Source organism: Dromaius novaehollandiae, chromosome 4, assembly GCF_036370855.1.
Source record: "Dromaius novaehollandiae isolate bDroNov1 chromosome 4, bDroNov1.hap1, whole genome shotgun sequence".
NCBI lineage: Eukaryota > Metazoa > Chordata > Aves > Casuariiformes > Dromaiidae > Dromaius > Dromaius novaehollandiae.
Genome location: NC_088101.1, coordinates 60,266,703 through 60,396,594, shown reverse-complemented (window position 1 = coordinate 60,396,594; position 129,892 = coordinate 60,266,703). Strand labels below are relative to the sequence as shown.

General features: G+C 37.8%; 1 protein-coding gene across 2 annotated transcripts; it reads right to left on the bottom strand.

Moving 5' to 3' along the window:
* Positions 1–22,753: 22,753 nt before the first annotated feature.
* On the bottom strand, positions 22,754–91,151 carry GABRA2 (gamma-aminobutyric acid type A receptor subunit alpha2). 2 transcript variants are annotated; one of them, XM_064511202.1, is made up of 10 exons: positions 91,012–91,151; positions 90,292–90,380; positions 87,624–87,739; positions 64,841–64,908; positions 51,872–52,092; positions 49,444–49,526; positions 46,247–46,390; positions 45,233–45,385; positions 36,484–36,686; positions 22,754–30,108 (listed from the first exon to the last, which is right to left on the bottom strand). In XM_064511202.1, exons 2-10 carry the CDS (start codon positions 90,360–90,362, stop codon positions 29,800–29,802), a joined length of 1,368 nt encoding a protein of 455 aa, XP_064367272.1. In that variant the 5' UTR covers positions 90,363–90,380; positions 91,012–91,151; the 3' UTR covers positions 22,754–29,799. The 2 variants fall into 2 exon arrangements, with proteins under 2 accessions (XP_064367272.1, XP_025949558.1); XM_026093773.2 differs by lacking the exon at positions 91,012–91,151 and having other exon boundaries at positions 90,292–90,689.
* Positions 91,152–129,892: the final 38,741 nt, after the last annotated feature.

Sequence of the window (129,892 nt, the reverse complement as noted above, 5' to 3'; positions counted from 1 at the left end):
GACTCTTTTTCCATCTTCCCATTATTGTTGTCATATATTGTTAGGACATTTCTTTACACAATTTTAATTGTGTTTAATTTCCATTTTGAATACATCATGATCATCAATATCTCCTGTGCTTACCAGTGAAATAAGCAGAGATCTGACTGAACTTCCAATTATTTTAATTTTTATTAACTATTCACTATATAACCAAATAGATCTGTCCTACAATTTAGATTGCTGTAAACTCAATTTTCAGGTGGAGAGATTTATTTGTAATGGCAGGAATAGGTCAAAATCCATCACATAAAAACAACATTATTTCAGATCTTAATTACTGAAAGAAAAAATATACCTTCCAAAATAGTGTGTCATGGCAGATGCTCCACTGGATTGTATAATACTGTCAATTACCAGTAATCATTTGCTGATAATCTCAAACATGTCAATGTTAAGCAATGTTGCGAGAGTGAAGGTGAAGCTGAAAGAATAAAGACTATAAGTATGCACATTATGATCCTGCTATTTTAATCATTTCATGGTGGCAAAATGCAGAAGTCTGCTAATCTTTGAAAACATGTATCTCATGGTAAGTTTTCAAAACTACTTCTTTGTATCATTAGTACAAGAGTGCCTTGATTTTGCTACTAGACAAACTCTTGCTTGTGCAGTTCTCTTTAATCACTGACTTGCATATTTGAGCATCTGCATATGATGAAAATTCATGATTCTAGCATGACAAAAATTTCTTGCTGTGCAGAGATAATTCTAGTGAACGATGTAGAAATTAACTATTTTTAAATGTGGAAGAATTATCTTACAGTTTATCATATGCTCTCAGGCAGGTCATTATCAATTATGATTATCAATATGTATTCACTCTTTTCATTGGAGACTAACAGAACAGCTGTTTCAGTTTGTATCACTGATGACTCTATTATTCTTGAGGATGATCCTTCCCTGGGGTAATTCAACCACTCTCTTGAAAGTATCTCCTAAAATAATTCCATTGGCAAGATTGGTGATATTCGTATTATCTTCTACTTCAGCTGTGTTGCAAATGATACTCTGGATGTTACAGTGTTTGATTTCCCTAATAGCTGTTAAACGTGTTGTATGTTTTTGTGAAGCTTAACCTCAGTTGCCAAAGCTATATTAGCCATGTAAAACAGATTCTTTGCTTAGTCTGAAAATACCATCATCATTCCCTTTTAGTCACTCTCAGACTTTGTCAGCTCCACAGACTGGATCCCTAATAGACTGAGATCTGCCCCTTAGAGTAACAGTAACACCAGTGGAAAACACATGCTCATACTATCTCTTGTAATGCTGCTTCATTACACTGAGCAGTAGTCTCTGTATAAGCCCCAGATAAAGTGAGTCATAGCTGCATAAATTCCAGGGACTGCAGGAGTATACTGCAATTGCAAAATAACTTTTGAATAGCAGTGGTGTGGTTCCCTGCCAAATAAATATCACCAAATGTGTTTTTCATGGTGACTAAACACTATCTTTAAAATGTAAAGCCACTTGCTTTTTTGGGATGATAGAGAAAGTATCCTTGCTGAAGCCTTACGTGACTCTCCTGGCCAGTAGCACCTCTTTCTTGTTTGGGCTTGGATTAAGCTGCCTACCCACAATCATAACTTCTACAGGACTTGTAACAAATGGGGGACCCTACACATCACATCTGTTGAGGACACACGATTTGAGCCCTATTTGAGCCCTTGATGATTATGAATATGTTGAAAATAAGTCCATAAACTAAATTGCAACAAGGGGTTTTGATAATACAGAGAGAGCAGTGAGGCGTCTTCCTAGATGAACCCAATGTAATCTTACTTAATGTATGCTGCTGTGATTGCATTCTATTCTTGTTTAGAGGCATTTCAAGATAGCAGGATATGCTTTTATCCTTTAAGAACACTCCCTGAAATATGGTCAAATTTTCCTTGGAGAAGTAATCTAGATTGAAAAAAAAATTTCTCTATCCTGAAATAACTTACCTCTTTTATCTATCCACAGGAAAAAAAATGGAAAGTTTTTAATAGTCACCTCTATGTTTTGCTAGAATGTGTATCTGGAACATAAGGTGATGAAGTCGAAGTTATCACTTATCTTCAGGAAGGTACAACTTGACCTCATTAATACCAGTGTCTACAAGAGGAAAGCCACTACTGAGAATAGACGAAATTATGTCAGTAGCCAAGTGATAAGCTAAAGCTAAACTGATTTATTGGGCTAAATTATTTAAGCTACCACATTTCTATATTAACACATAGGCCTTAAGAGTACTGTATTGCAGTTGTCCTGTTCTCTCAACCATTACTATGGCATTATGACTGCAATTTTACAATGCCTCTGGGATGAACAGGTCAGAAAAAGAAAAGCAACTTTTATATACATAAGCACTTCTCCCACATTTTAAAATGTTATGGTGGATTTTAATAGTGATTTTCTCATCAGAGCAAAGGAAAAATCTTGCTGCTGAGCCTCATGCAATTTTCTAAAGATTAACCAGTTCTACTGCTAGAACTGCTTTTTTATTTACCTTTGCAGATGTTTTAATTAAGAAAGAAACTAGAAAAAAGAAAAGAGAGAAGAAACAATGAGTATGCACTAGACTTCTGCTGTAGACATAGCTACAATATCTTTGGTTTTGATGTGGACACAGAGATCATGGTAGACCCTGATTTAGCAGCCCTGTGGACTTAACTCTTGTATATATCTGCAAAATAGGAACAGCACACACAGTGCTATTACACAGTATCTTCCTACTGATAGGATGTGAGAGGGTGAAAGCCTAGCTCACTCTTCTGGCCCGGACATTTATGGTGTCTTTGATTCTGATGAATAAATCAGCTAGGATTAGCTATGAAAGTCATTCTTCATAAAGTCCCTGGACCATCTCACACCAGTGGGAATGACTTCTTGTTACTTTTACTCTGGCTGCAACTGAACAGGTGATCACAGCTAGAAAGCTCTATAGCATATACTGAACTCTCAAACATGCAGTTCTGCATTGATCCTCCAAATACAGAAGTACTTCAAAACTTTTTCTGTATTTGAGTCCATGAAAACAGAGATATGTAAAGTGTGATAGATATTGTAACAGTTAAAACTTGGGAAGTGAACAACTAGATGCCAATTTATCAAGTGACTAGATACATATGACATGCAATTAACTTCTTATGTTGCAGAGAATGTTAAGTGCTCAGGCTAAAAGATTTATTTTCAAGGCTCCCTATAGTCCACGGAGAGGTAGGTAATTATATTTTGGAGGATTCAGTTTCTCTTTCTCAGCCGCATAGCAAGCCTATAGTTTATCTGTGTGACTAATCCTTCCTTCCCATTCCTTCAGATGAAATGTATTTCACCGTAGATGGCACTACTGGTAATTACCATTTCTGACAAACTAGTAGAATGCATTTAATTTCTGCAAATGTAATGATCAGACTCTCCCTTCTGCCTCACGGCCCACCACACAGCCTCTTGCACTGCTCCCTGCACATTGCAGCTATTTGGAAGTTTGAGGTGGTAAAAGCAAGAAATACTGCTTGACGAGGTCTTGCAGATTTCATGGAGCAAATGCTACCTATATTAATCATTGAGAACTTTTCCAGTTAGTGGTGACCAAAAGAAAGCCCACATCTTTCTGATTCACTTCTCTTTGAAAATGTTGTAGCCACAGATGGAAGTGCCCAACTCTGCCTGTCACATCTCTGAAGGTGGGTAGGCTTTTCCCACTTTCATCATATCCATGCCTGTGGCTACTTTTTCTCCTTCTCCAGGAGCAATGTACAAAATCACCCACACAAGAATAACTATAATAACATAGACCATGTTACCTCTCCAAAATAAACCAAAATATTCAGCTAGGAAGCTTCCATTCTCCTGTTTGATATCCTTAGGTCTATGAGACTGGAAGGTGTTTCCAGACCAGGTTTGCAGATGGCTTTATCTCCCCATCATTAAGTGCCTAGATAGTTCTTTGCTTTCATTGGACTGCATATTTCATTACTCATTGCAAGATGCCCTTCTTCTTTCTTGTCAGAAACTGCCCTTCTAGTCTCTCTAGATGGACAGTGGATCACAACTTCTGTTTCCTACAGCAGAGATAGGTACGCACTAGCTAAGTACACAGTTTCCTCTTGCCTTTTACAGCTCTAGTCCTTTTGGCTACATATGCTTTTGCAGCCCCCATCTCTCCAAACAACAGTGACTTTCCAATACCTTTCAGTCTTATATATTTCAGATCTTATCCCTGCTTTTGTGACAGCTTACAGGATCCCAAAATATTACTCAGGCTTGCAGACCTGGAATCTTACGCTGCATGCAGGTTGTCCATCCTCACCTCCATATTGCTCCCAAGATACCAGAAATACATTTTATTGTGATGATTTCTCTCTTTACTTAGGGGAACAAAAGGTACTATAGTATATTAGACCAGCTGAAATAGTTCTAAAAAGCAGATAAGCTTTCAGACACACAGTCCTTCCTCCAAGTCTGATAAAGTTTGAAAAATTCCAACAAAGCAGAGCTTAAGTACAGTTGCTAATTATATTAGTCAAACAAACACACTGAAATCAAAGATCAGCTGGCACCTGTTGAACAGAGAAAGACCTACAGAAGGCAGAACATGAGGCAGATTGTGAATGGATCACTAATGTTCTAAGTCAGAATTTTAGGTTTAAGTAGCTGTCTGAATTTTTGGTTGCTGGACCAAGAGAATTGTTGTTTCATGGTGAAAGTCTAAAGAAGAGACAGCTTTTCTGAGCTGTATTCTCAAACACTAGCGGGATGTTCAGCCACTGGGTCTTCAGACAGTCATCCATCAGATGTTGTAAATTTTAATGTCTTTTAATGCCTTTAAGCCCTTCACTAGGCCCTCCTCAGTTCCTCACCTAACTTACTCAAAGATTCTTTTCTAAACTCAGTTCAAACTCTTGTCCTCTGAAGAGCTTCCACTAATAAAACTCTAAGGAGTTTACATCCCAGTTCTCCTACCTGCAACAAGTTTTAGTTCCTCCCAGAATTTTTCCTGATAACTGGAAAGTTTTATTTTATAACCCTGCTCTTTTTCCTAAAGAAGCCAGTCCAGTTTCCAGTAAGATATACCATATGGAACATGTAATTGTCAAAATGTTTGCCCTTAAATGGGAAAAGACATGGCAGTAGGCATATTGGGCTGCCCTTGCTCTGTATTGCAAACCTGCTTAAGGCGATATCATTATTTCTGCAAAATCAAAGTAGATTGTAAACAGAACTGTTAAGTTTGCAAACAGAATTAAATCTTGCTTGTAATAACAATGACTGGAATCAGTGATTTAGAAATTGCCTCCCAGTGCTTCCTACCAATGAATTTTGCATACGCTGCACACTTGCACAGAATTACTCCATCAATATTGCTACATAGCTTTTGACAAGGTGCAATGTACACAAAGGATTTAAGTTCAACTCTCTTCATATCTGTTCTGAGCTCTAGAAGCCACTAAATTGCTCCACTGAGCTATAAACATGCATTACGATGGTCTCCAAGAATAACATGCTACAAACTTTTTTAAATAGCAACTCCAGTTCTAGTAACTGAAATCTCTCCTGTTGTAAAGCAATTTTGATAATAGTGATATTACCATAACTAATAGATACCAATACCAAGGATTACCAAATCGTTATATCTATATGCATATACATATAGCTCTGGACCATTATTTTTGTAGAATACTCTTTAATAACCCTAGAACAAGGAGGTATGCTTGACTAGGTTTTCCTAATATAAATGTTAATTACATTACCAGGAAACCACAGCTTGAAGGCTCTTGGAGAAAAACAGTGGTGGCCAAAAGTTCAAGCACAAGGTGATAGCAGGGGCCTTGAACGTGTAAGCACAGGATGATACCAGAGGCCTCAGGGCTACAGACACAAACCACAAATGGTCATTTAGTAGTTACTAAAGGATTGCAACCTTGGGAACAAGGTAGTGCTGGGTTTAACAAAGACAGTGCTTGTCTTAACAAAGACAGCAAAGAACAAATATCCAACATATGTAAAACCAACCATGTATAGTAACACAGATATAGTATGAAATTTGTAGACCAATAAGAAAAGCAATTAAATTTGTTAGCAAACATATAAAAATAACCCCAAGCAAAACCAGGGATGAGGAGGAAGAAACTCCCACTATCAACCCCATGATGCTTGCAGTGAAGGACCTGAGATGCTGACAACTCAGTATAACTCTCCTCCCCTATCATATTCTCCTTAAGGAAGAAGTAGCACCATCAGCCTTATCACCCAGAGGAAAAGCAAAAGGGTAAGCATAATAGAGAAAAGGCTAGATGTGTTATACGCAATCTTCCTACTATCTGTATTATAAACGAGAATTAGCTGTAATTGGATAACTCAGACTGTAAGTATTAGTATCATTGTAACTGGATTACTAGCAAGTCTTTGATTTCTAATACTTTAATTAGACTAACAATAAATTCTTGACTCCACGTATGAGGTGTGTTTCTTTAACCCATGTAGATTGTCTAGACTGTTTATCCTGGTCACGCACTCTTGAGGTGTGACTGTAATCTGGATGCAATACCCCTTAAAGACACTCAGGCCTCCTTTGATTGTTGTATATAATGTAATCATAGACAGGCTAATAGGATAGATTTTCTTTTAATTAAGTACTGTGCATATATGAGGGCCCAGTGAGCAGTTGCATTTCCTCACCTGTTATGCTATGCCAGCTGAAATGGGTATAGTGGCAGTTTGGTGAAGAGGATGTGTCCTAGCTGCCATCTAGTCTCTGACACCGAAAACAGCCAGGGATTCCAAGAGCTAAAAGCATAAGCCTCCGCCGTACTAGCTAATTACAGTCCCTGAACTAAACCAGGCCAGTAAGGAGAGATGTCACACATATACAAGTTTAATTGTACCCTCGGTTCATCCATACACACACTCATGAGACCTCCTGGTCATCTCTGAAAAGTCTGTGTTCTTGTTGCTACAGTTGCTGTTGAGCAGGTAATCCCATCTGGGTTTGCCCTGGCTGGTGGACCTGTTTGTCTAACCTTTGTCCAGACAGTTCATCTTCCGAGGGTCCCGTAAAACCCCCAAGGAGGTCAAACGTCCCTTGGCACAGAAAAGCCTATTTCCTCCCAACTACAGAAAGTTTCTATCCAAAATTATACAGTCTATGAGACATGAGTAAGAAAATCTGATAGGAAGTTCCCTGTACTTAGGATATTTATTTTCTGATAATTACAGTTTTTCAGTCTGGGGAAATACAGGCTTATAAAACAGTAATAAGTACTCACAAAATGAGCTGTTGGAATCCTTGATAAAAAACACAGCCAGATCAAGAAACTTTTAATGAAAGAATAATGAATCACTTTCTTTGTATACCACAGCACATTTTTTATAGCATATCTTTAAATACAGCAGCCCCTAAATACGCAAACCCCAAGAAGTCCTTTCCAGGGAATCAATGTCTTTTTACCTCAATGTCTTTTTACCTCCCTGATGTGCCTGATTCCTCACAGTTCACAGAAGTTCTTAAATAATCTCACATCCTAACATAATTCAATAATCTTTGAGTGGAATGTCTTCAAGAAATTTTCTTTTAAGGGAGTAATAGTGTAGCTGGCAATTAAATATAGCAAATAATTAATGTGCTTGCTTGTTCCTTTCTCTATTCTGAATTGCCTAAGCATAATTAGTTTATTTTTTGTCCTTTATCTACTTTGTAGGCATTCTTTCCATTTCAAAATAGCTGTATTAGTCATAAAGCATAAAAGTGCTATATAAGCTGACTTTAAGTGGTGTCCTAAAATCCCTTAGGGACCATCCAGCATTCAGCAGATTAAAGTAGTAGTTCTCTGAGACTGAAATGACACGTAAGTATGGTTATGTAAACTCATTTTAGGAGAAAATAACTGTTGGATACTAAAGTAGACAAACAGGCATTTAAAAGACAGCTTTTACAGAATGCAGTAGCTACCTAGGTATTTACATATGTTTCACATCATTTTTCATACAAACTGAATAGAATGTCTGGCATAGAAAAGGCTGCAGGTATTCCCTCATCAGCTTGCACTACGCAATGTAGCAGCATGGCTACTGCTTTGTTATCTTCCTACTATACCTGTCACTGTCTAAATGCTGCTCTACTGGAAAACAAGCCATTCCCATTTAAAATTCTCTGCAAACTCATAAACCAAGCTTTAAACACAGCATCTTGAAGATGCGGTGGTAACTGGAAATAGCGTAGCAGCTCTAACATCCTGACAAAATTGTATCTGTTTACAAGCACCAGAATTACAAATGTTCTTTTGCCAATAAACATACAATGCTTGTGCCAAAGAAAACACAATTAAAATATAGACAAGTCACATAAATAAATTTACCAGGAACGGAGTTCAGTAATAGGACTGAAGACTGTCACTGCATGACATTTCGTGACACATTACTCCAAACAGCCACTTTTTCAGGGCTGAAATACAAGTGGAAGGGCACTGTCTGGGGTGGGTCAGACTTATTGGAGCTTTATGGCACTGGAGGGTAGAGTCTCATGGGTTAACTGAAGCCTCGTAAATCTCAGTCAGCCTTAAGAAGAGATATCTTAGAGGAAGAGATTTTGAAGGTAACCTTTCTTTACTATAATTTCTAGAAAAGGAAACAACAGGACCACTTCACCTTTTCCTAACCAGGCAAAGAGGACAGTATGGATGGGTGTTTTGTGCATGCAAAGCAAGTGAGAAGAATTCTTGTGAGACAAGTTAAAGGACAAGGAAAATAGAATTATTTTTCTTGCAACTCAGACTAACTGAATTGGGAATAGAAATGCTGAGCCAAAGCAGGGTAAAAGTCTGAGCTGTATTTTATCAAAAGCTACAATATGATCTTCTTTAAGAGAATTCACTGGAGACCGGTCCAAGGCATTACAGTGCAAGAATTAATATACTCACTCATTGTATATTTCAGAAGTAATCTGAGACACCAAGCAAGTTGGAGGAGGTAGAAAATACCTTAAATAAACTTAAGTTAAACATCCCTTATCAGAACATTGTGAGTTTTATGAGCCAAGAAGCACCTTTAGGGCTGTTTGATACTTGTTACAATTACTAATTGTCTCCCACATTATTCCAGTACTTAAACAATCCTAGTAGCTTCTAAATGGAAAAAATATAGCAAGCTAGTTTGCCAAAATACATCAAGTAAAATGATTGCCAGCATCTGATGTGCGCAGAGGGAATCTTATTCTCAAAGGCGCTTCTAAGGCACCTACTATCTTGCTATCAGAACAAATGTACTCAATCTTTTTTATTACAGAGTACTGATATGGGATTTGCTGGGAATTAATATTGGTTTGAACCATCTTTAGGCCCAGCTTTCCTTTCTGGGCAAATTTTTGATTCTGCAGAAAAAGAATCTAATGATGTGAATCCTCTATTTGACTTAAACATGTGTTCTCTTTTATTTCTTGGTAAGTTCTCATCCCCTCCAAGAGCCTCACTGTAATTATCCACAGCAGACTTTTAGAACAACTCTTTCATTATTGCTGTTTCATCTTCCTCAAGCCTTCTCTTCTGCTGCAAAAGAACAGGACACGCTAATCTGCATCCTGTTTTGCACAATCTGACGTCAGTCTGCCTGTCTGTGAGAGCACAGAGGAAAGAGGGAACAACAAATAGCCTGGGTGTTCACAGGAATAGCAAGCAGGCTGGGAAGGACAGTGAAAATAATGTTACCCCTTCCAGCTGTACGGAATTCACCTAGAAACAGCAGCACCTGTAGCCAAATGCTTGTAACCAATCTATCTCCGTATGCTCTCCCCCACCTCCCAAATCAGAGGCTTAACCATCATCAATGAACCAGAGAAAGTTTTCCAGCTGATACAGAAAGCCAAGGAAAGGATTACAGCTTTACATACATTACAAATCCTCATGCCTTCATACCTTCAAACTAACTGCAAAGGATGTTATGTAATTGAGGTTTGCCTATTATTGACTTCTCTCCAATGCATACAGAAGTTTCTGAAAATAAATGTTTCTTCCTGATAGTTCTGTATCTTACAAGTAAAAGGAACATTGAATCTAATCTTCCTTCGTTTTTTGTGGTGATAGAAGGTTCAGAAATGCTCTTGTAAGCTCTCACATTTTTATAGAAGAAAAAAATGAAGAAAAAATGATGTTAAGTATTGGAACTAAGGCAAAATTGCTTTACTTACTAAGCTTAGGAAGAATTTACTAGAACGAAGCATGTTCTAGGAAAGAAAAACCCAACCAATCAAAACTAACCCCAAACAAATAGAATTTAAACAAATAGATTTTTGAAAAGGTTCAAGCTAGAAAAGACTGGAAAAGATTTGGAAAAGATGGAAGCTAAGGAAGAATTCCTTTCACTAAGCTAACGAAGAGTTCACAAGAATGAAACGTGCTAGAAAAAAAAAAATGCCGCCACCACCGCCCCTCAGACAAATGGGACATAAACAAACTGATTTTGGAAAAACTATTCCTCCTCAATTGCTCAACAAGATTTTCTTTAAGATAGCGCAAATTCACTAGTTGTCTCTACATTCATCTGAATTTCTACTGTAAGAAAAAAAAACCAGGAAACTGAAACACTTCTCTTTTGACAAAACCCTTCTTGCCTTCTACATACATTACAAAGGAGAATTGAAACAGAGTAACAACTACCTTTTTCCTGTACCAGTCACCTTGAGAGGTACAATCTAACCCTGAATTTATTTATGGTGACTATCAAGTATTACTACAAAAGGGGTATACGGTACTGAAGAATGAATATGAAATACACTTTTGCTGAAGCAGTACATTATTCCAAAACCTCCCCTTTGTTATACAGCCGCCTGTAACCTGATGGTAGGTCACAAGAACAAAAAGGGAGGTGCTCCAGAAGAAAACTAAGGTTTTCTAAAAGTCAACTGCAACAGGAGCTCACTATTAAGCATAACATTCAATTTAGTCTATTCCCCTCTTCCAACACCTCAGCATTATTGCTTCTGAATAAAAAGCACATATGAGTATTAATTTTTTTTTAGAAGAGAGCATAGGAAAAAAGATCAACTCACAAAACAGAAATTGTTCACATATATGTTTCAGCATGAACTTTGAAGAGTCAGTGCTTCTCCTCCCTCACACATCCCAGTACCTGTAGGAAACATCCACTGGTGAGAGATACCCCTCCACAGGGCAGGCCGAGAGGCCACTGATCATATCAGCTGTGTCCATCCTGAGCTGCCATAGCTCTCCCACCTCCAAAAAGGCAGCACGAGATTTTCAGAAAGCACCCTTGGGCTTCAACACCCTGCCCTCACCCGTGGCTCCCCATGGCCTCCCTGCAGCCGCCATCTCGGGAGCGCATGAAACACGTTTTCATCCTCCACGACGGGACCAGCCTTCCTCCCTTCAACCACCAGCCCAGGGACACCACAAACACCTCACGCGCTTGCCTGAATCACTGCTACTCAGAGCCACCAAAATGGCCGCCAGCTGCTGTGGCGCCCGATCAGCATGTGAGGGCTACACTGGGCTGTTAGGCCAGGAGGAGGCAGCTGGATGCAGGTTCACCACTGACACTGTACATCTGAAAGCAGTTAGAAACTTAGACTTTAAAACAGCAGCATTCTTTTTTCTCTCTTTTTTCTTCATAGCAACCAAGGCACTCGCTCATGCGGCATTAGCCCAGGCCCAGCACACGAGGCACTCGCCAACAGCGAGGGCATTCATCTACCTTGGGAAGAAACAGAACCGAGGCCCCGCTATCCAGTGATTTCAACGTGAGGTAGGTTACCACAGCAGTTAACTCTATGTTCTTCCAGACACTCAAATACTTATTTTAAATTATTCACCAATAATACGGGTGCTGCATTGTGTGCGAGATATCTTTGAGTCACTCACTAATTTATCTACCTCATGACAATTCCCAGGACTGAGTTTCTGATTCAGAATGAGGGAAATATACCATGAAATGAAAATTCAATGCTCATCCCACATTAAATTTATTGAAATCCAGATGCCTGTTAAATATTTTTATGCTTTAAAGATTATGTATAATATACTTGTATAAGCTGGAAGGAGTGCGAGGAGGAAGGAAAAGTTGTATGTAATTTTTTAATTTTTCTAAATAACAAATATTTTAAAAATAAACCTTAAAACATCAGTGATCTCTCTCATAGAAGATGTTTCTCATTTATTTTAAGTATAGGTGCTTCCTCTGAATGACAAACTTTTATGGTTGAGTGCAGGCTTGTGTGAACCATTTGTGTCCATTTTTAACCCTAATTTAACACTTCACTGAAACTGTCATTTCTGGCTTAGCAAGAAAAAAGTCTGTTGAGCTCTTTACCGAGTTCCTTTTTAAAGGAACTTTAAAAACAAATATATCGATATATCGTCTTACTTTATCTAGTCAGATTTACTGAAGTGTAAAAGAATGTGAAAAGTATCAACTCTTTTTGTGTCAAGCAAATATGAAAGTTTCCTAAAATTTTCTTTAAAACCCATTCCAAATGCTTAATCACCCAAATAACATACCACATTTCTAAGCAATTTGTAACTTTCTATGAAAGTATGGGTCTTGTTCTGAAGTATTCTTCTTGGATAATTTCCCCCCCCCCCCCCCATTATTTCCCATTTGAAGTAATCTTTTCTTAGCTTCTTTACCCATTTTCCTGTGCTTTGATTCCCTATCATTTTGAACTGTACGACAGATGTGATTTTCGTAACTTTTCACTTAAAGCACTTTTTGTGGGGGGAGGGTGGTGGCAGAGGAAGTGGGACAGGAATGCACCAATACATTTTTTGATTGGGATGCTAAATAAACATCCAGGCCATTTTACAGCCTCAATGATGCATTATATCTTAAAATCTCTCAGGCAAGATGGCTAAACATGAACAATAAACATCCTTTGAAGACTAGACGAGGCCTTTGAGGCTTTTTGCTTGACTAGGTAGGTTGAGGACAACTCCTAGTACAATTCCTATGACACAAATATATTGCCTTTACTTTGACAAGACCACACTATGGACCACCGCAGTGGGAGAAGACAGACATAGCCTCAATCTCACTTTATGCTGTCCTGCTCCCTTTGGGACTCCAGATAAGCCAAGAAATAAGTAGGGCAGGTAGGAGAGAGGCTGCTGGGGTCCTTCGCCTCCTGCCATGTGCCTGCCCCATGACAGAATGATAAGGACACTTTTCTTCCTCAGCCAGGTTTGAGTACCCCACTTACTGTGTGCAAAGCACAATAAACCCTATTATAGATCACCAGGAACATGGCAGATCTAGGACAGGAAGCCATTAAGTTTTCCCCTCCCACAAAGCAGGTCCTGAGAGGTGCCCTGGCAGCATTGTAAGGAACCACAGAACATGGGGGAAAAACAAAAGTCCTGTAGCCCAGTTGTACCCTCATTACTTGCCCAGGCAGGAGATTGCCTTGTGAGGAGTTCCATTAGTTTAAATAGGATTGCTGGAGGAAAGGGATCACCATATGAGTAAGTGAGCAAATCAGACCCAAAATGAGCACAGAAAGTTTTTCCTTGAACAGAATTCTCAAGCTTGCCCTACTTTTGGGTCACTACAGGTCATCCCTATATTTGGGCTGTCTAGAGCCTTCCTGTGGAGACAATTCTTGTTACTCTTGTCAGAGAGGCTCAGATGGCTCCATAACTACAAGCCTTTGAAATTCAGCAAGGCAGAAAAGCAACCTACACCAGCATTCTTCAGCTGCTAGCTAATAGGGCTTGCTCTAATGCAAGCAGATATCTGAGCTGAGGAGGCAGAAGGTGAAAGATTGTTAAATAACAGTGTTTGGTTTAAATTTTATTTGAGGAAAAAGTCAAAGTGTAGACAGTTACTTATGAGATCATGTGGATCACAAAGTAAGATGTTCATCAGGTCAAAAAATGCCTATTTGTGTGTGAAACTGCAGCCTCCTTGGTTGTTTGTGGTATAATATTGTACTCAGTTCTATGATCATATACTGTGGTTTTCATCAGTGAGTAGATACAAGGCAGACTTCACTATCTGAATGGTATTTTCTTCTACAACAGGTAGATAATTTGATATGCAATGACATTATCCCACAGAAATCTTTACATTGACTGAGCCTTTTGTTTCAGGTTTTATCCCTGCATACATTTCAGAAATGCTAATCAATAAGCTAACTTGCAAATTAAGCTATTAATCAATGTGAATAACATATGGCTGATATCGTGAAGATTTAAAATTGATAGAATTCCATCAGCATTGGTCAGAATAAATTAGGATGATGGAGACTTAATGAGTGTTCTGAACAGGAAGATGCAATATATTATTATTGCATCATATACCAGAATGAGCAAAACATTTTAAAAGGTGAATTCTTACTGCAAAATGTAGTTGGGTGCAAAGATACAAGAAGCAATTGATGCTTGAGGAGGTATAAGGGATTCAAGTATAATTACTATCATGAGAAATCAAATGCCAAGAGCCATAAAAAAAAATGTCAGAAATAGTTCTTGTATGTGGAGAGGGGGGTCATTTCCCCCCCCCCCCCCCAAAAAAAAAAATCTAATTAATGAAAACAGTCAGGTAGAAGCTTTGAGCAAATACACTCAAGATCTGTCATGGGAGTAAGGAGCACAGTAATGGTTAAAACATACTTCTTGTCATAATCCAAATATACTGCTAAAATTAACACCACATCCCTCATAGCAAATTCTGATTTGATTATGATTTTCTCTCTTGCTTTGATGATCTCCATTTCATCAAAAGTGGAAAAAATTAAAACACTATAAGTGTGCATTTTACTCACTAGGATTGAAAGTTAGTATGTTGTTACCATTATTGTAACTTAGCAACAAAGCAACTATAGTTCAAGCATAAGTATTTAGGCCTTAGCAACAAGTACAATATAAGTAGTGAGAAAAGAAATAATCTCAAAGTTATTTATCACATTTTGATAATCTCAGAATAAATGGAAATTTTCAGATTGAGATTAATGCTCTGCAAGAGTGAACGGACAGTCTAGATATTTTCATCGTGAAAATGGAGAATGAATAGCAGGCAATAAGAGCACTGGTTCAGTTGCAGGATTATAATGTAAAAAGGACAAGTTCATGCAACTTCAGATAATAAACATAAGATACTGAAGTACAGTAAGAAATCTGGTCATGTTACAAAGAAGAAACTCCTGACAACATAAAACAACATAAAAAGCCTGCTCACACATTGGCTTTTACATGGTGGACAAAAGCATTCCTCCCACATACCAAAGTGATGCGTTTTTGGAATTCTAGTCTGCATCCTACCAAGTGAAACAATCCTTATTAGAGGGCAAGTGGTATCACCGTTAAGATACGTTACTTTTATAGTAACTTTTACGGTTACTTTTAATGGGCTTTTCCTTGTCTTATGACCTGTAATTTTTAGTTCTGTTTGATTCCTAGTAGTGTTGCACTGGACAAATGTTTGTTCTTTTTTGATTTCATCTTTTCTATCTCCTAAGCACTATAGACAGTTAAAAATAAGTATTTGTAGCCTAGCAAAGAGGAAAACAAAAACAAAAAAAGAAGCCCTCCTCTTTGCCCAGATTACCTCCGTTATCTTACTTGGAGTACCAATTAACTGATCAGTCTACAACACACTGAAATGATGCTTCTCAGAGATGATTTGTAGGGCCAGATTGTTTGCAGATTCAGAGAGCACTATAACATTTGATGCTGAGTTTACAACTCAGACTTCCTTTGACATTGTAACTAAATAGAAACTGTTGTTTCAAGGAAAAACAAAACATTGTTGAATGAGATAACATAAGAAACGCACACACAATAGGTTGCTTATTGTGTTGACTGTAGCGGGAACGCAAGAGATCCAAATAATTTTTCCTAAATTCCTTTAACATAGGGGAAAATATCTGCAGAATTAACAAAATCCTAGCTGCCCTAGTGGTAACTTCCTGCTACATGCAGCTCATGCTGGGAGAGATGCAGGCCTTGATACTGCGTTTAGATGAATAATGCTACACACACGAACTGTTCGAGTAGTTCAGTGGAGCTGCTAACATGAATGAAATTATTCATCTGTCTAGCAGGATACGGGCCATGGAGTTTTGAGAGCATAGTCTGCTTTTCTTGGCTGGCTAACCTCATAGGCTATGAGATTGTGCCACTGAATATAAAGAGAATGCAGCTGATAAAGCAGCTGCCGATAGACACAAAAGAAGCCTCCTATTAAAAATGTCACATGAGTTTGGCAAGTTTACTGAAAGGCTAAATTACATACAAAAGCCAGATCAGTTCCCAGCTCACCACAGAGATCCCCCAGGGCAAAACTTTTCATTTCCCTTTGTTGAGTTTCATGAAGTTCTTGTTTGCCCATTTCTCCAGCCTGTCAAGGTCCCTCTGAATGACAGCACAACCATTTGGTATATCAGCTACTACCCCCAAGTTTGTACTGCCTGCAAACTTGCTGAGGGCACATTCTGTCCTATTGTCCAGCTCATTATTGAAGATGTTAAGCAGTATTGACTCCTGGAGTAGACTTTAGTGACTGGCCTCCAGTTGGACTTAGTGCTGCTGGTCACAAGCCTTTGAGCCAGTTTTCAATCCGCCTTGCTGTCCTCTTATCTAGCCCATACTTCAGCAGTTTGTCTATGAGGATGTTATGGAAGATGGTGTCGAAAGCCTTGCCAAAGTTGAGATAAGCTGTCTACTGCTTTCCCCTCATCCACTGACCATTGTAGAAGGCTATAACCTGATGTTATGGTCAGGCATAACCCACAAAGGCAACTTCCCCTTTGTAAATCCATGCCAACTACTCCCAGTCACCTTCTTGTCCTTCATAAGTTTGGAAGTGGTTTCCAGGATTATTTGCTCTATCACTTTCCCAGGGTCGAGGTGAGGCCAACTAGCCTGTACATCTGTAGATCCCCAGATCCTCCTTTTTGCCCTTCTGGAAGATAAGAGAGACATTTGCTGTCTTCCAGTCCTCATGAACCTCTCTCAGTCACCATAACCTTTCAAAGATAATCAGTGGGGGCCTTGCAGTGACATCAGCCAGCTTCTGCAGCACTTGTGCACGCATCACATCAGGACTTGTGGATGTCCAGTTTAAGTGTTCCCTCACTTGATCCTCCTCCACCAAAGGTAAGTCTCTGTTGCTCCAGACTTTCCCCACAGGTCTCAGGGGCCTGGGATTCCTGAAGACCTGTCTTAACAATAAAGATTGAGGTATTCAATGCCTTCAAGTCCTTTGTCACCAAGTCCCCAGACCCATTCAGCAGAAGATTCACATTTTCCCTAGATTCACATTTTCCCTAGTCTTCCTTTTGCTGCTGATATACCTGTAGAAGCTTTTCTTGTTGTCCTTCACATCCCTTGCATCATCAACTCCAGATGGGCTTTGGCTTTGCTAACCCCATACACCTGCACATTCAGACAATGTCCCAGTATACTTCCTAGGCCCTGAGGGGGCAGCACTGCGGGGAGATCAGGGCCAGGGTCAGTCTACTCTACTGACAGCCAGAGCTGCAATCCTGCTTTTTGCTGTGTTCCCTCCTGTCAGGATCCTTAAGTCCACTGTCTCACAGGTGCTACAATCAAGGCTGCCCCCAACCTTCACATCCCCATGCTGTCATCAGCTCCTTGATCACCTCCTGTGTCAGGAAGTTATCATCAAAGCACTCCAGAAACCTCCTGGGTTGCTTTATGTCCTGCTTTTCTTCTCCACTTACTTTTTAAACAACAACAAGAAACAGCTCTCTCAATGTGAGAGTATTCTTAGCTTTAGTGCACGGTCTAGTCTTCAATACTCCCAGTACTACCCGGTCACTGGCATCTTGTCAGCCACTTGTTATAGGACATTAATTCTCTCAGAGTTCTATCTTTTAAAAAACAGAAAATACTGCTGTGCGGAGACCACAGTAGAAGTAGTTGGACTCTTCCAATAATGCAATGTGAGGCATGGTTTGACTCTAAACCACTGTCACTTCTGCAAATATTAACCTGTTTAGTGTGACATAGCTGCAATAGAAAGGAAGAGGAGAAAGGGTGTTTGAAGGAAAGTGTTCCATCAGAAAGATTTAACAGCAATATGCCAAGTCACAACTGGAGAGAATTTTCAGTGCCTATTCTGACCCTCTCAAAACATTGACAGTTGATTTGGAGAGAGCAAGAGAGAGAGCGAGAGGAGCAACACTTAAATAAGTTGCTCTGCACAAAACAACAGTCTTCATAAAACTCAGTCACATTCTTTGCACTTGCCACTCTTAAATAGTGTTAGCAAGAAATGATGCTAGCCTTTGGAAAGTGGAAGAGATATTGAATTCCTTCCTTTTCAATAATTTATATCAGGATCTCAAAAGATCTGCAAATAAATTGAAGGCAGAGTTGCTTTCAATATTTAAAGTGTTATGAATATTCATCTTCCACTCTTGCTGTGGTTCCTATCCACCATGAATGTGAAGGACAGCTGTTCAAGATGTTTTAAATGCTGTATCTAGTTAAGTATTTCTCTTCTGCTATCTGATTCACCAAGTCTGAAGATATTACTCAGGCCCCTTGTTTAATTTGTTCTGAGTGCTAAGCATACTGGGGAACAAAAAAGAAAAGAGCTTTTAGAATATGATTTTGGATTAAAAGCTTCCTGAAAAAAAAATGCACTGTGTTATAGATTGCTTCCTACCTTGCTATTAATCCCTCAGCTTTCTGAAAGAGCACAAAACTATTCTTTGATGCTGGTGAAGTGTTTGGGAGGGAGAAAAACCTAAATACTCTGATTAAAGAAAAGCCACTTTCCAATGGAACAATAGCTGTCTTCAGACAGTATGCTTGTAATGTGCACTTATCAGCAATTTTGCCCTCCAAGCATACTTTGTCCCATAGATTTTTGCATCCATGAAGTAGGAGATGTATAGAGAGACAAGCAGAACAGACTGCTTCTTCACCAATAACTTCATCCTTATTTTTATCTTGGCATTAGGATTTTGCCTTGCTTTACATTGCATTGTTGTCTCTGCAGGGGAAGAAATGCAAAGGAAATGTGCAGGGGAAGAAATGAAAAAGAGATCAAATTCATCCTGTGGCTCCAGGAGGTATTTTTCACAGTGTCCCAATAAATCAGTAAATCTCTTAATAAGCAAATACTGCAAATAGATGCATAAGAAATGCACTGGTCATACATCTGAGACTAGACAACAGTCACCGATTTACAGCTCTCTGGAAAAGCAAGCAGCAATGCACAGATGACAGAAGTGCACATCTACCAGAGTGTTTGGACAATGACATCCACTCTATTGCCAGCAGCATCCCAGTCTGAATCCCAGGTTTCATGGGGCCACCCAAACTCTCAGCACCAATCCAAGGGAGGACCATTTGCTTTTGAATAATGGGAGAAACTGCAAGCTCCAAGGAGACAATAAGAGTCAGGCACCCACAGCAGGCAACATACAGTGTATGTGTGCTGCTCACAGACCTTTCCCTGGAACACTACCTGTGACGGACTGGATTTTGCTGGAACTGTCAAAGAATTCCCAAGGAATTTAGGGAAACAAGGTGCCCAGATATCACTACACACAAATGGGGAGCAGCAAGGAAGCAGAATTACAAATGCTAAAGTAAGGATGATGAATTTAGTTCATCAGCAAAGTGAAGTCACTGTGAGAGCATCAGGAGCTGGCTCACAGTTTGAGTCACTATAACTCACCCACAGTAGGGAGATGGCTCCATTTCTGAAAACATTTGTTGTCAGGATTGTTTATAGCCCATGACTGACAGCCATTTCACACAGAGCGTTACACCCTGCAAATAGGTTCCTCATCTGGTGGCCGTTAGACTACTGAGAAAAACTAGAGTGTTACATGTTCTTCCTCCACAATATTGTATTTTAACTTCAGTCTCTAATATAGGCTCTTCAGGATTAAGACTGGAACAATTGTGTAAGGTGCGCTACAAAAATAAACAGCAAAAAAAGAAAAAACCCACACACTCCATACTCTTGAGCTACCACAAAGCAATCCAGAAAGAGCTAATAAATTAACAGAAAGCCAGTGCTCTCATTTAGCATGCACCAGTCTGCAGATGGAATATACATTCCAGTGCAGGATACTGGAAGAGGCATGCTGTAAATAGCATTTCGAGCTGAAGAACATAAATGAACCTTCATTGATATTTGTTTATTCTTCATATTTTGCTTTTCCTTTCAAATTCAGGCAACTAGATTGCTAGAGAAAAGTAGGCTGCGTTCTCCGACAGGCAAGTGTTCCAACACCAAGGCATATATTTGTTGGTACCTTTTAACACTTAAAGGCCAGAAATAGGGAACAAGATGAACTCTAATATAATCTGAACTACAAGTAACACTTCACCTGTAGAGTTTAAGCCATTATGTCACAGAGCTGATAGAGGCCTTTGCTACAGGCCTAAAGGAGCAAGAGGATTTACAGAAATGTTTCTGAACTGAAGGCTGTCATTGGTAAAGAGGCACAAGGAGCACCAGCTCAAGGCACAGAGAATGAAGCACTGATAACAACTGTGATATATTACCTTGCGACCATGACTGCAATTACCTAGTCCTGCCAGTTCCTGGCAGGAAAGTTACCAGTTGCCAGCTTCCCAAGGGAGGTTTTGGCCCCAAGGAACAGGGGCTCCCAGACCTGAAGGGGTGCATAAGCAATACCGGGCCCTTTCCCGCAGGGGAGGGTGCACTGTCTAAGTAGGCTTTCTGCAAACCTCACCTGCATTTTCATCACCAATCAAGGGAGGAAGACTGTCCTGTCAGTACTTCTCATGCAAGAGGCTCCAAGGCTGACAGGCAGCACTTGGCTACAAAGCACTATGTATTTGTTGAAGCACAGAGTTAGGTCATCATTTGAGGTGAAAGTTGCATCCACCTGATCCAAAAATCCACGATAGCTTGCCCTACCTCATGAGGTTCTCCACCTTGTAAGATCTCTACCTCCTGAACACCTCCCTTGTTCCTTATTTCACTTCATTCATGCCACAAACAAAGGAAGGTTACTAGTTATTAATAGTTTAGAATAGAATTAAAATAATCTCTTCTCCACACCATGGTGATTACTTTCCATCTTCCATAGTTTATATCAGAAACCCAGCACTCCACAGCCAAGTACCTACATACATTGCAAATTAAAAAAAGAAATAAATCCATCAGCCACTTCAGCTGGCATTGATCATGAGGCAAGTGTTACAGTGCAGAAAAGGGATTTTTTTCCTCACCTGATATCACACACTTTTCTTATCACCTCAGTACCTAAGCAGTTACTGTGGGAAAGCAAGTGCAAAAACCACCCAGCTTGATTATATAGGGATATGTGATAATAAGGCTCTTTACTGTGTCACTTTAAAGGACAAAAGTCTTCATGCAGATGAAAAGGATATGGTCCTGAATCACAGTGACAAGGAGAGTTGTCTCCAGCCCAAGTACCCCTTCGAGGTAGCAGCAAATAGGGTCTAAGAGAGGCAATCTTGCAAGGAAAACCCCACCCTGAGATGAAACCTCAGGGTGTATGTTGTTTTCAATTTAAAATATCACTAAAATTAAAACAGTTTGAGCCATAGCTTGGACTACATAGACCTCTGGGAAGAGTGGCTTTAAGTGATAGAATGAGTAGCAACAGGCAAGGACTATAGCATGGGAAATTTCAATCAGAAAAAAATACATATTTTTGCCATGAAGGTGGTCAGACAAGCAGAGGCACCCAAGGTAACTCCATCCTTGGAGATACTCAACACTTGACTGGACAAAGCCTTGAACAACTTGATCCAAGTTGATTGTATATTGAGCAGGGGATTTGACAAGTATGACCTCCAGAGCCCCCTTCAAACTGCAATTACTGCAACTCTACTGTACTTACATGTTTGAAACAGGGGTCTCACACACTGCCCTGCTGTTCCCACTATTCCAGGAAGGCATTACATAGCCCCAACCCAGACAGAAGGAGCCCCAATTCCTGCACATAGGCAAAGTCACTCCCAGCTTCCATGAAGAGCAGTTATGTGTTTGTCATGTGAGGCTGCTGCTAGGCAGGGCTATTCTTGAAACATTTATAACCCATTCCACTGTGAGACCTGGAACTCACAAGCTCCTTCACTCCCTGCCCCCATCTTTCCAACCTACTAACGTATATGCATTTGAGGTTGTGACACCAGAATATGCGATGTGCACTAACCCAGATAGCTGCAAGGAGCAGAGATTTTGGTATTTTTATTTTCTCCACCAGTTAAATACACGTTATACATCAACCAAAAGGAAAGAATGGATTATGACGGAAACATGCACAGTGATACAGGCAATACTACATTGGATCAGAACAACAGGCTACTACTACCAGTCCGTCATGACAGATTTAGTTGCTTCTGAGAAAAGTTTGTTACCCCATCTACTCCTATTGATGAACTAAGCTGTCTATTAGGAGGTGTCTTACGCTCTCCACCAACTGGTGGTTAGCATATACCCTGTAGCATCAGTGCTTTATATCCTTTTGAAAACATGAAACATCATTGCCATATCTAATATAATGAATGTCCTTATGTAACCATATAGATAAAGCAACCTGTTGAATTCTCAGCAGGCTAAGGAATATTTTCTTTCCAAAATATTTTTCCTTCCTTTGGAAAACTGTAGCCACAATAAAAAAAAAGCAAGAGGCCATAACAGTTGCTTACCAAAAAAAAAAAAAAAAATCTTGAAAGAAAAGCTGTAAGAAGAATCAAACACTTGTGCAGTCAAAGCATAAAAACAAAAATACAGAGTGCAATATATTTAAATTAACTTTAATAAGAAGTACAAAAAGATAATGTTAAGCAATATTTTGCATGTGGTTAATAAATATTCTTCAACAGCAAGCAAAGTGACACATTCAAACATAAGTCCAGTTATTTTTTACATTTTAGAAAAGTAACAACTTTTTTTCCCCAGTTAAAACAAGATCACAAATTACAGAATATTATCATCCCCTTTAATTGTTAATAGCTATGAAACCTACTAAATAAGTGAACTGTCACCCAGAAGATTTTATGACACTGATGTTCAAGGTTAAGTATACTTACATTTATCATGCAGTTTCTTACTGTGCATGTGCATATTTGATTGTGTTTAGTTTTCTTTAAATCTATTGATTCCACTCTTCTTACTCCCTTATTTCTTGTTAATACACTGTAAGCACCTATTTTCAAACTCCCGTACATCTTCACACCTGAGCAACACACTAAAGTAAAATGCTTTCTGACTCCAGTCCAGCTGAGAAATTGTTAGCAATCTGATTCAGACCCCATGTTATTTTTACTTAAAAAAATTAAATTTAAAAAAAAAAAAATCAAATGTTACAAAGCTTAATATTAAATGGAAGTGATTACACTAAAGTGCCTTCCAATGTTTCTTAACGAAGTGACTATTTTGGAGGGGAGAGGGTGAAGAGGGATGTTTAGGAACCGATTATTCAACAGTTCACAGATATGGTGCATATTGTACATATGTATTCTAATAAATAGATGCAGAGTACTACATTGCATTCTGTGCTAATGCTGAGGTATAGCAGCCTACAAACTGATAAATTCAGCCAAAATGAACATCTACAAGAATTATCAAAAGATGTTCATCAAAGCAATGCCCTGTTCCATTCTCTATTTCCATCTATCTGTGATGTTGGGGATGGATGCATCAAGCACTGGAAAACAAATACAACACTTCAACTTTTCAAAGCTCACCTCCTCAAATGTCAGCCAAATGAAACCATTCAGAGCAATCATTAACCACCTTGAATGCATAAACACACACTCCAGGCCACTTGATCAAGTGAAGAACTCACAATGTAAGAAGTTTTGAAAGCAAAGTTTAACTTATAAAATAAATCTTCCAGCAATAAAAATATGTGTGTGTGTTTATGTAGACACTAGAGGAAGAGTATACATCATCTTGCATATTTTAAAACATCCTCCAAATTCCTTTTTTCAAGTGTGACACCTACTCCTAACCCACAGCACTTTCACAATATTCCTACAAGACATCTCCATGAAATACCAGGAATAAGAGAGATAAAGTCCCATACTTCAGTATAACTGGTTCTTCCTTTAAAGGCTTATTTACGTGGGTTAAAGAAGTAGCATCTCTATCCAAAGCAGGACTCAGTTGCACTTTCCCTCTGAAAAAGCCTTATTGACTTCAGTGATGTAGAATATCGCTAGGATCTTCATCAGTTTTCCTTTAAATTCAGTGCAAGTTTTGCCCTGATCTCGGTGTAAGCTTAGCCTCTTCCAGTTAGCCCTAATCATAGGCTTCAAAACACAATACAAGGATTCACCCAGAGGGCTTTGCATTCAGCATCAAGGTCTAAACTTATATAAAAGGAGTGGTGGGGAGGAGGGGAATGTTAAATGAACGAAAGTAAAACAAGAACTCTTCATGTACTTCACATCTACCATTCATTAAAACAAACAAATTTCTGAGCCTTCTATTACTGCATGCTTAAAGTGATGAAGCCACTCACTGATCCTCACAAGGCTAGAATTCAGAATGGCAGAATTAAAAATTTCCAGCTATTAAGGAGTCTGGGTTATCTACAGAAATGAAGGGAATTCTCAGCCAGGGAAAAGAATTTAAGAAAATGATTACCTTTTCTTAAAAGCATGCTTAAAGTTTTACTGCAAAAAGAAGAAAAAGCGTCTTCAGGAAGGAGTAGAGGGAATCCCAAAACTCAGCTTTCCAAAGAATCACTCACTTCATTGGAAGATGAAGTGTGATATGACTTTCATCTAATTTCACATAGTTATTTTAACTTTACAAAGCCTTTAAGAGAAAAAACTTTTTATAGACATCAAATCATAGCACACTTAGATTCTATTTAGATTTGTTTAGACACTTACATGTTTATCTGACCCATTTTTTTAATGAATTTAACTTGCTTGGCTCTCTGGTAACACTCTTAGAAGCCTTTCACGTTCTGCTGTAAAGCTCATTCCATTGCTTATCTGAATTTTAGCATTATGTCTACACATAATGGGACATAGACCAATCATAGCTTCATAGCTGTATCAGACTTCTCTTTCACCCAAGTCTGTTAGGAACAGAAAGGTTAAACAGTATAGATTTATTTTGCAGAAGTCCAAAGCAAGACTTCTGTATCACTAAGCTTTCAGAACAGGTAGTGAGAGGTATGGAGCATGAATGCTGACTCTCTCTGCATAAGTGAAAGCACCATCTTAAAGAAGAGAAAAATTGGAATTAACTAAATCCTACTTTATTCCTGAAGCTCCCCCTCAGGAAGCACACAATATTGCATGGCTTTCATAAAGCAGTCACTACATCCCTCTTAGCTTCAAACTCACAAATCAGGTCCCTCAAGTTTGGCAGAATTATACAGGAGATGCTCCCAATTTCTCAGGCTCTAAAAGTGACTTTCCCACAACTCATATATGGCAACAAAGGCTCAGAAGTGAACCTCAAACAAAAACACACAATACCTCCTTCAAAGACTTCATCAATCATCTCACAACTCACCAAGCACAGTAGTGCAACCATTTCCTCCCTCTCTTCCCATTTTATCCTTCCCCAGCTACTTCTGGTTTACTTTTCACTTTAAGGTAACATCACCTTAAAAAAAAATCTCACCACTCCATATGTTACCTATAATCACTGGGGGAGAAGGTGATTCAGAACACCTGTGTGAGGCTCCTGCTTGAATTAGTTTCCACAGTAGCTCTTTCCTGCTCTCTCTCCAGTGACTAAACAGGCAGACTAGTTCCTAAACTTAGCATAACGTTTAGTGATATGAGTAGTCTCCCAAGCCAAACATCTATCTCACAACATCCACCTGTCCCCATGTTTTTACTGTCTCTCCTTAGTCTTCTACTCCACTCCTCTACTTCTATTCTCTCATAGGCTGCTGCTCTATTTTTTGTATAGCTTCCAATCTAATTCCTTAAACTGGATAGTTCTTGTCTGATCAGTATTACTCAGAGCCCAACCATTTCTAGGAGAGCAGAAATGACCATTTTGCATAAGCTTTGAAATCATTCTGAATGATCTACAAGATTGTAATTTCTTTAAGATGTTCAATAATGCAGCAGGTACCAGTTGATTTACCCAGATATGGAAGGCGAAGTTAGTTTCATTATATATGTCATCAAGAATTTTGGAAGTCACTGTTTTAAAACCAATCTGTTAAGAAGACTCCAACAATGAACAGTACCGTGGTTGATAAACCTAGCTGATCTCAATATTCTTTATGCTGGCTAAATTACTATTAAATTATTGACCACATGCATCGAGAATTACATGCTACCATACTAGTTTGGAAACCTATTTCAAAAGCCTTGTTTGGCATTACAATTCCAGTCCAAGTTTACCACAGTGTTATATCACAGTATTTATTGTATTTGTTTCCTAAGTCACATAAAATATGATATGATACCCTGACCCAGAATGAGAGAAATAAATTAGATTGGCATGTCAACCAAAATTTCACAGGTAGATTCCATGTGCAAGTCTTTGATACTGAAATGACTTGCACTTGCTCGCTCATGCTCTCCCTCTCCATGTTTTTAAGATCAAAAAGTCTTACTCAAGTTAAAAGAAACTTTTAGGTGTTCAACACATACATTTATGGGACCAGCTTTAAAATCCCAGCCACAGATACTGTATTGCTAAATAGAAAGAAGGCTTAACCTTGGCATTTCAGAATTCCTTGCATGATGCTTGTGTTCACTCTGAATGTTGATACACTCCAGTTTTGCTATCCCACTGTCTTAGAAATTTGCCAGATTTATGTGTAGTTATTTTCTTGTTATAAAAGTTTCAGTAGTGAAACAAAAAAGAAGATGCCTTACTACCACAGCAGTCTGCTTTAAATACAGACGAGCTGTACTAAATGTAAAGGTAAAACTCCTCTATAACATATGCACTCAAAAATCTTGCTGATGCCCACAAGAAATGCATGTGGCTATTGAAAATATATTAACTTATACTGAGTGAATTTATATGGTATGTCTATTTTTCTATATTATGTGTTAAATGCATCTTTAGCATGTACTAAACACCAGTTTATTTTGCCTGAATGACTCTAAGCATAACACAAGCCTTGAGAGCCTTGAGAAACTGGTCAGTGAATGAAAAAAATAATTGCACCCAATAGAAGTACTAGCAGCAAAGCTGACCAGTGTGAGACAGCACTAGGCTTCTTGTGCAAACTGAAGATGCACTATTTGCATGCAGCTGTAAATGACACAGACGTTATCTTTCAGACAAAAGATCAGGACTTGATGGAGAAGACAGACTTGTACTATTAGAAACCTTCTGAGGGGTCCCCATTTTTGCCTAAGGATGCAAAATCCTTCCCTGTTAGGTAATCCAACACTCTCCTAAGCACACTCATGTTTCTAGCGGGGAGAGTTCTGACTATACAGTGTCATGCATGGAGCAATACACAACATTGTTTAAACACTGTGAGGTGTTCAGAGTATCTGGGATGTAGCCAAGGGTGAAACGCAAACCTCTACCTTTCAAACCTCAGTCCAGTGAGGTTCGGAGAGTCCCTAAATCTTGCTGATGTGAACAGAAGGTAAGAACTCCCACTAGGTCACAGGAAGGAAACCTAAGCTACAGAAAACAGAATCAAGCTACTCAAGTCCAAGAACTGATAAGCATGGGCCACCACTAAGCTATACAGTCAGAGCCCTTTGCCAAAAACAGATTTAAAAGTGAAGGGATTTTTCTACAGTTCTAATATTTACAATTATTTGCACATATGTACATATTTATATATATTTAATCATACCTGGACTGTGTGACATTGAAGGGATCATTCATAATTTACAAATAAAACATTTTAAAAGTGTATAATTATACCATGAAAAACCTTTTTTTATTGCTTGCCTTCCAACCTTATGCAATTAATCACACTATTGCACACATCTCCATATAATATGGAAGATCTACATTTATATATAAATATATATGAAAATAACAATATTTTTATTTTAGTGTTCTGAGTAAAGTGCTCACTTTTTAACTCCTGTTGATGAGAAAGGTTTAATGTGATGGTTTAATCAGAGGAACTTCAAGGGATACACACCTTGCCAAGGTGTCTTTCATTTGTAAGTTATGTAATATCTTTATTTTACTGATGTCAAATCTGCCTTAACTATTAATTCTATTCATAAAATGCATTTGTGACCTTGGCATCTATACTGTCACACAAAGTACAAAACAGAATCACATTAAAAGCAAAGAAAATACAAGAAAACAAAACAGCAAATAAAAGCAATGTTTCTTTTTGTTTTTTACCACATTTCCATGTCTTAAGATACTCTTTTATTTGATTTTAGAAATATTTGTACAACTTTTTTAAACTCTGAACATATCTATTTTATGCACTATACTCAAGTACTGTACAAAACTGCAATAAATGACACTATACGACTACATATGTCTCTACTAGAAGACATCATCATAAAGGTGCATCTTTTTTTAAAGGTCAACTAATAACTGCTAATGTATAAGTGAATCAAAGTATTCTTGATTGGCCAAGTATACTAAAATCTAGATACAGTACACAATTATTATTTATGTCCTGATTTACCAGGCCTTCAGGGGCATAAAGAATATTTGCAAAGGCTCGGATGAAAAATAATTTTACTGATCAGTATTAAATATTCATATAAAATTGCAAATGGCAGTTCCAATTTTATTTTTGTGTATATGAAATACTTGATACCTACTGATGATGCATTAACTTTTGTTAAAAAAATAACATTCAAATCTTAGCAAAATCATTTCTAGTATACAAAGTTGTTGTAAAGTTATGTCTGCGAAATGTAAAGTTGCAATGTACAAAAGCAGCGATACATTTTATTCATATGGACAACTTCCTGAACTGAAATCATGAATTCTTGTTTCCTTTGAAAACAATGCTTTCCGGGACAAATATAGGTAAGCCTTTTAATGGCAGGTGGTAGGATAACATTAAGCAAGGAAAAAGAGTGTATTATATTACTGATATACTTAACCCTGAAAAATTTCTGAGTGTCTTTATGAACCTGACAATAATCTAATTAAGAAAAAATCAAAAAGCAGAAAATTCCAACTTTGCTGAACCAGACAACCTGGTTCAGCAACACTAAATAAAGCAAACAGTGAAAAGAATAAAAGAGTTTCACTACTGGAAGTTGACTGTTACTAGAAATTTGATTAACACTTGCTTTTCCCTAAAACCAATTGGAATAGTTTATTAACAACTTCAAACAGGACAGAAGTAAGAAACTAGTGGCTTTTGCCATACAGTAGCCTGTAATACTTCTTGAGCCTAACTAGTATCCAGAATGGTTGTGAACAATAGAACTGTACAACCTTCGTACTCTGTTATGTACATGGGTACTGCTATTGTATGAAATAATTACACCTTTTTTTAAAAAATCATTTTTTAAATGACAGTTTCTTTCATTAAAGTAGAATTAGTTACTTTATAGAAAAATATTTTAACTTTAAATTAAAAAAATATTGTTCCTAAATAATTGTGTAGGATCATATTTTCATCTCATTGTACGGAGAAGATATAATTCTGTATATCTGAATCCTAGTTTAACAGAACTCCCCTGGGTATAACTTTTAAAGAGGTGGCTATATTTGCCATGGGTGCTATCTGTTTACAGATCCCATTAATTAACACCATGTCCCTCCTTTGGAGATACACAGGTAAGACATCTATATACACACTGTACATAATGGTTCACAGATTAGCAGTTATTAGTCGTACTGTACACAGCAATTCTGATTAGAATGATGCTTTAAGTCCTCAGTGCAATTCAGATTTTAGGTTGATGGGGCAAAGCCAAGTAAGACAGGTTCCCTGTTTAAATATGTAGCCCAGTACACTAAGTTAAAAGTACCAAATAAGACTGGAAACACTATTCTAGACATTCTGTCAATTTTGCTAACACTGTTGAATGTCTTCTTTGCTTCTTGTGGCTTCGCTTCTGGTTTTGCCTTGTTGGGTTCTGCAGTCGTAGCACTCTTGGAGATGGTTGGTAGTACTGAGTCCTTGGTAATATTTGGAGCATAGTTGGCAACAGCAACTGCATAGGCATTGTTTTTCTTAATGACAGATGCTTTTTCTTTTTTCTATTGGAAGACAGCATGAAATCAAATATTTATTGCATAGAATATTTGCCAGATCAGACTTAATAACACATCATTTCAAATGTAGGAAAAAAATAGTTAGTATGTTAAAATAAATGCCAGGAACTGTATACTGATAAATTCAAATATAAAGACAGACACTTTCAGGCTATCCAAAATGAAGGTAGGGGTGACATAATAATGTGCTAAAAATGTGTACTCTTACACCATCAAACGTCCTACTGAAGTTAGGCGAGGAAGGGTCTGTTACTGTGATTGCAAAGATAACTGGAAAAGAGTAAGTCTTACTCTAACTGCTTTGTATCTCGTCTTCATAACAGAATTGCAAGATCTTTAAAATGTTCTCTGTTAAGAGGCTAGAAGTTGAGCATGGATGGATTGGAAAAAAAGACTGCCTGGCATTATAATAAAATGAAAATCAAGCCATCCTTCCCACATAAATCTAGCATTGCTATCATTTGAACATGCCATATGCAATATACCACTAATAAAGGAATCTCTGTAAGAGTCCAGATTTTTAAAGAGATTGTGGAGAACTCTGTGTGTGTGTGTCTATGTCTATAAACAAATAAATATAAAAAATACACACACATATATGCATGGATGTATGCATATATACACCTTGAAACTTACACATGAAGTAATTTATATGTGGTAGTAAGGCATAAGATCCCACAATATCAAAAAGTAGGGGAAAGCAGAAGACTAAGCTATTATTTTCCTGCCCTTTCTAACTACTGTCTCCATCATGCATCCACAAAGATACTAATCTGGAGTCAGAGAAGGTTGGCAGGCAGGTAGATTGGCTGGCTAGCTGCCGAAACGCAGCTATTTGTACAAGATGTGGACTAAAAGAACAGTATTGTTTAACCAGTGTGGACTGCTCTTTCTTACACTCCCTCTAGGATGAGCCAAAAAATATAGCTAAAAAGTTTAATTGCCCTTCCTACTTTGCTCCCTCCCATCCCGGCTTACTTCTTCACTTCCTGAAGTGGAGCACTTGATTTTGAAAACAGTAACATATTTTCCTTTTGACTTTTCTCATGCTTGTTAGCCTAGTGAGTCACTATTTAGTTTTCAAACAGTGAAGGGAAATGTTTAAATAACAACAAAAAGTTTTTTCTTTGTCATTTAAAAAATAATAATACAAAACAAGTAAATTTTGTAAAAACTCATACAATTTTTTGGTTTAATGTTCCTTTGACTAGACACTAAGTAAACAAAACCACTGATTCTGATAAACTTTTGTTTAAGCTGTCAATCTGAAATATGAGTATGAGGGCAAATGCACATAAATAGATAGATATGCAGACATGCATGTACATCTGGTCATTTTCCAGACATGGGTCTGGTAGTTTTAAACCCAACACTCTCAGAAGTATTGACAGAGATTCAGAAAGATCTGAAAAATACATGTAGTTGGTCTGAACAAGAACAACAAGTGTAAGACCCAAGATCTATGACTGCCTCAGCTTGACGGGGTTCAAACCAGATCTCTCAAGACTGCACTCTAACCTCAAAGGTAGAAACTGTTCTTGGATGGCACAAAAGGAGGTATTGGATGAGAAGGGGAAGGTGAATGACTCCTCATCCTCTTATTGAAATTGCTACACAACCCAAAAAACACAGGATTATATATTTCATATATAAAAATGTCTTTTTTCCATAAATTTTATATGTAAAAAAGCTATAGATTTTGTATATAAAATCTTACATATTTAATTTTAAGACATGTAAGACATTTCTAAGACATCTGATCTAAAAGATTTTATTTCTGTGGTTGGAAAGAGATCACAATCAAGAGAGAGGATGACTGCAGCCTGGTAGTTGCAGCAGTGACCTGGGAATTAGCCCCAGAATCACTGTTTATTTTTCCAGAATTTTTTTTTAATAAAAATGCATAACAGTGATGGAAATAGGGATTAGAACCTAAACATGGCAGGGCTGGGCTGGGCTGACAGGAATCACATGAAGTTCAACAAAGGGAAATGCAAAGTCCTGTATCTGGAGAAGAATAACTCCATGCATCAGTACATTCTGGGGGCTAACAGGCTGGAAAGCAGTTTTGCAGAGAAGGTCCAGGTGGCAGTAAAGAGGAGAGAACAAGACTCTCCTCACTGGTATCCACTGAAAGGACAAGAAGCAATGGGCACAAACTGAAATACAGAATATTCCGCTTAAACATAAGAAAAAACTTTTTTATTGTGAGGTTGGCCAGACATTGGAATAGGGTGCCCAGACAGGTTGTGGAGTCTCCATTCTCGGAAATATTCAAAACCTGACTGGACACAGCCCTGAGCAACCTGCTGTAGCTGACCTGGCTTGGAAGATGGGTGACTGGACTAGACAATCTCCAGAGGTCCCTTCCAGCCTCAGTGATTCTGTGATTCTATAGGATCCTGTATGCTTTCGAATGGCTAGAGGTTCAGCCATTTGCAGTCCAATGGAGGGCATATGTGTACAGAGAGATACAGGTATACGCATAGCTCTGTGCGTGTTTTTAGACAGATACATAGATACACAGACTAGCTCTGCAATGAGATGAATGTTATAAATTGATCAGTGTTCTGCAGCACTCCCAAACGAAGGAACTACTATTAACATGTGCGAAAGACTGGAAGGAGTTTCTCTGGAAGGAAGGCAGCCCATATATACTTTGGAAACAGGCAAGTAAATGTTCGATGCAATGCATCTCTTCCACAAGATACAAGATGAAACAGATGAAGAAAGGTTAACTTCTGGCTCACATAAGAAACCACCAACTGTCGTATTGTTTTGGTTTGGTTTTTAATCTAATAGAAGTGGCCCAAGTGAGGGAATTCTTGTGACACTTCTCATGCAGATGCATTACTATATTTTACTTCCACTGGGAGGCATCTATCCATTTTCCAACACTTGTTCTAACTAGTTGCAATATACTATTTATCAGGGCCATCTACAAATCTTGCTAAAAGCCTCGTGGTCAAGGGTCCTGCCTCAAATGGCTTCTTCAGGAGTGGTGTCACACAAAAAGAAAATCTGGGAGCAGAGAGGAAGGGGTAGATATTCAGCACTATTCTTTAATGACTGGAGTGTGAAAGAGGGCTGATCAGAAATGGACCTAATCCCTGCATTTGCTTTTCTGTGAGACAACTGCTGTGCTAACAGAACTTAAATGGAATTTCTGTATAACACAGACACTAACACTGCCACTGAGCAAACATATTTCACTTTATGTGGCAAAGAATAAACATGATATCAGATGCACAGATGCATTTGGCAAAAATAAGAAAAAATTATCAAATCAAATCTGGAGAGGAACATCCTAGTTAATTTGTAATTCCCTCCTTTCAGACATCTGAGTTTTAAAAAGGATCTATAATCTCATTAATGATACCTGTATAATAAAAATGAACTAAACATAGTAAGAGAAGCTATCAATATATGAAAAGTTTAGCTTTTAGTTATTAGCCAGTTTGAAGAAAACAGAGAAATAGACATTTCAATGGTATACAAATCCTAAAATGGAAAAACTAATTTTATTCCCAAAACAGTTTTTAATTTTTAAGTACTTGAATAATGTCTTATTTTAGTTAACCATGTGTATTTCATAGGCTTTCAGAAGATCTGCTAATATTTTCGATAGACATTAAGTAATCAGCATGGATGGTTTAAGAACAATAGAGAAGTACTAATACCAAAAGAAAAGGGCAATGTGATATCTCTCCAAGGACAGAACTAGATCACCTAACAAGATGCATTTGTTTCCAAATGCAGATTTCCAAGGAATAAAAAGCAGACTATATCATCTACTTCATTATCAAAAAAAAAAAAGGAATTTCAGAAGAAATACAACCCAAATCAGATATGTTTTTCATACTGGGACACTTGAATTTTGCTTGTATAGTCACTTCCCTAGGGAAGGAATACTATCTAGCTGTTAAATTGCTGCCACTTCTAAGATCATGCAACAACACTGTCATGTTAATTTAAAGGAACAGCCAAAGGATGATCAGAGAGCTCATAAGGCTTTCTACATTATTACAATGCAGTGGCAATGTGCCAGTCAGAAAAGCTTCCTGACATGCTGATAATGTTGTAGTAAGTGATTCAGGATCTATTTCTAGGATGACTGGATGGATTCTGAAGCTGTGGATAGTTTGTGCCCTTCTGGAAGCCACAGAGAATTATAAATAATGTACTCATTTTCTCTCATTTTCCTTTACCATTATCTGAACATTTTGCCTTTTTATATACTGTGCTTTATGCAGTCGAAGTGCTGAGAAACCACTGGTTAAATAAACTTTGCTTCACATCTACCATTATCATTCAGGAAGCGAATAATATTGCATCTTATTTTGGGGGCAAACACACAAACTGGAGTTTTCTTTGTCAGCAGAACTTCTTTTCCATTAGTAGAATGAGGGAACGGGATACGATAAAATTACATAATACAGTAAGTCAGTCAAGCCAGGAAGTTAGCTTTAGCGTTCCTCCTGTGTTATCAAATGATGAGTTATAAAGCTTGACACAAATCTAGGAGTATCACCAGTTCATTTTGTTCATCAAGAAAGTAAGAAATTCTGTCAGGAATTTCGAATCTTCTGGATGTCTTTATTAATAGTTTCTAAATGGAGTATGTGCATCCAGTTGTTTTTCTGATCCTTGGTTATCAGAAAAATTAATATATATTCTATCTTTCTGTACTCTCTTTCCTATTTCCAAATCAAGTGGACTAAACAACAACAAAGTGGTCAACCAATATGACCTAGATTGAATTTTCTGAATAACCAGATAAACAGAAGTGAATTTTATCTGCTGAGGTCAGGAAACAAGTCAGACAGTTCCCAATACAAAAAACAAGTACTTGACTAAACAAAAGTCTGGATTACTGAGACCAAATGAGATAAGCTATCATCAGGGAAGGTACATTTTTGCTCAAGACAGAAAATATACAGGCTAAATCTTGAAATTTTCAACAAGACAAAACTTCCTGTTGCCTTCAACAAGAATTTTGCCCACTAATACCTAAAGATTTTTCAGGTTTAATGCTGTATAAATTCAGAGTCCAAACAAACAAAAAACGGGCATACAGATACTCCTTAAATAAAACTATCTGTTATTGCAATTATTGCTGTAGGTTCAGGATCTTGCAGGAAAGTATTTTTATAGTATGACAATTCTGAGTTTTAACTTCATGTCCTTGATGTAGCCATTAACCTCTCATTTCACTTTTCACAGATATACTTTGTTGATAATAATAATAATAATAAAATGTTTGGTCAATTCAGCTTCTTTTTGAGGCACGACAACAAACTGCTTTTCTCAAAGTCAGCCCGAATCTCTCAGCTGACCTTAAACTGTTGAAGATTGAAGGATCAGCTAAAGGTACAGCTCAGTATGACAGAAGTATAAGGACATAAGACTACTTTTTCAATAGTGACTGCACAAAGCAGGCTGCTGTAAGAGCAACAGTATAATTTATTCTTGTTTAGTAGGTTACCAGTAGTGGGGTTATCCATAGTTTGATTTTGTGAATGCTCCTTCAATACCAGTTCTTTAAAGTTGTCCCAAACTACGAAAGGAAAATTTCAGACTCATCTTCAACCAATACAAAAAGATCACAATTAACCTTGCAGGTGAAATGTAGTTTGAGATCCCTGTCTTGCCACATACATTTCCTAGTATAACACTCTTCACTACTGTGTTTTACTATTATCTTGTTATCTATAAAATGAGAATACATTGCTGCTTAATAACACACTGATGCTTTATGGGAGTATACATGAACTTGAAGAACACCTAATTGCTTAGTTTTAAAGCATCTTTAAAAGCAGGGATATTAGTCACACTTAACATGGATTATAGTAACATCCTTGCTGTTTCTGGAAAATAAAGTTACACTGTCTTAACTCTTTTCCTGCCAAAATACAGGATTCAGAAAATGCTGCAACACAGAACCGAGCAGAAGTTCTTGGTATAATGCAGGCAAACTTGCCTCAGGCTCAACTGCACAAACCTTAACACAGAGGCTTACTGAAAAATGGTCGTATCTGAGGGAAAGGTGTGTAAAGCATATCATGGTCAGAGCTTACAATAAATATATGATTAAATCAAAAGATATAAATGATTTATGTTTCAATGTGGTTCAAGCTTCAAAGTAATACTAATAACAATCTGATGAAGAAAGAAATTTCCTTCCAAAATTTCTAAATGGTATTCTCAGTCCTCCTCTAATCACACTTTTTTCTCCTTACCAGCCAGTGTCTTTTCTTTTGATTTAATGCAACACATATTTTTCAGTAAAAGCCAACTTTATCAAAACAATCTAGTACAGCTGTTTTGTTATAATAAAGGAGCTATTTCCTTAGGACTTACCTTATCATTCACTACACTTTTTCCATCCCAGGCCCATCCTCGTTTTGTGAAGTAATTTACAGTTGCAAATTCAATTAATGCGGAGAATACAAATGCATAACAAACAGCAATAAACCAATCCATAGCTGTTGCATATGCTACTTTGGGGAGTGAATTTCGAGCACTGATGCTCAGTGTTGTCATTGTCAACACTGTTGTTACTCCTGTAAGGGGAAGAGGACAACAAAATATCAATAACTTTACTTGGATATTGAATGTTCACGAAATACAAAACGAAAATTATTCTGGTATGTTTATAAAACACAGTAGAAAAGGTTATCTCACTTGGTGACAAACTGCTAGCAGCATATTAAGGACTGCAGCTGGAGTTTCCTTTGGAGTATTTTAACTCTACCTTACTGTCTAAACCTCCCTTTTTTAACGAGCTGAAGATTTTATTTACAGGAGATAGATAAATATTCTTTTTCTGGCTATCAGAACAAGCAAGGGACAAAACTATTAACAATCCCGTACTGGAATCACAATACTTCGTAGCACTACAGTAATAATGAGTAATATGCTAATAGCTCTTACAATGTCTTTTTTCTTGCAGTATCTTGACCACATAGACATTTCATTTAAGAAAACTTGGATACAACTGCCTACCTACATCTTTTGCATACATCTTTTGTGGATCGGTTCATTGCAGTGGCTACAGGTCTGGCACCCATCTTCTGATGAGTATCACACAAGTCGTCTGTTTTTATTCGAATAATGATGTTTTTTGCCAGTAGCTTTTCCACTAACAACCCAGTGAAACAGTTAATGCTATAACCAGGTTAACTTTTCATTCTGGTAACATAGATTTTTTTTCTAGAACAGTGTATTGATTTGCAATGGTGAGATTATTATGACTATATATGATGTGCCAGAACGTAAGATTTGATGATCTAGGAAGACTGTTCTTGTACTGAGGTAGCTATTTAAAACACTTTATAATACTTTTGTACTTAATGAAGACTCAGTAGGAGGCCATACATCATTCTCCAAAAATAAAAAAAAAAGGATACATGGGAGGAAAGGAAGAGAGGAATATTTTTCTGCATCATTTTTAGAAAGCAGAACCCCACAGCCATAAACACTATCATCATATGTTAGGTAAATCAGTCTTTTCCACCTCAGGCTAAATCGCACTTAGACAAAATAAGCCATTTCCTTCGTGGCACTCTATTAAAAATCTCTCCAGAATGAAAAGCAATGCACAGATGTACAAACCCACACTCCATTATGACAGCAAAGGAGCTTTTACAGCAGAAATATTACTAACAGCATGTCCCAGCTTCAACAACTATAAATTCATAAAATTGTTTTAACAGTTCCTGAGTTCTCGAGAGGAAGTAGTCGCTACCTCTGAGCCAGATCGTCTACTGTTAGTAATCTGTGTCCTAACTTCTGCAGGATAGACCTAGCTCATTTTTTTTCTTTTTTTCTTCTACAAGAGAAGCATTTTTAACCAGTCTGAAAGGGAAGAAAAGTAGCAATTAGGTCTACTCAGTCCCTTCCTGGCTTTGCAGTTTCCATCCTTTCTTAGTCCGTAAAGAATCTCCTCCTCTGAGGGTGCTAGAAAGGATGACAGAGCAAAGCTAAGTAGACTCGGTCTCAGCACTACTCTCCCTTGAAATGCTTCTCGAGACCTGTGCAGCAGGGGAAACAAGGCACAGAAACATCCTGCTGATTGCATATAGTACCCACACACCTAAGTAAACATAATTTGCCCATTACTGTTTTTTTAGCCTCCATTTATCAATGGATCAGTTATGATCTATTAGCCCATACAATGAAAAGTAAGCAGCTATCATACTATATTGTATGAAAATGCACAGACCGTGTATTTTGTAAAAAACTTTTTCACTCCTGGCACACAACATATGGCTTACTTACTTTCAGCATCACCAGGAAAAAGGCACACCTATCTTAACATTTAAAATTATCCCACGCAAATTTTAACACAGGTCCTGAGCTGCAGATAAATCATTTTAATTATTCAAATGTATCAGTAAAGTGATTGTTTCTCAAAGATGAGGTGACCTTATTCCTATGCAAATATACACAGTTGCTAAGATACTGTTCTGTTTAAGTCCTACCTTTTAGAATAAACCAATCTTCTTGAAGCCCCAATGGCTTAGTCAGAAATCTAACTTAAGATTAACTGCTGACCTTTTCTAGTCTCTATTGAAACATCATGAGTTTATATCTTCTATCTTCGCACCAGTTGACACAATTGTCAATTTCTCTAAAAAGTTCAGCAAGCCACTTTGTGTCCCAAATGCTAATCAAACAGCAGATTGCCAGACAGTTGCCAATTTATTCCTTCATTCTATATATTCAGTGATGGTCAGCAATAGCATTCACTTAACCTGAACTGAGTGAAAGAAAACTGGACAGGAGATTCAGGCTATGCTACTTGTCAGTTTAGAAATCTTTAGTATTTTTATACTTGCTATTCTTAAATCAAAAAGACAGGTGATCTTGCATGTAATAGTTTTTTAAAAAATCAGTATGAGCAAATCTTCTGTGGTAAAAAGTACTGAATGGAAATAACCTGCCTCCTTATAACTGTTGAACCTGAGAAGACTGAAAAATTATTCATGTAGAGGAGTAAGTTCAACTTGTAAAAAAAGAAACATTATTTCACAAAGAATAACTTAAAACTCCACAAAACCTATAAATTGACCAGATCAAAAATCTGTTTAGGGCCTGATTCCCAATGGCATTATATCTCTTAACACTAGTCAACTTGAATTTCTATAAAAAACAGTGAATAGATTGTTGCCCTGCAAACTGAGGTAGTCAAAATATTACAAGAAAACAGTCTTCTGCCCTAGATCTTATATTAATCTGAATAGCCTAAATGATTTAACAGACTATGTAAAGACTGCATGATGTTTCCCTATCATTTCTTTAAGAAAGGCTACAGTTTATATACACGTGAAGAACTACTACAACTATAGCTCAACATCGAGCAAATGTGGCATTGTACAGATGCTAGAAGGACAAATATCATCTTGTAAGCGGCTACAAGCAGTCATCAGTTTAGCTTTAATTTGAACACAGTGAACCACTGCGTTTCGCATGGAGGAGGAAAAAAAGGATGTGAGGGAAGAGAAATGTGACCTTGCAGCCTATACTTGCTAGTGTATTACATACATTCCTCATGACAGCATGCAATTCAAGCCATACTGTTTCTCCCTGCTCTCCTATACTGATGGAGCTGGGCCTATCTCTGCTAAATATCTGAACTCCCTTTTCTTTTCTGCATACAAGATGGGGATTGGATGTGTTCCAGAAATCCCTTCCAATTTAATATTACAATGCTATACCCCCCATTTTGTTTGTTTGGGATTTGACAGAGGACTGTAACTGCTACCATAAATATTACCAATGAATTAAAAAAAAGTCACTTTCTTTTGACATTTCCCTTCTCTGAAAAAAAACAAACATTTTCTACTTGCCAGTAAATATGCCCCAATATTACTATAACTGCTGTTCTCAGCAATACATGCATCTAAAAGCTAAATATCTTCTACCACCAGAGGTTTATTCATTTCAGGCTACAACTGGAGTTATTTGATTGCCTAAGATTTATTTTTATGGTGCTGATTTTGAAACTGCATCTGTTCACTGGAAAGAAGATATTTCTCTCCAGGGCCATTAATTCAATGCTTTTTACTGGCATTAAACTTACAAATGTAAAAAATACAAGCTTTATCATATTCTGGATTCCAGAACAGATGGATGCCATTCAAGATGTGCTTAAAAAAGACAGCCATCTTTGGGCAAATAATGTCTGTTGCCTAACAGTACAGGGCACTCAAAAACTAAGGACTAAAAACTAAGAATATGTAGCTAAACATATACAATGGAAATTGGAAGAGCTAGCATATAAGTAAAGTTGAAATCTGTCATGGCAGCTAGGTTTATGCCCATATTTGTATACCAAAGTTGGGCTATTCCTTAATAGGGACAAGTTCTTCTGGATTCTAATTTTACCTCTCGTGTGTCAATTATTTTTTCTAATTTGAACAGATTTTGGTCAACTAAATCACATCCTAACCTTCTTGTCTTAGAATGTGGACCTCTCCTTTGAAAATGACAGCAATAGGCCCAAATACGAACTACTAAAGGTCAATTTTGTAACAAAAGATGTACTTCAGCTTTGCAAATAGTTTGTAAAAAGTCCTTAAAGTATGTTCCAATTCTTATAATGTTACTGTTTCTGTCATTTTACCCCTCCCACAATTTTATCTTTTTACCACAACACTTTGAAAAGATACACACAATGGCTGAAGAACATACCACTAAAGAATTGATAAATGACATTTTTTAAAAAAAGAAGACACTTCCATTGTTCTATTATTCCAATCTTCTTTTTTTTTCTTAAAAAGTAATTGCAAATGTTGGTAGGTGATTATATCACTCGACCCAGTTCAAAAACTAAATAGATTTATAAATGCAAATAACATAGCAGAAAGAAAAGACTGTTGTCTCTGTTACAGAAACACAGATTACTACTTAATCTTAGCATCCCAAGAGTAAATGGCTGGAGATCTAAACATAAACACAAACTTTGGGAGTAGTGTAATTTAAATATTATGCCATAACATTTGGCTATATGTCATACTGTTTTTTTTCTTCTTACCCAGTAAATATGTATTACTTCAGAATACAATAAAAAAGCAGCATATGTCGATTCTGCTTAGGCACAGACAGGTAAGTCTAAATGACATAGAAAGGATTTAGAAAATAGCTGAAGTTCTCTGTCTTCCCATCCCTCTAACGGGATGACACAAAAGGCCAGAAGCCTTTTGAAATACCATGGAAGGCCAGGGACCATAATACTATCTATTTCCAGAAAATTTGCACTCAGTCAGTCAGTCAAACCACGTATGTGTACGTTACATGTTAGTGAAGCTGGTGCCCATGTTGTTCCACTGTATCAATACGGAGCAATAGAACAGTCCCCCAACAATCCACGACCAAGCTAATCCCCAAAGCTGAATGGCAAGTGATATTTACCCTGGTTCCAGTACCACACTCATACGATTATGCTCTTTTGGAACATGAGCTAGTATCTTGGCACACCACTGAGCTGGGAAGATATATTAGTTTGTTTGCAACCAGCCCAGCGTCTCTAACCAACTGCTGTAGTCTGCCAGGTATGCATGCCCAAGTGCACCACTAGTTAAACAGTATTATGTCTGCAGTCAACAGAAATTCCCCATTCAGAAAATACAGACTGAAAGTTGTAAATGGTGGGATGTTTCCAAGACACAGAAGACAACCTGCAGCCTGCGAAAGGAGAAGCAATAAAGATGGTTGGGATTTTTTCAACAAAACTGCAAAAAAATAATTTGTATAAACAGAACTGTTCATAAGGAAGGGTCTACCTCATTCAATTTCCCATGTAAAAATAACTGTAGATGAAATTTGGGCTTGTCTTAGGATGCCATTTCTACATTTGCACAACAAAAGAAGTGTATCTATTTCAGGTCTAAATGTTTTTTTGTTTCCAACTCTACATTAATTAATATAGCTTCAGAAAAGATAAATGAAGAAGAAAACACGAGGAAAGGAAAACAGCACAAAAGTAAAATGATCACAGACAAAAGAGTTCTGACAAAAGAACAAGGCAATATGAACTCAAAATTCTTTATCTTGGACAATGTACTAAAAAAGGAATAGAAACTATTATTTTTGTTCTTGCCTACTTCAAGGATCAAGGAATACACATCTAACTACATACATGTTAACATTCTCATTCCTACCCTGTGTGTATTAAAACACACAGATTACTATAGCACTGTGAATTACTAAGAAAACTAATTTCTAATTTTTCTGTCACCTGCTTCTAATACTGCTATTCAAATATGTGATGCTTCTGAATGTTATGATCCATTAAAAATAAAGTGAAAATTTAATAAGCTATACAAGATTAGTTTTGCTAATATTGTTGACATTAAATGCATAACAATAAACACATTACTAAATGAAATAGATTGTAATCTTACACTAAACAAAGGCTTTATGAACCAGGCTTACTCCCTTTTGTTCAGAATGCAGTCAAACACTTTACAAACTTATTGTTAGGGAAAACATATCCAAGACATTTAATTAACATTGGTAAAACTTTCTTCTTCCAATAATTTAAAGCAAAGTGGAAGCAATATAACATTAGACCACAATTCATTTGGGATAGTTTAGGTCAACAATATTAAATAGATGCCATAAATGAAAGGGATTAAAGAGCTCAACTATAAAAGAAGCTTCATTATGCCAAGTCCTTAATGTTAACCTACAACTTGAAAGTACATTTTGTGAGGACAGAAGAGAGAAAGAAAAGTAATTTCTCTCAAACATGAAATACTAAACGGTAAGTGGTGCTTTGAATAATTTGAAGTTATGTTTCCTTGAAAGGAACAGTACTTGAGCTGTTAGTCCTTTCCAGAACTCAGTAGCTTTCAAGAAGATACTTGAAATAAGTTTCTCACAGATTCTGAAAAAGACTTTATCAAAACCATTACTTTCTAATTTTTAAAATTGCTATCTTTATTATACAATACGAACAAAATGGAGATCTAGCAAGTGACTACTGGCATCCACTTAAAACCTGAAAATTAAGTAGCTGTAGTATGGGCTTCCTATGCCACTGGATGGAGCCTACCTGAAAGTATCACCCAAACAAATGACACCTCGACTACATCTGCCTAGCTCTAACTAGGAAGATTAATTCAGCATGAGTTGTGAAAAATAAAAATCAATAGATGAACTTTGTTATGAAATTGTTGCTAACTTCACATTTTTGTAAAACAGCCAGGAAACCAGACGGTAACAAGAACTTCAGTGAAAACTGTTAATTGCCTGTGGTAAAAAAGAAAGTCAAGAAGATTGGCCTGGGACCACACAATTAGAGAGGCCATTGATGGCTTATGCTGTTGATTTTATCTAGGGTGCATTAATAGGTAAGAAAATACCTTCTCAAGAGACATCCAACCCTGTGCAGAAGGCTAAGCCCTGAGGTGCAATCACTGCATGCAGGGATCAGGCTGCCAGCCAGAACCCAGACATATCAACCAGCCAAAGTCACCGTACTGTTCCCCTGGGTTTATGGTGCTGGCGTAAGCTGGCCTGGAGGGGATGGGGCCTTGATTGGTGTGAGTATGAGGGGTATGTGTGTGTGTGCGCATGTGTCTGTGTGCTAGAATAGAAATATCAGAATAGAAATTTCTATCCACCTGCTATACCCATTCTGCTTAGTAACTAAATTTTAGACTATGTCATTGGACCATGTGGTTCTGTTCTTGCAGCCACCCCACCCAAATCGCCCGAGACATCCTGAAACAGGCAAGATGATCACATATTATAACTATTCATGATCTGTATTACACTAAAGCCTGGGAAGAATAAAGCAACAGGCTGCTATGCAAACGTTAATTCTTTCTCAACAACATAAATTAAATAAAAAATAAACCATGAAGAAGAGATATGCAGGAAGGGACATAACATTCCAGGAGAATGATCTGTGCCTTGCTGATGGTGATACCAGAACAGAAAGTGCATTTTAGGAAGAGAAGATGAGAGATTATATTTTTGGAAAAAACAGATATAGTGTTCTAAATGTATAGGTAGGGATATAGAAAAGGGTAAACACAGAGGAATAGAAGCATTTGACAGGGTATTTGCAATGCTGGCAAACAGGAAGGGGCAGGAAAGATGCATTAAAGATATACTGTGATAAGTATAAATGGCAAAATTCACAGAGGACTTTGAAGAAAAAAAGAACTGTATCTGCCTGTTAACTGCCTAAGAAAACATGGTAGAATTCTGGTCCCACTAAAACCACTGACCCATTCCAACTGACTTCAATAAGGCTCATATCTGAATCCACAGTATTCATGATACTTTGTGTGGCATTTTCTCTAACAGAAAGACTGTGAGTGCTTTGTTGTGCATCATACTTAATATGCATTTGAGTTTGCCTTGTTATTTGAAGAGTGTATGATGTTCACTGAGAACTAATCATATGATTTTATGTAGCATTTCTGGTGATTGATTCCATACAAACATTATCTTCTTTTTGTAGCGCTAGTCTCTTTTTCTTTAAAAGTGAACAAACTAAAAGAACTGTAAGTTACACGACGAAGAAAGACATTTGTTGCTTTGCTTTAATAAAGAGGAAAACAAGACCTTAATGTAAGGAAACCACCATTATTCTGCACTGTTGAAGCTGTTCACTGCCTTACAGTGCACTCCAGTATGAATCAGTGAGAAAGACTGGCCCCAACCCTCAGAATAGGGTCTCTATTCATAAACTGCAGCTTGCAAAGTTTAAAACAATTTAATAATTTAGGTCTTTAATTTGTATCTAGAAATGTGCTTAACTATTAAGTACCAAAATATTTTTATCAATACCAATGCGACATTTCAGAAAAGAATCTAAATTCATATTCTTTAATCCTATGAAAACTTTTTCCTCTTAAGAGAATCAAGGATATATGGACAGTTCTCCTACGTGCTAATCTTCAAAAACTTTGAGATTCTTCAGAGATCTGCAAGCTACACACGAAAGCTGTCTGGACTAGAAATAGTAACACATTCTCTGCAAACAAACAAACAAACTTGAATCAAAAAGGCCTTTGCCAAGCAGGCTTCAGAATGCTTCCTAACAACTTCAGGTGTTGCAAACCAAGTAAGTGTTACTCAGAATACTCACCAAAGACTGTCCTTGCAGGTACAGACTCTCTGTTCAGCCAAAATGACACTTGAGAGAGAATGACAGTCATGATGCAGGGAAGGTAAGTCTGAATGACAAAATAACCAATTTTTCTCTTCAAGTGAAAATGAGCTGTCATTACTGTATATTCACCTAATGTACAACAAACAAAAGACAATGAAAAAACGTTATTACCCTAAGAAATTCCATTCCTTTGGCCAAAGAAAGTTTGGCATGTTTATGTGAACAAAATGTGCTGTGGTTAAATTGCACAAAACATATTTTCTAGCAGAAAGCATCCTACAGAATACAACCTAGTTTTTAACATTGAACACAACTACATCTTATTCCCACTGAACTCCAGGAAAGATCAATACTCAGTCTGCACCGTATCTTGTAGGAATGATTTCTTATTATCAGGAAGTAGTGTAAGCCATGACAAGAATTTCAGTCTTGCAGGCTTCTGCATATACCACCCCTCTATGTTCACACAGAGGCATGTTAAGGCCTTATCCTACAGTCAGAAGGCAAGCATGGGGGTCCACCACATCCCTGCACATATAGGAAGTCTCTGTCTATTAAACGGTCTACTAAACCAGGTGGAATAATCCAATGTTTAATAGCAAAAACAAGAAGAAAGGAAAAAAATACTGAAACCAGCACACTTTACTATTTAGTAGACAAAAAATGCTGATTACCATGCTAAATTAAAAGAATTATCCAAGGCTTGGATTACAAACAAAATATTTTATTTGGATTTGAGATTAGGCTCCAGACAGCATATTAAAACAGTGACTGGGGAGTAGTTCATCTCTACTATCATTTGTTACTTATTAATTTGAAAGAATCAGTAAAGTGTCCATATGTGTTACTTGTAGGTATATACCAATAAACTATGCCTAATATCTCACATGTTGTAATAACTTCTTTCAGTAGCCTTTCAACACCAACAGCAATTCCTAGTGTTTATTACAGCCAAGTGATTGCCTTTTTCTTTAAACATTTTTTACTAACCTGTACTTGATTTAACTGTCTCTTTACCAATTGTTTGGCCTAAAAGATCATACTGATTCAATCTTGAACCATCTGGTGCCACCTGCACTGAATCTGAAGCGTTGTAAGTCCAAATGTATGTCACTTCTGAAGTTGTGTATGCATCTGTGGGAAATAAGATAAAATATTTTGTCAGCAATTTAGACTAAACAGCTTCCATTATTTGCAACATCAAAACTTATATAATTAGGAGAGCTACTTAATTATCTTCACCAGAAAACCCTAAAATGATATAGTAAAAAATGCTTTGGCCATTTAAAATAACTTTGTTGTAGGCTGAATGTCTATTGCAGAATGGGAACAGGGCATTGATTTGTGATCTCATTAACCACAATTTATTGCTACAAAATTAAATGCAACAGCTCCTCTACACTGTTGAAAGACTTATCAGAGAGTACATATTATACGTATCCTAAAACCTATGTTAAGCCAGATGAAAAGGACAATGAAAAGCACAATTTGTAAGATGTAGGACATATTAAATTTTTAGAAATTCATTCACATTTTGTTCTGACCTTCACTTGTCCCCACTCTCCCCTTTTCAGAATGTATCACAAACATTTTCTGATTAGCTGAAATTCATACCTAAAATGGGATGGCAGGTTCTGTGACAACACTCCTAAAAAACTGTAGGAGCTCTGTGCCTTGGCATGTATTCCCTCTTAAATTTCACTCCTTATCATGGCATCTCTTTGTGGGACACACTGAGATTAAGAAGGCTGCTCTCACAGTTTATTCATGAGAATAAATGATCAAGTATACATTTAGCCTATGGCCTGTCAAATAAGTTAGAATGGAAGCAAATCAATATTGTATTTTAGATAGCATTAATGCCTCTCCAATAACTTAGAAACAAAAAAGTTGAGTATGTTCTGCAAGTTTTTCCAGTCTAACAGTCTACTAACAAAATGGAGTATGAAAAGTATGAAAAAAAAAGGCAAAACCACTGATGGAAGAAATCATGTATTCATTTTCGCTGATTAAGACAGGCACACTTTAAGTCTTATCCCATGACTGTAGTGAAGTAAAAAAAGAAATGCAACACTTCTGCTGGGCTGCAGACATTTTCACTTGAGAAATCTCTAGAGGCCCTGAAAGAAGCTTCTTCATGCAGCCGGCCATAAATTGCATGACGGACAAAATCTAGGAGGGGGATAGTTAACACTATCACACACTCTAGCAGAGATTGTTAATACTTCCCTTGTAGATATCCAGGTTCCAATAAGAAGGTCTTTGCTCTGATGCAAACAAGCAGTCTTGCCAGTTGCTGATTTGACCCCAACCTCCCCATTTTTGGATAGATGTTTTCAATAGGGATGAAGAAAGGCAACCTATTAAGCTACAGCTTCTCTAATACATTCAATTTGGCTCTTCTCGTGTGTGTAACGAGAAAACTGAAACCTTCTTGAAGGCTGATGGTCTTCCTAGCAATGTAAGATTAGCAGCATGTGAAGAGCTGTGACAAATGTATGCTACTTGTGGACTTGCCTCAGCTAAACTAAAAACTTTCAGGATTCCAGCTTATTTTAAACACTATTCATCATTCAAGTTCTATCCCAGAATAAAAGCATAGTAATCTAGAAATGAGTTTTAGGCAAGGAAATAAGAGTAAGTGAGACAGCTGTTCAAAGTGACCAAGAATAAGAGCACTGTGGGTATGCTAATAGGGTGGAGCACAGATGACTACAGGAGGAAAAGAAAGACAGCTTTCCTATAATCACATTGCTCACAGTTTGAACTGTTTCCTAGAAAACTAGAAACCATGAAAGGATGCTACATAAACAGAACAAACTTGGTCAGATATAGAACAAATTAGTAAACAAAAAAAGAAAAAAATCACACAGTCCAATATACTTAGTAAGAAGGCTTTCAAACTTATGAACACAAATGAAGGCCTAATATAAAGGAGCCTCTTGGCCTCAGTACTGGTTTCATTATTATGTTTTTTTTCCAGTTATTCTGAGGCTAAATTTGGGGTTGTAAGTTTTCTGTTTTGAATTCAGAGTACTAGTTCCGCCCCTTATAAATCAAACATATTTTACACTGTGTGCATGCATAAAAATAGTTAGTCAGTAGTTGATTTCAGCTAACATTTCTGGTGTTATTTAGTTAAGCATGTAATATAATATTTAGAGCAAAAGAAGGCTTCATGACAAAGATTTTATTAATTCTAATGACCTTTTATCTCTATAGCTAGGATCTCCCTTTAGCAGAACAATCTTCAGAAGCACAGATTTGGTTTAAGGTCCTTCCTCCCTGAACTGCCCCCCACCCTCCAACGCCAGGGAAAGGGGACATATCAGTTATGGACAGAGTGTGCACAATGCTCTGAAAAATGATGAGCTCTGGTGAATGATGCCATTAGTGACAGCACAGCATTTGTTTTGCAACCTGCAGCAGCTGCAATTAATATAGAATCAGCCAGAACTCAAAGGTATTAACCACCTTCCTCAAAAACCCATGTCCTTTTCTGGGGCTGGTAGAGAATCAATGCTGCAGCCAAAGGAGAAAAAAAAAAAAAAGAAAAGTTTTCAGTGTACAAAATCTAGGTAATATACACACTGTGGACCTAATTCACCAAGAAGAAGAAGAAGAAGAAAGAATGCAATGTAGGTAAATGAAGCTGTATCGATATAAAAATACCAGTGAGATCAAAGTCCACTTATTTAACATGAAGATGTGCTGATTAGTGAAAATTTTTATCACAAGAAGCCATCTGTTGTTGCCTTCATTGTTTAAGAATATAAAAAACAAATATCATTAATAATAAAGAGAAAATAAATATTTCAATAAATGAAAACAAATGTTAAGGCATTCTTCAAAGTCTTTAATGTGGTGTTTATTAATACAATATGTACATTTTACTCACAGGTCTGCATTCATCAGTATGGTTTGGCATACTGGAATGAAAACAGATTAGTGCAGTGCTGAATTAGGTCCATAATATTTGTTGTTAAATGGAGTCAAGAAAGCTCTCAAATACATTAAAAGACACAACAATGAACAGAGAAAACATTTCAATATATTTGATTAAAACTTAAAAAAAAGTACTCTCTTGTGTTTTAAACCTCTCCTGTATCAACTTTGTGAAACAAAGTGATGCTAAGCAATGTTAGATATTCACTAACCAAAGTCTATACTTCTGGTTCGGTACTTACAGCTGCCAAATTTCAGTGGGCACGAATGAGCATCCATAGGAAAGTCCTCCAAGTGCATTGGACATTCAGCTTGGACTGTAAGTCTTAAAGTCAAAAGCCCATTATGCATTTAAGTCAGTTAGCAGGACAAGAAAATCAATTCCACAAAAATGAACAGAGCTCATGCTGATTTAGGAGATGAAACTGAAATGTTATATTAAACTAATTAGAATTTCAATCAGCTCTTGCTTCTTCCCTTTTATGTGTTCCTTCAGAAGACATTGACTTATCACATGAAAAACTTAAAACATCTGACCTCAAAACTGAGAAAAGGCCATTTAAATGAAAATATAAATTATATAACTGCAGGCTGTTAAGAACAGTTATTTTCTCCTCAAAATATTCTGAGGTACATGTGTGATTATATGGCTCTCAAAAGCTCATTAAAAAAGCACATAAAATACAGCTGATTTACCAAAGGACTGTGCTCCACAGTTTTCTGAGCATTTTTTTTTACAGTTTGAATGGAAGGTGTATAAAAAAGCGCTTGTGGTTTTTTTTTTTCAAAAGATATATTCTTACTCATTCTCCATGATACTACTGATCAGTATTTTTATTTATATATAAGCATGACAATATGTTAAGAATGCATTAATTTTTGCTCATTTTGTGAAATATTACCAGAAATATTATTAATATTACCAGAAATATTATTAATAATTAGTATTAAATATGGGTATAAATACAAAAAAAAAATTAAAACAGTTTGAAAAAAACTTTTCTCAGACTTTTGTTTCTCATTATTTTTAATTCAAGAAAAAAGAAAAAGAACTACTCTGTTCCTGTTTCTTATCCTATAAGTCACCTCTGGGTGGAGATTTTTTCAGTATTTTTCCATCTCTCTTCATCCGTCCTCAAATATCAGTTACATCTTCCTGTACTCCCAGTTGCCCCTACTTACTGTATTCCCCACTATGTTCTGCCATCCTACCTTCCCTTCACCAAAAAATATACCATATTTCTATTCCCCCACTCCCCAGGAAATTGGTTCTGAAATTGGGGGAAATAAAGAGGAGAGAGAAGAGTGAGAAAACAGCTGGAGACACAGGAAAGAATTTCATGAACCTCTGTTATAAATCACACTACCATTTCAAATAGGCACAGATAAAAATGACTGTTTAAAATCTATAACATGAAAGCAGTTTAGACATGAATTTCATGTCCTCAGAAGCAACATACTTACAAGTCATGAACTTAAAAGTAATATAAAATAGCCTGTTAATTCTAGCTGACATGACCCATCTTATTTAAAAAATAAATCTTCAAAATTATTTCAAACTGTATTTCTTATTTTTTATCGCAGATGACTGGAATACTTCTTGGAAGGTAAAAATTTCAGTTTATACAAAGACATGTTCAAACACTGATTTGAGCCCAAGCAAAAATACTAAAAATGGGGTCTCAATTTATTTGCAGCAAACTATTCTGAGCATCTCCAACCACCACATCATTCAATATGATTAGTAGTCTATGCTGGCATGGCTGAATGAAGAAGATTGCATAGTACACGTTTGCTTTATGGCTCAAACTTTGTATCTTACTGAAGCTGAGGATTTTAAGTCTGCTTTCACAAGTGATTCAATTTATTAAATACATTCAAAGAAAAACAAAGAAAACTAAGTTTCTGAAAATCTGAATAACATAGTTTCAATGGTATAGATAACATTATTGCAAAAACAGTAATCAAAAAAGAAATCAGTCTTACAAAAACATTGCTTATGCCTATGCATACATGATGTTTGTAGTTTTTATAAATTATTTTCCAACCAAATTAACAATTTAATACATTTTACTAGCTAAATATTTATCTTAGCTGCTAATCATGCACAGCATGAAAAAATTAAAAATTAAACTCTAAGTAAAATATTACAATTGAATATACAGAAACTGTTACTAGAGAGAAAGATCTGTTTTCCTTGCAGTTCTTGCTGGGAAGAATTTGAGTCCCTATTAACCCTTTCTTCTTCCTCTTGTTGTTGCCATTGATCTCAGTAATAAATTTGCTCAATGGCTCACATGATTACTTCAATGTATACATTAACAGGCCTTCAGCAGAAGTCATATGCTAGTTTAAACATTCTAATATGGAGTTGGTAAACTCTGAGTGTTTTAACAATTCTTGTACAATCCTTCCCATCTAAAGATCTCAAAGCAAATGGTCAGCATCTTTTAATGCATTTACAGGCATGAAAACTGAGGAACATGCAGGAAAACTAATCTGTTCAAAATCACCCAACAGACCTGCAGGAGAAATGGAAACAAAACATACATTTTCCTAGTATTGTTTCTGCTGAGCCACAAATAAGGAAAGCCTTCTGGGAACCTTATTTAATTGTTTTTTGAAAAAATCATATCAAAAAATAACATGAGAACAGATGGAAAGGCATACCTCATGGTGTACAAGAGAGTTCCATCATCTTGGATTCGTAGAAGCTTGTTTGGCATTGTCATGTTATGAGCCACCGACTTCTTCCCATTGTGAAAAAATGTATCTGGGGTCCAGATTTTGCTGGCCATTAAGTTGTTCAATCGAAGAATGTTCATTGGGCCCTTAAATTTTAATCTCTCATCCTTCCATCTCTGACGGAAGAAAACATCTATTGTGTATTCCTACAATGGAACAAAAATATGCTTTTTTGACACAATGAAACATTAATCTCCTTTTTGAATATGAGAAAAGAAAAGCAATGGTAGCAAGAATCTCTTGGTAGAACTGTATGATAGGGAGAAAAACCATCACATGAAATTGTACAACACTGAGAGGAACTCAAGATATTAAGGGTATGACATTCGTCTTCGTGATTGCGAAACATTGTTTGCCTTCTGAACCCTTCCATTATTTAGATTTCTGTAGCTGGTACCTATATTATCTGTGCGAAAGATAATTTCAATAAATATAGATATTTTACATTAAGAAGTATGAAAAAAGATACAAAAGGATATTAAACGATCCTTGCAGTAGATGCAGCTGTAGGAAAGTAATCCAGCATTTCAAGAGCACAGAGAACGGCTGAATTTCAAACAAAGGAAACAAGACTATCCAAAAACATTACAGTACATCCAGGGAAATTCACAGAAGAGAGATTTTTTTCCAAAGGGAAAATAAACCATTAGTAAGGCCCTTCTATAGATAAGGATTTTATTAGCATAAGCACATAGACAAAGAAAAGTGGATTCTAGCTCTTCCTTGATAGCTGATGAACAAAAGGTGACACATTAACTGCATAGGTAAGGACTGATAAACAGAATTTTACGCTGATTCCTAATATTGTGAAGGAAGCGTAGTCTGAAGAACAGGATGCAAGGAAAAAGCAATTGATGACCTATAGTAGATGCCTCTGTCACTCTGGCTAGATATTCCATCTGCTACTTTTTGTTGCTATTCTAAATAAAAAAAAAGAAGATACTGATTAAACATTGACAATATAAGGTCATCAACTAACTTCAAACTCTACGAGTAAATTGATTGAGTAGTTTGTAACTATGAGCACTGTATGAACTGTAATTCCAACAACATGAAAATTTTGTAGGAAACTATATTGTGTAGTGGCAAATGCTGCCTTAGTGCAATTTCAGTTTTGCTGGACAGATGTAAAACGGACCCATACTTTCAAATTATTAGTATGTTATAACAGTCTGTACCACTGCAATTACTTTGCAAATGCAACAGTTAAGCAAATTGTTTTATAAGTACGCTATCCTTCAGTGGAGCAGTCCTAATAAAATCCAAACAATACAAGGAAGAGAGTTAAAAGTGGTTTCAGAGAACTTATTGGATCCCATGACTTTTTACTGGCTCCCTTGTGCACTGGTTTGCATCGGTTTGCCTCAGTCAATCATACGGTTATACAAAGGACTGCTGAGCGAGTAGGCAACGAGAAGCGACAGACAGCTTCCCCAGCTCCTCTTCCTCTGCAAGCCCAGGAGCTGGCAGGATCTTTCCAGATCAGGGCCAGGGGCTAAGGGAAGCAGGTGGAAAAGGAAAGAGCATTCTGTTAGCTGAAAGAGGATGGCAAAGGGAGCAGGCAGTTTTAATCAGGAATTTTTAATTTCATTTGCACATTATACCTGATCTTTTTCTGTGTCTCATCACTGCCAGAGACATTCCCAAACAACAATTTGCCCATTTCTCTATGACAGACCACACTGAAGTGTCCTGTTTTATGTGCTGATTTATACGTTGTTCTATTTGCTAAATATCTTATGACTTAAAAAACTATTTATAAATTGCAAGTTACTTAACAGTCCCATCGTGCACCAAGGAAGATTAGAAATCACACAAAATCAAGGACAATCAAGGGCAGCAGGAACTGTGTGCTTGAAGACACAGTGGAATACATGAGATCTGACTAGAAATACCAGGTAATTCAAAGAAAACAATTGCCCTAAAAGCTTCTTTATGATTTCTGTCTGAGAGGTTTTGTCTTATTTCAAATAGATAACCTGTACTGAATATTCAATAAAAGAAATCATTGCCATGTATCAGAAGATTGACGGTTGGGGTATAAAAAAGTGGGAAGAAGAGCCTGTGGGAATAAGACTTCAAGGGCCTTCAAAAGAGCCTGAGGGAGCAGAACTTTGAAATCCCACTGAAATTCAACAGTAGTGTGTGATAATTCCTGCAAGTTCCTTTGACAAATATCCCCATACACACAGAGAGATGAAATATATATCTTAAGTTTTTCCAATGTGTCCATCAATAAAGAATTTCAAAGATCCTGCTCCTTCAGTCTTCCATCATCTATGGAGAAAATTACAGTATAAAAGAGAAAAAAAGCAGACAAGAAATGCCACTAAATCAAAACAGCAACATTTCAAAAAAACATCTGATGCATGGCAACTGCCTAAGGAGAGGAATAAGCAGGGGAGAATTGGAGCTGCAGCCTTGAAAGATCCCACTGGTAAGTCTCTGACTGATCCACAGGTAATTCTAATTTCTCCATTGGCAAATTTCCATCCAATCCACACTGGAAATCTTTGTTTTACAGAACATCCCATTTAGAAGATGGAAAAAGGGAATAAACCAAGCTTTAGTGAGAATGATCATGACCATCTTCTTCCACTCACCATAACAGTAATAAAATGTCACATAGTTCTTATATAACTTTTCTCTCTATAGATCTCAATGTATTTTGCAAAAGACTTATTGCAATCTCAGTTTTATATGAAGGGAAACCAAGGCACTGGGATGAAATTAACTTATGTGATTAGCAGCACCAAAGTACAACCCAGGCCTCTTATACCCTGGTGCTATATTCACTGATCCAGGTTCCCTCATGAACCAAATCCATTCTACTTATGATCATGAATATCCCTGCAATAATTACTATACAGAACAAAAATGAAAAGGAAACTATTCAAGTATTTTGAACATAAGCAATGTGTTAAAAAGTTAGCATTTACCAAAAGATTATATGAAGATTTTGTAATTATTTCCTATTTAAAACGGTAATCACTTTGTCATAAATGTTGGTAATGCTTACTTTTCAAGCACAGCTAATATTCTGTTAGAAATGCAAATCTGGATTCTAGAGACAAAGACCCAAATTAATACCTGACATCTGTTTTATACAATCTACAGATACTTTCCTATGTGAAAAAGAAATGTGTTAGCATTGGACAGTACCAAACTATTTCCAGCACAGTATCTCCATAAAACCACAAGATCTTACTTCCAAAACTATAAAGGTCTTCTGTGATGATTTCCAGACATTCAAATGCTCCTTGCTGATTTGTGTCTGAAATGATGCCTTCACAGCCAGACTCTAACACAGTACAATTAAACATAAACTGTCAAATATGTATTATACCAGCCTCCATGAAATTTTAGGGACAGAGAATGAGACTCTTATTACAGTGCTAGAAGCACTTAGCCTCTGCCAGTTCACTGGTCAGAAGAATAAAATGGTGAAATAATTGCATTCCTCTTAATATGTAGTAGTTGGGGCTGACTTTCGAAACATAACTAAAGACATTAGTATCTCTGGGAGAAGCTTTAACTTACTTGGGTATAAGCAATCCTTTTCCCTTACAGGACAGTATTCCTTATTCTTAAGGCTAGATTTGTATAGGAGAAGTTCAGAGCAAAAAAAAAAAACATTACTCTCATCCTCTCAGCTCATGGTTGGCAGATTTTGGCAGTCTTTCCTTCTGGAGTGGAAATGGAAGTGTTCCAAACACTTCAAAAATTGTGCATGGCAAGTAGCAAGCAGTATTGTCGTGGAGCAGACTAAACATTTTATCAATCACCTCCTGGAACACAGCTTTTTATTTAGTGAACAGTTCAAGCCAGACTTCCACTTGTGCAGATTTTTCTGAATCAATTCTCTATAGGAAGTTTGGCCTTTCCTTGTCTACTGTTAAAGCCCTTAACTAGCACACATACATAATCATGAACACAAATTTTAAGCATTGTAAAATATAAAACTTTAAAAGGCAAATGTAAAATTTCAAAAATAAGGAAAGTGGAAACAGCCCACGTATTTTTTTTTTTTTTTTTTTTTTTTTTTACCAATTCCTTCATGACAGTCGAAGATATTGTTATTAAAACATTGCTGAGATAAACACAAGAGATTCATGGTCTTAATTCTTGCCTGGCTATCATAGGGGCTTCGTTTTAATATTTTTTTTCACACTAGCATAATTTCTTAATTTTATTTCTTAAAAAGCATTGTTCTTGATATCATATCTGCCTTTTACTTTCCTTAAGGCAAAGTCGTTTTCCCTTCAGTTTAGTTTAAAAACAATTAACAATATTAATATGCAACCAATATTGTTGCATACTAATATGGATAGTATGCAACCAACGATCAAAACCATTTCCATGAAATTAAAGGAGCTGTCATAGGCAAGAGACTCAAAAAATGCAGTTATTCAAAGTAAACTCATCTATCTGATCGCTAAGCATTTCACACATATCTGAATTCCCGCTATGATCTGATACTTGCACATGTGATGAGAGCTGCAAGTGTGTAATGCTGTTCCTTCAAGTTAATTTACCAAAATTCCTCACTAAGCATTTGGATCTAGTTTCTGAGTAAATGCTGAAATGAGTTTTACATTAGGACGAACACAATGTTTTTGTTTGTTGTGGTACATATGATGTACACAAAGGCTAATGCACTACAACATTCTGCAAAAACCCCACAGTATTTGAGAAACACAGTTAGATGGTCCCTGTTCTGGCATCACCTAGGCCTACCTAAAAGACTGGAAAAATTATGTTTCTGCCACCTCTGTCCCACTTTCTGCTTCTCTTTTCTCTAAAACACTTATTGTCTAAGTATCAGGACTGTAGCTGATGATGGAGCCACAGCATACAAAAGATTTTGGGATGCAATTTTTCTCTCCTCCAAACATCCCTCCACACTCCAATCACAAACAGTGACTACTCAGGCTCTGTAGAGATGGCATATTTCATTAGCTGGGTATCTAACAGTAAAATCCCACTGTACAGATGTATAAATTGAGTCCATTTCTCCAAAACATACCTTCTGATCTACATATAGAACACAGAGGGAGATAATAGCCAGGTATTTCTTTTGGGTCTTTGGCAGGTCCAAATAGAATTCTTACCAATATTGAAGTAGGCATTTTGTCACAACATCAGCTGCCCCTGGAAATATTCTGGAGAAACTCCCTTATGGAAAAGGGCTGTGGTTTGAAACTGCATTTTTTTTTTAAATCAAAACCCTTAAAGCCCCTGTTAAAAACTTACACATTGTCCTAGCTATCACTACATTTCAAAGGAATTTGTATTTTTAATTGTATTTATTTTTAACTATATAAATAATATCTGTCAGGTATACGACCTTTAATACTCTGAAGAAAGGGTGGTATATTTCTAGGGAATTGTAGCATGATTTTTCTCTGTTTGAAGAATTCATTCCAAGCCTTTTATTTCTGCTTCTTCTTCCAACTTCAGTCATTTTTGTTCAAGCATTTTATTTAAACTTGTAGTATTTGAAAAAATCTGAAAAAATGCAATTAACTAGTCTGAATGATAGTGTCTGGGGGAAGAGAACATCTTCCTATTCATATCCATTTGTGAGAAAGACCTTTTCTGCACAAATTTCTTTCTCTTCCTTTCCATAGATCTGATGGAGAATGAGCTCAGGGTCTAAAATAAGCACTAAGCAGGGATAACAGGAATGGGAAAGACATAAATAGGGATTACTTAGAAAAGAGACTACAGCATATTATCCATAACACTATCACTGAAAACACAAACATATCTCATTACCCTTTTCTGTTCAGCCGTGGAGAAAAAGCAATCCTGGAAACACAATGGATGCCTGGTGCCAGGGACAGGAATGCAAATGGGAGGTACCACTGGGAGCTAATGTCAGTGAAGCGCTTGGACACAGTCTCCGACAAATGAATCTCCAATAATGATCCAGGTGACAGGCTGCTGCACAAGGGAACAATCCTTCCCAACAGAATGAAAGAAGTTTTGCAAGAGATCATGTGAGATACCCTTCTTAAATTTCAGCCTATAGATTTAACTTGCAAAGGCAATGATCTGGGCCTATGATACAAGGGAAGACAGTGACCAATTTACTAGTTTTTCAGAAACATTCCCATAATAAAAGGACAAACTGGATGCTCCCAAACACTAAAGACAACCAAGTGTACCTATCACTTGTTTGCCTTTTAATCTCAGTTGCTCTTCTGTTATTGAATTAAAATAAAATCTGCAGTAAAATAATTGCAGTATTTTTTCTTTTTACCTTTGTGAAAACAATCAGCTTGCAGCATTCCCTTATTCTGTCATGACTTACACATCATACATCCCCTCTACAGCACCTCTCTGAAGAGCCATAGCTAATACCAGGCTTTGAAACAGCTAAAATGTTAAGGTTCAGTAGAATAAACAGAAGCTGAAATATAAAATGGAATGAAGAAATCTTAAAAATAGCCATGGAAAAGGAAATGTGATGCACAGCTCAGCTACTCCCTCTGAAAAACTATCCTAAATTGTAGCAAGAGATTCTGTAACAACCCTTGTGGTGATTTCTGGGTTTGACCTTCAGCCTTCATTGAAAATTTGTGTATTGGCCATATTTGAAAAATCAGAAAAGCTTATTAGAAGTTTAATTGCAAACTGACAACATGGAAGGATGTGTAGCAGTGAACTGGCTGGGTATGACCAGCTCTGCAGAAAAATGTTCATGCTTCTTGATTCTAGAGTGAGAAACTACATGGGAATCAGCAAGAAATGACAAAAAATTGTTGTGTAAAAATAAATAGGGAAAAATAGGATGCGACCACAATAAAAATAAGCTCTGCAAAGTCAGTGCAAAGCCAGGGTTGAAAGTTGAAAATTGTCAGAAAGCTAGTTAGTTTTAATATTCAAACCAAAAGTGATTCAGGTTTTGCACATGTTTATTCAGGTCCTGCCACCTACTAGCCATCTATTGCAGGAAAGTAGGAGGGACTGCTCCCAGCGACAATCAGAAAGCTACTGTGAGGCAGCACTTGATAAAAACTTAGCTGAGCTTAGCAGAGCAGTAGACCGCATATAGTCTCAGTGGCTATATGTCATGTCTTACAAACAATAACCATTGCTGGAAAAATAAATACTGTATTTTTCATATATTATTTATAACTTTTTTCTCTCAAGGAGATCAAGCAGTTATGGCTGTCTGGGAAATTTTAGATGACAAAGTGTCAAGAGAGCCCAGAGAGAAAGTAATTCTGAGAAAAAGCAGTAAAAGCACATATCAGCATATATATAAAGCTATGTTGATCCACCAGACAATAGTATTTATAAATTTTGAAAAAAAAAAGAGAAAGAATGAGTTTTAATTGCTTAAATTAAATCATTCCCATTTTGCCATCCTGTAGACCATATTCCATCCAAAATTTAATTATCCTTCACCTTTAGAATTTTCAAAAAGTAAAGATTTTTATTTAGTTATAAATGTTGTCATTAGCCACTTTAATCACAATTTAGCCTTACAATTCTCCTTAGAAAATTATGGTATTAACAATTCAGAGATGTTTTGTTTTTCACTTTTACTGTTCAGCTTCTTCTTCTTCTTCTTTTTTTTTTTTTTAATAACACAGCTTTTCTTCTCTTAGGCTAGTGTCAAAAGAAATTTGTATCACTGATCTAGTTGGAAGCCTGTAAGGCACAGCATTATAATACTGAACTTAAACATTTCTGAGAAACAACACCACAAAAAGACAAAACACTGACGGTAGAATCTGTTTAATCCCATTTTTTGGTTTCTCTTCCTTGATTCTCATTAGTCTGCAAAATGAAACTGAAAACACCTCTTATATGGTGCCATTCTTTTTGACATTAAATTCTGTGGTTAATATATAATAGCATTTTTAAAATACATCTAATATGGGTACCATCCATATTTTAGTTGCAGCTGTTCATTTGAAGTACAGTTTGCAGAAGACTTCTGGCCAACATTCAACAGATTAGGGAGCTGACTATTTTGGGCAAAGAGAGAGCTGAATTTTTTTAAATCAGTCAAAATGTTAATCCACAATGAGAATCAAACATATTTGTAGAAAAAAATTCAATTTCAGCTTTTACATGCTATATTTATCAACTGCAATTTCATCCAGCCTGAAATCAGCGACAGATCAAGTTCCCCTGGACTTAATTTCTTTTTGGCAAAATTAAGATAGATGGAAAAATACAGGGAATTTAAATAAAACCCTACACTTGGGAAATCATACTGAGTTGTAGGTTGCACACAATACAATATTATTATTGTCACAGGTCTCAGGCTGCAGGGAGTGCTTGGGGCCTCTCCGTGACGCCTGGGCTGACAGTCAGCTCTCCTGCAGAAGGTGTGCTGTTGCTGACAAGTTGCGTTGTCAGGTAAAGGAGTTAAGAGGGGAAGTCAGTAGACTGCACAGCACCCATGGAGATGAGCAAGAGATAGACAGGGTGTTCTCAGAGACCATACAGCTCCAGGAATCCCAACCCCCCACAGCAGTGGACTTGCTGGAAGGCTTTGTGCCATGTGAAACAATACATCATAACACTGTAGAAGAAGGCTGGAAACTGGTCAGTTCTCACAGAAGGAGAAAGGCTGTTACTCCTCCTGAAGAGGAATTGGATCGAGGAACAGGTTTAGTGCCCTCCAGGCTGAGGAGGAGCTGGGCATGGCTTCAAGGGAAGCAGCTGGGCCTACAGACCCTGTGCCTTGCGGGAACACCTGGAAGAAGCGGCAAGTGATTGTTGCGGATGACTCCCTGCTGCAGGGGACAGAGGCACCTATCCACCGTCCTGATCTCTTGTCTAAGAGAGGTTTGTTGCCTGCCAGGGGCTTGAACACAAGATGTCATGGAAAGACTGCCAAGGCTTGTCCATGCATCTAGTTGGAGGCCTGTAACTAGTGGTGTCCCCCAGGGGTCAATACTGGGTCCAGTGTTGTTCAACTTATTCATCAGTGACCTGGATGAAGGGACAGAGTGCACCCTCAGCAAGTTTGCTGATGATACAAGACTGGGAGGAGTGGCTGATACACCAGAGGGCTGTGCTACCCTTCGGAGAGACATGGACAGGCTGGAGAGTTGGGTGGAGAAGAACCTCATGAAGTTCAACAAAGGGAAGGGCAGGGTCCTGCACCTAGGGAGGAATAACTCCATGCACCAGTACAGGTTGGGGACTGACCTGCTGGAAAGCAGCTCTGTGGAGAAGGACCTGGGGGTCCTGGTGGACAAGAAGTTAACCGTGAGCCAGCAATGTGCCCTTGTGGCCAAGAAAGCCAATGGTATCCTGGGGTGCACTAGAAAGAGTGTTGCCAGCAGGTCGAGGGAGGTGATCCTCCCCCTCTACTCAGCCCTGGTGAGGCCACATCTGGAGTACTGTGTCCAGTGCTGGGCTCCCCAGTATAAGAGAGACATGGGACTACTGGAGAGAGTCCAGTGGAGGGCTACGAAGACGATTAGGGGACTGGAGCATCTCTCTTAGGAGGAAAGGCTGAGAGCGCTGGGCCTGTTTAGCCTGGAGAAGAGAAGAATGAGAAGGGATCTTATCAATGTATACAAATATCCAAAGGGAGGGTGTCAAGAGGATGGAGCCAGACTATTTTCAGTGGTGTCCAGTGACAGGACAAGAAGCAACGGGCACAAACTGAAACACAGGCAGTTCCATCTGAATATGAGGAAAAGCTTCTTTACTGTGAGGGTGACAGAGTACTGGAACAGGTTGCCAAGAGAGGTTGTAGAGTCTCCTTCTCTGGAGATATTCAAAACCTGCCTGGACACAAACCTGTGCAACGTGCTCTAGGTGACCCTGCTTGAGCAGGGGGGTTGGACTAGATCATCTCCAGAGGTCCCTTCCAACCTCAACCATTCTGTGATTCTGTGATTAATGGGAACTAATGTACTTAGTGAGGAAAACAAATACCTCACTAATTCCTATCAAATCAATAACAATAAAGAGTAGGATGACATTTTATCAAATCCGTGAACCAACACCACTGTGCAAGAACAGTGTCCTTAGCTCCAATCCAAACGTCATCATCAGTGTGCATCCTCCCTGTTCCATACTAGAACTACACACTAATCTTTTCCAATGACAGTGAGCCCTGTTCCCATTTTCAATAAGCTTTTCTCCAATGCACTGTTTTCCTCACAAGATGCCAATGCAGAAAAAAAGAATGGCAAATAGATAATGCATAAGGGTGCAGTCACATGTCTACTGACCTTCTTTAGTATGAAAAGTCCCAGGATAAGGAATCCTACTGACATTTGTAACTATAGGAGTTCTGGACAACAGCAATGCCCAGCCTAAAAACCTGGAGTGACTGAGGGCCTCACTGACGATGTGATACTGGAGGACCTCAGGGCTAGGACCCAACTTTCCTGAAAAGCTCTAAGATTCAGTTTGGGATTCCCTGGAGAGTTAGGAGAATGTGGGCAAGAATCAAACTTATTCCTCCAATGAAACATTTTAGGGGGAAGTTTGGAAAAATGAGAACATTCCAAAGCCTCAGACTTTTACAAGAAAATATCTCTCTTTAAAACCCCTATATAGTAGTCTACATTAGTAATTCAGTAATGAAATACTTAAATGAAAGAGCGTGTGATAGGTACTCTTATGTCACCTTCATGTTTGACAGAATATGTGGTTACCTGGAAATTATCGTTTCAAAATTCACATGTTGAAATTTTCTGACTGCTGATATATTTCAAAATAATTTTGTAATCATCAGCTGAGGATGCTATATTAATCCTTGAACTTGTATTAGCAGGTATTAAACTGATCTTATTTACCTGTCTATTTATCTGCAAATAGACCTACCCATTATGGTAACAGCTGCCATTTTGATGTACAGCATTCTGTTTCAGTAAACACCTCTAAGCAGAGCAGTTCGAGTCATGGCATCAAATGACATAATGCCTTACTGTCTTGCTCCTTGTGTTGCCATATCGATTTGTGCAAATGGATGCCCAGAGTTCTCCATACACCATTTACAGTTTACAGTTTCCATTTACCATTTACACAAACAATTACCATTTCTCCATTTACACAGTGATGTGAAAACTGCTCCAGCAGTTTGGGATTAGGCTCAGAGAGCTTTTCATTAAAGTGCCATTTCAGCACAGAGGACTTGCATGGCCTTGGGTGAGTCTCCTTGCGCCTGAGTACCATATTTTTAAAATTGGTTAACATCATCTCCCCATTTCACAGAAGTACAGTAAATGTAAAGATCATGAAGTCATCATATACTAGAGTAACAAGGTCAAGAGATGTTCTCATCACCTTTATATACAGCCATGGAGACTCATTTTTAATTCGTAATAAAATATGAGTCATTTCAGAAACTTCCCATGACTAAGCAAAACAGCTCACAAGAAAAGGTAACACATGCAATGACAAAAGAAATGTGTATTTATTCATGAAATAACTTTTCATATGAAGTATCAGTAGTGTTTTCACCACAATGGAAACATAAAGCTTGAAAACTGAAACTACCACAAAAAAATTAAAATGACAGAATACTTTCTCCAAAACTATGACTGCCTGTTAGTCAGTCAGCAAATACTTTTAAAAAAGCAAAGGAAAGGAAATATTTAGTTCCATTCTAACTTGTAACTTCAAAATGCCTCTTGTTCCTGTATGATGCATAACATGAAAGTTTCCATAAAAGAAATAAATATTGCATGTTTTTAAAAATATTCACTTTTCTTACAGATATACACAGAGATAGTACTTTATATTTTTCATACATACTCATGTATGTTTAAAAATCTTCCAAAAATTTTGATCATTTTTCTCCACAATTACACTGCATAACCTCCTTTCTGTATCTTGCATAGCCCTATGTCCATTAAACTGATATAGCTCTCTTAATAACAGCTCTCTTAATAATTATTAAATCTAGATATTCATAGGGTGATCACACAGTAAGAAGCCAGTAGAGAACGGCAAGAGCAGCTAAAGTAACTTTTGGACTACTTTGTCCTTCCCTTCTTTCCCTTCAGAGATGTTAAAACAATGAAGATCTTCCTCACTAGTACAAGATACTCTCCCTACTCTGCACATGATTTGCTTGTCTCAGGGTTTTTTCCATTGCTGTTTCCATAAGAAGCTGTGATCCAGAGCAACATTGTCAGTTTCTTTCTTTTTAATGCCACTGAATCTTATTGAAATGGTCTCTGTTGACACTAAAAGACCCAGTGTCTATGAAAGCCCTAAGTACCCAAGAAAATAATACTCACTGGGGTTTTTTGGCTTTTAAGAATACAAGGCTGGATGAACTTGCTTCTTTGAAGCATCTTTTCATCCATTATTATCACAGAAATTTCTGCCTAAATTCACTTTGCAAGGTAATCCACTGATGACTACATTTACATGAATTTGGCTATTTTGGTAGACTTTTTCCTAGAATGCTACGTTACTCAATGGTGCAGACAAAGGAGGAGAGATTTGTAGAACCACACAGCTGATGCTGAGGAAACAATTTCCAAACTACACATTTCAGGTTTATTTCAGACTAACTCCAGTCAGGCTCCTTGGACTGTTAGCTACATTAGGTGTGCTCCTACAGTGCATCTTCCCTTCTAGTTTCAAGAGGAATCAGGTTTGCACACTAACAGACAGCTCTGCAATATGAACCAAGGCCAGCGGGGACAATTAGAAGATTCACTTGAAAGACACATTGCTGGTCCAGCCTAAACAGCTAATACAAATGCACTCATCATGTCAGATCTATAAACCAAGTTCCATCTTTGGATCTCCTGTGATTTTGCACTTCCTGACTTCAGTGAAATTATTCCGAAGTTGTTCAGAATAAGTAAAAGCAGAATACAAGTTTAAAGGAAGTTTACAGTATATCTTTTTACACCTCTTACCACACAAGCAAAAGATTCAGGAACTTACCATATCTGTGTCTGAAACAGGTCCAAAACTGGTCACATAGATGTTAGTGAAGACTTCAGTAATACTGTCTGATATAAAAAGAAAAAACAAGCAAACATTTTAAATTTACAGTTCTTCAAACTCTCTATAAAAAAATTATGGGACATTATGAACAAGGTCCTATCCCTATTTACTTCTCTTAACCAGTATCCTGTTGTAAATACTGGTGATCTCTAGCTTACTGAATTATTCTGCAATTACCAGAGGTTATTAGATGAGAGTTGGTCTTCCTGAGTAGCTCATTTTGGTTAAAGGACTATACAACCATCAGCAAGTATGCACATACTTCCCACTTCACCACCAGCAAAAATAACTGCACTGTCTTGGACTTAACAAAGTAGTACAGTTCCAAACATAAAATGCCTTTGTTGCAGAGCTATTATTTCTGTCGTTGCAGACCATTCCTGTTAAAGCCTTTCTAATTCAGTGCTGTTTTCTTCATCCTGAATAGCTTTTTCAAAGGCAAAGACAGGAAAAAGCTTACAGTACAATTACTGACGACACCAAAAGTAATGTTCAGCAGTGCCCTACATTTCAATTAGGCATGTTTTCAGGTGGCATATGTTTTAACGTAACAGTTCCTTCCCCTGATAGATTACGCTCCCGATACATTGTTGTGGCACTGTAAATACTGTAGAAAAAATGTGCATCCTAATCATTGAAGTCAGACAGCCATGGAATCAGAATATTAAATATTATACTGTGGGGAAAAATAATTGCTGAGTTTTCTATCTTCGGTTTTCAATTAGGCTCAAAATTGAATGATGTGCTAACAGGGATAGCACTCGCAGGAACTTTCTAACAGCAGTTGCCAAGCTATCAAGACAACTAGCACAAGGAATTCTATGCCTTAAAGCCAAATGTTGGTTGAAAAAGGAACATTTAAATAGAGCTATCTATAATTTGACACACCTCAGAATTTCCCTTTCCTAAGAAGAATACTGCTGCACATTCAAGTATCGTTTAGTATCAATGCTTTAGATTTTTTTATTGTTAAAAGTTATCTTTTGATAAATATGTGGCATATGCAGATTTTGCTTGTAATTGTAGGGGCCAACAATATAACCACTGCCCTCTACCGGCAGAAATCAGCGGTGCTCACCCATGACTAGAGAGCCTCTACCAGCCACCGGACAAGAGCAAGACTTTTCTGAGAGCAGTGTTGTATCGAAGAGATGCAGCTGCACCCAAAGCAGAGACAAGGTGATACAGTACTTTCTGCAAACTTCCGGAGAATGGTGAAGGCACATTCCTGCACTTTTGAGGAAACCTGCATTTCCTTCTCCACTCCAATAGCAGACACATGTTTATTTATATATAGTCTTTCCTACTCAAAAGCACCTTCTTTTCAGGATTGCCTCTAAATCTTTTTGCTTCTAATGCTTTTTAAGCAAATAAACGAAGGCTGACTCTTACTATGCTGTCATTTAGGTACTCTGAGAGTTCAAAAAGTGTGCTTCCCCTGCATATCCTGAGAGTTGTTTATTTATCTGATAGAGACTGCTGTAATCCCATATATGGGGTGCATATACAAGCAGAGTTGATTCCTACTCTAAATGGTTTACAAACTGAGGTTAAGTCACTGGACAACAGGAGGTGTTGGGTCTGCACTATTTTCAATATTCAAAAGTATGGGTCTGGCTGAAAATTGTATGAAAACCACACATACAGCTCAGAAGACTACTGACTGCATGATGCCTGTGGGAGAGACTCCAGAAAAAGGATTATTGTCTCCAAATGGTCACCTGGCACAGGCTAAGATGAAGTGGAAAAGTGACAAGACAGACTGCTCTTCAGGGGGTAAAACACTGCTGCAGGGACTAATTGTGAAATTTGGCCTGTAATGACAACATGCAATCTTAATTATAATTCAATGCAAAACACTAGTGTTAATGTATGACTGACAGTGAAAACAATCCCAATAACAGAGAGCTATATTCAGTTATACTGGTATAATCTGAAGTAATTCCATTACAGGCAACAAACTCAATTGGGAAATCTGAATCTGTCCCCCCAAAAAAGAGTTACGGTTGGAAGCATGGTCTTTTTGTAACCTCACTCTATTGTTACGAGTTGTTTGCACCTGATATCTTATTATCTGACATATGAGAATGCCTTTACAATTTGCATATATTAAATTATAGAATATGAAGTCCTTAGATTTGCCTTGCATTCAAGTTCAATAAAAAAAATCCATCTACTACAATCATATTAGTTCTACACACTTCTGGATCCATACTTCCATCAGAAATGCGCAGTGAAGACAGAACTGAGGATGAACAAATAGATTACAACATGCAGTTCAAAGCTATTACAACAGTCTGTAGATTCCTCTTGTTGGCTGTACATTCAATACTTCAGATCATGGCTCCTCGTTATCCTTGGAGTCAAGGATCCAGACTTGGGTGGGGGAAAATGGATGGGAGGAAGAAGCAGCATGTAATCATCAGCTGCAAGAGCTTCATTTCTGGCTGCCATAATTGAGACCAGCACTTCAATCCATGTAAGAGTACTGGGGCAAATTCATCCCTGATTGCATCCATTCCCATTCCTGAGGCTAAGTAGTAATACACCTTTATTTCTTTTTGCCAAAATTGCCTTAAAGCTGCACAGCTCCAGTCATTGGTGACAGCAGTGAGTTTCAATGCAACCAGTTGCTCTCCCCTGACACAAGGGTTCTTACTGACTGAATGCAGACACTCCACCAGGTTGCCTCTCCACAAGCGAGAGCAGGGAGTGCAGGGCAGGGAGAAAGCAGAATGTTTTGAAACAGAGTATGAAGTTGACAAAAAAAGCTCGTAAGTTTCAAGAGATGAGATGACTGAAGGAAGAGGAAGGGTAGAAGAAAACAGAACAAAGGAAAACAGATAAAAGGAAAGGCAAAAGCACAGGAAATTAGAAGAGGAACTCGTAGGTTTTTATTTCTGCCTATTTGCTGTCAAAATTCTAAATATTTTGTAACTGTCTACCTACCCTACATACAAGAAAACTGGTCCCCAGGGAGGAATAAAGCCAAAACATAGTAAGTCTTCAATTATTCATTATAATCTGTTAATGTTAGCAATCTGAGCCTCCTGTCTGTTCCTTCATTTATTCGTTTACCTACTGTTACAATAAAGATGCACGTGAATTACAAGTCTGAACTCAGGGTTGTATACTGAATACCTATAAAGAGAAAAAGTGAACTTCATTATTTACAACAAATATTCCAGCTTTCATCTTGAAAGAATATACTCTTCAAACAAAGTCTGTATTAAAATATACACTTTATCCTATCCCACTAGTAACTTACTGAAAACAATTCAGAGGCAGAAAACACAATTTCAGAAGTACTTTCTGTCTAGAATTCATTCACCAGACACCACAGTAAAAGGTTTTTTATAACTCATGTTCTGTCAAGAACAGCACAGCTCATCAGAGTCCCTCCTAACTCACTGGAGATTCAAATAGTTCTGGATCATAAATATTTCTGCAAAAGCCATAGGAATATATTCAGCTAACAAATGGTCCATGCAACATGTGTATGTGGTTTTGTGCATAAAATTAAGGATAAGAGGTTTTTTTTTCCCAGTATAATCCTTAAATTCTTTTTCTTAAATCTATATGTAAATGTCTAACTAAAAGGCCAGGTTTCCAAAAGTGTTTAAATCAATGGAGACCCAGTACTTTTGAAAACCTGAGCAGTTTTTAAAAGAGAAACCCTTCATGGGGGAGGGTGAGACTCAGTCATTTATATTTGGGAGTTCTTGAGTTATTGTGAATTATTGCTTTTGAAGGTTAAACAAAGTAAATGCACTAAGAGACAACAGGGAAAGATAAGAGTATAGTTTACATTCCTGATGGTTCCACTATGGGGAAGAAGAGTCTCACACAGAATATGGCATGTAGATGCCAATATCACTTGAGATGCTCTGAAATTCAGGCTATTCTAATACCTTTTTTTGTTCTTGTTTTTAACTTACTTTGGTCATAATGCTGTTGAAAGAGAAGCCTTATCTGGCTTAACTTAGGCCAGTTTCTCAGAAGATGGAAGCCAAAATGAAACTGATAGGAAATAGTCAGAAAGTTAAGAATAAAGAGATGAAGAAACAAACAGCCTAGAAGTATGAATAGCAGGAGCTGCTCAGTTCTTGTTTCAGAGGCTTCTCAGGCACTGCTTTCCTCTTATTCCCCTTACTTAGTTGATCTGTCATGATATCAGTATCAAAAAAAAATTAAGAAATTAGAAAAGTAATAAATACACCAAGTTGCAGGGGATTTATAGATCCTTATCTGGAAGGTTTAGCATGTGTTTAAGCGACACTTAAAATTTTACAAATATTAATTATAATAACCACTCTCTGAAGAGAACAGTTCTATTATCTTCATTTTTTCCATACTTGGGAAACTGAGGCAGAAAGCTTTAGTGAAGTGTAAATACTGTGAAGCAAGCCTGTTTGTCAATTCTGGATTCAGCTGTCTAACATTAAGCATCCACAGTGGGCAATGTCAACATCATTGGCTTGTCAAAAATTAGGAGTTCAGAACTTAGTTAGAGTTTAGAGTTGGTCCAGTGCTTTGGTCCATTCCACTATGACACCTCTCATGCCGCCGAGATACCCATTCTGATGGTCTGAGATCCTGCTGGCTTGTTCTTCAGTAGAAGATCTGGCTCAGCTGAAGTTAACTGCTTGGTAGAGAATTTGGAGTAGCTGAAGTGTAAACAATCACAGGCTGAATGATAGAGATGGCCAAAGAAGTCAGATGAAAAGGGTCTTCATCAGCATTTACCGATTTGTCAAACTTAGACATTTTCAGAGAGACAATTCAATTTTGAAGGAGCTCCTCTGGAATGCTGACTGCCAGACAGTTTTCAAAACTTTTCTGCTCTCTTTCAAAAATCCTTTCTCAGCCTGCCTTTATCACTGAAGGAGTACCCAAGGTTCCAGTGTTTGTGATGTAGGGCAGCTAGACAGGCAGGTTTAGACATGTGAGAGCTCTTCCTCGGAGAATTTTGAAGGAGAATTATCTTTCTTGAAACAAATCTTCTGAATATTTCCCAAATCTGAGGATGATCTGGGTTTTCTTCACTCCTCCTCTCACAAAAAGAATCTACAGCTTTTTTCACAGCAAGCAGGGCCAAAATGTGTGTGGCTGGTTCTAGGTATGTTTAAAAAAAGCGAAGAGAAGAAAGGAGAGTAACCATCTTGAAGTCTTCAGAGTGAACCAGCAGCAAGGTTCCAGGCGTTCATTTGCAAGAAGCTGGATATATAATTAAGTGTCAAGACTATCTTCACAAAAGAAAGCCTTTTTTTTTTTTTTTTAATTAGACTTCTAGTCAACAGAACTAGAACTGTAAGTCCATGGTTTTGACAGCTAAAATAAAAGCCAATCTGTTTCAGGTAATCCAAAACCATCAAAAATGTCTCTTAGTGGGACATGGCTTCTAAAATATACATACACAATTCTAATGCATAGCATGAAACAATTTATCTTTCTTTTACAAACATTTTTAATGTAGAATAAATAGTGCTCTGGAGAACACTGCAAGGCGGTAACTTGATTGAAGGGCTTTTACAGCATTCAAAAAATGTGAAAATGAAACACTGTTTATTAATTATGTCAACACAAAACAAAAAAGAAGGTCAAGTTTGGAGTGCTGTGGGAGCCTTAACTCAGAATTTCTGAGTTTTTGTGGAAATGCTGTCAAAAATTTGATGTTACTTTAATTATTTTGCTATAAAAATTATTTAACAGGAATTGACATTGTTCTGACATTGTAATATGGTCTCTAAGGGCATGCTTGGCAATGTTGCCCAAAGGCCTTGAAATCCTCATTCATAATATAAGCCAGAAATTGCACAGGTGAAGTAGCCTGAGTCTTAATCCATCAAACACTGTTCCAACTCAACATGCTGCCCTTAACTGACAAGCTCCTTAGTGTGTCTGTTGACAGCTGAAGACACTCTCTGGCTGAAGTGGAATAGGGGAAAGAAGAGGTCACACAACGTGGAGCCATAGGAGCAGCAAAATCTATAGGAATGAAAGCATTTCAAAATACCATTCTGCCTGCTCTTGTCTGTATTTTGTTTTGGTGCTTTGTAGGACAGTTTCATCTATCCAATTACTCAGCTTCTTCAATTGTTATCCACTATGTTAGATTACAATAGTTTCAAAGTCACATGTGCATACATAAATAGTTTCAACTTGTAAACAGAAGTCCACTTTGTGATAAGAAACAAATTCACTTCCCTCCTTGACATCAGTGCTTTACTACCAACAGCCTCGCTATTGCTGACCTATCCGCAAAACAATTTATTAATATGAGCTGGAAATAAATTTCTTTTTCCAATCTCTAACAAAGTGCATGTAGAGTGCGTACCACAGACCTAGAGTTACTGACAACTCATGTCTTTTGTTACAGAAAGAAAGGATGTTGACCATTAAGCTAAATATTTTTTCCAGGCTAATGTGTATTTGCTTTCTGGTCAAAAAGTCTCACTCATCTCTACAGTGACACCTACTTTTAACTAAGGTTTTGTATTATTATTTTTTTATTATTATTTTATTATTTTGTACATCAAGTTTATTTTCCTGCTATTTTGGATACAAGTGACAATTGGAGGTGTAATTTTAGCTTTATCATAGGCTATCTAGCCAAGTTTGAGAAAGTCACTCAAGGGTAGGGTTAGAGAAGGACTTTGGTGCCCAGTTATCTCTTTAATACTGGACAAGCTCCACAAAGTTACTTAAGCTCCAAGCTTCCACTTAAATCAATAAAAGTTAATCTGAATGTCTCTGTGGTCCAGATCATAATTACCAGATTTTGTATTTATATCTGCTTGAATCCTCCTTTGCCCCAAACTCCTAACATTGTAAATACCTAAAATTCTCTGGCTGTTTTTATTTCTACCTTAAGGTGAAACTATCCATATGCCCTAATGCTGCCAAGCAGCTTAGAGAACTGGCTCTCAACCAAGTCCCAACAAGTTCCTCAAACTATAAATAATTACAAATTTCCTGGGCCAGAAAGACACTGAGAAAGAAAGCAACAAAAAAAGCAAGAGCCTGATTCCACAGCCTAGCAGTACTCATGGGATGTGGCAGACATAAGCTGAAGACACTGCTCAATATCTAATTATTTGCACAAAGCAGAACAATTCCTTCTAAGAACTGAGGGAACATGCCCTATCTTAGAAAACTCACCTTTGTAGTCGGGACAACCCCTGAAACATAGTAACTTCAGTTCATGTCACTGCTTTAAATCAGAGCATGAACTCGACAAGCAGTGCTCTCTCTCTCTCAAGTTTCCACCATCCCGGGCTATTAGGAAATCTTGTGGCTCTTTTCAGGAGAGGAGGAATAGCATGAGCTCTAGATGGGGTACACCAGTTTCACCTGCATTGGTAAGAAATGGCTTCAGCTGATGTCTCCCTTCAGCATTTTTGAATTGTCTAGCTTGGCAGATCTGTATTCAGTTTACTGAATTTATCAACTGCTTTCACATTTTACTAAGAGTATGTCCACAACCCTTCTGTGCACACATGCTTCGCCTCCCCCATGTTTCACAAATAAGACATGGATGTTTGAAGCTATGAGCTCCACTGCAGGTAGTGTACATAAGGGCTAGGGATTGCCAAATCTAAGCGCTTTTGTCTGAGCAGCCATCAGTCTTCACAGGGCCAGCTGGCCAAAGACTGTGAATGGCACTACAGTCCAGCAGTACCTAACACAGGTCTGTTATCAGAGCAGCCCATGCTCTGATACAAAGGCAGGTATCTTATACAAAGTGAAACATCTCCAGTGGAAAAGATCACTCCCAGAACAACCTAAAGCCCTGAGCCTAGTTAACTGAGTTGGGAAATGAGAGATATGGGTTCAAATAAGTTTTCCAAATCAGGTAGAGAATAAATAAGATATTTCAGCTGGCATGTGCTTCATTCCTGATGAGAAGGCAATTTGTAATGAGTGGTGCAGCCCAAATCACGTCAGGTAGACCAACCAGTACCTAGCTTGAATCCCGCTGATACTTAAACACAAGTGAGGGTTTGAAGCAACTCAGAAGTGCAAAACTGAAATAGATTTTGGTATGAGGAAGAGAATACATCTTGGCCTTTATTGTGGGACTTCATAGACTTTTGGCACCTCAAGCAACATTTTGAAAATCTCAGAGGTTTCAAATGTCAGGTGATTAAGGTGGCAATTAATTTTCTAAACATCTTTCTAGATTTTTTCCCTATCGTTTAAATAGTGCATTCCTCCAATTTACAGGTTCGTTGTAAACATACTATCATTGTGTGGATGGTTTGGTTTTGTAAACATTAGAGGCAACTGAGTAATTACAAACAGTAGTCTTGACTGTGGTACAATTAACAAATAGCAAAACAAAATGTTGAAAACAGGAGCAACAAGGAGTGAATGAAATTACTGGAAAGGGCAATCTAAACACATAGGTCATACGAAATCTCTCCCCATAAATCTCTCCCCATATATCCTCACACACACAAAAAGGGAAAAAGAATCCAGCTCTAAAATAAAGAACAAACATAAGTAATCTTTAGTTGGAGTTACCTAAAAAGTTCTATAGAAACAAGAATGAAAGCTTAAAATATAGAGGAGTTTGGCTGCAAGAAACGTGATCTTACTGAGATGGGATACTTAAAAGGTTGAAGTAAAATGAATGTATTTGGCAGCAAATCAAAACCACATGGCATTCAAATAAAAATAAAACATCAGCATTACGCCTTATCCCTTCAGCCAGTACAGCACCCATCAGGATAGGAAGAGTTAGATAACCAAGTAACCATGTAACCATATAATAACCAGGCTGAGTAACAGCTGGGACTACTGCATTGTTTAGATCAACCGGATGAACATGATAAAACTAAAATGCCCCTAACGCCTTCTAAGGAATGAGACAGAGGAAGACAAAGAGAACAACAGCACTCATGTCTGGAAATGGAAGGGAGCAGACTCTTGGACTGATCTGAAAGTGTCATCACACAACTAGGGATGGCAAAGTCGTTATTCTCATGCAACTGCATTTTTTCCCATTAAACCAGATTTCCATCTAATCTGCTCAGAGTGCTGTTCTATTGGAAAGGAAACTGTAACATGCAGGTAAGGCAGAATGGTTCCCAAAATGATCTGAGATTTTAGAAATTTACATTCATAAGTCTTTTTTTTTTTTTTTTTAATGTTTACATGTGATGACCTTGGTACTTAAAGTCACGGAACACCCTGTCAAACTCTGCTGCATCACCCTTCTAGGGTAATTTCAGGTTTCATCTCTGTGCTTTAGTCAAAGTCACAGCATTCCCAAATCATCCCTTTCGATACACTCACTCAGCTACCCCCTTCTCTATTCCAAAACACATCTCCCCATAAGAGCAGTATCATTTAAAAAGAATCGGCTTCAGATTTCTCTTTAAAGTCATGAGGCAGCCAAATCTGGACATTTTAAGATAAGCCTTTACTGCATAGTGGCTCCCAACTCGCTTAATTTTAGTTGCTAGCTTATCTGTTTGTTCCCCATTTCCTCTTAAGCTCAGGTGTGTTTCTAACAAAGGTTAGTCAGCCTACACGTTCTACAGGTTAGATTTCAGGAGCCACTTTGGCTTACGCCAAACACATCCACTTTTCAGTAAAAGTACAAGCCGAGAGATGGCTCTCCTTCAATGCCGTCCCACAAATTCCCACACATTCCTAAAATAAAGAAATTTTCTCATAATTCACTGGAAAAGCATCAGACGTGACATTCCTTCAGCGCTCAGAACATGTGAGATTGCTGCAGAACTCCTAGCAACACAACAGAGTGACCAGAGAACTGTCAATACTTGCACAGGATTTCACCCTTCAACTGCACACCACTTTTCTAGGCTAAAACAGACACTGTCCAAATGCTTATTATCCTTGTTAATTATATAACAAATATTTGGGTGGCTTGCCAGAGCCCACTGAAGTCCGTGAAATAAGCTTCCCCTGGTGATGGCTGACATGAAAAGGCGGCATTGGGAGAATTCCTCTCTCTGTGGTCAGCCACAAGAGTTCTATGGGACCCTGGAGCTGACAGAAGCCAGGACGAACCTCTGGGAAGCAGAGTCTTGCTTGTTCTGTGGCAAACACTCACTGGCACCAGAGGTCAGCATGATCCCAAGGCTTGTTGCTATCACAGCAAATTATGAAATGCACATCTTCCCAAGTCCTAAAGGCTGACAGAGCTTCTCTGGGGACTAACAGGCTTAAGAAAGCTTTGAAAATGCTGGTCCTTTCAGACAGACTAATTTAAATGTCTGTGTATAGTGGCTGGTTACTACAGTCCTGGGTCACACAGTCATTAAAAATGCAGCTACAGTTCTGTTTTCTTTTGCTAAGGAAGGGAGCATCTTTATTTAGTAGAGCTGCGTAATAGTGGGTACTCAACATATTCTTTGCAGAAGGAGCCTCAAATACATTTTTTTTAATGAGTAACGCTGTATGAAATTCTAAAATAGCATTTCAGAGGATTGTGAGACAGAGCAATTACAGAATTCTCTAAAAAACTAGATACCATTCCAATCCATTTATCAACCAGCCAAAAGCTCCTATTTTAAGCCAGGTAAAATAACTGTGAAGTACAGGAAGTTAATCTTTATCCAGACTATCCTAATAAATACACTTTCAAAAAAGTTACTGTGTAGACTTACTGAAAACAGCTGGAATTGCTTGTATGTTAACACCCAGAGTCCCCAGGGTGCATGAGAACAGGTAGGCACTCTTTAAACTTCCCTGATCCCTACAGTTCCTGAAATGCAGGGGAAGGAAGAATAGAGGTAAGGACTTTGAAACACAGTACAAATCAGAACTGCTGCCAAGCTGACTGGTTTTATTCTTAATATTTTTCGTTCAGCAGGTCCCTCTGTGGGATGACCATGGACAATAGGCTTTTTGCTAAATAGGGGTCCCGATGAACAATGAGCTCATGGCTTGACCCAATAGAGAATCATATTAATATTTAAATCAACGAAAAGAACCCCCCAAATGAGCTAGTAACTTGGACAGTAACACAGCAATCTTTTTTTAAATCTTACTTTAATATGTTACACAGTTGTCAGTTACTCTTCTGTTATCTAGTTAATAATAAAGAAGTTTCATACTAAGGTGTATTGTGCCTACAAGAAGTGTAGTGTAGGACTCTCAGTCTCACAGCTGAGTCACCACAATGTCCCTAAGCTACTTTACCGTTAGCTGTGTTTCCCAGAATCTCCTCTGCAACATACTCCCAGGAGCTTGGATTAACCAGCCTCAAATCTGCCTTTTACGGTAGCTGTGACAAGAGATTTCCCTTCTGGCTGCATATGGGACTTTCAGAACCCATTCAGGCTTCTCTATGTGAAAAGGCTAGATACTGGGGGAAAGAATCTCCTTTTAATATTAAACTAACTGGTTTTTATAAGCAGAAAATGCAAAATGATTGTTTTGGTTATACAAAATAGCATTTTTTTCTTAGATATGTTGCTTAATATGAGTTTAGTTAGAATCTGTATCATCTGATTTCTTAAAGTCTATATTCCTCTAAGCACATACTATGACTTCATGAGAATGTGGACAGGATCTACCACTGAACATCATGTTAAAGCAATAAGTTATTTTAAAATTAACAAGTTATTCAGCAGCAAATAAGATTATCTGTTCATTTTTCTTATGTTCAACTAAAGAGAGAATGCCTGGTAATAAAATATGGAATTCTCTGACAGCTTTTAGCATCCAGCAGATTGAAAGGGATTATTCAGGACGTGACCATTCCCTTATCTCAAACCACAGGCATTTATATTTCTCCCTTCTTGTCTTTATTTATTTATTTATTTTCCTATGAGGATATATCTTTCCTTTTGTTCAGAAACTGTACAAGGCAATGCACTACCAAGTTCAAATTAAAAGGTCTACTAGAAAGAATTTCATTGTTCAGCACCCGATTAAAACTGTGGACACTGATAAGGGCAGTAAGTGAAATGCCATGGCATGTTCTCAGCATGACAGAGGGTTTTTATCAAGGCAGCACTCAATCTAAGGCTCTACTTTTATCTTTTTCTCAGTCATACTCCACACTACACCTGTTCCTCAGCCTTGTCTCCTCTGCAGGAACTTCATCCTCCATTCAGTGAGCCTATAAATTGTGAGAAATCTAAATGACCTACAAAAGGAAAGAATAAAAAGGCATCTACAGTAGTCTTAAGACTGTCAGTCAGCAGAAAATATCCAAAACACTTGGCTGATACATTCAGATCAGGAACTGGCCCTTCAAAACACCTCTAAATTCTCAAGGACAAATGCAGACTCTCTTTCCCCCTCCTTTCCTTTCACCCTCTAGTGCTCTGCTGAAAGCTCACACACTAGGGAGAATGGAAAAGGATGGCTACAATCACTCCCAACCTCCTGACAGAAGTGGTCTGAAGTGTCTATTATCTCAGGACCACAGAGAATGGACATGTTACCTCCCCTGAATGAGAGAATCAGCACCATGAAGTGACCAGATCAAATAATTCAAGATATATGGCTCATCCACAATAATGATCTATCAATTACTGAGCAGTCATTTGTAAAACAGTGAAGGTCCCAGACCGCCATTATTCATGCTTTATCTTGCTTGCCCTTTCTTATAGAGACCAACAAAGAGATAAGACACTCCTAATGAGAGGGCAATCTTTCAGTCACAAGATACATTGTTTTTTGCCCTTCAAGTATGCAACCAACTAAGAGGATGCAATTTTTGGAATTAAACCAAAAAAAGGCAACAAATACAGATGGCTCTCATGAGAGGTAACCCAAGGAAACTACGTACATGTGAAAGATCGCAAGTGCAATCAGCTTTTGTACACTTCAAGAAAAAAAACTGAGTAACAAAAAAGAGCATATTTAGAAGTAATCTCCCAGCTGGAATATGTCTTCTGTATAAATCTCTCCTCTCTGAAGACAAATCTGTCCTAGAAATTCTGTGACCTGGAAGACAGAGCACTGTACTGAGCCTTGGAGACAACGATCTGTTCCATCACAGAGTGGTGGATCATACTTCCCAGTTACTTCACACTGCTTCAGCAAAATATAAAGCTTACCCCTTTTGCAGAGTAGTCTGAGTTCTCTGATAGTTTTTCAGTGTCTAAAAGAAGCTATGATATATACATATATATATATAAATGGACATGTAAGTTTCATAGCATATATCGTTTTCAACTGATTCTTATTAAACTATATGTGCTAGAACATAATGATGGTTAGTGGTCCAGTGCACTGAATCTGAATTGCAATCAACTCTATTAGTCATAACATTACAAGATTAAGAAATATGTAACATTTTTACCTACAATTCATACAAAACACAGACTAAGCAGACTGAATGTGGGCCATTCATGTTTTTCCCGAACAAGTCCCAGACTAATACTTTGGATGCATGATCTCTTCCAGTTCAACAAGAAATGCATGTGCAGGACCAAATATGTATGCATGGACAGAAAAATTAATGTAATTCGGTGAGATATAAGTAAATCCAGTCTCTGACTACAGCTACACAACTTTACTAAAATGTGTCAAGTGCTCTGCTGTGCAGAACATTCCCAGGCAAGAGGGAAACTGACTGAGGCTACTTCCACTGAGCTAGCTACTCTTAAAGAGCCCTAAACATTATGGCAAGCAATTATGGAATGATATCCAAGAGTCTTGTGCTACAAAGTAATCTCACAAATGGTTCCCAAGTAAGAAAAGCACTTCTGGAAGACTAGCAGAATCATACTTTCTCAATGTACAGACATTTTCAGAAACCCAGTGCTGACATATTCTGCATGATAAAGCAAACTATTATTAGGATGACAGTGGTAAACTAAAGTTTCTTGGGCTGGTGATTAATTTCATTTGTGTATTAACCTGAAAAAACAGACATAAAATTTGTTCAAAGACTAATCTTGACATATTAAAGTGCTTTGATTCTTATCATTAAAATTTATTAGGCTTTTGACAATATTAATTCAAAATCTTCTGCTGATGCTTTAATTTAGCAGGCTGGTGAATTGTACAGCAATGGAAAACATTATCTGATATATCTTCTATACCTGTTTTTGAGACAGATGACTCACTGTTGAAAAAACGTTAATGTCAGAAATTTAAATAAATGCATATACCACAATGCTAAAACAGATTATGTTATTCCACTTACAAGTTTCTAACTGGTATTTGAAGCTATTGTCAGCCAACTACCTTAATCGCCCAATACTTTAAAAGTGGTCAATGTTTCGTATTACCATTTTATCTCCCTCCTTCTCTCTCCATTTCTTTAGTGCTAACCTCCTGCCTTTTCCTTGCTCTTTGTGGTTTTTCACCTTTGGCATATAGTACCCTAATGATAGTCTGTTAAAAAATAGTGTTATGATCTATCATCTATCGCATATCTGTTTTCTCTTGGAGTCTTCAAGAGCTACTATAATAGCAACAAGAATTAATACAGACTGAAATACTGTAAAAAAATAAAGCAGATATAACCATAAGGTACTGGCAGTTAAAAAGTTCTGCATGATCCTTGTTGACAAAGTACCTCTCTCTCTACATGCTACTAATTCTAGAAAGTGGATGCACTAGTCAGTTTATTGAAAAGGTTACTGATAAAAAAGGTCATCAAATGGTGGCACTCAAGCAAACAGAAGCACTAACATGTAGACAGGAGTACTGACAGAAGCAACAGATCTATCATAGGCCATCCAGCAGTAGCAATAAAATTGTAATAGCACAAAAGGAAGGCCATACAATCTGTTGATAAAGAAGGATCTTTACTTTCCAGCTCACCAGGAGACTGCCTTCAGATCACTTTCAATCTCTCCAGTCAGGTTCATTAAATATGAAATCTTTCAGGTAGGCAACTGTACCTGGGAGGAGAGAAGGAAGGTCCGAGATTCATACGACAAAAAATGCAAAATTAGACAGCTGCATCTAGGTGGCAAGTCTGGCCTGGATTTGGGGAAAAGATCTGTGTTTAGATGGAGTAAGGCAAATTGATGGAATTTTGGTCAAAGAGAATTTTTTAAGGAAGAACATATAAAATGCAGTACTGAGGAACATGAAGTAGATATATAACTAAATAGATATTCAGAAAGGGAGAGAAGCAAGTACACAAGAAAGAAAAAAAGGAAGATCTCTCAGGAAAATACTTCAGAAGGGCAGAATTTGCTAGTTGCTGTGTTTTTCCTAAGAAGGTTTTTGGCTTTAGAATGCATGGTGCTGTATAACTGAGTTTTCCAGTGTTTCTACTTGCTCACAACTCTACAAGGGACAGCCACAGACTTTCACACAGCTTTGCTAATACCGTTTTTTTTCCAAATACAGTTAGATCCCCAAAAAACATTTCTTATATGTTGCATATTTAATGATGACAAAGTCAACTGAGAATAATTCAATGAAATATAGTGCATCTCCTTTAAGATACTGTCTTCTCCCATATTTAACTCTTTTCAGGACTCCAGATTACAGTGAGGGAGGAACTAAAGGTGGCTAGAGTCACTTTTAACTGATTAGCCAAGTCCCAGCTTCTGCCTTCAAAGGCAAAGACCATAGAAAAGGACAGATATGTCCTCTGGGTTTTCCCAGAGCTTTCCTGTTTACTCCAAATCTTTTACCAGTTTATGAATAATGTTCTGTTGTCCTCAGTTGGTTTCAACCACTCCTTTACACAGCTATTTTTGTCCAGCTATATATTCCAGAACTCACATTCTAAAATTAATTCTTTCACAGTCACCAATTAAGATGGAAAACTTCAGGCATTATTTCAATACCTTGCTAATTGTAAATTATAGAATCTTAGCATAATTCATTTTAGAAGGGACCTTCTAGATGTCATCTGGTCCAAAGCAGAACCAACTATGGAGACAGATCAGATTGCTCAGGCCATGTTCTGAAAAATTTTGACTGTCTCTCATGATGTAGATTTCACCATTTCTCTGAGCACAGTATTCCAAATATCTACTATGTCCTATAAATCTAAACACAAAAATTCACACAGCTTCTATGTTTTTATTAACTGCTAGTTAAATAGTTTTTCATCAAAACCTTTCTAATTCCTTTAGGTGCTTATACCCCACAATAAGAGACCTCCATAGCTTCCTTTCTTCTTAAGCTCTTTAGTTAGCACTCTATTTTGGTATACATTATTAAATAAAAGATTTGAAATGTGTAACACTTGTATCTCCTATACAAAGTATATACAAAACTGAATACATCACTCCTGGACTACATCATAGCAACAAACATAAAAGAATTTCCCTGATCTTGTTTGCAAGTATACCTCTTAATGTAAGCTAGAATATTATCAATTTTGTTTTATGAAATGGGTCTTTGTTGCTACAGAATGACTAACATTTTTCTCCGTGTAAGCAATATATACTTTGATTTTCACATTTTAAATTCACTTTAAAATCCAAGGAGAAATCCATAAAATCCATTAAAATCCCCCAAACATATTCTGGATTAATTTCCAATGTGCTTAAATATTTCTGAAAATCTTTCAGAGTTAGATTATTTAAATAGTAATGATATATCCAATTCAGGTGGCACTACATAAACAGTGTCATTTCACAAGAATAATAAAAATTTTGAAATGACAATATTACAATCCTTTGGTACTTGTCTACTAAAGCTAGTCAATCTGAGTGAAAAATAGTTTTACATTTCAGACAGCAAACTGATTGCAAGATTTATGCAAAATGTTAACAGATATCAGCAGGAAGCAGTCAACGGTGGAAGGCCTTGGATATTAGGATACAGGATATTAGGACTTGGATATTAACTCACATTTCAGCCAGTTTGTAAATGACCTGGAATAGATATATGTCTGAATAAAGGCCATGTTTGTCCAAACCCACCAAATCTCACTTGAACAACTAAACCATCCTGTCAATCGGATTTACAATAACTTCCAAAATGGTAGGAGAGACTGAACACAGAAATTTATAGTATCTTCTTTCATGTCTTCCTTGTAGCTAAGACAAAAGCAAGCCAACCACTAATTCAGCCTTGGTGTCATCATCAGTACTTCTACCATTATGAGCAAATGTGATATTCTGCCAGGGAAAAAAAAAAAAGCTCAATGATTTGGGAGATCCTTACAGATGAGCTCCTATATAGGCATATAAATTTTCCTGGTGAGTACCTAGATTTCTGTTGAATGTTGGGAAGCATAGCATTTTGCCACTCTGTGCAGTGCAACATTTTGTGCAATCACAATACTTTGCACAATAGCAACATTAATTTTAGCATCTTCACTGTTGTTTTTAACAACTACCTTTCATTAAAAAAAGAGCAAAAATTTTTGCTTAGTACCTCAGCCAGTATCCTGTCCTGTATCAGTTTTGCTGGTTTGTTCTTCAATAGCTCAATAGTTTTCTGAGGGTTTTTTATCCTGCCACTTCCCTAATGACTCATCCTCTAGAATGCTTATAGCTATCGAGTTCTCGTCTTGTGTTTTAGCTCCATCTGCATGTCCTGGATAACTAATTAAACACAATTTTCGAATCTTCCCTCCTATTGCTTTTCCATTTTTAACAATGATTGCTTTTTACCGACATACATTACCCGCAACTCAGACATAAATTAATCTGAGTTTCCAACCAACTCCTTTGAAAGCATTATTAGGACGTACATTATTATGGCCAGAGTCCATGTGATGCATTTAAGGTATGATCAAAAAAGAGGGAGTATAGGAGTAGCAGTACTCCTTTGCATCCCAGCATAAGTACCATATATAAATAGTGTGCTTTCAGAAAATACAGGTACTGCTCTAAGCTGCTCTGCACTAGCACTGGCAGAGGCATCATCCTCTCTAAAAGATGAAACTTGGGCAAAGAAGGGTCAGGGTAGCAACCACACATATGGAAGGAACTGAGTAGGGGCACACTGCACCTTTTTCCTTTACAAACAGCAGCAAAAGCATCCTTGTAGTATTGTGCAAAAAAAATAGCCCAAGCACCTTCCATGAGGCTGCTCTGAATTTGTATGAAGCAGGATGAAGCTGATGAACACTGCTGAAGTTTTGAAGCTCCAGCTGGGGGACTGCTAACACTGCTGCAAATGCTTCTGAAGCTGATTAAAAACTCTCTGAATCACGGAGATATATAAATATGTCGTCCTAAACTTAGCATATTCCAGATTATCAGCATATGATGGTGGTCTTATCCCCTGGTAACTGGAAACATATAAACTTTTGATACACACATATATAATAGCTGTCCTGATCAAGAAAAAACTTTCCTGTGAAAAAATATTTTTTTCCTTTTTAGCTCATACTGATAAGCACATCATACACTTTTAATCACAGAGCCTGATCCCCTACACTATTACACTAATTCTGCGCAAGGATATCTCCACTGCTGCAAAGACAAATGATCGTCCCTGTAAGGGCTCACTGCTCACCATCCTTCAGACAGCAATAATCTTTCTTATTTCCCTTCAGTCTTCCTGCACAATCCATTTATGTTGTGAAAAAAAATTTCAGTATGTCTAAAAATGAAAGCTAATGGAGATTCTCATTTAACATAATCAAAACATCTGAGAGTCACCTTGCAGCAGAGATGGATTCTTCAAAATGGAACCATGGCGGCATCTAGTTTTCACTTACCTACTGTCTGATCTGCTTGAGTTTTTGAATAGCCAACATTAAGCTCTCCAGTTACAAAAAGAATGCTGTTCCTATAGCCCCTGAGACTTATCACAGTTTGTGGAAAGATTTTCAAATAGGATAAATTTGTGCAGCTCTTTTCAATGTCAATATGGCATTTGAAATCTGGCCCTTACACAATTAGGTCTACCTCTCTTTGTAACTCCCCACTACATTTTTTCAAGATGTAAATTCATCTTTTCTAATTGTGTCTTGTATTTAATTATATTTTCTAAATTTGGGTGAGCAGAATTGATACAACAGCTGCTAGAAAAGAGCAATTTCAAATATGAGAAAGGAAAGCAGGCTGAAGAGCTAATGGAGATAGACTACCAGCACACCCAACATGATATCAAAATGCTGGCACCGTCTCCATCTCTTCTCCCTTCCTTCTTTTTCATCTTTAAAAAGAAGCTAACAGTTCAAAAAAAGTATGAAAACACTGTTATTGCTGATATACCTAATACACAAGAACGTCAACAAATTAAAAGATGGGATTGCTTTACTATTTGTCCCTATTTCCTTTAATCACTTCTGCCCATGGGGTAGAGGAAATCAGACATAGCACAGACAGATAATTCAGTTACTTCCTGATTTGAATGCAGCTGTATCTCAACTTCAGTATTCTATTGTCGCCCTGTTTAAAAACCTGAAATCTCTTTTGTTCCCTTGCTTAGTTTTAGTGTCCACTGTTTTGTGGACTGCTCTTTCTATAAGCTAATGAAGTCAAAGGATTTGTGCTGTCCTAAATGTCTGGCAAACATTACAGCAAATATATAGCAGAAAATTCCTTCATGATTTTTCAGAAAATAATAAACCATTAACCTCTGTATGACTTGTCATTTTGCATGACTTTATTTCATACAAATTTGTGCTAATGACATATGGAATTTGGTTTGAAAGAAAAAATTTTAATTTATTTTGATATCTAAACAGAAATTGCACAGAATGCTTAAGTAAAATAGCTCAGGTCAGAAATGACAGTGTAGTCAGGAGTGTTCCAGCTACAATCCAGTGCTTAGTGTAAGAAAAGTACAGAGGAATTTTAATCCCACTTCGAATAACCTCATTCCTATTCATATCAGCCTAGTAGATTTCAGGGTTATCTAATACATATGAGATGTCTCTGGCTTCAGGGGACAGTGCAGTGTCTTCTCTTCCCTGCCCACACCCACTTTGCAGGCTACTGCATCACTGTAGTACTCATACATCATTCAAGGATCCCAGCTGCTAGGATGACTTTCCAGCAGCCAAAAACTGGTTTTACAACAGATCTGTATCAACAGTAAAAGTCAAAGCTGCCCTAACAGTATACAGAACATAGCTCTCAGTTCTGAAGTGTATCAATATATTACTAAAGCACCAATTACACACTGTAAGGACTGACAAGAAGTTTTCCAGTAAAACTAATTATAAATCTATCCCTAAATTCAAGAACAAATTCCCAAACAGACCTTTTCTTACGCAGAATTTCTACACAGCCTTTGAAGGAGCCTATATGTTTCCATTTAATGCATTTTGTTGGTCAGTAGCTAGCTAAAATATCCAGCGCTAAACTAACAGTTTTTGTTATTAAAAAATATTTTTGAGGTGAATAGCTCTCTACAATGAGCTGGATTTTGCTATAAGACATCTCTGAAAATACATCAGGTGAAAGTGGGCCAGTGAGTAACTTTTGCTTTCAGAGACTTCAAAAGAATTCATCTCAGATCCTGGACTATTTCTGTTTTAGCACATGTTATACCAGATTGTGATCTCAGTCATACGAGCATAGTGGCATAATGCAAGTTGCTATACCAAAGTAAATGCTCTACTAGTTTCAAATGGGTTACTTCAAATTCATATAAATGTATCTTGAACAGAATTGAGCCTAAGTATATTAAATTAATGACATGTGGCATGGTTGAAACACAGTAGTCTGTGCAAGAACATTTTTAGAAACAATCGGGACTCACCAGACACATCATGTTTAAAAAAAAAAAAAAAAAAAGTGGGGGAAGAGACTTCAATAACCAATCATTTCTGTTTTTCTTTTTAGAGTACATGTTAAAAGGAATAAAATTCCTGAAATAAGAAACTCCATAACTCCATAATTGGTAAGAATTATATATAAAAGTGTTGTTTGGTATATTTCATATCATGGATTATCACAATTGAATTTTACAAGTGTTCTTTTAAACTACCAGAATCTGTCCATTGACAACTGAAGTATTCTTGCAGATTAACATTAATGCATCATGAATCATCATGGTTTAATATCCATGACACAGTTTCATTTCACACATGTTCTGCATGGGTTGATTGCCATGTATGCCAGTACCAAACAGCTGTTAATTCTTTAATTTTTATGCTCCCAAAGTATATTCTAATTATCTAGGAGGCTTGAAAAGGAAAACAAGGTAAGTATTTTATATTTGATTTATTGGAAAATAAAATAAAAATCCATCAGGAAATACAGTTTTCTAAATTCATGTAATCAACAATATAAATTTTAACATTCAGAAAAAGACTTGATATGCAAAGGAACTGCAGGCTGCTCTCATTAAATGGCACCTTCCTTTTGGTAAACAAGAAAAGAACTTTTCATTATTTTTCTAATAAAAACATGACTAAAAAAGCCCTCCAAATTTTACCTGAGTTTTATGATATAAAATATTTCTGCAGGTCACCTGCAAGGCATAGTATGTTCACACTACATCTAAATTCTTTAAATCAGGTATTTTGCAGAGAAACTGAATCTCCATGAAAACATCACCATACAGATTCTCACATCTATCTGCAGTACCATGTGTCTCATTTTATGGATCATCTAAACAAAACAGCCCTTTAATATAAAGTATTTCACAAGTCTCAACTGTACAAAGGCCAGAATTAGAAACATAAAGACACTGCAAGTTAAGATTAATGTGTAATGAGATAGCTGTTGCCAGCCTGTGCCAACTCCCACTTTATGCTGTGTCAGGTGCCAGCCAAGGTTCTCAGACCCAGAACAGCAGCAGAGCCACAGGTTAGGATGGCAGAGTGTTGACTGAAAACTGTGAACTTTAACCAGTTCTTAATCTGGTCAAATGGAGTTGTTAAAATTACTTCCACAGAAGTTAGAGCAGATCTACAGCTTTGGGCCTGATCTTTCTGAAACCATAAGGAGCCTGAATGGTTCTAAAGAATTTTGTACTGTTTTTAGTTTCAGCAAACTGAAACAATCCCCAGGCTGAAAATTACAATTACCCAAACAGTTATGAATAATAATAGCAATAATATTTTTATTACCAATACATAAATATTTGTTAACTATTATATTAAGTGTAAATGGTAGATTAATAATAATAGAAGATAAAATATTATCAAGATATTCTGCCCCTCCCCATATCAAACAGATCATTCTGCATAGTAACACTCCTAACACCAAACAAAATTATTTAAATTTGTTGCTTACATACCTATATGAGCTAGCATACAGCTTTAAAATGAACATGAAAACTGGTATTTTGAAAAACAAATGACAGTCATGGCACAAGAGTCCAGTGACCTCTGCCCTCCAACATTTCCATTACATGTATTTGGGCTTTGAAAAAAAGTAAAATACCCAGAAACAAAATGCTAATTATAAATCAAATCCTAATCCCAAGGAAGTCAAAGATATAACATTCCCATTGAATTTACTGGGACAACGAATGAATCTAAAATACAAATTTTACACCACACACAAAACACACATGTAGATTTCTGAAAACATACCCTCATCGCATTGCAGAGAATCAAGTCTGCATTCCTTGCTCAATCAAAATTCCCTGACTAGAGTAACAGCTTTAGATGTTATTTTTGTTCTCATTCTGATTTACTATGTTAAATCTCCAGATTTTTTTCTCTTTACTTAAGATGAATGTGCGAAAGTGCCTGCTTTCCGTTCATAGATGTTATCTTCCTCAAACTTCAAATGATTCAACTGGGTGAATATAGTTATAAATAATTTATCAAAATACATACCAGTTGTTAGAAAAAAAAAAAAAACCTGAAGGAAGAATATAACTGCATCAATAACAAATGCTGAACATTAAAACCTGATTTTTTAAATCAATCTTTAATTGTTTTTATTACCTCCTAATCCAGGTCTAAGACGATTATCATAACCATCCAGAAGTCTGTCTAGAATTCTTGTAAAGATGGTGATGTTATTCTTAGCTTCGTCTTCCAGCGAGTCAGCCAGGACTGATCTAAACGGACATTTTATATTTTACAAAGTGCTAGATATGCTTTACATAAATTCAGCATGCAGTCATTGCGGGTTAGCCTTGAATATTTAACACACCACCCTCTAATATGACAGGTATAGTGAGGAGTATACGAATTCACAATTTATGTTTAACATGTTCAGAAACGTAGGAGTCTATGACACACTATTTAAAATTCCCAGGTAGTAATTTTCCAGTAGCCTCTACTTCTAGTCCACATTGCATCACAGTGAGTGCTACTTCAAGCTCCATTAACACATTCAGTTGTGCAGTCACAAAAGCCTAAAAGAGCTTTCCAGGCCTCAATGGTATGTCACTCCTAGACTGATAACCTGAGTTCCCACATACAAAACTGCCTCCTGCCAGCTCTGTCCTGTCTGCCCTCACCTCTGTGTACTCCATCTCTGCATAAATCCTGTGGATTTGCCTCCACCCAATGGTCATATAACGTACATGACCAGACGTACTAACAGGAGGGAAAACTCCACCGATCATGCTCAGGGAGTCCTCTGATGTCAGTATTCGGTGGGTGGGAACAGTGATGCTGATTAGCAAGCTGCAGGATAGCTGTGGATAGCCTCTGTTTCTAAAATGGTATTTTGTTATAAAAAGCACTATGCAATTTCTACTAGATGCGGACAAACCTTGTAAAAGTTGGATAGAAAAAATTATAAATGAGGTGTCAACAAGAATCTATAGATCATCAATTGTTTAAAACTTCCCCGATGCAGAAAGATATGTTACAGGCTTCACAGGTCATATCTCCTTGGAAAACACCAAGGACTGGAACATGAATCTGCTGCCCAGCCAGCTGCGCTGCTGAACCTGGACCCAGATATCCAAACCAAAAGTTTTGTGTACCAGGGACCATTCCCATGCACAAAGCCTACACATACAAATGCTACTGAGCCAATAATTTTGAAGTATCATGTATGTGAAATGCATTAGTTTGTCTATCTTACTAATACCAGAACATTAATATCAAGGAAGCAAAGCATTGTATGCTACCATGCAGTATCATTTATACCTTTTTCGGCCATCTGATATTTCTCATATGAGATGTTTGAGTATTTGTCATCTGTAACTGAACTATTGATCAAGGTATTTTGAATGCTATGAAAATGAGCAATCATTTTTCCTACTCTAGATCAAAAATAGGTTCAAGAGACATTTTTTAAAGCAAGCTGTAAAACAAATAAAGATAAGGTTTTATGTTCGTTCCCAATTCAACAGCATGGAGGAAGTATTTAAATGTAAATCACTGCAGTCTGTGATTTCCATTATACATCCCATAGAATCAGCCAAAATCAGGTAACTTATAAAGCAAATATCAAAAACGTCATCTGTGATCTTACTCTTCTGTGAGCTTAACACTAATTATAGTTACTGGATGTTTCATTTTTTATTTTTAAATAGTATTCCTGCACTGTAAGTCTCTGCCATTTTATATGCCTCTTTTCTGAGATATAATAGTTTTTGAAGTCAAGATATCACTGAAAAATAGTTCATATGATTACATCATTACTAGGGTCTCATCCTCCAAACTTTACTCAGGCATAAACTCCCTTATAATTATGCATGTAATCCCTTTGACGTCAGTGGGATTACTCTCACGAGTAACGTTTGCAGGATCTGGCCCACTGTGACTCAACTAATACTGCACCATAGCTAGCCATAAAGTGAAATAGGAAACATATTTTCTGTGAATATTTTGGTCAGTGAGAAATAGACAAAAATAAATGTAATCATTTTCAACCATAGGAAACTTGAATTGGGTGATTTAAGACCCTTCCCATATTACGACAAGACCTGGGGCAGTGAGAACCAAAGTAACTAAACGGAAGTCACAAACTACAATTAATTGCATGTTTAGAGATTATGGACAACACAAAAATAATTGCATGATTAAAGTTACCTTCTACTATGTTTTCACTTTAGAAATAGAGAACTTTAAACAACATAAGGAAAGTTGATTAATAAATGAGGCTATTGTCTTATTATATGTGATTGTGAAGTTGTGTGCTATCTCCACCTAGAGGTTTAAAGCTTAAGCATCATTCTGAATTCTGTAACGTTGACCAAAATAAGACCAAAAAAAGGCAAGCTATATTAAAAGAATGCCAGCATTATTTTAGAGATTATGATTTGCTATTTGACTTCACAACAATCTATTCCTTCATCTGCATGAAGAAATATGTGTGGTATAGACTGACAGTGATACAGTAGCTCTAATAAATCTTTAAGATCCTAATTCTAAAATAAAGCATTTAAAAGCATAGCTTTCTTTCAAATAGTGAAATAAAACATCAATTTACAAACTGTCTAAGGACAAGCCCTCAAGTTTATATTGCTCCCAGTACCTTCTCCCACTGCATTTGCTCTGGAAACTATGCAATATTTATTGTATGTGAACACCTAGAAGAGATTTTTTTATCGTATTACTATATACTACTACAACCTCTCACACAAGCTTACCCTAAGCAGATCATAACGTATATGTTTATACAGAACAACAAAATTAAACATCCTCTCACCTTGTTGGCAGCCACACCAATAAAACGAGGAGAACCAACTGCATCTCCAAGCGTGCCAGCTTCCTCTTCATCGCTGCTCTTTGCAAAACCTAACGGTGCAACAAAACACAAACCCACTCTCAGCTACAATCACTCTCCGCCAAGCACTGCTTTCAACTTAACCCAGGGAAAAATATGTCACTTCAATGGAGAAGGGAAACCTCTGGATTTCTGCAGCACTTTTCACTACTAGCAACTTATGGTATCTCCATCTTTCCCAACGATCCTGCTCTGTGCAAGGAGGCAACGTATGATCAAAAGTGGCATGTGAGCGGATGCATCAGATGCTCTCCTTTTCTGCAAGCCGAAAGCCCCAAGACGAAAAAAAAAATGTACGTATAAAAAGATCGTGTTTTAACCATTCCTCGTCTCACTACGATACCCCGCAGCCGGGGGGCGGGGGAACCGTGCCATTTGCAGCGGCGAGGGGACCGCGGCGCAAGCCGACCCCCGCCGCCGCCAAGTGCCGGCCACGTCTGACAGCCGCTCGGCACGGCGGCGGCCGCCGCGGCGCGGGGCCGGGGCAGCCCCGCAGGGCGCCAAGTTGCGGGCACCGGGGCAGAGCCTCGCCTGCGGCAGCCGCCGCCCGCGGCCGTTGGGGGCCACGCGGCGGCCGTTGGGGGCCGCGCCGCCCCCGGCGCCGCGCTGCCCGCGGCGGGCCGGCGCCCCCGGGGACCCTACCTGGGAGCCGCGGGAGGCCGGGGCGGGGGGGGAGGGGAGAGCGCGGATGCCGAGCGGGGCAGGAGGCGGCCGGCGGCGGCGGGGAAACGCGGGGCGGCGGGCAGAGCCGGCGGCGGCGGAGCGCGGCCAGGACGGAGCGGCTGCCGGGCGGCGGGCGCGCGCGCGCGCGTGCCTGGCTGCGCGGGGCGGGGGGGAGGCGCGCGCGTGCCCGGGCGCGCGGGGGCGGCGGCGGCGCGGCGCGGGGCGGGCGAGGCCGCGGGGCGGCGGCCGGCGGCGGGGGCGGCCTGGCGGGGCGGGGGGATGGCGCAGGTTCCCCTGCCGGCGGCGGGGGCGGCGGGAGGGGCTGCCTTGGGTTAACAACGCGCGGAAACGGGGCTGGGGGCGGGCGGCCCGCCAGCAGGCGCAACTTTGGCTGCGCCTGAATGACGAGCAGAGCGAAGAGAGGAGAGATCCCCGAAATGATAAGTCGTATTTTCGGCCGCCCTTTTTAACCTTTTAGGCAGCTCAGGTACGCGTTTGATGTGGTGTAGCCTAAACAAGCACTCTTAGCTTTTTTCTTTTCTGCCTGCTAGATGAATAACCGCAGGTACCCAATGCCCCCCACCACCCCGGCGCTGTGTCATTAATATTCCTTTCCCCAGTCGCCCATTGGCACAGTCTGATTGAAATGCAGAGAGAAGAGAAGTCTGTCATTTAAACTGAGCTCGGGATGCGGGCGGCCGGGAAAACAAACCTCGTTTTTTCGCGCAGATTGCACACTTTCTGTTGTGTTGTCTTTTAAATCACGTTGCCCTCCTTTCTAATACGCCGCCCTGCTTTGATAGCGCGTTAGCAGCCGGACTGCTGCTAAGATTCATTGCCATTGATTTTAGGTTTTCCAGTGCAAGTGGATCATGACAAGCTTGAGAATTGGACAGATGGGTTTAAATTTAGTTTACCCTCATTTCTCATTGTTAACTTGAAAATAATTAAATACCACCAGCAATAACATTGCTGCTTTTTTTTTCCTTTTCTAAGCCAAACTCCATCTATCCCCCTCTCCTTTTACACTGTTAACTGCAGGAAATAAAGCTTTCAATTATCCTCCTAACATCACCGGCCTACCTGCTTATTGCATTTTTGAGTGAAGTGTTCAGCTTGCTTCTGAATCATTACCGGTTTTAACATGAAGCTGTATGCCACGACTTGGCGGAAAAAACAACTCACTTTTTTCAGTTAACTACAAAATCAACTAGAAAATTTGGGGCTTTTTTCCTACTTCCCTTCCTGCTGTTTTTCTCATTTCACACTTTCTAACTGTTGCTGCTGCAACTGGATGTCCCCCTGTTTTCCTGCTCTCCTAGTGGCTTAACGACTCCGCAGCAAAGCGTGACACCCAAAAGAAGGAAGAAGAGTGCTCGGGCTGTCAAAATGATCTCTTACTTCCAGCTTTGAGCTTTTTTTCAAAACCTGCAGTAAGGCCTGGAAGAGAGAGGGAACAAGCTGGATTTCTATGTTACAAAATGACCAGTAAAATGATTACCCCAAACTGCAGGAAATGGTGGTGATAAGGACACGGATGCGGAAACTAGAATACAAAAAACACCCATGCAGCAGCCACCTGATCCTGGAGATGCCTAAGATAGGAGGCCCTCGTCTTTCCTGTGCAGCCTTGAAAATGCCCTCTGCTCACAATGCTTCATTGTCTGATCAGTTAAACACCTACAGTCAACCAAAAATCTTCTGTGGATCTGCCTGTAAGTCCCCACATATTAGGAATAAGAATGGCGAAACCTGACTGTAAATGACTCTGCAGAATTAACAGCTGATACTGAAAGCAGTATCAGCCCTCACAGTAAAGAAAACTAGTTTTGACTATCTAGCCTAAGATAGAGTGGCTTCACAAATATCAATATGCAGAAAAAAATCATCAAAAGTAAAGCCTTGGTGATTTATTCTAATCTGAAATACATAGCATGGTAAAAGCAAAGTAAATTTTTCTCATGGATGTTTGTGTCATTCCTTCCCAACAGTAACTTCAATTAACCATAATACCTAAACTAGATTCTAATCTTTATGTGTGAGCTGCATCAAAAAATAAAAAAGCCCATTTTTCAAGGAAAGCAGTCACAGTGGCTTCTTGTTGCTGTGATAGTATATTGCCATTCTTCAAAAGCCACGTGGGGTAGGTATGTATTTCTAATGAACCTGTGCTCAAAGGCTTTCCCAAGAAAAATGTGCTGGGTTTTTGGCTGTAATCACAATTATTTACCTGTAATATTCGTGAGATTTACCTTAGCTACATGTGTTGAAGTCACACTTTAGGTAAACCACATACCTTGAAGTATCAGAAATTTGAGAACAACTCCGTATTGACATTTTCAGACAATGTGAACAGCCCTGTGTGGCATCCCAAATCACAGGGAAGCGCAACATGGGGAAAAATTACCAAAGTAGTGTATGAGAGGTGAGAAGCAATGTAATTATTACCAGAAAGAAGGTTCTTTATGATAGTCCCCCATGCTTATAACTTGCATTGCTGATGAACTGGAAAGCATTTGAGGATAAATTTGTGGTATTGTTGGGTTTTTATTGTGTTGGGTTCTGTGCATGAATGGCTCAGGTTTCACACACACTAGGCATGTTAGCTATTGATGGTCAGAAACGGTGCACTTGAGCCTGCTCAGGTGCGTAGTCAGCAGGGAACCCTCTCTTCCGTTCTGTGTTATTAATTGCTGAGTGGTATTGAATGCTATTATTCATTACTGAATTTCACTTTGTTCTAAGACATATGCAGCATCCAACCCATCACCTGGATTGTGAGACTCTCCTGAGTCCTGACATGCCCTGGAAGGTAGGGAGTCATGCTATTGATTTGCATGGGAGTTGAATCTGTCCATTAGAAGATAGCAGGTCTATAAGTCATTGTTTTCAGAGTACACATAAATTGTTTTACTCAAAAGGTTGTATTCCTTTTCTGCTTTATTTGCTGAAATATATAATTTAATCCATGTTTTGATATTTAAAAGTATTTTTTTAAAAAAAAGAACCTTGCAATCCTATTATTCCCTCTTGCCAAGGATCTCAAAGGTTTGCACATGCTGCTAAATGATGTTTCACAGTACCTCTGTAGAGTTAGAAAGGCTTCCCCTGCAAGAACAAATTGAAGAGCAGGGAAGGTATGTGACGTTTCACAAGCACTTCTTCCAGTTTACAGGTAATAGAATCACAGGAGAGGTTAAGCCCAGACCAGTCATTTTCAGGACTGCAAAATACTAAAGTGAATGCTTCCTTTAACATTTTGCTTAAACAAATCATTTAGATGACAAAGTTACTGTATCCTTCAGGCAGAAAAAAATGCACAAAAACAATACTTCAGATTTGTACTGGTAGGGAGCTGGCAGTAAACATTTTCTGTCATGGACATAATCAAGTAATGTCAACAGTACTTAACAGAGCATGCTGATCTGGGGCATGTTCTGGAAAATATTAGTTCCAGACAAAATTTTTGGCAGGTTGGGGTAGTCATCATATATTTTGTACTGCTTGAGAATAATCTGTATTCTTATATCTAGGCCAGCAGCACTCCTTAGCTATAAGAAAAAACAACAACAATCATTGGGATTCAGTAAAGTGATGCATTTACAGGAAAATTGAAGTGGTATATCAGACTTTTTTCTATGCGATATAACAACGTCAGATTTTTTTTAGTATGAAGTATGCTTTTTTTTAAAGTCGTCATCTCTGAAAAGGCAATCTGTCAATCACTATGGGATTCAGTATGGGAAAGATTATTTTATTTAGACTTGTAAAATTTATTTGTGCATTAATTAAATAGTTAAGCAATCATGTATAGAATCAAAAGGTTGAAGTATGTTACCAAGATACAATGGCTGTATAATATAAGCAATTGTTATCTCATTGTATTTATGTGAATAATGACAAAATAAGAAGTTGGGAAGGGGGGATTAGTTTTTAGCTGGTTCACTTCCCTGGACTGATTCATCGCACAGCCACATGAATGTTAATCTGAGCAAAAAAAAAAAAAAAAAAAAGAGGAAGGGCTGTCTCCTTTCAGGAGCAGCTCCAAGTTAAGCCACATTACATTGGCTGTGGAAAGAAGATTTCTCTAAGTAAGATTTTCATAAAAAATGCTAACTAGGCTCCATGTGCAAAACCCCCTCAGTCACCAATTTTCTACAAAATAGTGCCACAGAGCCCTCAGTGAGGTGAAATTATTTTGAAATGCACTGTTTAGCAGTAGATGCTTATGTAACAAGCAAGCAAAATCTTATGGCCTTAAGTGCCACCCACTGCTGTAGTGTTTGAGCAACTTATAATCTTTAGGGGATTTCCTCTACCTGTGACACTCCAGGATTGGGAAGAGATATTGTACTCATTTTAAAGCTCTAACTGTAATACAGACTTCAACTATGCTACTGGCTGAGCACCTCCTGAAGTAAATAGTCAGTGCCAGCTTTATTTCAATGGTGCATAGCCATCCTTAAGTTACTTTTCCGAATTCACCTAGAAGTTCAGCAGAACAGGAAACTGAAATGACCTTTTCCAAAATTTCCAGCTTATATATTAATCAGTGTTTTTTCCCCTCCAAAGTTACACTTCCCCTAAATTTTAACCTTAAAAATCACATTAGGATTTTGAGGCTTCTCGAAACACACTGAGATCTACAGAAAGACTGATCAGAACCTATCAGGAATAGGGAGACTTGCATCATGTTTCTAGAGTATCTTTTTCTTGACAGGACAAAAGTGACACAAGCAGCGGAGGGTAACACAACACACACACCGACTAGGATAGGAAAGCTCAGATAGATAACATTGACTCATAACTCTTGGTCTGAGTGAGTGGAAGGGAAGATCTGCTTTTATAAAGAATGCACAGACAATTTAACAATAGTTGTCTTCAGCTACAGATTTCCCGTCTGCTTTTCACACCTACAAGGGAGCTCACATATCACAGCAGACCAAAAGTAATGTTACTGCAAAACATGACCTCTGCTCTGGGTAGAGAAGACAGAATTCAGAAAATGCAAACATATTTTAAATAATTTCAAAAATGTCTTTACATGTGTGTTATTTGTACAAATACAGTTTATATTATCTTTCAGCTGTTTACTCAAATATTCCTTGGACTCTGAAGATGTTTTTCACATAAATGAATACAAAATGTTGATGTTTCACATTCCAAGTGGCCAGCTTGGGGCAAGTAGACCTTGTTTATTGGAGGGATAGAAATATTTACCGTTTCTAAAAATCAGCATGACTACATGGAACTGCTTTGAGGTTCATTTTGTTTGAATATATTTTCAAATTTAAAGACATAAATACTCTTCTATTGCTACTATGCAATTGATCTTTAGGGAAATTTTACAGACGTAAGGTCAATTACGTTCAACCCTGTTTCAGGAAAGATAAAACACTAGGCTTCTGCCACCTTGTGTTGCCCACAGAATTGCCGTGTGGTGACTTTGCAGCCTGGAAATGCCAGCAGTTATTCAGTAATTGCTGTCTTAGCTTTTGTAAAAGGCTCATCTCCCCTCCTCACTGGCTAACGTTCAATGCACACTGATTTGTCAATGAACAGCAGGCTTGCCTAGGCCTCAAGGCCTCAAGCCAACTGAGAGGATGTGCTTCTGCACACCCTTTCCCACCCCCATGATAGCGTCTGTGGACAGATGACACAACTGTGCAGGGATACTTCTATGTTTATTTAATTAATTAGTTAAATTCTGCTTTTTGAGAATCAGTAACATGAAAGAATACTAAAAGCAAGCAGAAAATTAAATGGAATATAGCATGACAAAAAAAAGGGATTACTGAGGGATGATTTTTCAAGACAAACTGGTTAGAAAGGTAGTCTTTTTGTCCCAGAGCAACTTGTGCTTATTCACAAAAGCACGATCCAGACTTTAAAACTGGCTGAAAACTGACAAAATTGGTAGTTCTGGCAGTGATAGATTTTGAGAAGAAAAAGTTGTTTTTCCTGTTCCTACTAAGAAGACATTTAATTTTTGAATTAAAAAAATTGATGCTTTTATGAAGTTCTGACTAAAAAAAAAAAAATCCTTGCCCTAATTGCACTGCAGCTTAAATGGATGGCCAGAATGCATTTAGCAATCTGACCAATAAATGTTCATAATTCAGGAAAGCATTTGTTGCTGATCCAAGGTTACCTTATCTTGGGTGACAAAAAAATCTGCATTTTAAAAATGATTCTGCCTCCTGGAGCTTCAAAGAATTTCTTCCTGCCTGTGACTAATACTAGCTAAAACACATGCAAAGGTGTTCTGCTATCACTAAGAGCAAATAATCCAAAAACACTTCTAACATGAAATGTCTTGCTAGATTCAACAAGAATAACAACAACAAAACCCACATTACTCCATATGTAGTCCAGACAATGGGGTTTCTTTGTCTATAGAGACTAGATGGTAAGATTCAAAAGAAAGTAAGTGTCACATAGTTTTATGCTATGTCCCACGTTTGTCAAAGAAATAGACCATAAACCACAATTGCTTATGGATGTAGCTCTAGTTCATGACAGTTTGCTTACATTTTGCAAAAGCATTGAGCTATTTATAAACACATCTGGTTTAAGTAATTGCCATTATAGTATTTTATACATTTAAAAGAAGGATTTTGCTTTTCTTCACAATGCAAAGGACATATTATGCAGAATGAAAATTAAATAATAATAAAGACATTTGCATAAACAGACTGCTAGAACACAATACCTGCTCCAAATAGTGCCACTGCTCTTACATTGCCACTTGCTGCACCAGCAGATACATAGATCAGAAAGCTCCTTAGCTGAGCAGATGAAAACCACCCCAGCTCCTGTGATGCTGGCTGCAGACAGTCGTGCTGCAGGAGGGTGAGGTGCTCAAGTAATGCAGAAATCCAGAATGCTCCTAACACACACTCCCCTAAGCCGGCAGTATGAATCTTTTCCCCACTCTTCCCAGCTTCAGTGCCAAGCTTAACTGTACCTGGCCTTTGCATGGGTGAAGGTTCTCCATTTCTTCTCTACTCACTTCTGTACACACAGGTGCCAAGCGCAAGCTGGGGCCAAGCAAAGGCATCAGACATGGACAGCCGTCAGTCTAGCCACATTGCAGCAGGTAAGTGCTCTGAGAATGCTCTGTGCATTCTCTGTGCATCTATTATAAATAAATAAATGGATAAATATTATAAATCTATAATCTGTGCATCTATTATAAATAAATAAATAGATCGCACTTGGTGTAAGCAGGCTGGGTCTCCCTTCCTTTCCTTTCAAGAAATGAATCACCAGTAAAATAGAGATGACTCACTGAAGGAATTCAAAGCATGCTTTCTGTTCCAGGTAGCACTCTGCAGTAGCCTTACATGCTCTAAAGGAGGAGAAACGTAGGCTACATTTTAACATCCATTTCCACAACACTGAGTCAAAACTGCCTGTAAATGCATAGGGATTTTTAAAGGAAAAATAGAGCTGTCCTCATTTCTCACTAACATAGGGAAAGTGTATAAATAGTTGCACATGACAGATAATTAGTTTGTGCCAACACAATATTGTACTTGTGAGAACCTGGATATCAACTGCTTGACACGAGAGAGCAACTGAGCAATTGTTTGCAAAATATTACGCTGCTATTTCCAATTAAGAACTGTGTCACACGAAAGGTAGATGCAATGCTCTAGACAGCGCTATTTAAATCTTCCACACAAAAAGTGTGCCCAGAGCAAGAATTTATTAAACAACCCCAAGACTATTTGAAAAGAAGGGATTCATTATGTCCTTTTAACTGATCCTGTGGTACCTGGCTTTGTGCTCTGAGGTCTCCCTGGGAGACCTCGCTGCCTAGCAGAGAACCTGGTCAAAACCTTCAGGCCAGGCTGAGCTGCATTTAGTCCTGGCACAGGGAGGACAAAGCTGTATGCCACATTTTAGAAACACAGTGACAAGCTCTCCCCACTTCCCCAGTGGCCCTCCAAGCAACTTTCTCGCAGCACCGTCTGGCTTCAAAGGCTTGTTCTGGCCCATTTCCCCCAGGTCCCTTTTGCCAGCAAGCCCCAAAGAAGGAGTGGGGGCAGACTCCCCCTACTCCTCGGGAGCCTACAACCATATCTGATGAAGGAATCAGCCTATTAGCAAGACCAAGATCCTCCCCAGTGCTGGGTCTCTCTGAAAGCCTGAATCTCTTCTCATAAACACCAACAGAAGGTGGGCTGTGATCTTGGATGCAAGAGACTAAAGAAAGAGCAAGGTAAAGCTTAGGAGTTTTTTTACTTGTCAAGATACTTAACTCCAACTTTCATCTCCACACTATTCACAGAATTCCTGCTCCTCTCTTTTGCTTCCAGTTTATTACAGGCAAACAATAACCTCATCTCATATACTTGACTATTGTGGGGTTTTTTGAATTATGTATTTGCCCAGCAGGATTAGTTTTACAAAGATGTGTAGATGGCTGTTATGATTCCCAATGACAGTTCCTCTTCAAGGAAAAAATTGTAGCTGACTAGAGTTTTATTTAATTTAATTTTTTAAATTTTAAAGGACTAGCAGGTCTGTTTACATAAGGACTTTTCTATTGCTCTGAATCTAAAGACTATGTTATAATAAGTATTCAACCAAGAGATCAGTCTGACAGAAACCAACAACCACCTACATGCAAAAATGGATAAATTCTGCAAAATATGCTTTGTGCATTGTCTATGCAATTTTATTAGAGACTTACATGCTGCACAATTTTCTGCACACTTGTAGCTTTCGTAGTCTTTCGTTGGAGTATTTTGCATTGCAGAGAACAGCTTGCTTCCCTGTTTTTGTGTTGCTTAATCCAGACCCTCACCAGTACATTCAGGAAATATGGGATATTGAATTCATTTGTTCTGCACAGCAGCAAGTCTGTTTTTTATTCAGATATAAACACAGCATTTCCTCAATTCCTTCTTATCCCATCAAAAAAAAAAAAAAAAAAAAAAAAGAATTGAGCTACACAGAAGACTATAAAGATTTTCTTCTTTTAAATATCTCTTACCCAATTGCTGCCCTCCTTTAGGGTGATTTTCTTCTCAGATTCCAGCATTTTTACCATCTTGTTTTATCTTAAGAAAGAAATCACAGGCCCCAAGTTGCTTCTGTGGTACATCATAAATACTTTGGAAAAATGAATATTTCAAAGTTAAGTGTTATTCAATGCTTTTTTTCACTCTGTGTACATTATTTTAAATGGAAAGATAAGCTTTTGGTATTCCATCACTTAAAAGAAACTGAAAAAATATTCTTGAAGAATTTTGTACTTCATTAATACACAAAAAAAGTTGAAAACATACATATCAAAAGGAGTGGACCATACATGCAAAGCCAGGTAACTCTCCTCAAATAATTCAAACATTTTTTTCTTTCATTGAAAATGGCAAAGTAAATATAAGTTGATCCTGGATATTATTCCCACATTAAACAGTCTCTGCTAGCTTGCAATTTTCATGAGATTAGTTTCTTTTGTACTCCAACTCTCATACAAATGCACAGACACTTCTTTCTCTTTTCTACATACTCATCACATGCATCCAGTTACATCTTACTGCTATTTCTCTTCAAGTTCTAATGTATCACTACATTTTAGTCATCCTGCAAACCAAGTTTAAGTATTAAAATCCCTGTCACATCAAAATCAATGTTCTTGACTTCCATATGGCCAAATTTCTTTCCAAGACTTATCACTTCAGAGACTGATTCTGGAGGTGAGTCCTCTGGATATCTTTCACAGAAGAATGACAGAGACTATCATAGTATTCCACTCAAATACCTGTCCAGTATTGGAATGAAGCTGTGTTTGAGTGAGAGTACCACTAAACTGCTGTTATTTGGGAAGTACAGAGAAATGTAAGGAAACTTTATTCTAGCTCAGATGCTGTTAACAGTGTAGACTCTAGCAGTATGGGCTACAAAAGTTGCTTAGTAAAATAGGCACTTCTAAGATAGCAGAGTGGGTGCATGGAAGGAGGTAACTTCAGATAAACATTTTTTTTTTAGTTTTAGTCCTGACAGTGCTCATGCTACTTAGTTAAAGTAATTCAGATTTGTATACAGATTATACCATCCTGGCTGTATCAAAATGAAACTCCCTAAAAATTGTATGATGCTCATACTGAGACTCCAAAGTCTGGCCTATGCTCCACAGTCTCCCTCCTGATGGTCTACACAGAGGAAAGTTAGTACATTTTCAATTCAAAAAAATGGGATTTTCTATATGTATTAGTTTCGGAATAATCCTGAAGTATTATAAGATCATGGAAGCACTATTAGCATAATATATTTATACAAGGACAATGTATATTTAATCAGTACTTAATAGTGATATAATAGTAGGTTTCCCCATAGAGAATGACAATATGATTTTCAACTTCCTGAATTAATAATCTTGCAAAATACTGAAGACCATTATTTTGCTTCACTCACATGCAAAAGGAAGAAATCTTTTTTCTGTGCAAGTAAGGAAAGCTATAAAACAAATCAAAGATGTGGGCAGACAGTACAGAGAACTAATTAACTCAAGGAGAGTAACCCAGGAAAATTAACGTTGAGTTGGAGGTAGTTCAAAGACTTCAAGGGTAACAGTTTAAAATGCAGCGTTTATGGCCTTGAGTAGTTAAGACCTTGTGAATGACTACATTCTCCTCAGAAGGCAAGAACATCAAAGGCAAGAGGAATAAGGATAAATCTGTGTGTACAAAATGATAGGAAATAGAAAGAAAAGAGCTTTCAGTGTATTCATGGAAGGACAAGATCCGTTAAGATCCACAAAGTCTGCTCAAGAAATAATGACCACTACAACTGCAGTATGACCATGGAAACAGGGAGATTGTCAAAGGAGCACAGGCAGAAGGTAGGTATGCTGCCTTCTCCTTTAGGCAAGGAGCCTAGTGACTGCTCCATTGTGGCAGATTCCTGTATCTGCAGTGTCTGCCACATATTGCAAATAGCTCTTCTTATAGTGTTGCTAAATTCAGAATTAATTAATCAGAAACAGAGAAGAAAGACCATTTTGAGTCACTGATGTAAAGTGGCAATTAAAAGCAAATGTGATCTTAGGATATATGAGGAAGCTTTTGCTGGAGAAAGCAAGCTTTAATATCTTTATATAAAATGCTTGTGTGACCCTGTCAGGAATAATAAGGATAAGTTCTTAAATCGGTGTTTGGGAAGGAGGAATTAAAACTTGGAATGTGTGCCCAAAGGCGGCATTGAAATGGAGGGTCTGCCTATACTGCAGAAGAAAGAGGAGAGCCTTGTTATGCCTAGTATAATAAAGGCTGAAGAGGAAGGGAGAAGAGAGAAAGGAACCTATGATAAGGTGTCACTAAAAAAAAACAAGGCGAAGAAGAGAGGTTTCAGTTGAAGAACAAGAGAAGGAGTGGGTATCCACAGGTCTTGAATACATTTAGTCTTGAAATAAGAAGGCTTCTAGCAAAGTAGAGCAGCTGCAACAGGAGACTGTGATTGAGACAAACACAACAGTTGGTAAAAAAAAGTGAACAAAGCAGTTTGAAGAGAGATCTCCCTTCCCTAGGTGTTTGCTATTTTGTAATATGTTTCTCATTCTTTGTTTAAACTTTAAAAGGCTTGTTTTTGTCCCAATGTAATATGAAAATCATTTACTGCCCAGCACTGCTTGCCCAAAACTTGGGAAGTGTTCAATTATGTTGCAAAGAACACAAGCAACTCCAAAACAAAAACAAGCGCAAAACCTCCATTCTGCAGTGCCCGCAGAGCCTGACAGAAGTTTTCATTCAGGTGACTCACACCTCATTTTCCTCAATAGCCTGGATTCCACCTCACATGATGCAGCCAGTTTCACCTGTTGCCTCAGAGAAGCACTGTGTCATTGATAATAAAATGCAGCTTGGGAACTATTGAAGCCTTCTGAAATCAGGCAAATATGACCATGAGGCTTTTCAACCATCTCAACAAACTGCAAAAATTTCAGGAGAGGAGTCTTAGGATAGTCCAAGGAATGAAGAGGTTTTCCTACTAAGTAAAATTGAAAAATAATTATATTGTTTAGCCTAGGAAAACAAAACTGGAGAGGAAAGTAAACAAGGAAATGGAGAAGAGCTATTTTAGAACGATTAAAGAAGAGGAGATATTTTAGAGCTATTGAAGCTAAAGGATAACGTTGGCATAGGAACAACTGTGCCTATACTAGTTTTTAGATAAATGAGGCTGGAAATTCAGTAAGGATTCTGAACCATTAGTGCAGTCATGTTCTACAGCGGCTTTCATCTTTAAGAGCTGAAGTGGGGTAAAAAGGCTCACCAAGCTACTTCTAAATTGGAGTGCGATAAATCTGTGAGCAGAATTACTGTATTTGGATACCTGCAACAGAAGAGGACTGGAGTCCCAAAAGTCACTTTTAGTCCCAAATTATAAAGTTTTATAGGAAGTTTTCAACTGAAAAAATGGATCGTTTCCAAGCTGAATAGAATACTTTGAAGTGTGACAGGTAGAAGACCTGGTAGTTAAAAAAAATGAGGCTGATAAATTTGCAAGCATTGCATCTGTCTTTGCTGTCTTCTCATAAAGGTGTGTATGGATTAACTCAACAATATGAAAAATATCATAAATAGTTTTTAGGTAAAGCATAAACAGAGACTCTAAAAACACCATTTGCTAGAAGAGAACAGGTATTACAAATGCTGTGACTTGAAAAGCTCACATCAACATTGAAGAACAGTGTGCTAATACCGTGTCACAAATATCAGATCATTTTGCTTCAGTGGAAGCTATCGACTGATCAATGGTAATGCTGGATTACAATAGTCTGTACATTCATTTGTCTTTTAACCAAACAATAACTTTGTATATACTTGTTTAATTAAGCATGAATTTGAAAAAATAAGTGAATATGAAAGCCCTGCTTCATCATCTTAATCAGTATGGTCTACTGAAAGAGAACGCTGACTGGGAAAGCTTTAGACAGGAATAAAGTGTTTTGCCTCCCTTAGTGAGATCTTGAAAGTTCCAGCTCTATTACTTGGTGGTAGAAGAAAAACAAATGCTAATTAATTATAGCAGTAGCATTATATGAACTCAGAACAAAACTGAGGAGCACACTTTATCATAAGAGCCTACAGACACTTTTTATAAATGTCAGTCTTTGCCAACACTGACAACTTGTATTACACAAATATTTAAATACCACCTCACCTCTGTCCAGTTCAAATCTTGACAAGAGCAGACAATTGTATTTTGGTAGAACAAATAATTTATATGCACTCTGCCTCAAACATACACTTGATGCCTGCCCTTTTTTAAGCAGCCTCACTCTGTCATCTGGCTACGGTTAGGGAAAAGATATCATTTCAGAATCTGTTTAGTAAATATTTTCATTAAGCTAAACACTATGTTAGAGTTTTTTGATCTTGAATGACTTGTTCTTTAAACGTATATTAACTGGTTGAGACAAACTCTACCTTCTTCCAAAAGACATAGGGAACAGAGTACAGCTCACTGCTGTGTTTCATAAGCCGTTAATGCTCAACATGTTTCCAGGGACATCGCAGTTGTATATTTTCTGAACAAATGAATTATGAATGTCTCAAAAGGGTAAAATAACAAGCATTTACATAAATCAGAAGTTAAGTGTATGGGCTTTCTCAACTGTCATAAAAATGCTCGCGGGGTAAAGGTCAAATCTGGAAATTTTATTCCAAACAGAAGAGTATTTTTATGAAAACGCTGAAGTATTTTTAATACAATATTTTTATTAACATAGCCTCTTATTAAATTTTTACTGTATATTATGAATTACTGTTTCTACAACATCACTGCAATTTTTAAAAAAATGCTATTCCATCAAATTTATACTTTCTCCATCACAAGGAATGAAACGTGAGCGTTTGGGTTTTTTTTAATATATAGATACACTATGGACAAGAGAAAAACTTGATTGATTAGGCCTGGCTTTGATTAAGCAGATATGCATTGTTCATCTCTATCTCAAAAGAGATCAAGAAAATAAAAAATAAATGAAAAAGGTTAGCTAAGTCATTTAAGAATTAATGTGATTAAAATCCATACCTCTCTTACTATATCCAGACCTTTCAAGAGCAAATGGCAAATATATTCCAATCTTTGGCAAGCGAAGAATAGATAATAAATCTCAGAGAAACGAGAAAGGTTAATGGAAGACCATAATAAGGAAAGAAAATTATCTCACCAATTCAATTAGGAACTTTGATATCTAAGGCTAAAAGTAGAAACCAGAGGTTCAAAGATACCTGGACATAGAATTGTGTGTCATTGAAACAAGAAAATTTAGAGCATAAAAGCCTTTTAGTAGAGATGAAGTCGCTCTACAGAGGTGGAAGAGGGACAGAAATATATACTCCATTGAAAAAGGTTGTTTACTAGCTGGGTTAGATGCTGTTGTTTTGCTATATCAAAACTGGGTTTAACATTTATGATTTCCCACAGTGTGATCATCTGACCAAAGATCTATTCTCAATGTTCGGGAATCCTCCTTGCCCCTCCTTTCTTAAGAGGGGACATAGTCCCCAATTTAAATCTAGAGCTTTCTTTTGGACCTTTGTTAGTTAAAAGGCTTTGTGATAGGAAGACTAACTATAGCGAACCAAACAGTCTGCTATGACTTCAGTATTTGTATGGGATGCCGTTAACTGAGTAGCTTGTAACGCACTATCAACTCACTTCCAGTTCCTCATCCAGAATTAAGTACCAGAAATAGCTTATTTAAAACATCCTTCTCTGATTTTATAAAATATAGTACTCTTATTTTAAAGAAGTAAGTGCAGTGATAAATTGATTAGGGTGTTCGTGAAGCTTGGGGTAGAATATGTGCCTTTCTGCAGCAGAAAAGCAAGTGTCAGGAACCAAGCACTGAGCTGAAGAAGTAGTTGTTCTCACACTCAGCCAGAAGAGGGAGCTGCTCCAGCCCGAGAGAGCCACGGTCTGCCCAGCAGCGCTGCTGGTTGCGCTGGGGGGGCACCTCCGGGCCCGCGCTGCTGCCGGTTCAGTACGTCTGCTTTTGATACTCAGCTGCAGCGTGGAAGCTATCCACCTGGACAGGCAGTGAAGTGCACAAACTTTCAGAAAATTGCACACACTCCAAAAAATACTGCATTTTCCTCCTAACAGATAAAAGAAATTTGTTTAGATTTAAAACACTGAAGACACTTTTCTGAGGCTTAAAGGAATTAGCTATGCAGCAATTACAATACAATTAAATCTCAGTATTCAGGTTGTTCGTAGATAGGCTGATGAAGGTAGTCAGCCAGCTGCCAGCCTTCCTCTGCCTCTGCCTTTCTTACCCAGCAGGCAGGCCTTTGGCCCTCTAAAAAATCCCCTGTTTAACAAATGCAGATTGGACTGTTAGTTCTTCTGATATCTGTAAAAACACAATGATCACCTTTCTAGCTGTACACTTTTGTGTTCCCAATAAAAGGTCAGGTTTTCCAAATAAAGCTTTGATATATATATACTTTAGTCATCCTTCTGTCCCTCCTTTTATTTAATAACCTAATGCAGTTTGGTTTCAACTTTTTTTGATTTGCAAACCTCTGAAATCTCCCAGTGGAGATTCACAGTGAATTTAAACCTACTGACAGAGTACTTTTCTTAGTTCTGTTTCTCAGACCCTTGGGGGAGGAATCCATAGACTTTACAAATTAAAAACCACTGTATTGTCCATGCCATATCTTGACTTCAACCAACCAGAGAATGTAGTCTGTAGTTCCAATTGCGCAGTCTGGTTCCCAGGTCTGCTTGGAGGCAGAAGGACATAATTCCCATTTAAACAGCATGAAATTGGTGCGAATTGGGCTACATACATTGAACAGGATTGTCTGTTTCATCATCAGAGCTTTGTCAATGGGGACGTATTTTAAAGGGATATGCCTGCTTCAAAATTCTTCGCTCAGTCAGCTCCTAGCAGGAAAGAGAACAGATACTGACAAACTCAAGAAATCAGGTGAATTTGATGCACTTTCTTTAGGGCCAGCTGAATACTCTTCTGAAGAGCAAAGTGCCCCTCTGCATGTGCAGTCGTCACCTCAGATACGGAATCCGGGAGAAAAATGGGCCCATCATGGTCCAGGCTGTCCCTTTACTCGCTGCTGTGATTGGTACGAGTCACCAGGTCTGAGCTACGCTGTGTATGTGGACAGTTGAGGCTGCATCTGAACCAAGACTGAAGTGGGATCTAGACTCCATGTTAAATGCCTCAATGCACAGGGTATGCAGAAAGACAGAGAACCTGGGCAAGATCCAAAACAGCCACCTGGTAATTATACCCTTGGATTTTGTTGTGAGCATAGTTTCTTACAACTTCTTTAAAAATCAGTCTGGAGTCTGTTTTTAGAAAATATGAAGGCACTTGTCTTTTGCACAATAGGCAGATATTTATCTGACAAAGGCACTCTGACTCACCTCTCCCATGACGGCACCCCAGTCACTGCGCTCTTTCCATGTGACACTAGAGAAACTTATCTATCACTGTACCACAACAAGAAAAAAAAGTATTCCCACTGTGGGATCCCTTGCTGTTTTGTAGACACAGAAGAAATGACTGAGTGGGGATGGAAGTCATGAGAAGGTCTCTGAGTGTCAGGATCAGGATAAGCTGGGAAATCAGCCTGGAGAAATGTGTAGATTGTCTCCAGAAGATCTGTGTTCAGCAGGAAAAAATATAGAATAATAAAAGAAAGTTTTAATTCCCTGTAATACTCATTCACGTTCCTGAAGAAATCCCTTTTTTAAAAAACAAAGATTAGAAAAGTTAGGTAACTCACTCTTTTTCCCCATATGCTTCAGAATTGTCTAATTTGGATTAGTTGATGGTTTTTGTGGATTTTCAAGGACAGTAGCTCCAACTGCACACAAAAACCCAACATCTATTCATTTTTTGGCAGAACAGAAGGTGTGTAAGTAGCTAGCAAGTAGAAACATCTGAATCTGTAACTGCTTAACTGAACTTAGCCTCCAAGCTTCTGCCTGCACATGACAGACTCCACTCCTCATTGCTGCAAATCTTCTCAGTCACTGCATTACCTGACATTAATATACACCGTAAAATAAAGCCATTTATGCTTGAAATTCTTGTGCCATTGGGAAATATTATTCTTTTACTATTGCCAAAATTGTGCGTCCAAGTTGCACAAAAGATTTTTGGAGAAAAAAATGCAAAGTCCAATGGCTTATGCAACATGACACAGGAGAGTACTGCATGAAAATGCAAGCTGTGCTTTGCAGAGGTGATTGCAAAGTAAGCACTAGTTTTTAAAACTAGTTCACTAGAGTATTTAAAAGAGCCATTAACTTAACATCTCATTCCCATGTAGGACTTTCATAAAAACTCATTTTAGTATATAAAGCAAATGTCTCCCCAGCCATTTCAACCAGATTTAATCCCTTGTTAATTTAATACATTAAGTTAAGCTGCTGTGCATATGATTTTATGTAAAGTTTTAATACACCTAATAAGGTTGAACTGATGTGTTAAATAATCTGTCTTTAAAATCAGTATGAAAAGAGATGGACTAAGCAATTGCTGTGTTCAGATTGCTCTGACCTTATACATATGATCCTGTTATTAACCTCCATTTTTTTATGATGCATTTGTGATATAGCTTTGGGGGGAGGCAGGGAGGGGAGAAATAACCTTTTTTTTCAATAAGTGTTCCAACCCAAATAACGGATTAAACTAATTTAGACAGATAAAAATGCAATGAATTTGTAGAAGACATTTTTAAAACTCTTGAATTTTATCTAACCAGATGCACAAAAATATCAGATCCTGTTTGAAACCAACTATATTACTAAACTGTGTTCATCTGAGGCCTTTCTCAATATTTAAAGGTCACTTTACTATTCATTCATTTAAGTAGAATGAAAAGTCATTTAGCAAATTCAGCCATCATGGCCCAGCAAAAATCTTTTATCTCTTAGGCTTCAAGAGAAATAACAGCTGTTCCATCTCAGGGGTATCTTTGCTAGTGAGCTCTTGTGAAATGGACTGCACATTTCAGCCACTGTACATAATATTTACTTCCAGGCTACAAGTGCCACTGAACAAATAAATCATTGCTTTTCGTACAGGCATCATAGTTACTATACAGGTTACAGAAATCTGAGTTACATATAAAATAATTTTTACACAACATTACGTTATGTCTGGGTTATTTTCCCCACTATTATTCAAGAGATGTGGAAGAAAATTTCTGGTAATCTCATATTAAGATTTTAATTGACACTTCCCAGTAGATTCAGGTGAGTCATTAAATGTCTGGTACCAGGACAGGGGAGGGAAGGGAATTCATTTGAATGAGCAGAAGTGTATCCTTTTTCAACTGTATCACCTGCTCTATGAAGTATATCAGCATTGTCCTTGTCTTACTCAGAAGTCACAATATTAGTTTCAGCTCCAGCAAGGAGATGGGAATAGAGGAGTGTAGAATTACTGACGATAGCTTCTTGGCTTGAGAGAAACTGCTGTATCTTGGAAAGGAAGAGAGAAAGAAACTTCTGATAGAACATTTGATTTCAGTGGATCCCAATGCTTAGGGATCCTACTGAATTCACTAGACACTGTCGTTATTGTTCAAAACCTCAAAAAAAAATCAAACCACTAACTGATTACAGCGTTTCTTCAAATGTATTTCAGACAGCTCTAACATAGGGCATGTTATGCAGAAGCACCAATTTATGGCTGAGGTGGTATTTTCACCCAATATGTTTTGCTAGGATACTTCGGAGCATAGCAAAGCTTTTCTTTTCCGCCTGAAAAAATATTTATCTTTCTTCTAACTACTAGAACATGAAAAACAAAATTACTTCAATGCTTTAAAATTTTAATTTAAGCTGTTAGCAGAATCGGAAGAGCTATGTCACCTACTTTGAGCCTGTATCTTTGTTGCACTTAGCTACTGTTAAAGCCTATACAGATGTGGAACATGTCCTTATTAATTCAGTGCTCAGATCTGGTCACCATTCTGAGCTCCTCCTCATCAGGGATTTGTGCTTTAGCATCTTAAAGAAAAAGGATAACCAGATGACTTGCAAACAAATAAGAACCATTACTGTCCTATCGCATATCTATCAAGCAGCTTTGATTATTGTCCATTTTAAATGAACATCCTCTTAACATGGACAATACAATCAGTACTGATCTCTAGATTCTTCTCAAGTTTTTTGTTACCCTTTCACTATTACACAGGCAGTAGTATAGCAAGCATTATAGCTTTCATGATGATATTTAGTGTCTGAACATCACCGCACTGTGCACTCCAGGGTGACACTGCTCCCCAAAAATAATGTGGCTATAGTGTCACCAGGAGGACCTAGGAAGTTAATTTGTAATATTATCCACTGGAAAGAGCCATTTTTAAATGGACAGATAGAGAGTACCTCAGAAAATTGCTGGTCACCCAAATTCACACTATCAAAATAGCACTTAGGGACTGATTTGCGATAATCTGGTGATTCACTCTGCAAAGGGCTGAAGGGAAAATTTCCCCCCTGTTGACAATGATAAGCAAGAATGAGGTTTCTTATTACTGCTGATGCACCTGCTGAAATTACTGCTCAAGTACTTTCTGCTATTGCTATTTTTCCTTCTGTTGTAATTAAAGTAACATCAGAGGAGCCCTGCCTTCTGCTATGTCTCAATTAAACCAAAGTCAGCCTCTCCCTGTAATCCCATCCAAGTGGTTTACAAAAAGAAAGAGGCAGCATATTAACTTTAATACTGTTTGAAAGCTTTTAGCACCCTTGCTATTTAATGGTGCCTTTATCTCAGAGAACTGCACTTCTAAAGGCTGAGGCAGGCCCAGATGCTTTTAGTTTTTCCAGGATCATGTCCTCCTTACTAATCTAACTGAAGTAGGGCTGCTGAACCAGTACAAACCAGAACAGTACCTGATGTGCCAAGAGGTGTCCGAATGTGACAACCCAACCATTTATCCAGCGCTGACACAGATAAAATCCCATTTCTTTCAATAGGTGCTTTGACTGAAGAAGGCTAAGCACTGAAACAAACTTCATTGTCTGATTCCAGATTTCAGCCAGATTCACAGACCTGATAGCAATTGTCATTTGAATGCCAAGATCAGGAAGATTAACTAACTGTTGAGCAACAGTCTCTTTCTCTGCATACATTAATTGGGCTTGCCTGTGAGTTGGGTGACATGCTCACCCAAAAACCCAGCCTCTTCATGGATGGACAAGAGAGACCTTGCACCTGCGTGGGTAGGACCTGCTCACATCAGTCCCAAGACACAGGGAAGGGACTTCACTCTATTCCTGCACACTGAACGAAGTAGTTGACTCACCAGTTGGAATATGAAGGCTGGATTATTGCTTAAAAGGGATGGAAGTATATTACTGCTGTGGGATAGCAGGTAGAAGAGGAAGCAACCTTTCCTGGGAATTTTTCTCTAAGTCACACAAGCTATGTCTATACTACTAAATAAAATTCAAGTGGTACTAACTGTCATGTGTCCACACCACTGAGAGCACTTTAACATAGTCTTAGAAAGAGCAATGGAGTGGTCCAAAACAGAGCCAGCTAGTAAGGAAGCCATCAAGTAATGCAGACAGTCAGGAGACCAATAATTGTCCTCAGAGCTTGGCCCTCTTTTTTACCAATACAGAGGCATGCTAGGACCACTGTGGTACAATCCCCTGCACAGGACCATGACAGAAGTTGCAGCCTCCAAACGCCTGCCTGCCTGTAACAGGGAAGTGAGCCATCTGCTCACACAGTGACCCTACTCTTCTGTAACTCGTCTGCTGTGGATGGCACAGGACTACCTCTTTTTCCCCAGACTGTTCAGAGATCAATTGGCTTCGGACATCAAGCTAGTATTTCTGTCATACCACTGGGAAAGGTGCCAATTGTAGGGGAGAAGAGGAAGAAAATAGCAATAGGGAAGTGATAGAGGATGACTGTAAACTTAAAGTCAGAAAAATCATGTCTGTCTAATGTCTAGTTCTACTGATATGGCTGTTTCCTTAAAAATCTATTAGTAGTTTTATATATGTGTGTGCATGTTTTCAATTAAGATGCAGTTTCATCTTACAGCTAAAGCAATCTAAGAGCTTGCTGCAGCCAAGTGCTCCCACCACTTTCCTAATGATAGGACTATCATTCCTCTGACTCGCCGTGCGCCAGTCCAAAGCGCTCAAGCAGCAGACCTGCACCGCAGCCTCCGCTGGCTCAGCTCCCTGAACAAATTCACCGTTGGGCCCCGTTGCGGTGGGCACAAGCTGGAACCCAAAAGGGAGCGTGCTTAGCTGGAGGCCAGAAAGAGGAGTCGGACTGTCCTTTACCTCAGCAGTCAGTCGTTAGACAGGCCCAGCTGTACTGCCAAGCCAGACTTGTGGTAAAGATGATTTCTATTCAACAGAGTTGTACTGTTCGACAGGGTTGTATTGCACGTCTACTGTTACATACATCATGATACAGGCAGGAACAGAGGCTTTTTTTTCTTTTTATTCCCTCTTGAGTGGTATTAATTCCTTTAAAAGACCTGAAATCATGATTGTAAATAGGCTCAGACGCATGAGTCAATTTGACTGAAACTGAAGCATTTCCTACTTCCCAAGATGATTCAGGCTGCACCCTGAATCCCATATCCAGGTGAGATCCCAGCATATACCTACTCCCCCTGTTTCCAGTTAAGGATTACATAAGCACGCAGAGCTTTTTGGCTTCAGTGAAATAACCAGAGTCTGAAACTTTGCTTATCCTTTTAGAACATTGTTTTCTGGGCACATCTAAAGTAAATCACATCTATGGGTTGAATCTCTCAGTATGTCACTGCATTATTAATAGCTGATTCAATTTAGTTAGTTAGAGGAAAAACACTTTCTAAAGTAAGATTAGATTCCTACAACCTTTCTTGTATTTATGCTGTTTTTATCCTTTACCACAAATTGTTCTCCATGCACAGTTTGCCACACTACTATAGTTCCTATATCTCTATAATACTAAAGCAAATAGTTGCTGGACAATGCTAGTCCTTGCTACAGTCATGGTGGAGGTTTTATTTCCATCCTTCTTTGGATCTTTCCCTAAAAAGGCTTTTTAAGGTCATCTGAAAATGAGGTTGTTGCATTTCCCTGGTCATGCCTGCCCACTTCTACCACCTCCCACCATAGATGCTGCTACTCCTAATTTTCCATTGAGCATTAGCATATATTACAGGGTATCCTCAACAGCAAGATATGTGAGGTACAGTCATCCAATCTGATTTGAGAAAGCTGTCATCAACGTGAGGACTTTCCTCTATCACCATGTTCTTTTTTGACAGCAGAATTTCTTCTAAGGGGGGAATTTGCAAAGGAAAAAAATACCTCAGCATCAAATTCCTTCTGAAAGGCAAAGTCTGCACAGTGGCAAACTTATTCCTCTGTAGCTTTCCATAAGAGCAAGAATAAATAGAGCATGTGTTTCGACTACTTCTTTCTCTATGCAACATTTACATTACTTCTCAATTGAACAATACATAGCAATATTTTGCAATAATGACCTAATGGTATTGTGCTGTGGCCATTTAAAAAACAGAATGAGTTTTGTGTCACCACTTTCTGCTCTGAGCCTCTTTTTGACTGTCTTCTTTATTAATCATAACCATACAACATACACAAATAATCAAATGCTTGCACAAAGGATTTAAGTTAATGTTTACAAATGTCTTAAGAAATAGTGAACAGTAATAGCTTTTACCCAAGCCACTTTTTTCCTTTAAAAAATGCTATGAATGATTGCAGAGAAATGAGGTAACAAAAACCCTAACTATTAGTAGATATGGGGATTCCAAAAAAGAACAACATTAATGGACACTGAGCAGGAAGATGACATTAGCAGCCATATTTTGCCTGGGAAAAGGGTGAATGTAGTGATGAGAATCGTGGGGGGGGAAAAGCAGTAAAGCAGGTTCGGTGTTCATGATGTAAAAGACTTTTGGTCTGAAAGTTTTAAGTCTCTGGACTGAAAAAGAGAGAAAAATGAGGCTTTTAGATGTGCTATGAAAAAAAAAAGCAAGCATAAAAGACAGCTTAGACCTATGCAGCAGGAAGTATTGAGGGTCACCTCATATTTTCTGATCATGCTTCCAAGACAAATAACAACACTCTGAAAACCTTTGATGCTTTCAGTTTTATTAAATTACAGCAAGTTACTTTTTCATCAATCAATTAAACAGGCAAGACTGGAACTTGATTGTATATCCCTGAGTTGGCCTGCCATAAATCAAGCCCACGGTTGAATAGGTGTTTAATTATGTGTTCACAAAGTGTTGTCTAAAAAGCAACATATCTACCAAGTCATACTTTTTGCTTTGGATATGGAGAATCTGTTTCTTATTAACCTATCACAAGCCATAGTGAATGATGAATAATAATCTGATATTAGGATAGAGTTATTCAGAGCTATTAGGATAGATCTAGGAAGATCCTGTTTTCCCACTGACTCATGCACTTCTGGAAGCTTAGGAGAAGGACTCCATACCTTGCAGGACCAGGATTCATTCATAATCTGAATGTGAGCATTGCTGGCTTTGTTTATCCTATGTTTAATTTATAGAGCTCAGGGAACACATTTATGAACAGAGTCCAAGGCTGGGGAACACTGTATATCTAGATACTGGCAACAAACCCAATCTTACTCAAAAGCCAGGCAGAAGAAAAAGCTTTTAGTAGTAAATGTCTTTTGTCTATTGCCACAAGGAAAGCCTCAGGATAGAAAGCCTTACAGCATTTCCAGAAGCAAAAATGTCTGTTTTCCAAAAGACATTACATGCCCTATGGGTACCATGACATCAGCATCTTGTAGAGTTAGTAATAGTTCAACTATGATCTGACCACCATGGTCCACAATCTTTATTTATCAGTTATTAAAAAAGCATCAGCCACCTGGGGGTTTTGCTTGATTTTAGGGAATTTTAGCCTAATAAGTAGTCATGTGTAATCTGCCTGCATCTTCCTGTTAATATTAACCATAAGTCTACAAGACTTTTTAAGGCTATCAGGCTGTTGACAGAAGTATCTAAGACTCCTAGTACTAGTCATTTCTGTCCCAGGAGGAAGATGTTCAGAGATTGAGTTTATATTTTATGTTATTAGGGATGCAACCCTCAAGCTTTATAGCCATAAATCTTTTATTTTCTCTCCTGCTAATACTGTAGGAAATACACTCTTTGGTGCTGTTACCCCATCTTTCCTCTTTGTCTTTTTCAATAAATTGTTCTTCTCTTAAGAAGAAGCCAGGAAATCTACATTTGTGGAGGAAGTCAGTGCCTGAAAGGTGACAAGATCACTGTCATCAGCTAATGGAATGAGCAAGTCATAAAAGACTGAGAGAAAAAAAAGTTTATAATCCCCAAACCTATAAATCAGGGAAAAGAAAGAGCCCAGTGAAGTATTGCACACAACCGCTTTCCATACAGTTACTCTCTATTTGTCTCCTTACTTCTCATGTCTCCTTTTACTTCTTACACTTACTCACGTTGTTGGTTCGTAATCCTACAAATACTTGTACTCTTGCATAACTTCATTTATTGAAACACAAAGAATTTACTATTAGCCCTTAACAATTTTTGACCAAGTTATTTATAATGCAATTAATTGTATTATAGTAGCATCCACAGCTTGGACTAGGGCTTACTTTATGGTTATGCACAAATATGGATTATGAACAGTCTTGATAATTCATCATCTATGATCCCAACTTTGCAGTGGCTTATGCATAAGGCACTTTAAAAAGAAAGTTGCCATGAATTTTATCCTGATCCTAAATTACCTTCTATTCTAAAAGCACGCCTTTTCATGGTGAGCTGGTCACACCATCAAGATACCCGTTTACCACCTTTTTTCCACCATCCCTCCTTCCCAGAATTTCTCCTCTTAAAAATGCCAAGTTTTGAATAAGTATTGCTGGTCCCAGATTTCTTAACATGTACAGAGAACAGACCACCCTGTTAGAGAGGCCCTTCAAAATGGAATACCCCTTAATAAATTTGCATACACCCATGATTGAGGGCACAAAGTTAGTCTGTAAAATCAAACCTAATAGAGCAATTCTAATTCATGATGCTGAATCTTTATACTACATCTTTTACCTCTGCTTACATATGTGAACATGTTAGGAATGTACAGAAGTTCCTATTGAAAAACTTAATCTAGCCAGAGATCCCAGACTTGTCACTAAACCTGTACCTTTAGATTTTGTTGAAGAGCAGCTATGAATTGTGCTTTCTTTTGGTTCAGCTCTAGCCCACCACAAAACAGCCACATCCGCACTTGAAAGATGAATTCCAGGTCTTATGTCAGTCATCGGGGGCTTGGGGAGAAGGAGAAGAGTCAGCTCAATGCAAAGCATAAATTTTCCGAAAGGTACCAAAGACAGTGAGGTTTTTCCATCTTGCACATCTATAGTTAACACCATCTTGACCCAGCCATCTTAGCATGTGGTACATGAGACACCATGCGTATTCTCACCAATCCAGTACTTGCTGGCCTTAGTAGCTTGCTAGCTTCCATCGACTTTGTATTCCTTACTTCTAGAAGCCAGATGATGTCTGTCCTTGCCATGACAGAGATACTTATGCATGCAAAAAGGTAAGGAATACTTGTGAAAAAGTGTTATGCAGCAGATAGAGTTTTGGGAAAACTGTTGAAATCATCTGTTTTTTTGCATGCTTTTCTTTTTGGGTAGGGCAGGGGGAGGAAGACATCTTTCTACTTCTGCTTTAGGATGTTGAACCTTGAGCACTGGCTGCATAGTTATATATCATGGCTTATTCAAAAAGATGGAGGTTGTGATCCCTGGTGTACAGAACAGCCATAATTTCAGTTAGCTTTGGGCAGCTTCAGATGCTCAGCATTTTGCCAGATCTGGCACATAACAAGTTGATACATAAGTATAGGATATTTTAAATGCCTATGCAAGATTCTTATTTAAAGAATCCCAGGATAAGAGTTCTCTTAAAAAAAAAAAAAAAAATCCAAGATTTATGTTTCCCTAGTATATGTGTCCTTACCAAGGACATAACAGAGGCCAGATAGGAGCATTTTACAATTTATTACAACTCCTGAGCTATGAACTAAGATAAGTCAAAGGTAGGATTTAAACTTGAAAGTAATAAGTCTTTAATATTACTTTGTTACTTGGCAAGTGTAATATGTTACCTTTTTTTCAGCAGAGTGGAAGAGGACTACATATTTTTTCTAACATCAAAATGTGTGTTGTACATTCTTTCATTTAAGGCAAATGAACTTCTCTTCCATTTACCAACTTCATAATAGGTCCTGATTCAGCAAGGTACTCAAATGTAAGCCTACAAATAAGTACGTGAAGTCAGTAGAACTACTTGTGTCCCTCAGCTAAGGAACATGCTTAAGCATTATGATGAATTCAGCCTTAATTAGTTCCTAATACTGCTAAGCACTTTTTAAGATGAGGAAGATATTAAGTGCACTTTGGAAAATGCAGGTCAGAAAGATTCAATCTCAGCATGAACCAAGGTTTCCTTGACCTAGCTGTGAACATCCTAAGCAATTAACCAGTTTCATGATGACTTTTCTTTTTTTAGTTTAAATCAAGGAAGGACAAGACTCCTACAGAAATATAGAGGTACCCTGACACTATTAATGCTACAACATAAAGCATTAAGTTAAACAAAACAAAGTAAAGACAGGAAAGTAGCTACATCACAGCAGGAAACCTGGTCTGAGTGCAGTGCTGGGATTTGAGGCTGCAGGGGTGCCATTACCGCTACCATTGGGGAACTCTGGGTCCCAGCTGGTGTCAGTAAAGGCAAATGCACCAAGATTAAGTCTAGAACAGAATGTGGTCACTAGGCTGATTTTAAGCTCAATGAGGGAAGGAAAAGTTGCGTGCCTTGCTTGATCCTATGAAGGGCCAAAGAACTGGGCTGAAGGTGTTAGCTGTGAATGCTGGTTACCCAAAGTTTAGTTGGATTAAGATGGAGAGAGTTTTCTGGCTAGGCTGATGTTGGTGTCAGTTTTATTTTCAGCACAGCAGAAGTGAAAGAGTGAGTTCTGTTCTTGGACCACGTGAAATGTGAAAGGTAAAATGAAGACAGGAGCAAGCAATAAACTTTTTCATAACTTACTTCTCCATTAATGGAGTGCCAGCTTTTAGTGACCCCGCAAAGCCTCATCCATGAGCCCGCCTTGGGAGCGACGTGCCAGAAGATTGGGGAACCACGTGAATGTCCCCAGAGCTCTAGATAGGAGACAGTGATGGGTAGAAGAGGGACTGAATGCTCTGAGTCCATGAGGGTGAAGCAAGGAAGAAGGGAATATGAGGAGAGCCCTAGAAAGTGGGGGAAAAGGGAACTGGAGAAGTCATACTTACTAGTCTTATACCAATTTAACACAACAAACAAAATCCTGCTGGAACTGTTTATGAAATGCTTTGCGTTCAAAGTACAAGCCTGGCACTTTTCTACACCAAAGCAGGGGCTGAGTGCACAGCAGTAAAAGAAATTGTATTCCAAGCTTCTCTAAAGGTGAAAGCACACTGAAGAGACATAGCTTTACAGACCACTTCTGCCTCCTGCACTTTTCATGCAATTAAAATCATCTAGACAGTGTTTGCTATTCATCTTCTCAAGTTAACCTGAAGGTGGCATTATGGAGAAAATTTCCCTGTTGGTGAAGAATTCATTTAGGGCATCACATTAGGTGTCTCTACCTATTTGCTGTTACAGATCAAACTGAGGGAGTAGGTTAAATTCTATTTGCTTAATGGAGGGAGTCATTGTATTTGTTCAGTGGAAAGGTGGTGGAGATAAGGGAATGAGATTACTTTTTTTGTCAACTTTATTTTTAATTAATTATACTTAGTCACCATTGTAAATACACTAGAGGAGCTAATAGGAAAATGGGAAAATTCAGAAAATGGAACCTTCTACCTACAGAGATTCCAAAAAAAGAGAATTTTCGTCTCTGCAAGATTTACAAAGGGAGAGAGGAGACTGGCTCAGTAAATGGAAGGAGGAGAATAATGGCAGATAAGGAATATATGAATTTTAAGCACAACATTTGAACTTTTTTTTAACTGATGCTATATTAATAAGTTAATTGAATTGTTTTTAAAAACATACTTTTTTTGCATGACAGCTCAAGTTAGTTTTCTGAAATCTTCATTGCCACCTACTCATTTCTTACTCCCCTCCATTCATTTTTCCTGTTTTAATACATTAGCCTTAATTATTTTCTTAGACATCTGCAGCAAAAATGAAGAAGTTATTTTGGGACTGTTATGAAAACTGTGAGACCTTTGCAAGTTGCAAAGGTGTATGATGCTTCTTCATTCTCATCTACTTTATTTCTCTGTTATTAGGCTGGATTTTATTTCTTAAGCACTTCTCCTAATAAGGAAAATAGGTGTCGGAAAACCAACCGAGGAAAAAAATTCAATGACAAAGATAAGTGTAAGCAAATAAAATAATGGAAAAAGATAGCATTATGTATACTTTAAATACAGAAGAAAGCAGTTCTGCAGCGAATTTGCTTTCCCACAGCCAAAGCCATTTAGCTTGTGTTTAAGAGGAGTGGCAAATAGTAAAAATAATTAATAGGAACAGATGTCACTGGGGCTACTTAAGTAAGAGAAACTAATGCAAAGAAGTACTTGAGGGGATATAATATTTAATAATGGACACTTAGAGGGAATTTTATGTGTTCCAGGAACTGCACTTACACTAATTAATCCTTAGGACACCCCAGGGAAATGACTTGGTAAGAAACAGTCTCCTGCTCAATGTATAGAAGGGGTTACAAATGTGGAAACAAGCTTTCGTTGTAAAACACTCAAGACTAAATATCAATCTGATATTAGCAGCAGGGCTAGAACGCTGAGGTTGTGGATTTCTGTTCTACACTCACGTTGTCAACAGCGGTAGAACCAGAATTACGTGGGAAATAAGCACACAAACTTATTTTGTATATGTGTCTGGGAGTTCTGTTGTTTAACAGCGGATCTGATACACTGAAGTCTTATAGAAAGACATCTTTAAAAACTTATTAGTGTGATTGCCAGCTGGAAATCCATAGTTTTCCTTCACTATTTTCAATACTTGAGCAATGAAAATCCAGGTTGCTTTCACAAAGTAAGAAAATAAGCAACAAATTATTTTATTTTCAGAAACAGTGAAAGAGGAAAGTACTTGTTTGCTTATGTGTTGAGGAAGAAACAGGAGTTGACAAGAGTTGAAAATGTCTCATATTTCACCTTCAGTTTTTAAGTAGCAACAGTTCATTTGAGCAGTAGAGGATGGAAAGCAAAATGGAGAGAATGTGGCAAAGGACAGAACAGAATTAGAGAGAAAAGAAACTTAGTTTGTAGTTTAAAATTCCTATATTTTGTCTATTCAAAGCACTTTCCTTTTTTTTCCCCCAACAGACTAATAGAAGTGTTCGTCTGCAGTACCAAGGTTATTGTCTTAACACAATTTTATATGCTCCTATTTAAGGGCAGTTTATTATACATCCCAATTATAGATTATTATTTTTATTACAAGCATTAGGTAGGAGTAATGGGCCAACGTGCCATTATACAGACAACAACAAAATCATTCCTCCCTCAGACAACTTGCATGTTCTTTTTAATGGGATGTATAAAGTTTTATGATGAGAACGATTCCACATTACTGTGATTTTCCTGATAGAATGGTGGGATGTTTAGAACCTTCAAAGACAGATTTTTCATTCTAATTCCTACATATAAAATAACAAGAATTTTAAAGCAATCTTTGTAAAGAATTAACATGGACATGGTTCATTTTTATAAATAACATTTTCTTAAATATGAAATTTCAAGGAAAAGTAAAAAGGGAGAATCTGATTTTAATAGCTGAGAGTCCTGAATCTTAAAAATGAAATTTCTGCTGCCATAACAGAACTCTGAACTTCACCTTACATGCTCAAGAAGCTTACAGTTATCCTTTTCCTATTCCTTCATGGGAGTGAGTGGTGAATAACAGGGGTTCTTTTTATGGGTAATATTCTCCTATCAGATAACCTCAGGGAAGGCATTGCTTTTTTATATTCTACTGTTCCAGCTGACAGTCCATTCATGCAAGAAGGACAGAACAAAGACCTACAGAGAAGGCAAAAAGTGGCTCATGAAATCTAGTCAAGATCCAAAATACAGCCGCTCCCTTTCCACACATTTCTCCTAAAAAAAAAAAAAAAAAAAAAAAAAAAAAAAAAAAAAAAAAGTTCCTAAGTTCCTGTGAAGCTATAGCTTATATTTAATTTGAATCTATGCTATAGTTTTTTGGGTAAAGGTCCCCTATTTTAAGTTGCTAGAAGTTCACTCTTCCCTGTTCTTTTATACTCTACTTATGGCAGGAATGCCTCTCTTATCCCAGTAAACTAAAAGGATATTTGCTGAACCTCTCTTTTGAAAAATTTAGCAGCATGGATACTACATTCTCTTTAATGAAGTGTCCTGAAATCCAAATTTTGGAAATTATCAAGTGAAAAAAAAGCATTAGGTGCTTTTGCTATTTTATTCCACAGTCTTTCTCATAAGGCAAGAATAGCCATGATCTATCTATTTTAACTAGTTTGTAATACTACATATTGCAATGGCAGGACCTTCCCCAGACAGACAGAGGGCAGGGGAGAGTAGCTTTGGAAAACTTATTCTGGAAGCTACTTAGAAAAGCAAGGTTGTTAATATCAGGTTTTTCTAAATTACTATTTTGTCACATATGGCCTCTGAGAAAGCAGCTAGCAGTAAGCTGGAAGTCAAATTGTCCAGTATGCCTGAGCAACGAACCCTGCTCATAATCTAGGAAGATAAAATTCTGTTATAGCCTTAAAACATAATTTGCAGAAGGAGCCAGAAGCCAGAAAGACTAGTTAAGAAGCACAATGGAATTATCTGTGTGGAGACATTTCAATTCTAATTGTTTAGAGGTAAATTTGTAGGGAAAGGAGGAAAAAAAACCCACTAACCTTAGGTAGCATGGGCTGAGAAACCATCCTGCTTCCTACATGTAGGTACAGTTTGTGCAGTCAGCCTGGGTCAGCACACTGGGGAGATGGGACCAAGTACAGAGTACAGATATACTACCACATAAGAGCAAACTCGGGAACAGAGCTGTGATCATCCTCCAACTTTATTGTTAGCTATCTGTCTGTCACTGCTTTGGACCACTCCCACTAGCTTTCTAAGATAAAGCCTTAGCAAGGTATGGGGAACCGTTCAGCCTAGGGCCCGCCCCCAAAGGGCGGGATATACTATCCTACACCAGATCTGGCTACCCATGTCTTACAGTCTCCAGCACTGTTTCAGTGAGATTTGTAACCTCAAGCCTCAACGCTGTGTGTGCTCATCCTGCATCCCAGTGTATGCAACCCACGCTTTCAGCTTTGTGCTATAAACACATTGTTCAGATGGGCTGCAGCACAGCCTCCAAATTGTTTTATACGCTTTGTACTGTACAGAAGAGACCAAATATTGACTATTGTCTCAGATCCACAGGCTCATGGGAGATGGGCATGTGTTGTACGCTGCAGAAGTAGAGCAACTATCTTATCAAGCCAGAAGGAAATATCTGGGAAAGGGGGCAAGTGGGTTCCCAGTACTCTGGCCCAGTGTTGCTCCTTCCACCATCCTCTGCTCTTAGCTCCAACTCCTTCTTCCTTCCTGGCTCTAACTTCTCCTCATCTTCCCTCCCATCTTCTACTACCATGAAATGCTGATTCTCTCCCCCGCCCCCCCCCCCCCCACACACACACACACAGAGTAAAGAATATTCTGCAGTTAAGGCTCATCTTATTCCTACTGAACAAACAGCTCTGTGTAAATTCATGTTGCCAATTTGCTGTGTTAACTTCAAAACTCAGAGCCATGGCATAGTCTAAAGGCAAGCAATACCCAGAACTCAGACCTGAGTTTACTACACAGTGGGAATTTAAGCTCAGCTTGTATTTGTATAACCCAGCTCCAAGAAGCCTCACAAAGAAGCAACTTCACAGCCATATTTAAGATGACCAAGGGAAGTCTACCAAGAGCAAAGAGAGAAATTGGGACGCTCAAGTTTTAACAAAGAAAGTGGTCTTATAGCAAGAGCTGCTCTAAAAAGACAAAACACTCACAGGACAAACAGAGTTAACTGCCCCATGCCTGGGCTAGCTAAAGATACAGAACATTTGAAGAGGGACATTTAACAGAATCTAGTATTGACAAAGCAACAAAGAAGATGTATATGCAGGGAAAACCTCAAGCAGGTGGTACAAATGTGAACTGAGTTAATTGCCACATCTCTAAACTGGGTAACTTGGAGAACTAAGGAAGATGTTTGGAGTGCCAAGAATGATGTAGAACTTATTTTTAAGTTCAGCAGGAGCAGGCTTGGCGGGGGGGAGGGGGGGGGGGTTTCCTAGCCCTCCTTCATAACATGTAGGCCCAGTGCTTCACATTCATTAGCATGTGTTTCTATAGTGCTTGAAGAACATTTAATTCCTTATCCTGCAGGCACCAGATATCTTTGTTATTCCTTATCTGTGGGCAATAAATCTCCACTCAAAATATAAGCCTGGGTCACACCATATGACAACTTCTTTACTTTATTTTCATCACTGTAAGGCAGCCTGGCAATTACACAGAATGTACGTTACCATGGCAACACAAGGAAACTGCAGCATTTTAAAAAAAATTAAGACTGCAGAATTATTTAACATTTTATTCCCCAAAGACTTCAATATCCTGAGTTTAAACTTTAAATAAAAATCATAACAAATGATACCTATTTCATAAATAGTACTTCCTACACCTTTTAGAAGTAATTGCTTCTTTTCAAAGCATTTTATATTTTCATCTTCACAGCATTATTGAGTATAGAGCTTAATGAATAAAACACTCTTCTATACCCTGTCCAGATTTTTTTCTTTTTTTTTTTGGCAACAAATACCACTTGGTTATTAGTCAAGACAAACACAGTAATTATTTCAGCACAGTTACTGCATAAGTCTCCCCTCACGCACCTCCCACACAAATGACTGCAGACAGTTCTGACAGCTGCTGCGTCCTGGGAAAGCTCTGGAAGAGCACAGAGAGTAGCTGAGAATTTACTTTTCACGGGTTGGGCAAAAGAGCCTTAGGGAAGAACCAGGTGATCTGAAGCAGGGGAAGGGATGAGAAGAACACAACCACCCAGTGCCTAAGGGCTGGGTTGGTCCCACCATCTCAGGAGGAAACAACACTCTGGCTTCCAGCACAAGTTGCAGCATTCCCTCTGGCTCAGCAGCTAATTCAAAATTGAGGCTCAGTCATTCAGAGATGGCTTTTGTCCTCCAGGTCACACCAGGTGCACTGGGTATGAACCTTTCATGTCACATGATTTTGCTCTTAAGCCATTTAGTCATACACATAGTGATCATGAAACTAAGGAGCGATGGAAACTGTCTTCCATATCTACCAGCAACTACAGATGACTTTGTAGATCTGTTTTTTCCATAATTTAGTATAAGTCATTGCCAGCATATCATTACCATAAATAGTAGTGTTATAATGAAATTCATGTACACTATTAATGAAATTCAAATCAAAAATTTTTTAAATATCACTATATCCCATAAGCTTGACTGCCAAGATCATTGTCTCTCCTGCTTCTGTTTGTAAATCTAATTCATTCCACAAAACATAGCACGTTACACATAAAGGCAAAAATTATTTACTAATGTAACAATTTTCATTATGTTGTTCTTTGAAAAGAATTAGTTAAAAGCACATGTGAAACAGTCACTGTTTCATGCCATCTTCCTCAAAAACAGAAGGGTGGGCAAAGATTTCAATCTGAACTCCTTTTGAAAGAAATGAAACCATATAATATAGATACAAAAACCTTAGAGAACTGCATATATGTGTAAGTAATGCCCTATTCTGAGATAAATACTCTGGGCTTAAATTTGTTCCAAACAGCTCAAACACTGCAAGCCAGCTTCTTTAAATTCTGACTTTGAAAGACACCCAATCCATTCATTGATATTTATGTTCATAGAATAGCCAATGACTTCTGAAGATCAGAGTTTGAAAAATAAAAATCTTGCTGTTCAGTATCTCCAATCCACACTCCACCCTAATTAAAATCCATATCTTCCAATTAAAAGCAGATCTGGGTTCCTTAACAGGAAGCTTACTTATGTTACCTATGTTGCATTTCTGGAATAGGTGATAGAGTCGAGCCCCAAATTTAAGTCTGTGTTAGCATCACAAACCAATAATACAATTCAGAGACACGGACAGAAACAGAAGCTCTTTTTAAAAAAAGTACAAAACATTTGCATAAGTGAAACATACAGAGGTTAATGACTACGGCCAATGAGAATTACTGATGCCTTAGTAGATACAACAATTATGCAATACAAGAATTCAAAATAGCCCAATTGTCTTAAATAAAACTCTAGAGTTTGAAACCAATAATGTAATGGGAAATAAAATAAAAGATCAGTAATAACTCAGAAATAAAATCAGCAAGGAAATGCTGATTTTTATTCCAAACAATAGTCTTGACGAACAAGAACCAGAATGCCAGGCACAGCAAAAAGCAGAAGCAGCAGGGGAAGAGAGGTTGCAGAAGGAGACACTTGATGTTGTCAGGGAGTCTACTGACATATCAACCAAAGCAACAAGCTGAGAGCTGTGAAAAGAAAGTGGTAAACAAGAAGCAGCAGCTCAATCATTGGGAAGCAACGGCCATCTAATGGGAAAAGACATCTAGCTATCAGGAAGCCAACTGCCTGGAACAAAACTACTATGAAGAAAAGATGGCCACCTGGCACCACTGAAGAAAGAAAACAATAGCCAATTGCACATACTAGCAAAATTATTAGAATTGCTAAGTGGAAAAAAACAGCACAAGATGAAGCCTGAAGGTAAAGCTACAGGAAGGTCTTAGCCATACTGCAGTCATTGTTTGAAACTAATTTGATACCACCTCAGATAGCTGTAGCACAGCTTCACAGTAAGATGGTCTGATTTCCAGAGGTACTGAGAAATCTTTGCTCCTATTTAAGAAAATGAGGTACCATCACAGGAGCTGGATTACTTGCTACTTCTGACTGGTTGCCCATTTCTGTTTGTAAAAATGTTTAATGCAGTGATATTTCTATTCATCAGATAGTATTCCATTCACGCCACATCTGTATTTCTTATAATGCCAAGCCCTGAATGAAAGTACATGTCTAAATAAAGAGGAGGAGGAAGGAAGATGTCCCAAAGTTTAGACCATTGGCCTGAGACCTAGGAAGCCAAGGTTCAATTCCCTGCTTTGTCACACACTGCTTGAGTAACCTTTTGTAAGTCACTTTAAGCAAATCTCCTCCTTCCGCGGAGGAGATTTCCATGGTTCTTCCACGGTTTGGAGAGCCTTGACGCAGCATCCCACTGAGCTCTGTAGACGACCCCGGCGAGCCTGCCCTGGCAGCACAGCACACACCACCCCTGGGGTATGGTGAAGGTGCCGCCAGCGCCAGCAGCGTTCCTGAGGGTAATGATCTTTCCTGTCCTACGAAGGTGCGAACAGGACAGATGCAAGAACAAAGAGCTACTGAAATATTAGATGCATGTATCCTCTTTTTTCTCAGAGCATAAGCTGTCTGGTTAAAAATCTAGTGGATATAGGCTGAAAGGAATGTGCAGCCACCTCTACAAAAAACATATGGCTAAATTCAATCTTGGTGTAAACAAAAATACTCTAAATATCACAACTTCTCTTCCTCCATTTTCTTTCACACTTTTTCAATAGCTGCAAGCTATCAAAGCCTATCACAGCCTAAGTCATTTCTTAAGCCAAGCTATCCATTTTTATGCCACTTTATCTTTTTCCATATGTCATTCCTTCTATTTCTGTTGTTCTTCACCTTTAAGTCAATTATATATCTGGTAACTTGTTCTCCAGTAAAGTCTGATTCATCTGTAACCATATAAGGACAAACTCCATGATGAAATCTTCAAGGCAAGACTGTTCAGGGAAGAAAATTTTCAGTTTCTTTTAAAGACATTCTTCCAAAGCACTCCACTTCTAGGAGAAAAAGATCTCTAAATCCTGTGGAGTTAACATAATAAATAACACAATCCCTATGGTCAAAAGTTATGCATACAAAAGGATGTTTCCTTTTCCACAATATTACCCTGTGCACTTTATTCCCCTTTAAAGACACTGTTGGGAGCAGTAAGTTATGTTTCACCACGTCTACAGCAACTACAGAATTATTTCACCTATTTTAACAGACATTTTTCCATGTTGGTGCTCTATTTGTATTGTTTTGCCTATGTATTCAGTCTTTCAACTTCAAGTTATATGTTTTCTCTACCATTTGCACTGCCTGCTTGAATTTCATTGATGCATTTTATGTTTTCACAAGAAATGTTACACTAGCTGCTAAACTATTAGTGCCTAAGACAGCTCATTAGACATCTCCTACCTTGTTTGCTATATTGTTATTTTTAACATATCTTTCAGTCCCTTTCTTGGGACAAGTAATACTGCTTCTGTTCAAATAAATATGAATTAATTTTGTCAGCTGATTCCATAGGACGAGATAAAACTGATTATTGCACAAAAAAAAAAATGTAGGACAAGAGTAAAGAGTACTTGAATTGACATATATTAATATATGAGAGAGACTAGGTAAAGATGGAATCAGAATTATAATGGAAGCCAGCTGCACAAGAGCAAACTGCTGCATCTATATTCAGAGTGGAGTGTGATTCAAGCCATCTATCTCCATTTTGATTTCTTCATTGCTTTGTTAGTGAAAGATTTTACTGTATTTCCACACACACGCACACATGCACAAAAGCTGTAAGGGGGAGATCAGTCTGTACCGGTATGGAAAAAGATCATGGGCCACTGAAGGCCAAATTTAAACCAGAATTATATTAAGATTTGGGAAAATTCATACTTATAATTCACTAAGTCTTTAATTGCATCTACCTAGAGCTGGGAAATCATTAACTAAGATTTTCTTTAAATATATTTGCAAAGTTATTCCATCAGTGTTGAACTCAAGAAAGGACTTAAAAAAAATCATTGAGGAATATGGGTACCTATTCCTGTAGAAAGTCAAGCATATTAAATTGCAGCACCTTATTTTTTACAACTTTCAGTAGTCTTTGAGGAACTGCAAAACACAAAATGCAGATTACTACAGATATCTTGCAGCAAACTCTAAAGCAAGGAACCTGCAGCCAACCTGCATTAAGCTGATGAACTTTATACAAAGATATGACAACTTGAAATTCAGATAGATACTTAATTGAACAAACTGCACACCGACAGTCATTAACAAAATGTTCAAGACTGTCAACCTCAAAATAAAATAAGCAGCACAGGGTTCTACCAGTTGTTTCAGAATAATACCAGTTCCCTGTTACCATAGCACATTTCCACTAAGTCTAGCTGCTCCAAAGGCACTTAAGTTTTGCATATTTCTGCATACATCAGATATGACACAGAAGGTTTGTACTTTGAGACACATTAACTTCTTCCAGGTTATCATCATTGAGAATAAACTGTAAGATTTCAAGGCTTCAAACAAGCAAACATGGTTTCCTGCCTTTGAGTTAAAAAGTTACTTTGTGGATATGAATTCCCATTTCAGCAAAACACTAACACAATGTTGAAATTCAAAGAATTGATAAGAAAAGAGTTAACAGCAAAAAGTTGTTCCTGATATTACTATTGCAGTCTGTCCAGTTCTCACAAATTCTTTTCTTTTACCAGAGCTCAATATCTTTCCTATCTAAAGCTGAAATGCATTTCTTTCTTTTAAGGTTTTACTCAAAGGGCAAATTCCATGGGCTAGAACCTGTTCCCACTAAATTGAAGTACACAGAGGTTAACTGAAATTATTTCTATGGATTTCACTTGAAGTATTGCATGAGCAGAATTCCTTCCCATATTTGTTACCCATGGGGAAAAAAACCAAACACACACACTGAAGTTACCTTTCTTCCTACCTTCCTTGTAGTCTTCTGTTGAAGGTTCTTTAAGTTTTGCAAGGTTGTAGCGACTAACTCTTCTTCTTCCTACATTTTAGGACGAGCCAAGAGGGTCTGAAAAATACCTATTGACCTATGGTAGCGGCAAAACTGTTAGACATGGGGAAAATTTACTACTTACAGCTGTTATGTCAGCTTCAAGTCTAAAAGCAGTTGTGAAGGGACAGTATTTGTGTACCACACACTGACAGGATAATGGCAGCATTTTCCGGCTAAGTACTGTTTGTTACCAGAAAGAAGTCCACTTACATGGCCAAACAAATGTCATTGTTCCTAGGTGGAAAGATCTGAACCCTGATCCAACAGTAGTACTTCGCTAGTTCTTTCTGAAGTAAGATTTTCATTTTTCTTCTAGTGGTAATGTTTCATACAGCAATTTAAAAAATTCAGTAGGGATGACTTATCACTGAGAATGTTACTGGTGTATTTGAAAATGTTAAATGTGAAAATATGAAGCATTGGCAGTTCAAGTAATAAATATAACAAAAGTCATCAGTTGATTTTCCACATATTATTCAGCTCCTCACATATATCTAAGTAAGGCATTTTAGGTGTAGAAACTCTAGGTCACTTCCCATTCTCTTCTCATGGTGAGGTAGTACGGACAGGTTGTGACTGTATTATCTTTGCTCGAACCATGTCCTCTGGGGGCTACATATATGCTGTGTAAGGAAAGTAAAACTTCATGCCATATTTTGGAAATGAGATTTATGTTCTATTTATGGCTTCACAGTTTCAAGGTCATTTACAGGGATCATCACTTCCACTTAGTTTACCAATTCTTTCAATAGTTTGACATAGTCAACTAATAATGTTTCTGAAAGT

Coding starts and splice junctions, on each gene's coding strand:
- GABRA2 (XM_064511202.1), bottom strand. CDS start 90,362: ATGAAGAGGAAGCTGGCACGCTTGGAGATGCAGTTGGTTCTCCTCGTT. Junction 52,093..64,840: donor CTGTTTCAGACACAGATATG/GTAAGTTCCTGA, acceptor GTTCCATTGTAG/GAATACACAATAGATGTTTT. Junction 45,386..46,246: donor GACAGTTAAATCAAGTACAG/GTTAGTAAAAAA, acceptor GTTGTACATTAG/GTGAATATACAGTAATGACA.